This window comes from Chelmon rostratus, chromosome 10 (genome assembly GCF_017976325.1).
Source record: "Chelmon rostratus isolate fCheRos1 chromosome 10, fCheRos1.pri, whole genome shotgun sequence".
Taxonomy (NCBI): domain Eukaryota; kingdom Metazoa; phylum Chordata; class Actinopteri; order Chaetodontiformes; family Chaetodontidae; genus Chelmon; species Chelmon rostratus.
Genome location: NC_055667.1, coordinates 4,050,855 through 4,195,033, shown reverse-complemented (window position 1 = coordinate 4,195,033; position 144,179 = coordinate 4,050,855). Strand labels below are relative to the sequence as shown.

The 144,179-nt window shown below is 42.3% G+C and overlaps 4 protein-coding genes across 4 annotated transcripts; 1 reads left to right on the top strand and 3 right to left on the bottom strand.

The window, feature by feature from the left end:
- Window positions 1-75,681: 75,681 nt before the first annotated feature.
- Window positions 75,682-86,760, top strand: snphb (syntaphilin b). The gene is made up of 8 exons (XM_041946751.1): window positions 75,682-75,731; window positions 77,853-78,005; window positions 82,623-82,748; window positions 83,441-83,548; window positions 84,335-84,484; window positions 84,741-85,386; window positions 85,534-85,963; window positions 86,072-86,760. Exons 1-8 carry the CDS (start codon window positions 75,682-75,684, stop codon window positions 86,758-86,760), a joined length of 2,352 nt encoding a protein of 783 aa, XP_041802685.1.
- Window positions 86,761-93,500: 6,740 nt separating this feature from the next.
- On the bottom strand, window positions 93,501-109,548 carry sdcbp2 (syndecan binding protein (syntenin) 2). The gene is made up of 9 exons (XM_041946362.1): window positions 109,396-109,548; window positions 104,638-104,689; window positions 104,051-104,147; window positions 99,697-99,797; window positions 98,219-98,383; window positions 97,264-97,439; window positions 96,120-96,291; window positions 95,575-95,666; window positions 93,501-95,223 (listed from the first exon to the last, which is right to left on the bottom strand). Exons 2-9 carry the CDS (start codon window positions 104,686-104,688, stop codon window positions 95,169-95,171), a joined length of 909 nt encoding a protein of 302 aa, XP_041802296.1. The 5' UTR covers window position 104,689; window positions 109,396-109,548; the 3' UTR covers window positions 93,501-95,168.
- A 2,100-nt stretch (window positions 109,549-111,648) lies between these two features.
- On the bottom strand, window positions 111,649-123,937 carry fkbp1ab (FKBP prolyl isomerase 1Ab). Its single transcript, XM_041946134.1, has 5 exons — window positions 123,809-123,937; window positions 123,610-123,657; window positions 120,842-120,954; window positions 119,938-120,096; window positions 111,649-113,087 (listed from the first exon to the last, which is right to left on the bottom strand). Exons 1-4 carry the CDS (start codon window positions 123,843-123,845, stop codon window positions 119,968-119,970), a joined length of 327 nt encoding a protein of 108 aa, XP_041802068.1. The 5' UTR covers window positions 123,846-123,937; the 3' UTR covers window positions 111,649-113,087; window positions 119,938-119,967.
- A 2,839-nt stretch (window positions 123,938-126,776) lies between these two features.
- On the bottom strand, window positions 126,777-138,396 carry nsfl1c (NSFL1 (p97) cofactor (p47)). Its single transcript, XM_041945809.1, has 9 exons — window positions 138,271-138,396; window positions 137,496-137,596; window positions 137,200-137,277; window positions 135,163-135,328; window positions 134,959-135,054; window positions 133,954-134,063; window positions 132,854-132,991; window positions 131,322-131,492; window positions 126,777-128,808 (listed from the first exon to the last, which is right to left on the bottom strand). The coding sequence occupies exons 1-9, from the start codon at window positions 138,370-138,372 to the stop codon at window positions 128,646-128,648; spliced, it is 1,125 nt and encodes a 374-aa protein (XP_041801743.1). The 5' UTR covers window positions 138,373-138,396; the 3' UTR covers window positions 126,777-128,645.
- Window positions 138,397-144,179: the final 5,783 nt, after the last annotated feature.

Below are 144,179 nucleotides of genomic sequence, written 5' to 3'. Positions count from 1 at the left end.
GCTCTCCAGCAAGAACCTCAGTGTAACTTTCTGGGACAGACGTGGTCCCAAAGCATTTGGGTTATGCTGTTCAGTCCTCACAGTGAGCTGTTATGGATGTATAGGCGACATTAGTGCTGGACCACTGCAGGCAGAGCAGTGGTCCAGCACTAAGTGGGTCTCTTTGAAATCACTGGCAATGTCCTTTCAGAGATTGTTGTAGCGATTGGAGGTGGCTGTGCATGAGAAGTCATTTTTGCCAGGCAACTTGTACTGTCCGTCCAACATTAGCAGCATTTCTTTGAAAACTGTGAAATGGGGCCATCTCCTTTGTGATACATCTTGCTACAGCTGTTGTGCTCTAAACCCGTCACATGCTGACTTGTTTGTATATGTTACCAAAACCTACCAATGTTGATGGATGGCACGGTTTGTTTTGGCTAACAGGTTCTTTTATGCTAACAGTGCTAGCTTGGGACAGTTTTGCAGGCTTGGAGGGATTGTGAAGCCACATTCGTGCAAATAAATGACAGTGGTCTACATGTACTTAACTGGCACACATCTTTTACATGGCTTGCAGGTAGTCTGTGTAATATCCTTATTCCTCACCTCTGGCATACAAGATGTCACATTTTTCTTTGACACAAATACAAAGTCGTCCAGAAGGAACAGAGGGAATTACAAATAAAGGCCTGTATCTAATACAAGTTTCAAACTTTCAGTTTATTGGCTACCAGTAGCAGTACCAGGGGTGCACACTATGTTTAAGGGCAGTGCTTTTTCCATACATGCACTTGTACGTGCCCTACAGGGTACCTACAGACACATCATGCCTATTCAAACTGGGGGTCACGTGCCCCATAATATTTTTGACATTTTTTATATTTGTGTTTTATTTTCAATTTTAGTTTATTACCATTTTTTATTACATACCATTTTATATTTTAAGTCAAATGTATTCTTCTAATTATGTCATGTCATACCTCAAACAGTCACACACACCCCTTTGGTGTATTCCAGAAGTTGCAGGATAAAAGCATGATGCTGCCCCCTCCTCGAGCACTTCTTCTCCTTGTTCTCCAGCAGGCTAGACCTGGACTGGTGGCCACCAGTAGTTGAGCTGGCTGATCTGCTTCACCGTTTGGTAGACTCGCAGTCGTCATCTTAACTGGTCTGCACTAAACAAAAAAAAAAGACCATGCCACCGCCGAAACCAAGTAACGTTAGTTGTGGCTATCATATTTTCACACTCAGCGTGTCTGTGGATGGACGTCCACAGCCCATCCTGTGGACACCTGGCCTGTCTGCTCTTCCCAGCCCAGAGACACAGCAGTGATGGCGGTGTGTTTACCTGGGAAACTACAGCTCACAACCTACTGAATCAGTACTGCTGCTTTGCTGTTTGTTTACAGACCAAGAAAAACACAGACACAACCGGAGAATAGAGCCTCTACGCTTGACTCAAACTGTTTATTTGTAGGCCCTCAGAATTATGGCTCAATACACTGATAAACAGTAACATTTAACTAATCACTCAGTGCACCATGATTCTCATTACGGAATTTTTTTTCCATTATAGAAGAAACATGACCTGCATGAGCACAGATTCCATATGGAAGTGGGCGAGGTTTCATCTAAACTAAGTGGAAAAAATGATGGCAGGTTCCTTTCATCAGTGGCTTTAGTATCGTATGTTCTCTAAATTAGTTTGCACTGTGGCAAGTGAAAGGCTACAAAGCTACTAGAACTGATTTGACCAAGTTTTGAAATACCTTCCCAAAGCCTAAAATAATTTCTTTTTTTGGGGGGGAGGGAGCCCCATGCCCCCATTCCAGGGCATGACTTCCTGAGTACATGTATTACTTGCAACTTTGTTTCTGCGCAAGTCACAGATTATGTTTCTTTGCTTTAATATAAACAAATAGGATCAACGAAGCAGCAGCACTTGACTGTTTTATTCACAAGAGATTATTTTCAGCCTGTGACTTAAAGCTGAAGTGTGATTTTTTTAATCAGGTGTCTGTGATGACATTCCTGTGCTGGTGCATCAGCAATGATGTGTTTTATGTAACCAGCAATGATGGGTTTGCCAGACCTGAAAGGGGGAGCAGCTGTGGTGACAGAGTAGGCTACAGCACCGAGGAGTATGGCGGAGCCTGCCGTGTCATAAGCACATTCACAGTGGTTGTGTAATTACTCTCGATACCAGAAGGGGGAGACAACATTTCTGCGCTGCAAGTTTAATTCGTAAGAGAAGACTCTGGTTTAAGTTTGCTAGAAATGGAAATTAATGTATGTCTTTATAAAAGGCTGCAGTAACAGGGTCACAGCAGCTTGCAGCCTGTTTTTAATGTTTGTCAGCTTAAATACCAAAGTTTGAGTAGCTATACCATGAATCGGTACAGTCAATTTACCAGTTAGCACTTAGGCACAGTGGTGCTTTGAGCTAAATGCTAACATCAGCATGCTTTCAGTGACAATACTAAGCAGGTAAAGTTTGCCATGGTTGCCATCTTAATTTAGGTTTATGGAAATGTCATTAAACTTGCAATTATTTAATCATAAACCAAAGCACTGGACCAACTGAAATTTTGACCTGATGATGGCGCTACAGAAAAAAATCGAGAGACAGCCAAAGGGATGGCAATTCATGCTGAGGGGAACATGAATATCTACCACATTTCATGACAATCTAGCCAGTAGTTCTGTTGATCTGTTGATGCATTTCACCCAAAAAACCCAAATGTGAACCCTGTGGTGAACTGAGCGTGTCACGAAAGTCATTAGGATGCATCATCAGGATATCATGAATATCTGACCTACTGGTGGCATGAGAAGACAAAAAGTAAGGGGATAACAAAAATCATTGCGACTCATGAATCAACATCCATCCATAAAGCCCTGCTGCCAGCATGGCTAAAAAATAAATGTATGACATATTTCGATGAAAATATGAGTTGTGCAAAAAGATCAGCAGCAATTTCACTTTCATGTTCAGTATTTATCACGTTGGCTCAGCACTATCGTACTGTAAAAATAGGTCTACTTAACACTGCTAGCACCTTCTCCATGCATATCACAGCAGTAAATAATCAAAAAAAGAAGAAGCCCAAACTCTGTATTGTTTTTATTGACTGATTGTTTTTAATATAGTGTGCTTACTTATTATTGGTGACAGGTAGTAGCTATGCTTCGTATCCGTTGATATGCCTCTTTGTTCCTGTACTGTATCTGTGTAGTTGTTGAATTTGTGGAGGTTTTTGCCACTCCATTAGAACTTAATCCAGCCAAACATCAGATTGTCTAACCCACAGATCCACCAGACAGCCACAAGAATGAAATATATTAGAAAACACAGTGTGTCCCTTTAATGTTGCAAAATGCTTATACAATGTCATTGTATTTAAATCAAAGAAATGTTATGTTTGTTTTCAGAGATGATTAAGATTCGCCATGTTTAAATGTACATCACATGTTTCTCTAACAGAATGGTATTTCATTTCACCATAAAAACAAATAATAAAAGAATGAAGATATATAACACCCTGATGCACTGACTTTATTCATTACTGCCACATAGGCTCTGTCACAGAGACAAGGACATACAAATAATGAGAAGTGCACACATACACACAAATGCACACACACAGACCACTTAACAGAACAGTGTTTGACCTTTTCTACAACACACTCCTGACAATTAACAGGTGAGGGCTTGAAAAAAAGAAATGTCACTCACAAAGCACATGTCAGGCCGGGACTCAAGACAGGACTCAGTCGCACAGACTATATCAGAAGGCAGGTTTTTTTAATGACACAATCCAATGACCTCAGAGTGACAAATGAATCTATGAAATTATCCTAAGGCAAAAGAAAACTCACTGTACAACGAAGGAAAGGTGATAACTGCTATAAAAAGTTAAGTAAACAAAATACCACTCCCCGAGGGAGAATACTCAAAAGCTATTTAAACAAAAAAAAACTCTGACAGTAGGAAAACCAGACAAGGTGGAAAAGTACAAAATAAAATTCACTCCTGAAAATAACGGAGGATCTAAGATACGTAATTAACTTTAAATGACAAACAAAAAATCACTCCTAAGGAGGAAAACAATTCGGCTATGAACAAAACAATGACCAAAAGGCAAAAACTAGATTATTAAACTTGTATAAACTCGTTTCGAGGAACAATGGCTTACATGGACAAACTCTGTGGCTATGACAAGGACAGGCTCGGGTGACTCGACCAACGGACAAAGACACTCTGGCACAAGGCAAGGGAGACGCAGACTATTTAAGCAAATGGAGGGTAATGGGGAACAGGTGGAGACAAGAGGTAATCAGGGCAAGCGCTCTGAAACAAGAGGAGAATTAGTCTTTCAAAATAAAACAGGAAATGACAAGACAAAAACCCCAAGACAAGCACCTGCCGGGCCGCAGCCCAGATGCATCGACATCAGTGGATCATGGCGTGGGTGGAGGGGACTGAGACTTCGGGTCAGTGACACAGGAGGCTCATAACTGTAAACACACTTGAAGGGTGAAAAACCTGTGGCTGAAGTGGGTGAGGAGTTGAGAGCATACTCAACCCAGACCAGGTGTTTGCTCCATGTTGGGGGGTTCTGGGATACTAGACACCAGAGGCCAGTTTCCAGCGTCTGGTTGAGGCATTTTTCTGGCCATTAGCCTCCAGATGGCAGCCTGAGGTCAAGCTGGCCTTGGCGATGTATGTATCTTTCTGTCCTGTGATTTCCTTGAAAACCGTTCATCTGATCATCTGATCAGCTTCACACTTGGCGGATGTATTGCGGACCCAAGGAAGTGTGAGGTCGAGCTTTTTGGATATACAGGACATAGTTACGAGTAGTGTGTTACTACCACCAGAAGTACACACTGTTTAGTGTATTGAGAGGGGACCCCTATTAGCTGTCACACTGCCAAATGTCATGCTAGGCACAGCTCGCTCAAGAACAGATGAACAAATAGAGACCGGAGATGTTACATTGCAGCAAACTCTTGTCAGTCTACCTTTTTGTTTTGCCAAAATAAAACATTTCGAGCATCAGTGATGTTAATTGTGGAATGAACGCTTTTGTTCCCAAGAATAGCCTGGTCCCAAATAGCAAGATTCAAGTCATTGATTAGAGTTTAATATTTCACATTCACTATTACCTTGGATGCTATTTTTGCATTAATGCCCATCCACAGACATTAAATGGGTCTTTGACTTCATTGAGGCCATAAAATGTTCGTGTGAGCTTTTGGACCTACATGATGAATATACTCTAGCATTGCTAGTTGACACAGCTCTGTCGTGGCAGTTGTATAGTTCAGGACCCAAGGCTACGCAGTGTCTAAAGACAGCTGCAAGAAGCAATACAGGAAGCCGAGCAATCTGCCCTTTCCAAACCGGCATGACACTAGTGATTATTATGGTAATGGTCTCATGCAGCTTGAACAGATTGAATAAGAATTGCATTTTGTGGAACCCAATATGAAGACATGTTTGATAACATTTTTCAAAAATGTAAACTTGTGACAGGTGATTTTAGAGGTCTATTTATATTTTAAATTGCACCAATTTTACCTTCCGTTTTTCATTTGCTCTTGTCCTTGAACCTTTCTCCATCCAGTTTGCTAAGAGGAGCTGGATGTGGGTATTAATTCTCTCCATGTGTCCCTCTCTGTCCACTTTATTGCATTGTGCCAAAATGGAAAATTAATCACATTGCAGAAAATGACTAACTGGTCCACATATATCATCTTCTGAGTGAGAGAATGTTTTCTTTAATGACCAACTGCAAAACACAACTGGCAGCATTCGAGTTGGTCACAGGAGGCTGACATTCACACACACACACACACACACTTAACTTGAGGCTTTGAGAAAGCAGAGGAGCTTTCTATTCATCCACTGAAACAGGTATATTGATCAAACCACTAGTCTCACACATGTTAGTGTTTTGCTTTGTTTTTTTTCAGCTATTTTTACTTTCTTCCCTTGGTTACGCTGTGGCCTCAAACTCATTTTAATTTGATCCAATTAAATCTACCCAGGGGACTTTTTATTGTAAGCAAACGGTGCTTGGCTCACATTCAATATGCATCTGAAATCTGCTGAAATGTGTGCGGTGTCACCGTGCACACATGTGAATCCGTGTGTGCGTGTTTCTGAAAGGTACAAGACGATAAGCTTCTCAAATCTGACCTTCAGCAAAGATTCTACCTGGCTCTCTTCATCACAGAAATCATCAGTATGTGGAAATTGGAAAATTCCACAAATACGGAAAAGTGGATCAAAGCTTTGATGAATAAATTATTAAAAATGTATTTATTTTCAATGCCAAAATACTGCAAAATACAACTACATTTGCAGGATTAGTTTCACTTTATTTTTGTATATTGTTTAATTTTATATATTAAATATAATATATAATATATACAGTATTACATTTTATACTATACTTTGATTTATTATATTTCATACATTATTTTATGTATTACATATTTGGGGAGAACATACAAACTCCACACAAAAAGGCACCAACCAGTTGGCCGGTTCTTCCTGTGTGATAACACTGTTAACCAGTGCACCACCATGCTCGCCTCATATGGCATACAGCATTGATTTTCAGTTGCTGTTTTTCTGTCCTCTCTTTTTGATTTGAAGTCTCCTTCTTTCACATCTGTGGTTTGTGGATTGTGTTGTCTCTGGGAGCTTCTCATCAGCAGCTTCAGCCTCCTCCACGGATTCCAGGGCCAGTGTAGTAGTGGTGGCGGTTGGCTTCTCCTCAGCGCCTTGAGCCTGTTTCAGGGGTTTGATGGCGGGTGCAGTCTGTCCAGTTCTTCTTGGAGAGCCTTGTTCTTCAGCTACTCCACCTGGAGCTCAGCTGTGACGTTGTCCTCACTGATTGTCTGAGTTACTTGCATCTCTTCATGATCTACTTGACGGTCTCTCCTCTTCTTCCTTCTCTCGGCACTGTTTCCTGCCTGATTGTCGGTCTTTGCAGTGTTGAGAGTTTCTGGTTTGCAGTGTGTTACCTGCCTCTCCAGCCATCTCTTTTTGTCTTTTCCCTTCTTCTTCTTGCTGATACCGATGGCCATCTTTGCGGCAAACTGTCCATTGGGTTTGCAAACATGCGAGACCTGCGTGCGACCGGCGCTCTCTCGATGCCTCTTTGCGTCCTCATTTTCTTTGGCTGGTAGAAATAAGTCTCAAAGAAATGCTGTTGTCTCGCAGATGTTCTTTTCTCTCCCTTGTTCACAGTGTTGCTACGTGTTGAAAGGTTTGAAGTGATCTATCTTAACAGCTGCTGCCTTACATATAGACCTGCTGATGTCATGATACGCATCACAAGGTTCCATGTTTTTGGCCTTAGACTGATTGATAAGCAGTGTTCAGGGTAACGCATTACAAAAGTGGCCGGTTACAGTCATATATGATGTTTCCCCTGTAACGAACTCATTCAACGTGTTGCTAACAAGATTCCAGTAATATGATTACAATCAACATTTCATGTAAGGCGTTATAACATAGATGTCATCCAATTTCTAACGTTCAGTGGAGGGGACCAGAAACCAAACAGAAATCAATCAATCAAGAAACACAGCAGCCAGCTCACTCATAGTAAAACTATAAACCAGCACAAAAGTGACACACACTTAACAAACACCACTGCACGAACACTTATGTTACAAAGCAACACTTGCACTGGAATATGTCTGGAATATCACTGTACCTCCAGTTTTCAGCAAATTTGGTGCAAAAGAGGTGTGTGTGTGTGTGTGTGTGTGTGCATGCATGCTTGCATGCATTGTAGAAAAAACAGACTAGAAGTGTAAAGAATGGTTTATAACTCCCAAATGAGCTAACTAGCAGCCCACATACTTTTTCAATACATCATCAGTTTTTGTGAAACTGGCAATATGTAATAATTTATAATGTACAGTGTTGATTTCTCATCTCAGAAATTGTCAGAAGTGACTTTAGTAATAGAATAGCACACAATCAAATGTCTGGTCAGTCCAGCTGTTTGTTGTGGTTGTGGGACACAGTAGGTGAGATAGACTGGTCCGATGCATACTGGAGCTTTTTGCTGAATCAAAACAGCACGTGGGTTTTTCTGCTGTACTGCAGGTTTTGCTGTTGGTTTTGCATATTACATGCTACATTTTGGCCAAATCAGTACATTTTGCCAGTACAGTAGGCCATTTAGAATAGCCAGCGCTTGGAATTATTGGTTGACCGTCTCACGTGTTGTGTGAAGTGTCGCAACTCTCTTTTCCAATGGCACTGGCACGCACGCAGTGGTACGTTGCTAGGCAACGCAGGTTGTGCTCATATGTCTGAAATTCATTCTGTGAGTCTTGTGCACCACAAAGTCTTCAAACTGTTGGTTCAGCTTCATAGCTTTATTTTTAATTTTTGCCTGGGAAGAACCTGTTTCTTAGTCAGACAGGAGAAACCATAATCCCTCCATTCTCAGTCTGTCACTCGCATGGCTAGTCCTTCTCACCCAGCTCTGGGGAACACCTCAACACATTCCTTCATGGGTAAGCTGCTGCGCAGTGGAGATCAGTATTAGGCCTGCTGGTCAGAATGAATAGCATGACAGTTTACAAAGCAGCCTTGCAAGCAGTAAGCAGTGATGCGCTACCATTTGTAACCTGGCCAACAGTGAGGTGTGACGCTCTTGATGATACATGGCAGCCTGGGAGGCAGAGCATTAATCCATCCAAGTACCACACAGAATTCACATTAAATAAAAGAGAACAGTAACACAAGTTTTTATATTCTCTTCTCTCAATTAATTAATCTCCCACTGTGCATCAGTACATTTTCTTGGATATGGTACAGGCTAAAATGTTAATTCTCTGCATGTAAAATATTGGATGGGAGATGCACTCTAAGTTAAATTACTTAAAATGACTTAAAGTGCCAGGTGAAGTATGGAGCTGAAATTAGCTGAAGAGTAATTTATTAAGTTATGTGAAATGTGCGTTTAAGTCCTGTATGAAGCTGAGACATCAGCCTTCAGCACTTGAAGAGGTTGAAGAGGAAAAACTGAAGGCAAGGAAATTTTCAGCTGACTAGAAATAGGTGAAAGCAGTTGAAATGTCTGTTAATACAGAAATAATGAAAGCAGTTGACGTGTCATTGAAAGTAATGGAAAGGTCAGTTGAATTGAACACTCATAGAGGAACTGAAATTTCAGTTGAGGACAGTCACAGGTAGTTGAAGTGTGTGTATTGTAAATAGTTGAAGTGTCACTTTGTATGTAGGCAGTGACAGAAATTAAAATGAGAGTTGAAGTAATTGAATTGCCAGTTGAAGAGTCAAAATTAGTTTCAAGTGAAAGCATTTGAAATTGTGGAGATCTTTTTCCCTTTTGTGCTCCTGTGTTTTCCCTTTCTTCTGTCTCTTGTCTGTCTAGAGAGTGACATCACTGGCATGGCCAACAGCTCGGGTCAACCTCTTCCCTGATCGAGCAAAGGTGTGCTCAATCTTACAATCAGACCACTGGTTTCACAGTATAAGAACCCTGGACAAACAACCAGTATTCATCGAACCATCTGCCTACCAGTGTGGTAATGTAAGACCTTCGTGTGCCTAGTCTATCAGTCTGTTTTGTATCTTCTTGTGCTCAGTTGCCTAACCCTCTCCTGTGTTTTGTGCTCAGGTGATTCCTGTCACCAGCTGTCTCTTTGTACTCCTCGTGGAGACAGTGGATCATCCTCCTCCACTTTTGGCCCTCGTCTGGACCTGTTCTGTCTGCCAACCCCAAAGTCTCGGATCTGGAGCTGTTGGACTGTGCACCATTGAACTCATCTTGGGAGTTCTCTGTTGGGTTGCTTGCTGAACATTTATTAAACACGTTACTTACGTACTTTTGTCTCCTCTCTCAGAAGCTGGCATTAGAGTTTGTTAAAACCCCCTGAATTATAACAGAAATGTCAAATTATAAGTAATAAAATAATACATTTTAGTTGACGTTGAATAGTTGCATGTGTCAGCTGGTATGTAAGCAGTGATGACAGTTAAAGTGTCAGTTGAAGAGCAAACATTTGTCAGTCAATTTCTGGAGACTGAAAGCAGTTGAAATGTCACCTGATGTAAAGAGGGGTTGAGTGGAAGTGTCGGTTGAAATGTACGAAAGCAGTTGAACTATAATGTAAAAATCAAAAGATGAACGCAATTGAAATGTCAGTTGAATTACAAACAGAAGAAAATCATCTGAAGTTGAAGCTCTGGAGTTTAAGAGCCAGTCATAAGAGCAGTAAAAATGTCTGTTCAAATAGTTGAAGGGTAAAAATAATAAGAAGTGCAAATTTATGTGTAGAGGATCAAAGCAGTTGAAATGTCATTTGATGAGTTAGCACTGAAAGCAGGTCAAAGCAGTTTCAGCTGATTAACAGCTGCTGGAAAAGGTGAAGTGTCCACTGTAAAAAGTGTCGTTTTGTTTGTAAGCAGTGACAGCAGTTAGAATGTCTGCATAAAATATTCATATAAAATATGAACCCTAGCTGGAGGGTTAGTTTACAACATACAAATCAGTTCAGATGTCCGTTGACATTTAATAGGTGAAAGCAGTTGAAGTCAACTGAAAGGCTAAAGTTAAAAAGTGTGTATATATATATATATATATATATATATATACTGTATTATAAAACCGTTGTTTATGTCAAAATATTTTGTTCAAATTCCACGTGAGCCATCCAAATAAACCTTCCCCCAACTTCAGTCATGTGCTTCAGTTCTGCATAACCTCTATCAAACTGAGTGACCATTGATTTCATGGTCAAATGGAATATCAATCCTTCACAGGTTTGTTCCTCCTGTCCATAATAATGTGTCATACTACCAAATGATACTGCAATTGTAATAATGCACATCAGTCTATAGTAATTACTCAGTATATCCCAAAACAAATACAAACAAATACTCCCTCATTTTGCAATTTGCAGTTTGGAAGATTTTGGATTAAAATGCATTACTTTGCACTTTGCAAAGTAATGATCCTGCCATGCAGGATACTAAAAAACATTCTAATTATGGATCCAGTGCAACTAGGCTGCATATCTTGCCATAAATTGTATTTGGAGCAAGGAAAGCCAGCCGTATTTCTTGAAGTCATTTTCATTTGCCTCACAGAGACAGATGCATGAGTACTGAGTGAGAGAAAAGAAAAGAGGCAAGTGGATGTAGAGAGAGAAACAGGGAAAGTCTGGCTAGAAGGATAAACCGAGAGGAAGAGAACCAGACAGACAGAGAGAGAGAGATCTGATGAAGCGTATGAACAGCATGTTGCTGTCCAGTCACTGATGGTAGGTAAACCAACATAGGAGGTATCCAAATCCAATCTCTGGGAATTTGTACAACAAATTGTTTCTAGAGCCAACACAGGAGCTTAGAGACGGCTTTCCCACAGGTTTTCATGAGGGAGCTGTCGCCCTCATTAGCTGCAGCTGAACAGAGGAGGGAAAGCAGTCAGATAGAATGGCTGGGTCACAGACAGGAGACTTAGTAACATTCCTAACTGTTCTTTCTTTCAGAGCACTTTTTGTTGCCCTACAGGGTTTCCACAAAGTGCCAAAAGTAAAGTTTGGGAAGTACATCTGCTACAGAATATGCAGAATATCATTCTAAAATAACGGATAACTATCTGAACTGATGAACTGAACCATTTCAAACACTCAAACAAGCATGCCAGGCCAGTAGGTGGTGATAGAGTCTACATCAACAATGCATCAAATACCAGAGAAGAACATTCTGTGCATGCGTGAGCTTATTTTTCTTAACTAAAAAACACAAACAATAGAGCCTAGTTATTTATTTGTAGTTATTTAACCCTTTCCTGGCAGACAGCCTAGCATTGCTAACGCAGCAATCTAGTAGTCCACCATTGTTGATGTTTGCAGTGTATGCTCATTGCACAAAGCAACAATGAGCTGCTCATCTGTTGCTTTAGCAAGTGGCAATTAATCTATAGCAGATGTGCAGCTGGGGGTGCTGCGGCTAGTTGTTGATGACAGTCATTGTTGCCACAGAAAGAAACATGGCTTTACAGCCGAGTGCTCTACTACAATCAGAAATGTGGAAATACTTTACCAGAGCTTGGATTTTAACCTAGATTTGGGAAAGGACAGACTCCCGCTATCCCTGCAAGAAAGCAACCATATCTCCATCTTAGGCAAGCTTGTTGGGTGGTTGGTCGAGTCAGATCAGGGTTCAATTGTAAACAGCCTCTCCAAGTCAATCTAGGGCTGTATTCAAAACTGCCTATTATACTAGCAGTACATGCTAATTTGGCTAAAATGTAGGTGTATTATAAATGTATTAAGCGGTATGCAAACAAAAGCAAAATCTGCAGTATGCCGAAAATACCCACATGTCGTACTGATTCAGTACAAATCTCCAGTGTATATTGGACAAGTCTCACCTACTATGTCCCACAATGCAAAGTGCTGGAGTGGTCACAACAACCAGTCAGGCCAATGTTTGTATGCTATTCCATCACTAAATTCCCCTCTGACCATTTTTAAGGTGAAATCAGCTGTGTAGATTTTGAATGTTTGAAAAAGCGCTCCAACGTTGCCAGAGTTGAGAAGGCCCGTGAGTGTCGCTAGCCAGCAAGCCAGTCACGCTCACAGACCCCTCTTACCCCACAGTCAAACAGACCACTGCAGCAACATCGGCAGCCTTTGTTCCTCACAGGCTCGTAAAAACTAACTTTGTAAGAGTGAAAATATTACCGGCCCTTACAGCATCTGCTGGCCCTTGTAGTATTACACTACAAAAAGTACAAAAAGCAACCATCTTACGCTCGCTTCGTTAAAGTTGCAATATGTGACAGCTGGCCACCTAAGGTCATTCCAAACAAACAGGGGTCACTAAAGTAACCACTAACTGCTGCTCACTTTACTATTTGCTCTAGCTATTCATGGCTATAGCTACTAGCTGCTGTTGGCTAGTTAGCTCAGGTAGCTGTGCAGCTAGAGGCTGACTCGAGTCTGCCCGGACTGGGAGCTATGAACACTGGCGGACTGTTAAAGTTTACACCATAAGCAATGGAACTGGGCTCAGCAGCCTCCCAGTAAACACAGCTGGATCTGGACAGAGGCCTGTTAAAGAAGGAAAACAGTGCTGAGGCAATCAGCGGCTCCAACAAGAGCTCTGACTCCGAGGACGACAAAGACAAGACGGGACAGGAGAGGGGTGAAGCGGGACAGCAGCGAGAGGAAGGTTGGTCTTCACCAGCTTGGAACAGTGGCATCTAGAGCCGGAACATTTTCACATTTAACATTATTTAGGAGTTTATTCAAGCCAGAACAGTGGAAAGACATACCAAGCTTTGGTGAGTTTTTTGTTTCGCTCAAGCTTGAACAAAGTGTGTTTTACAATGGGTAAAACAAGGCTCGTCTTAGTTTGGTATTTTGTGAGTTTATTTTGTGTATTTATAAAATTGATTTATAAAAAAAAAAATATTTATTAAAAAAAAAAAACTGAGCTTGCAAAACAACTATATTTTTAGTGGCTGATCAGACCATTGTGAGAAAAAAGGGGATAACCAAAAACAAACATTACCAACTACACTGCAAATAAAACACAACAGGACAATAGTCTGTCAGCAGGAATATTTTAATAATTAACTGAAACAAAAACACCAAAACCTCTATTATAATTTGAAGAAAATCCTAAACTTAACATTCTAAATCACCCGATGCTGCAGGCACTTGGTGAAGTCCAATTGTCCACTTCCTGCATTTAACAGCTCTGCTCCAGCAGTCATAACTTTTGGAGAGATGGTAGAGGGAAGTGACGGAGGAGGAAGTGAGTTAGGAGAGATGGAAGTAGGTGGCGGGAGATGTGAAGGTGTTTGGAACATCGTTAGGAAGAATAAACGCAAAAAGAGGGGAAACAAATTGGTGGGAGGGCGCATAACTGGGTGATGGATTTTTTAATCAATACGAAAATACAGGTAAGAGTAGGAGCAGAATACTCCAGTATATATATGTATGTGGTCCATTGCCATTCAATATAATGATCAATGATATATTTTCTAAGGTCGAACAAAATGTAGGAAAATCTTGTAATGTATGCGGATGATGGGGCTTTGTGGGCAGGAGGCCGCAATGTAGCTTGTGGGTGGGAAAATACAAGCTGCAATACTTGAAGTGGAGGGGTGGACATTGGGCAAGTAAGTGAGGGTTTAGATAATTGGTGGCAAAAACACAAGTGATCTGCTTTTCAAGACAACATTTTCAGAGTCACTCACTCTTAAAGGTGTGACTATAATGGAATAGTTCCAACAGAAAACCTGAAAGTCAGTGATACAGTATATTATAAGACATGATGTTTTCACTCGTCTCGTTTGTTTACAGGACATACCACGTAGTAAATATCTCTCAGGGTCAGAGTCTCAGCAAGATGCCATGTTGTTCATTGTCTCACTCAAAGGTCTCAGGAAGTCAAGTGTTTGCAACAGCACACAGCACAGAAAGATCATCTGTCAGGGCTAATTGATGTCTCTTCACTTGGTAGTGCTGCTGAAGCCATTTTATTGATGCATGCATTAAGACTGAGCAGCTCTCACAGACAAATTAATGAAACACACAACACACACACATCCATAAACATACAGTTATTCATTCCCAGGCGGAGGCTCTCTATCATTTATCAGGCACAGACATTAACATCCTCAGTTACTGAGCAGTGAAACCAGAACAAATCTGGTCTGCAGCCCTCAGATGGTCAAAATCGCAACATAATATTAGAACACTCCAAATCTTTTGGCACTTGCTATAATGGTGAAGTTTCGTTGAAATAGTTTATGGTGCATTTGTGGCCTTGGTTCAGAGGCATCATGGTCCTCATCTGAATTGCACTCCAGTGGAAATCAGCATGTGTCCTCCGCACACAGCACTCTGGTGACAAAACTGCAGAGAGGCAGAGTTATGGGTTATGCTTTCAAATCATCACATTCCCTCCGCATGTTGTAAAAAAAAGCTTTGAGGTCGCAGTAACCAGAGAAAGACTATATTTTGTAGTCAGTATAGCCTGAAGACTCCCCTCAGTCAAACAGCAGCTGGACCCAGACAGGAGAGTGTGTGTGAGAATCAAAAATGAGAAAATGCAGTGAGTATTTCAAATGAAGGCACAAACTACTTTGTTTTTAACTGCAGAGCTCCAGAATGACACATGCAAATGTCTGCAGGGTGATCAATCATTTGTCAGTGGGAAAATCTCAAGCATTAGCAAGCAAATCCGCTAGCTGTGAGCTAGTTTATTACATTGTCATCCAAAAAATAAAAAAAATAAAAAATCACTCATTGCGGGTTTGACAACATTGTTTTATGGGATTGTATTAAAAACAGTTAAACCTGACACATTTCAGTGGGAACTGATAATGTCTTTTTACCAGTAGCATTCGACTGTACCAGTCAGACACTGAGTAGTGAAAGTATTTGGCTGAGAAGGACCGAGGACAACCACAGTGGTCATATATAAAGGAAATAACATTGCTACAACAGGCAGAAGTGGTTCTTCTTCGTGGATTTTGTTGGACAGCAGCTGTGTTTCCATGAACATATTTGTATGCACGTTTTGAAGTATGGCTTCAGAAAAGATTGATGGAAATGGCAAAATTCAAAAAACCTTCCTCAATTTTGCAAAAAAGTCTTTACTCTTGCTTGAGGGGTTTCTTGCCTTTTGCAAGGTGGGAGATGGAAACATCTTTTTCCAATAAACTCTGACATAGCCAACATTTACCTCACATGACTGTTCAGCTGTCTCCGCTCCAAGGGAAGAAGTAGAGGCTGTTTCTCCAGATTAAAAATGTCCCACTGGTACTACGTCATCTTGTGCCTTCTGCAATGGTATAATGGTTTTCTAACAGGAGAATTGTTACTGCCTAGTGCTTATCTCAATGAACCAACTCCTAATAATCTCATAACAACAGTGGATGGACACAAGCATTCATTAGCTTTTCTCCTTTTGCGGATTTTCTTGAAATTCGGTCACAGTTTGCAATAAAACTGTTTCTGTTCACATTCATGTGTCAGAGGAGGATGAAGAAGGTAAGAGCCTGCAGAAACTCATGCATGCAGGAGTGATCTGCTTTCCTCATGGCTCCAAGGTAAGCTACAGCACATACCATTGTATACCATAATAATACCACAGTACCTCAGATATACATACTGTGGTATCTCAGATATTACCATAGCATCTCAGCTGGGCTATTACGGTATGTATCATGATAATCACTTTGGTCCCATGGTACTCGAGGTGACATGTTGGTGGTATTTACACTGTACTGTAGTGTGTGTGTGAATCACTCTGAGGAGCCATGCAACACACCAGGCTGAGTACCATGAAATACAAAAACACCCACACACGTACTATAGCAGTGTACAGGTGGTAGTGGTAGTGTACAGGTGCTCAAGCTGTAACATTCCTGTCATGTTTCCTGTTTTATTTTTGTAACTCTACCTCTTGTGTCATTCCAGTTTCCTGTGTTTTCCCGCCTCTCATCAACCCCACCTGAGGCCACTTACTCACCTGCCCCTGATTAGCCTCCCTCCCTTCCCTTTGTGTATATATCCCCACCAGTTCCACATGTCTCTGCCAGATCGTCTTTGTTCCTAGTGATATTCCCTTGTGCTTAGCTACGTTTGGCTTCCAGTGTTTGTTGAATTTCCCTGTCTTAGTTTTTGAAGAGTTTTGCCTTTTTCCTGTCTGTATTGTTTGCCTTCGTGGACTCCTTGTGTTTGGCTTTTTTTGATAACTCAGTAAAGACAGTGATTTTTGTTTCAACTTCTACCTGCCTCCTGTGTTTTTCTCTGCGTCTGGGTCTGAGCTCACCAGGGCCATTACAGTACGATCTGGCCATGTCAGACCCAGCAGAGAATGACGCTCTCCGTGCTGCTCTCCAGTCGCAAGGGCAGCGACTGAAGGACCATGAACAGGTGATGAACAAGTTGGGCGGAGGTGTTCAAGAGCTTCATGTACGCCAAGATGCCTTCCAGAATGCCATGAAGGAGCAGCTTCTCGCACTCACAACCCAGCTCCAGCAGTGTTTAACGCTTCTTGGCAAGCAAGCTCCGGCAGAGGCTGCCTCTACTCCGCCTGCCCCCCCTGCCTCCACAGCCACGCCTGATCCCCAGCCGGTCCTTCGCCATGAACCACGTGCTCCACCCATTGAAAGGTATGACGGTGACCCTGAGACCTGCCGCTCCTTTCTGACTCTCTGCTCTCTAACATTTGGCCTCCAACCATCAGCGTTTCCCACTGACCATTCCCGTGTTGCCTTCATGATCACCAACCTCACTGGAAGAGCACGGGAGTGGGCTACTGCGGAATGGGACAGACAGTCACCTGTATGCCAGTCTGAGGAGACTTTTTCTGCTGCCCTAAAAAGGGTTTTTGGTCATTGCACCCCTGGTCGAGAGGCAGCCCGGGGTTTGTTGGCTCTTAAACAGGGCAACAGTCGTGTTGCAGACCACGCCATTCGCTTTCGGACTCTGGCTGCTGACAGCGAATGGAACACTCAGTCTCTGTCTGACACATTCCTGCATAGCCTGTCTAATGAAATTAAGGATCACCTCGCTCCACTTGATTTGCCCTCAGACTTTGATGCTCTTGTTGCCCTAGCCATCAAAATTGATAATCGCTTGTTTGACAGAAGGAGAGAAAAGACTCAGGCTGAGAGGAGAACCCCCGGCCACTGGGGGCAGCCCACCTCCTGGTCTCCAACCAAGCTTCGTTCCAGTTTTTCTGGGAGCTCCAGGGGGGAAGTTACAGCATCTCCTGGGGAAAAGGAGGAACCTATGCAGGTGGGCCGAACTCAGCTTTCCCCAGAGGAGCGACAGCGCCGCTTTAGAGAGGGAAGATGCATTTACTGTGGTCTCAAAGGACATTTCCTGGCAGCTTGCCCAGTAAAAGGCATTGCTCATCAGTAAATGGAGGGTTACTGGTGAGCAGAACTTTTTCTACAAAACCCTCCCGTGCACTCACCCAGGCCCATATTTCATCTCCTGTGGTTTCCCTGGAATTGGCTGCTTTCGTGGACTCCGGAGCTGATGAGAACTTTATGGATCAAGGCCTCGCTCGCCAGCTCCAGCTGCAACTCAAGCCTCTCCCCTCCCCCCTGGTGGCCCACGCCCTTGATGGTCGTCTCCTCTGTCATGTGTCACTCCAGACTCCAGCCCTCGCCCTCCTCATGTCAGGTAATCATTCAGAGACTATTTCTTTTTACATCATTGACTCTCCTGAACTTCCTCTCATTCTTGGTTTTCCGTGGCTAACTAAGCACAATCCGCATATAGACTGGGCTACTGGCACCATCCTGGGCTGGAGTAACCAATGTTATTCATCCTGTCTCCTATCTGCTGATCTCCCCAAGCCTGTTGACCCCTCCTCAGAGTTCCCTGATCTGTCTGGCGTTCCCTCTGCTTACATGGATTTGAAGGAGGTTTTCAACAAGGCTCGTGCAACTTCACTGCCTCCACACAGACCTTATGATTGTGCTATCGACCTTCTCCCTGGGACCTCCCCCCCCAAGGGCCGCCTCTACTCCCTGTCAGCTCCTGAGAGGGAAGCCATGAAGCAATACATCCAGAGCTCCTTAGCTGCTGGCATTATCCGCCCTTCTTCTTCTCCTGCTGGTGCTGGATTTTTCTTTGTGGATAAGAAGGACAAGACCCTGCGACCGTGCATTGACTACAGGGGCCTCAACGACATCACCATCAAGAACAGGTACCCCCTCCCTCTTATGTTTTCTGCCTTTGAACTGTTGCAAGAAGCCACCTTTTTTACTAAGCTCGATCTCAGAAATGCTTACCACCTTGTTCGTATTAGGGAGGGGGATGAGTGGAAGACTGCCTTCAACACTCCAAATGGCCATTATGAGTATCTGGTGATGCCTTTCGGACTCACTAATGCCCCAGCAGTCTTTCAATCCCTGGTCAATGATGTTCTTCGTGATATGCTTAACCGTTTTGTCTTTGTCTACCTGGATGATATTTTGATTTTTTCTAAGAATGAGAATGAGCATGTCCAGCATGTCCGGCAGGTTCTTCAGCGGCTGTTGGAGAATCAGCTTTTCGTCAAGGCGGAGAAATGTGAGTTTCACCAGCAGTCAGTCTCTTTCCTGGGGTTCATTGTGTCACCTGGAAGCATCCAAATGGATCCTGCCAAGGTTAGTGCAGTGGTTGAGTGGGCAACACCCTCTGACCGCAAGCAGGTGCAGAGATTCTTGGGGTTTGCTAACTTCTACCGACGCTTTGTCAGGAACTACAGCTCCATAGCAGCCCCTTTACATGCCCTCACTTCTCCTGGTTCTAAGTTTCAGTGGAACACTCAAGCAGAAGAGGCCTTCAATACCCTGAAGCAACGGTTCACCTCCTCACCCATCCTCTCCATGCCGGACCCCAAGCTTCAGTTCATCGTTGAGGTTGATGCCTCAGATGTGGGGGTCGGGGCGGTGCTTTCTCAACGCTCTCTCAAAGACAATAAGGTTCACCCATGTGCTTTCTTTTCTAGAAAACTGTCCAAAGCAGAGAGAAATTATGATGTGGGTAACCGGGAGTTGTTGGCTGTAAAGTTGGCCTTGGAGGAGTGGAGACACTGGCTGGAGGGGGCTGAACAGCCATTCCTAGTATGGACGGACCATAAGAACCTGGAATACATCAGAACAGCCAGGAGGTTGAACTCTCGTCAAGCCAGGTGGGCCCTGTTTTTTACCCGTTTCAACTTCACCCTGTCTTATCGCCCCGGCTCCAGGAACACCAAACCTGATGCCCTCTCCCGCCAGTTCGAACCTGATGACCTTCCTAGGTCTCCCTCTACCATTCTGCCTGCTGCCTGTGTGATTGGAGCTGTGACTTGGGACATTGAGAGTGAGGTGAGGCAAGCACTGGAGGGGGCTAAAATTCCGGAGGGATGTCCTCAGAACCTCCTCTTTGTCCCTATCCCGCTTCGTCCACGGGTGCTGCAATGGGCTCATGCCTCCAGGCTGAGCTGCCATCCAGGGGTGAGTCGGACGGTCAGTCTGCTTAAGCAGCGATTTTGGTGGCCTTCCTTAGTGGAGGATGTGGGGGAATTTGTCTCTGCCTGTTCTGTTTGTGCCCAGAATAAGACCTCACGACAACGACCGCATGGGCTGCTCCGCCCTCTCCCAGTACCCCGACGACCCTGGTCCCACATATCGTTGGACTTTGTCACGGGCTTGCCCCCCTCCGAAGGTAACACCGTCATACTCACCATTATCGATCGCTTTTCCAAAATGGCACACTTTGTTCCCTTGGCCAAACTCCCCTCTGCTAAGGAGACGGCACAGGTCATGTTGTCTCATGTGTTTCGTCTGCATGGCTTGCCACAAGATGTTGTTTCTGATAGAGGGCCTCAGTTTGCCTCCCGGTTCTGGAAGGAGTTCTGCCGACTGATTGGTGCCACAGCCAGCCTCTCCTCTGGTTTTCATCCACAATCTAATGGCCAGACAGAACGTTACAATCAGGAACTCGAAACAGCTCTCAGATGCTTAGTCTCCCATAATCCATCCCTGTGGAGTGAACAGTTGGTATGGATTGAGTATGCTCATAACGCACTTCCTGTTTCTGCCACTGGTCTGTCCCCCTTTCACTGTGTTTATGGGTACCAGCCACCTCTGTTTCCAGACCAAGAGGGTGAGGTTGCCGTCCCATCTGCTCAGGCCCTGGTCCGTCGTTGTCACCTTGCATGGAAGAGGGCTCGGGCAGCTCTTCTTCGGGCCTCAGGACGCTACAAGAAGGAGGCTGACAAACGGCGTACTCCGGCTCCTCGTTACCGTGTGGGACAGAGGGTTTGGCTCTCCACTCAAGACCTGCCTCTCCGTGTGGAAAGTCGCAAGTTGGCTCCCAGGTTTGTTGGCCCCTTCCCCATCTCCAAGATCATTAATCCTGTGGCTGTGCAATTATGTCTTCCCAGAACCATGAAAGTGCATCCCACCTTTCATGTCTCCAAAATCAAACCTGTGAAAACCAGTCCCTTGGTCCCCGCCTCCAAACCCCCTCCGCCCGCCCGGGTCATCGATGGAGGGCCTGCTTTTACTGTGAAGCGCCTGCTGGCTGTCCGCCGCAGGGGTAGAGGTTGCCAATACCTGGCTGATTGGGAGGGATATGGTCCTGAAGAGAGGTCCTGGGTCCCGTCTAGGGACATCCTGGATAAGTCCCTCATAAGGGATTTTCACAAGCGTCATGCAGACCAGCCTGGGACGTCTGGAGCCGTCCATTAAAGGGGGGGGTACTGTAACATTCCTGTCATGTTTCCTGTTTTATTTTTGTAACTCTACCTCTTGTGTCATTCCAGTTTCCTGTGTTTTCCCGCCTCTCATCAACCCCACCTGAGGCCACTTACTCACCTGCCCCTGATTAGCCTCCCTCCCTTCCCTTTGTGTATATATCCCCACCAGTTCCACATGTCTCTGCCAGATCGTCTTTGTTCCTAGTGATATTCCCTTGTGCTTAGCTACGTTTGGCTTCCAGTGTTTGTTGAATTTCCCTGTCTTAGTTTTTGAAGAGTTTTGCCTTTTTCCTGTCTGTATTGTTTGCCTTCGTGGACTCCTTGTGTTTGGCTTTTTTTGATAACTCAGTAAAGACAGTGATTTTTGTTTCAACTTCTACCTGCCTCCTGTGTTTTTCTCTGCGTCTGGGTCTGAGCTCACCAGGGCCATTACACAAGCAGCATCAAGCATTGGCCATTGTGCCACCTAATTAGTGATTTACTGTTCTACTGACAAAACATGCATGCACTTCCATGTAAAATTTTGAATGCAGGCTTTACCTGTTCAGTGGAGTATTGTCACATTGTTTCTTGGTGTAGTTTCAGTTAGATTCACTTTTTCACACAAAATATCCTCCAAACCAAAGTATATAAAGTACACTTTATATTCTCACATGATATTGTTGATGTCAGTGTAGTCACTGAATGAGAAGGCTGAGTTCATACAACACCACAGCGAGGTGCTTTATTTGCATATTTCTAAATATAAATACAGATAACACACATGAATTGGAATCACAGTGTAAAGTCTTTCTTAATTATCAAACCCCAGACAATTCCTGTTAAATTTGTGGAAAGCGCCTGTCCAATACATACACAAAGTAAAACTAAAAGCTGTTCTTGAACCATTCGGAGTTCATGCATGGTTTTGGTCTCTTTTGAAAGGTAACACTCTGAACTTTTACCCCCAGCAGAATTAGATTTAGAATCACTGTAAGTGCCGTTGGTGTTGAGTCATAGATGTTGTGGCCTTGGTTTTGGCTTTTCTGGTTCTCTCTGTTCTGTTTTCTTTTCTCTCCATTCAGGGTGTGTGTGTGTGTGGCAGGAGACGTGGCTGGTTGTGGCACTCACTCTCTCCCTGAAACTTCGGCAGACGAGGCTCACCTGGTCTTAAATTCCACCAATCAGCCTCTCCATATAAACCTGGCCATGACTCTACTCCTGTGCCAGATAATTAGAGTCTAACGTTCTCCTGTTGTATCCAGCGTACCTGATGAGTTTTTGCTGAGAGTTCTTTCTCCTGAGAAATCACCAGCCAGTCCTCTGCCGCCGCCACCTGTGCCTTTTTGCCAACCTGTTTCCATTAAAAACCTTGAACTCTGTGCAGGTGTCTGCCTCTGCCTCAGTGGGTCTAGGTTTGAACACACAAAAGTAAAAAGGGTTTTTTTGCAAATAGATGCATGTAAACTGGAATCAACCTTTTCGTTTATGTCAAATGATGCCAACAGGATGAGTGGACTTGGACCTTAACATCCTTTTTAGCTTGGTCATCACCGTTTTGCATCACTACCTCAGCAAGCTGCACTGTTTCAGCCACGTCTCAGGTCACACTTGCTGTCTGTGCAGGATAAACTGGTGAAACCTCTGCATTTTTATACATTATGATCTCCCTTTGTGGAAGCAAAAACCCCTTCCAAATCCTCCATTGATCTGTTTGAAGTTCTGCACCAGTGCTCTTGCTACTGCATCACAAATACATATTCTGTCTGTTACTCTGTGATGTTCTGTGCCATTATCATCTTTCCAACAACATCCTGTGTGCGTAATTTCTGAAGTTCATGGATGAATAGGGTGACATCTGTTTGCCGAACTGTAATGTGTGCAATAGAACATTATTACATCTATCAAGCAAACAAATGGCAATTCATTCAAGTCTTTGATGAGCTGAACACAGGGGAGACATACAGTGTATTATACTGTGAGTGTGTGCTTCCTGTGTCGTGTATAATTCCGTGCAGTGTGGATACTGGAAATGCAGGCATCTCTCGTAACCTCGCTTTGATTGGACATTTCTTAGTCGAACTTTAGGAAATAGTGTGCCTTCTCTAAAAGACCTTTTTTATGCAAGCCCTCATTACCAGTTTCAACACCAATAATAATAATAATAATAATACATTTTATTTGGAAGCGCAATAAAAACACAAATACACAGGATAAATACAAGCACAATAAATAAAACCCAACAAGTAAAAACAAGCAACAAGGAGAAGTGGAGTTATAAAGAGAAGGCAGTCCGGAACAGATGAGTTTTCAGTTTGGATTTGAAAGTGGGGAGAGAATCAATGTTTCTGATGTCGGGCGGTAGTGAATTCCAGAGTTGGGGAGCAGAGCGACTGAAAGCTCTGCTCCCCATGGTGCTGAGATGGGCGGAGGGCACAGAGAGGTGGAGAGAGGAGGATGATCTGAGGGACCGAGAGGGGGTGGCTATGGAGAGGAGGTCGGAGAGATATGGGGGGGCGAGTTTGTGGATAGCCTTAAATGTATACAATAAGACAGTTTGTACACCTGGGACTGTAAAATGAACCTCTGTCTTGTCATTATAATCATCAAAGGTTTTATCTAAAAACCACACTGACTTTGCTTCACATCAAAGCTCCACAGAGTTTAGTAGCTGCAGGAGGTCTTCAGTTGCTGTTCTTGACAGGCTGTGCTTCAGGATGAAAGCGAAGAGAAGAAACGGAGCTCCCGCGGTGACTGAAGAGCCATCGCCAATGTAGCAGAAGCTAGCCGGAGTTAAGGAAGGCTCAAGCCATGGCTATTTGTTAGTTAAAACTGATGCAGCAAATTACCACTGCCCGAAACACTGTGGATGATTTGAGCTAACAAATGTAGCTAATGCTAACTGTGATGTTGAAGATAATGAATGTGTCATTCTTTTATCAGCAGCTGTGGTGTGAAACTGAGATCATCCGTTTCTTTGTCTTTCATTAGTGTGCATGTAAAAGGTGGATCACGACCACCACAGCAACAGTTGCTTTCATTTTCTGTGAATGAATGCGTGTGGGAGTGTGTGAGTGGACTGCTTAGCAGTGTGATTAACGTTTGATGCAACAGTGTCAGGACTGACAGTGTCCTCCTGCCTGTTTCCTTGGGTTGCTTGTGTGTTCTCTCTCTCACCCTGTCAGTGTGGCTCTGTCTGTGCCTGAGCTGAACTGGGCACGGTTCACCTGATCGCCTCCCGCTGCCAGCTCACCTGCACACCTGATGTTCATGAAGCAATCTACGCTCGCAGTATATAAGCCCCGGTCCTTCGCTCCAGTCTACGCCAGGCTGCCAGTTATCCCATGTGGCTCCTGGTCTGAATGTTCAGTCTGAGATACAGAGTTTTGTTTACCAGCAGCTGAGTGTGACGGGATCTCTCTCAAGCAAGCTACAAGTTCACACACACTCATAAAACATCTGGCAATTAGGTTGAGATAGAAGAAGCCGTTAAAGTGTTGTTTAAATCTAATCAGCTTCAGGCCTCTTGTTAAATGTATGTATGCAAAATATATTTTACTCTGAGTCATAATACATGAATTTTTGTTAATTGAGTACAAAGAATTAATAAGAGCTCCAGTGTGAGGAGTGTTTAAAAGATGCGTTAATCGTTTCCAAGGTAAACGTGATGATTAACCATGACAATGCTTTCAGTCCTTTATACAATGAATATTGTGAATTAACAATCCATGATGAAGTAATTATACATAGTGGCTTTGTGATAAGTAATGCTGCGTGTTTTCCAGGTGATAGTCAGAGTCCTGGAGACCTGCAAGGGCTTTAGCCAGTTTGGAGCTGAAAAGGCCGTGCTGATGCGTCAGGTTGCTCAAGAAACAAAATAAAATGAGACAGCAACAAAGCTCAGGTTATACAAACTTTGTTTCAAATAAAGAATATAGCCATAAACTGAGATTACGTTTTCAAGTTCTTTTGCACTCAGCAGGAGGAAGCAGCTCAGTCAGTCAGAATTAAAACTGCAAGCAGCTTCACAAAGGTGAGCAAAGTCCCTCCCCTGCTGTAGCAGAATGCAACGTGTTTGGCTGAGTGCCTTCTTTGAGAAGGATTTTAACAGGTTCAGTCTTTATCAGGCTGCTGGTTCCAAACCCAGTGCTGACATGCACCGCTGTCTTCACTAGACCCACTTTAGCTGCTTCCGTGCGGCTGAGCAAACTGCTGCTGTTTCACATGCACAGGAAATGTCTATGTAGACAGTGTTAGCTCTGAACCAGCCTGTACATCTGAGATTTCCAACCTGGGCCAACAAAAGGTGTGTCTGCAGGACCCAGTCTGAGGCTTTAGGTAATGTCAGGAATGTCTTTTCACTTATGACAGTCATATCTGCACCTTTGTCCATCTTTAAGATTATTGGTACATTTCCTTTTTTTTCTTTTTATTTTGCAAACAATGTGTAAAATATTTACAACTGTAGGAAAACATTAAGTGCATATTTACACAAGTGGCAATGGAAATGAGACATTACATAAAACATGGGTGGGAATTGCGGATATACAATACAGGGAGATGTACATGAGGGAAGGAGGAGTTGTGTGTGGCTGATAATGGTTAGACTGTGTATACAGATTTGTTTCATTATATCATGTTTTCATTCATCATCCTGACTTTGTGTGAGGTGCATTAAAGTAAGCATTGCGTTAACCCTGTTCTGTTGTTTTTTTTAATTTTTATTTTATCCCCTATGTGCCTGATCTTATGAAGTGCGTTAAAAGAAGAGGCTACAGGGCATGCAGGGCTGTCAGTCCCAGGTCACAGGGTGGGCACGGGCAGGGGCCCCAAGTCCCCCGACAGGTGTGCTGAGAGGAAGCAAGGAATGCAAATAATCAAGTTCAGAAAAATGAAGGGAAATAGATAAATCATAAAGCGGAAAACAACTATGGATTGGGATGTTTTTGTATTTAATTGTACTTTTTAATATTAATGTGTTTTGTTTTGTTTCCCCTTTTGTTTCACTTTCTTTCCCCCCTTCATCTTCCCATCCTCTCCTTCTTTTGTCTTCCTTTTTTCTTTCTTTTCCCTTTAAGAAACATTTGGCTGGACTGATTATAGTTATAGAATGAAATGGTTAAAAAAAAAAGAGTCCATGTTTCGGTGAAGGCTGACATATGCTTTTGTTTGTTGGCTGTTTTTTTCTGTTGAGATCTCATCTATAATTAAGGTCATCCAATGATTGATGTTCCGGGCTTTTTTGTTCTTCCAGTTTTGGAAAATGTATTTTCTTAGCCATCATTAGAGATATGAATAGAGGGTTGTGATATTTGTTTGGGAGGTCTGATTGTGTAGTTTCTCCTAGAAGACACAGAGATGGATGTAATGGGACTGTGCAGTCCAGGATGATGGAGAGTTTGTCAGTAACTGAAGCCCAAAAAGAGTATACTGGTGTGCAATCCCAGGTGGCATGCAAGTAATTATCTGTGCTCCCTGAGGTGCATTGTGAGCATATGTCTGTGTCTGAGCGATCCATTTTATGTAAGCGGCTCTGTGTTAGATGAGTTCTATGGAGGGTTTTGTATTGTATGAGCTGGCATTGACTCTGCTCTAACTGTATCCATGATTTGTTGTGGTAGTGTTTATTAATCCAAATGAAGAGGTATTGTAGTTGAGTTGCAATTAAAGTAATTAAAGAATTCTGGGGCTTCTAGACCTCTGCATTGCTTGCTGTTAAGGTTGATAGAGAGATGCAAGGTTTTTTGTTTTTCCAATAAAACTGAGTGATTTGAACCAGTTGTCAGTTGGAATAGAGGGAATCATGTTAAACAGATAAGTTATTTGAGGTAGGATTTTCATTTTAACAACGTTAATACATCCAATGAGTGTTAGTGGGAGATTATTCCAGCCTTTGAGATTGTCCTCTATTTTCTTTAGTAATTGTAATTACCTAGGTGCAAGGAGGGAAATAATTTTTGGGATGCAGAATCTCATGAGTCTTGAGTTAGCGGGAGTAACGTAGATTTTGACCAATTTATTGTATTATTAGAAAGAGTTGAAAAATTATTTCTAATCAAATAAGTTTCCTTAAGATTTGTTTCTGGGTTTTGTAAATGCAACATCATCAGCATATGGGCTGATTTTATATTCTTCATGTCTATTTTGAATTCCTTTGATGTAAAATTTACTTCTTATCTTATAGCAGATGCCAGGGGTTCAGTGAATAAACCAAAGATCAATGGAGAGAGTAGACATCCTTGTCTGGTTCCTTGGTGCAGTGTGAAGCTTGGTGAGGCGATCCCATTGGTGGTTAAAGTGACCCTTGGTGAAGTGTATAATGTCTCGATTCAGTGGACGAACGACTCTCCGAAACCAAACTTGCGGAGTGTATGAAAGAGAAACTGCCAATTTACTTTATCAGCTTTTTCTGCATCAAAAGATAGAGAATGATGGCTTTACTTCTGTCTAGTTGTGTTATATTTATCAGATCAGATGCATATCGATTTTTTATGAAGCCTGTTTGATCTTGGTGGATAATTACTGGAAAAACTGTCTCAAGCTGGGCTGCAAGTGTTTTGGTTATGATTGTGAGGTCTGTATTTATTAATGAGAGAGGGCGGTTAGATGGATGAGTTAGATCTTTGTTTGGCTTTCTGTATGAGGGTGATGTTGGCAGTGTTCAAGTGGTATTGAGGATGATGTTTTAATTTCTGTAACTCTTTAACTCTTAGTAGTATTGGCGATAGGATGTCCCAGAATGTTTTATTAAATTCAGCTGGCAATCCATCTGGTCCTGGTGATTTGTTGTTTGGCATTTTAATTTACGATTTGTAGATTTCATTTGTAGTGAGTGAAGCTTCTAACATCTGTAATCTGATGGTAGTGTTGAAAGATTGAGTTTGCTGTGGAAGTTTTCTATTGCTGGAGTACTGGGAGTACAACTGGAAGAATATAAGTCACTATAATATTGTTGAAAGATAACATTTATTTCGTGCAAGATGTGTGTGGTTATACCAGTTTTGTTCTGTATGGCTGGAATAATTGTTTTTTTTTCTTCTTTGTGTTGCAGTAGGTTGGCTAGCACTTTACTGGATTTGTTGCTATATTGGAATTGTTCATATTTCAATTGTTGTATTTTGAAGTCTGTTTTTTGTGTAGGATATTGTCAAATTGAGTTTTGGCGTGATTTAAATCATTATAATTTTTTTGTTCCGATGTGCTTTCCAGTTCGTGTTGCTTCCTTTTTAATGTGATGAATAAGTTATGATTTTGCTGCGGACGATTGCCTGACAGCTTTGTCTTGTAATGCTGCGAATAGTGTATAAGAAAAGAGTGGGTCATCATTGTTTGGTCCATAAACAATTGCAAGAGTAAAAGGTGTGTTATTTATTGATACATTCATCATCAAAAATCTTCCTTCTGGGTCATTAGTAATTGAATGTTGCAGGTTTTTGTTGACTAAAATTGAAACACTTTGTTGTTTACTGTTGTATGTCGCTGACTAAATTTTGTCATATTGTCTAAGTTGTAACTGTTGGGATTCATGTTGGGTTATGTGGTTTTCTTGTAAAAAGCATATATCAGCCTTCAGTTTTGATTAGTGATTAATCACTTTTGTTCTTTTTGACAGGTATGAAAACCACGCACATTCCAGGTTACTATTTTAAAGGTACTGTATACATGATAGCATTGTAATTCCGGATCTGTATAGGAAAAAACATGATACGGCTAGGTCAGGTGATGAGAGCAATATGACGAGGAGTAATTATTATTGTTGAATGTGAACTATGCATTGCGAATATGCAAATCAGAAGAGCCAGGGTGGTATTTTACTGTTTTGAATATCTGTCCGTTAATATAGAGTTGGTCAGCGATCAGTGATGTACATATGTTTTTGCTTTTGTGTTCTCTCATAATGGGTACATGCTTTTCTTCATTCATTTAAATCCCTTGGATATTGTTCGTTGAGTCAGAAGTTGGTGTCTTTTAGTCCTTTTCCTGTGCCTTTCACGAGTCCTGGAAATGTTCAAATTTTGCAATTTTGCCTGATTGGTACATTTCCAATGTCGAGAGGAACAACCCGTTTATCTGGGCTTGCTGCCTCATGGATTTCCCCCCGAAGCTGACACTGTCCCATACTCTCTTTGACTTCATCTAGTATTTTAACACAACACACTCATGCCATGTCTGGGAACTCCAGTATAGGTTGGCAGGGTCAGTCTGGCAGGATCAACAGGATGCTATATTGACCCAATAAGTTAATGTTTTATTGTCTAATTATTGATAGAAAATTTAGATTTTTGTTGTAACCATGTTTTCCATATCGTGGTCTTGATCCCTTATAAAACTGCTCCTAGACCTTCAGGAGGGTGTCAGTTTGTTAGGGACTGACAGCCAATTCCTTTATGTGCAGAAAAGGGAGGAAATGAGGAAGAAGTTGACAAAGCTTTCCTTCCCCATGCCGGCCGTACCAGAATAAACATTCCAATGCCGCGAATGGAGCTCCACCCTCCAGGGACAGGGCGGAACACAGTACCGACAGTTTGTGATCTACCTTGATAAATTTATAAATGGCGAGAGAGAAAATCAATTAATTCATTAGCAAAACAACCAAGTAATCAGTAAATACTCCACTTAGAACTTAAAATGACAACTGAGTCTCCAGTTCAGGGAAGTGGCTGCTGTGACATACCATGATCAAATTAATCCCGGTGTCACAGCAATCCTTCTGAATTTGAGGTCCAGTATTTTTCATTTCAATTCAGTCTTTATTTGCATTCTCGGATAAATCATTTAAGATGACCCTCATTTGCAATGACACCGAGATTACACAGTGCAATGACCCTTAGCTAATTACCTCCATTAGTATTAAACTACTTAATTACCAGTTACTAAGCCTTCTTGAATGGCGTGTGTCCAAGTGATTCTCACCGCACTTCTTTCATTCATGTCAAACAAGCTCAGTTCTATAAAAGGTGTGTATGTCCTGAGGATTTTCCCATTCAGAGGACACATGCACTGAAGTTTGACAACCTCTCGCAAACATTCAGCTCCACTCACGACTGACTGGCCCAAACCTGGAAAACCAGCTGCCAGTAGCATCGTTGTCATTATTAGCATCTGACGTCAGACACCTCACAAAGAGAAGCTCCTCCAGCCATCATATTAGAGGTTAGTGTGATATATGCATTCAATACTTCAGCACAGCCCTGGAAGGATGTTAGAAAAACTGAAATGGCCCCTGATAGGAGAAAGGTTCCCCAGCCCTGCAGACGGTCAAGCAAACAAATGTTTTAATTATCTAACATGTATTAATTACATTTACCACATTCCTCCTACTGCCTTGAGAACCACTTTGTAAAGTTTGCTTTGAAAAGTGTGATATAAATATTAATTTATACTATTCATTCTAACAATCTAATGAATAGGTCGACCAAAATTACTATGAGCGGTGTAAAATATGATGACACATTTGGCAAGAATTAATTATATGGTAATTGCCGCAGAAAAGGATCCAGCAGGACATGTGTTACAACCAGCTCGCCAGGGGGAAGGGAAGTAACATAAACCCAGATGTAATGAGGGTAAATTAAAGCTATTTATTAACAAAAATAAGTTTTGATTACAAAAAAAAGTGAGGCAACTAAGGACTGAAAACGCGAACAAAAGGAGTCTCTAACCTAGAGTTAAAAAAGTTACAATATAGGCAAAACAAAACAAAAAGATCAAGACAATAAAACAATTAACTAATGCAATCTAATTACAGAAATCACACTAACAGCACTCAACAACTTGCGGTTGCTAACAGACAGCTTAAGATGTGTGCAATGGTTCTACAAAACTAGTGCCTCAGTAAATTTACAGAATTTAGCAATCACAAAACACAAAGAGGCACACGAGCAGAGCCGACAACAGCTTGCCCCTGGACGCTGGTCTGCTGGCTCTTTATCCTTCCAGGTGGCTCCTGATTGGTGGATCAGCTCCTCAGCGCAGGTGGGCGGAGTCAGGAGATCCAAGCTTCAATCAGCTTCCGCCGCAAGGCATCCTGGGAACAGCGGGGCAGACTCCAATGCACACACACACAACCACACGCAAACACATACAAACACTCATGCATACTAAGGAGAGAGGGGGTAACTTCTCCAGAATACGTCGGCGGCCGTAACACCCCTCCCCTTAAGGAGCAAACCCACACCGTAAGGTTTGGTACAAAAACAGAACTCATCATTATGATCTAGACAGCACATCAGCAATAATGTTTTCAGAACCCCTTTCATGCTGAATCTCTAGTGGGTTGTGATCAGTGATAACCATCACAACTTGCAGGGGGCTAGAGGGGGCTGACGTACACTTCAAAATGCTGGAGTGACCATAACAACGCAAGTGTTTCTTTCTCTATGGTTGAATAATTTATTTGGTGTTTATTAAACTTTCGCGTGAAATAACACACGGGGTGATCAACTCCATCACTATCTTCCTGCAACAGGACAGCCACGGCTCCCACGGCAGAGGCATCCACCTCCAGTTTAAATGGTTGAGAGAAGTCAGGAGCTGCGAGGACGGGGGCATGGCTAAGAAGTGTTTTAGCGCTATCAAAAACATGCTGACAAGTAAGGGACCATACAAAGTCGACTTTGGGATTCATTAGCGAAGTCAAGGGCTGGACAACACAGGAAAAACTACGACAGAAACTCAGATAGCATCCTGCCATACCGAGGAAGCGCCAAAGTGCTTTACGCGAGCTCGGGAGTGGAAAATCAGCTATGGCAGATACTTTAGCTGCAAGGGGTCTGACCTGGCCCTGGCCCACCTGTCGCCCCAGATAGGTGACAGTGGCTTTGCCGAAGTCACATTTGGCAAGATTTAGCGTCAAAGAGGCGCTGGATGTGGAGATGCTCCTCCCACATCGGGGTGTACACAATCAAATCATCCAGATACGCGTTACAGTTAGGCAACCAGACAGAACTGTGTTAACCAGCCGCTGAAAAGTAGCAGGGGCATTACACATACCAAAAGCCATAACTGTATATTGTAGAAAACAGTCAGGAGTCACAAAGGCGGAGATTTCGGACGCACGCTCGGTTAATGGGACTTGCCAGTACCCCTTTAGCAAATCTAATTTGCTGACATACTTAGCGGAGCCAAGAGTGTCAACGCAATCTTCCATTCTAGGAAGAATGGAAGATTCTAATCAGTGATTCTAATCAGTGTCACTAACACATTCACGGCCTTCATAAGGACAGGTAAATTTGGCGGAGAGCGACGAACCAGGAATAGGCATTCAAGCCAATACTTTATCACCGACCCTAAAGCGGCGAGAGACTACCCTGTCATGTGACATTTATGAAACAGCACTTCCTGAAATCTTTTCCTCTAAATTCATCAAGTTTAATAGTAAAAACAGTAAAGACGAGAACGGTTAACAGACCAGCTGTGTGGGCACCACACTTATTATCTCAGCTGCCCTGCCAGGCCCATTTCTGCAGCCTAATCACAGGGACTTGTTTGCAACACAACACCAGTCAGTCTCTACAGATATAAACAGACATGGCATCAGTGGAATGATTTTTGGTGTTAACGTGGCAGGAACGAGCGCTGTCACCACAGGCTTTGTAATCTGACATGTAGTCAATAGCAACTCCCAACACCTGCCAGTCTGTGTTTGTTTCTCTTCTTCCACGATGTCTGGCTGGACCGCAGCAAAGCGGGGCCAGCCATATAAACAAGAGAGTCTGTCCCTGACTTACTGAGTGATGAAGTTTCCCCATTGGCCATGCCTCTTTCAAAATGGATAAGCACAAACAGTCTTGAATTACATCCTCAGGACGCTTTTAGAGCAAGGTGCACTTACTGTAACTGTCATTTGGGTCCGTTTATTGTCTGTTCTTTCAACTAGAAAAAAAAAACAGAAGAAAAATTGGAGTTGGTAGTCATAACATAACCCTATAGGGTCGTTACATTAACTTAGGAAACTGCTGTGTTTCTGAAGATGTTAAGCAGCATTGAGGATATCATTTTAAGAAACATTTTAAATGGGAATACAGAATGGGGCCCCGCTCTTCTCAACTTTACTGACCCTCCACGAAAAGCTCCACAAACTTTAATTACAGTCGCTTTGCCCATCAAACTTTCTATATGTCACAACTCTATGGCTACAAACATGGTCTCATGCAAAATGACTGAGGCTAAAGCTATGTAGCATATATGAATACATGTGAATAGGAGCATCATTGTTGTTCTATTGCAGGATAACCATTCAGCCCTTATTTTATACCAAACTACTGTAAATTAGCACCTAAAAATTAATTTGAACAGGCAACACAGAGGTTAGATTTCTGCTCCGATGTTTGCTGGGATGGCAGGTCAGAGCTGCAAATATTAACAGGTGACAGTCTGATGTGTTGGAGCAACTTGACTCCCTCGAAGTAAATGTGTCTGATTTTTTTTTTTTTTTTTTAATTTGAATGATTTTAATGGCATGTTCCTTATTTTTGAAATTTGTGATGTCCTGCCAAAAAAAATGTCTACCACATGTTTTATTTTCATGTTGTATCTGTATCTGTAAATAACTCAAACAGTTCTACTGTACACAATCCATCCCTACGAACGACCCTCACACCTCAGGGCACCCAGACAGCTGTACAATAAAAAGCTAATTAATGAATAATACACCTCGGTGAATGAGTATTAGAAGACATTCAGTCAGACATTACTATCCTTATAGCTCCAATGAGAGTCGGCCTCCAACTCTTATACAGAAGTAACTGCAGTAGGATTTAATGTCAAATAAGATACAGACTGTATTGACGCTGTATTGATTTGAACTTTGTACCTCATTTAATTTTAAATTGTTCTGGGAAATCCTTGTGCACTTCTCTCCTAAGGTGACCCTGGAATATATATAAACTGCATCTTTCCTTGGCAGTGGATCACTACACTTAATGCACCACATTTAATGCACAGAAAGGTTCACACTGGATGTATCCGCTTGCCTGAGGTAACCTTTATTTAACCCCTACAGTCAGAGTCATAGTGCAGAAAAACAAAGCAAAAACTGGAAACACCCCATACTAAAGCCAGATCAGGCTTTGTTTTTCTGGAGTTGTTCAACCCCCCAGGTCAGTTCAACCAGATTGTTGTTCAGACATGAACCTGACGACTACCATCAAAGAAACATGTTGATACTTTCAACTCTCTTTTTGCACGGTTCCTCTTAATCATACGTGAGGGATGTCCCACTCACACTGTTCTTCTTCTTTAATTCTGTCCAGCTGGCTGTGTTTTTCTTTATGTGTGGGAAAATATTGCAGTAGACTCACATTAGTTATTTATCCTGTGGAAATACTTGAGTTCAGCAAGTAATGTTTGACAGCAGATAATAGATGGATCAGTTCAGCTCGACATCCACAACGGCCCCTCACACTTTAAAGCTGCCCTGTGGAATTTTCATGTAAACCAAAACTTAATGTGCTTTTTCTTCCTGAAAGAATATTTTTTTGAATATTTTTTAATCTTGTAAATCCTACATTTCTTACATCCATGTGTGCTGGCAGACTTCGTTTCACTGCTTTTGTTTGCATATTGCTACACTTCTTAACGCATTACCACGGCCAACTGCTGATCAGTAGAACAGCCTGAAACCAGTGACAGCAATATGTATCACGTCACCTCCTTGTGAGCATGCACGCTTGGCAAAGAATAAAACACTAACTGCTCTGTAGAGCTTAAGACAACTGCAGGGTGTCATGATAATGCTGTATGGATTCGTTTCTACAGATAAACCCTTTCATATTACACATATTCATTATATCCATTGTTTCGATTGATGAATGCAGCTTTGACAGTGCACTAGGTAAGATTTTTAGGTAAAAACACCAAGAAAGTCACCATCTAATTCACCTCTATTGCAACATGCAGCTGCAGGTGTGAGCAAAATCTCAGGCCACATAAAGTGACAAATAAAAATGGAATCTAAAAAAGTCAACTGAAACACAGTTATGATGAGGACTGTGTTTTTTCTGTGCTCTCAAAGAAATCGTCTGACTTCATGAAGGTTTCAGTCTCTAATAAGGGTCATAGTGGAGCTGACTGTTTTTTTCAAGAAGTCCACTGAATGAAATGCTGAATGACATTTTGCACTGAGTTATAGATGCTGGTTGAATAGAGGCTGGCCTGTACTTGATGTCAGGATTTTGATTCTCTGCAACAATTTGCTGCCATTACATATTTGCATAAACACTGGATAACATTCAAATAACTTACACTGGGTCACAACAACCCATTGCTTGGGTTTGATTAGGGATTTCTAACCATGGGTCCTGGCTAAAGTTAACACAGTATTCATTTGATGCTATATTGACCCAAAGTGGGTCAGTCTTGACCTAATGATTTTTATTGTGCAGTTACAGCTGCAGAAAGAGATAGGAAAACTGATAGGAGTGAACAGACGGGCATGATGGCTGTGAGTATGCAATAAATCACAATCAAGTGCAGTCAAACTGAGCAACAACAGGCATACTAACTGTGTAGACTGCAACAATGCAAAGGTTGGATAGACAGAGAGAGAGATGAAAGAAGACTGACGAAGCAATCAATCAATTATAGAGGGTCATTCATGCCAAGTCTTGTCTAACCCATGGATATGAAATGCCTAGTTGACCTTCACTATGGCAGTCTGGCTCACATTCATATGGCACTAATGAGACAATGACTGGGTGTGATGGATTGTGTGGCTCCGCTTAGTGTTCACAAACCAGGCTCTTGGGTAGGCAAGAGAAAACTTGCCAGCTGAGCGAGAACGTGCAGTAAAAACAAGCAAGCAGATTCACAAATGAGTGAACTGATGAGGATAAACAGCACGCAGGGAGTCATCAGTCAAACAAATGGATGAAAAATGAATGTTTGTATGAAGCAGGTAATAGCCGTGTACACATGTAGTATTGAAGAGTCAATAATGGGTGCAGTGTCATATTTTCCTTCAGGTCAAACAGCTGACCCTCTCTGGCACAAAACTAATCTGCTGCCAAAACACATACTCGAGAGCTGAGCTGGGAAGCCTCCGGTTACTCTGAGGAAGATCATTTGACATCAGTCTGTCATGAAATGGTCACAGATGCTCTGGAAGGCCGTCTGAACAAAACATCTGTTATTTGGCTTTAAAGAAAGTAGAAACTCAAGATATGTTTTAAGATGTATATTAAAAACTGTACTTCGATCAATAACGTGTTTCTGATCTGGTATTTAAAAATGTCTTATTTCATTAAAATCTTCAACCTCTACTTCTTCTCTCTCATTAAAACAACCTGAATATTATTATGCAAATATGTCATTTCAAAAGTTTATCTACTTCACAGGAGTTGTCTCCTACTTTACTGAAAAGTCCATTCTCAATGTTTGTGTGTAGCTTCAGGTTTCCATATCATACTTATGTAAGATGAATACTGGACCAGGACTGGCATGCAGGCTATTTGTGATGTCACAAATCCTGCGTGTAGGCCCGCCCCTTTAAAACTGGATTTTCAATGAGCACAGATAAACTTGAATGTAAAACAGAATTCTACTGTCAAACTCTGCGCATATATCCCCCTGCACAGCAAAGCTCAAACCTTCAACTGTACAAGCAAGAGTGGAGGGGAACATTAAGCACCTTTTCCTGTGTTTACTAAAGTTTTGCTCGTATCTTAAGGTTGGATCAAACATAACATTTTTTTCCCTGGACTTTACATTTTGGGCACGTGTCACAGTGATGTTGTAGAGGATGTTGAGAGAACAATTTCATTGCACTAAAGCAGTGGTCACACCACAAAGTGACATGTACAGCTGAAAAGCTTCGTAGCGACATAGCGACTACTCGCAGGGCTAACTAGTTAACTGCTGTAGATGCTTGCTAGCCTTGCTCCCAGATCTTCTCTGTTGTTGTTACTTCCCTCTAGCTTTTTGTTTGCCAATAATATATATATAATAAATAGTAATTTCACACAGTTTATTTAAAAGTTCATTCAAAAGATGTATTTGTAAAATCGCCTCCTGTCTCACGGCTGTCTGTAAGCCCGTGATCTGTGTCCCTCTGAGGACTGTTGATGGAGAGCTGCCATCTTTCATGTAACCTCCGCTATCAAAGTTCAGCACTGTCGAGATGGCTTGATATTGTTTTAAAGTCATGAAGTTCACCAAAGTTGAACTCTATGCAGGACATTTACACAGGTTATTTTTAGCTTCTCGAGCTACTCTTTGATTGCATTGTTTTATACTGTTTTATGGTTTTTCAGCTGAATGTAGCTTCATAAAGTTATTGCTATTAAATAAGAGACACAGTTGTGTGTCATCAGCATAACAATGATAAAAGAAAGGAGTTATATGGAAAAGGGGCAGCATGTCCAAAAGAACAAGACCAACAACCGTGCGGCAGGCATTTAAGTCTGATAAATTTCAGAAATGCGACCATTGTGACTCACAATTCTTTGGGGTCATGCTAACTTTGCACTCTCCACCTCCGTTAGAAACGACAGACTTGCACAAAACAATGTAAATTGGGGCAAACTGTGAGCCTCCTACACAGCTTCCCAAATAAACATGGCTAATAAACAACACCACTCCAACTGCAAGTAAACACAGAAAGCAGCTACTTGTAATGGCCATAATGACTGTCTTCATATGAATTTACATCTGGGTCATCAAGCAGTATACAATATTACAAGGAATACAATGGCTAACTGTTTGTAGACACATTTTGATTGATGTTGATGAGATGAAACATTCTTCTTATCTTTGGATAAGTTTTACACAGAGCTAATGAGCCAACAATTCAACTAGAAAATTAATAATCATACTTTATAATATATGACAGAAACCATTCCAATTCCTTTTACCTCTGTTCCCTAATTGCATTCACGTTCCTCACTCCTTGCCTCATTTTCTACAAGTAACATCATAGGGTATTGGTTGTGAGGAAGAATAGGAGGAAATGAGCAAAAAGGAAAGACAAACAGAGCACATCCAAGGAGCAGTGAGCTAAGCCCAACAGTTAATGGATGTGTAATAAGTAATAAGGTCATTTTTGGTGGAAGACAGGAAGACCAGAGCTTTCACTGAATTGGAAAACTAAAATACCGTTCTTGGCTCTCAGCCGAGACAAAAGGAAAAATTTACCTCCAAAGAGGCACTGTTGATTTCCCACTAAGGCGGGGTATCATACATTTTGTAGCCTATTCTGACTCTGCAAGCTCCCTGAATTAGCACATAACACATGTATTTTAGCAGAAGCGTCAACGGCACAGCTGTTCACCCACAGTATAAAACCAATGGAAAATGCGGGTCTATGAATAAATTTACACACGCGCTCACACACACACACAAGCTGTTCTATCTCAATCATCTCCCATGGTTCGTCAGTCATGCAGACAACTTAATTATCTTTATCAACAAGCCCTGTTGCTTCAATTACTTTCAAAGGCTGCTGGTTTGATTCTTTAATGATATGGTGGACTAATTATTTCTAGCCATTTTCTTTTCAAGTGATCTTCTGCATTTCATCTTGGTGTACAGAAAACTTCAAATACATCAGAGTTACGAAACTAATAAAGTTTTTACTGCACTGTTGAATGCAAACTATTTTCCACCACAGATACCTACATTACCAAGCTATAGCAGGTTAAATCAACAGATCCGTTTTAAATGCAAGTCTATAGCATGTTTATGCACTGTGAATACACCAGTGTCTTTTGTCTTCTACTATAAACTGGGTTGATTTATGGGTTGTGCTCTCTAGTGACGCCACATTTGTCGCAGAGGCGGACTTGAACTGCAGATATCTGCACTGCTTCCAAAGTTGAAGTTTCTTGGTGGAGGAGCCGATGACAGCTCACGCTCAGTGTGGCTTTGGTGATTTGCAGATGAAAAGACGGCTGGCCATCTGTTAACGTGGACTGCTCTACTGTGTGCTAATTTATCACTTTTCTTTCCCCCAAGACAGCAGACCAGAATACTGTCTCTCTTCCTCTCTCTCACACACACACCTGCACATAAACACATGCACATACAGATTTGCTTGGATTTGCTTCTCAAAGTGATTAGAATTGGGACAGCCAGCATAATGAAGTAAGAGTGTTGCTCAGCACTCACACTTGGAAATTGCACTCAGGCAAGTGACATCATAAGTGGCTCTTGTGGGTATTTCTGTGCATGCATGCACTTGAATGTCATTATCTGGCATTCATTGCTAATTAGAATTACACTGCATTCAAAATCTGCTTGAGTGAGCATGGAGCAAAATGAAATTCAGGAAAAATGAATAAGGTGTGGGTGGAGCCCAAATGATGAGCTACTGGACTGATGAAGGACAGATCTGAACAACAGTCCAGTCCCCGAAGTGGTTCCCTTGTGGTGAAAAGTAGAGAGTGTGTATGATGTACGATGGCAGCTCATTGAGAAAGGAACATGTAGACGGTGGGATGAAATGGTTTCAGGTGGAATTAAGGGGCTTAAAAATAAAGGCCATGACAAACACTTGAAAAATGTAAATTTACTTTCAGTTTTATAGATTTCTCTTTTCCTTCTCTGGTATCATCATCATCTCTTATGCCACTTGGCTCTCCAAGCAAATTGCTTTATTCTGTTGTGACTTTGTCTCTCAAATATTCTGATTTTTTTTTCTTTTTCAAACAGTGGAGCTAATACTCATAACATAGGGCAGAGTAGCAGAGTCAGTTAACTTTTAGCAATAAGCACATTTTAATTATCTATCAGTCATATGACCGTCACTGCGTCAGTTGGAAACTACATTATAATGTGAGATGTATTTGTTTTGGTTTTCCATCAAACATTTAGACCACTTAATTAAAAAACAGATATGAGACATTCTCATTAGAGGCTATTATTAAAGAATGATTTTACAATATCAATAATATCAATAAATACTGATGTGCATATGTTATGGTATTGGTTCTGGTGGAAATATGTCCTGGTCGTCCATTCAGTATCTGAACTGTAAAGTCCTTTCATGAACTGTGGTTTGACACATCAGCTCTCAGTATAATTAGAGAATACAGTTTCTTCAGGTATGCTTGTCAAACATGTCGTTTTCAAGGGGGACACTAATATTTCCTGATCTCTTTTGTAATGTGGGGGGACATCAATAAACACTAATAGCACTGGCACTGGTAAATGTGCGTCTTTGTTATTATTTGGATAGAACATCACATTACCTGGGCAAATGCAAACTCCAAAGCAAGACACTACAGAACTGTGAAAGCTATCTGCCGTCAGACATCAAAGAAAAAAAAGACATCTCGCTGCTGTAAAAACATACTTTCTTGACCCCTCCTCCATCAGATCTTCAGTGGGAGAGATTAAAGAAAAGACACCACAAACATCCACACAGCTTCAAGCACAGTCCCGCCATCTCATGTCTCTTGCTTTGGTCTGCTGATATCCATCAGTGTCAAACTGGTATTCCTGCACGAACAGCTAGGCTGCTGGGTCATCACAGGCTGCTCCTAAAGGAAACCACAGCCTAACGACTGCTGGGACGGACAGCTGGGTGGACCTCAGTGCTGCTCATTTCCGGTCACCAGTGGGTGCTGCAGCTTGCAGGGAGATTGGCTGGGATCACAGAGCTGCTGCAGTCGCCGGCTGCATCCCACTTCAGATCCTGACAGTGAAGGCCGCCATTATTGGCTACTGCACCACAAAAGCCAGTCCAGCCAACCACTGCTGCCTTTGGCCACTAATGTATTGCTGTGTCGTGACTTTCCAGCTGGCACTCTGGTTGATGCTGACATTTCTTCACCACTGGCTAACTGCATTATTTTACACATTAGAAAAAGCTCAGGTCAGGCTTGACACATCTACTATTAAAGTCGGTCCTGGATGTCACTGCGTCAGTTTATAACCATAATAATAATAATATATGGGGTTTGTTAGTTTATAAGGTCGTCACACTCCAGCAGTTCCAGCAGAACTGATTGCTTTCCATTCGCCAAACACTGAAGTTAGTCCTCATCCTCCAATTACTTTCTTCTGTCACAAAAAAAGTGGAACACAATTTGAAAATACGAACAGGCTGCATGCAGTGTGTCATATTACAACAAAATAACATCCCAAAAATGTCTTTCCCATAAAGAATCAGTGGAAACGAAGGGGCTGTAAAACTGTGAACAAAACTGTGGAATGGACACACCCAGTGAGCAACTTTCATTGGAAGGATGAGGTAAATATGAGGGGTATGTGCAGTGCTAGAATGGAAGGCTTGACAGGCGACACAATAGCAACAAAAAACAAAATAAACCACATTCATTCCATAGATTGGCCACACAGCAGAGGGCTGAGGAGAGTATTTTTATCTCTCTGTTCTGAGTTAGTTAGACTGACTTGGAAGGAACTGCTTCCCTTCTCCACATTGGCAGCGCTCCATGCATGCCAGGAGCAAAACAGTTTGCATGTACTCTTTAATATTTTCACATTTTCCTCAATCATGACAATCATGAATGTGATGAGGGGCAGCAGTTGGTAGGAAATGAGAGATATAATGTGCAACGGATGAAAATGAAAAGGTTTTAAGGGCCACATGGAGAGCAAATGCGAAAATCTCTGCCAGGAATTCTGCCAGTCACACCACACTCCATCTTAGCTTCTCTAATCTCATTACTCTCAGACAGGGAAGGGGATTAAGATTTTATCCTCTTCCCAAATCAAGGATGTCTGCCTGATGTTAAACTCCACCATCAACTTTACTCCCTGCAGCTTTACTTCATTCTTTAGCTATCAGCTCCTATCAAAAGGGCTAAGCTCCGCTGCTCTCAAGAGTGCCTCCGCTTGTTTCTACACTGAGCCAATGAGCCATATACATTACAACACAAGTTATCAAAAGAGCAGCTAAATTCTATGGTGTCTTTAAATTGAAATGAGTGCATCTCTCTCTGGACTCAAATGTCATTATTTGACACGTGACATAATAAAAGGTACAGAAAATCGACTGCTGGCTGCACCTGGAGCTGACTGAATAAAAGCTTGAATTTTTCATTAGGTGTTGTTTTGGTCATACAGTCTAATTGGCTAAAGACATGTTATGGCCACATTTATATTCATGCTGAAAACACAAACCGTTGCTTTGATAACCGCTGATCAGAAACGGTGTTATCAAGCTTTCATACTTTCACTTTTTCTCTAACTTTGTGTCTAGATGACGCAGCTAATATTTCCTCTCACATTTCTTTTAAACCAGCTGCCAGAGTACATTCTTTACTGCTTCATGGCCTCTTCAGTCAATGTAATGCGACCTTGATGTATCTATATAAGAGCTTAATAAAGATTGCCTTGGATGTCTCAAGTACTCTGCGTTCTCTCCAGCCGTGTTCTCTACACTCAGTACCAGTTCAAAGGTCCCTGCAATTTTATTCCCTCTTATTGCCAAACAACATATTTCCCATTTTACACTTTCTTGCAAATGTATATTTTTTTTATTATCAATTAAATGACTAAGACTTGAAAAGACCTCAATATGTATTCCCTCTCTTAGTGACTCATTGCAGACTTCAAGCTCATTAATAACTGCTTCTCTAATGGAGTTTATTCACCTCATTATGTAATTTTTTTTGTTTAACTGCCATGGATACATTTACAGAAATAGGCTATCAACGAGTCATTTGGTACATGAACTGGATGTCAACAATGTCTTTGTTCTCGGCTGGCCTGGGAACGCCTCGGGTCCCCCCGGAGAGCTGGAGGAAGTGTCTGGAGAGAGGAAAGTCTGGGCATCCCTGCTTAGACTGCTGCCTCCGCAACCCGTCCCCAGATAAATGAAAAGGCAGTATGGTATTGGAACAGTGGCGCATGTTGGTCAGCTTTACTGCAGGAACACATTAGAGCTAGTCAGTGATGTAGAGCCAGTATCTCTCTGTAGGTCAACAACACTTCAGGCTCTCCAGGCTGATTAGCTCACTGCTGGGAAGTAAAACATAATCACTAAAAGAGAGGAAGCAGTAAATATTTCACCATGAGAAATCCAGCACCCCTCTGAGTCAGTCAGGAACAGTGTGTGTGTGTGTGTGCATGCGCAAGTGTGTGTGTGTGCCCGCACTCTGTTAAGACATGGACAGTGAAGTGGGCCTTGTAGATGGGACTGCTCTTGTTCCAATATATTCTCTGCCAATCTGTGTTAACAGCAAATAAAGAATTTTCACAGCATATGTGAAATGTTTGCACCAAGTAAAAAATGTGTATTGTACTTTTAAATGAACACATTCCTAAAAGCTGCAGAGATGCAAATCACTGATGATTTCAGAAGCAGACCTTTTCAGGCAGCTTCATGGCTCTTGTGTGTTGGAGTTTACAGGATGCTTCATGTCTCTTCTTAGAGATGATAAAATGGAGAAATAAATGATGTGGAAACAGCCTGTCACACCAAGGAAAAGTTTACTACACTATTTTGCTTTCTTGTGATGAAAGCTTGAAAAAACTTGTCTGCACAGTAAATATGAAGGCACCAAGAGGGCTTATCTAAGGCTCACTAATGAAAACTGCAGAATCTATCAGGCCACACCAAATCTAACTGTCAGTTTCATAATAAAGGACTGCATTCATCCTTTATATACACATGGAAATCTGTGATTCCCGCTGAGTTTGAAACCCTCACTGGTTATTTATAAGGAAAAGTATTACAGATTTAGTGACTTTGATTTACCGTGGTGCAGTGTGTGTGTGTGTGTGTGTGCGTCTGTGTCTCACACCACAGACAAAATATGGCATGAAAAAAATGTTGACCTTCTCCATACCTCCCTTTAAGGCACAGACTTCAGTCCACATAAACATTTAACAGCTGAAAGCCATTATATGGATGTCAGCTTTAGTGTATGTATTGTTGTTTTTCTTTTCATGACAGAGCTTCAAGCTGGTATATGTTAGATCTTAATGGATTTATTGTATGCATGTTCCATGTAGCCATTATAGATCATGATCATCTGATCAAATGGGGGAATGTGTGGGAGTGGAGGACTGAAGGATGTTTATGCTCTTATATGCTTCATATTTGTGCCTCCACATACCTCAAGAACTGTGTGATTGCAGCTGAGATGCTTAGTATAGAACACACGCTTTAAGACCTTGTTATTGAGAGGAACTAATGCAGTAAATCAGCTTCACAGTCCAGCTGAGATCACCAGGCAGAAAAAGCATGTTATTTGGGCCAAAAAATGTTCACATTTCCCTCCATTTTCAGCAGGCTTTGATCCCACACTCGTAGGATCAGCTTCATTTTACTCTGCGCTGATATCCCCCCGCACATCAGAAAAAGAGCAAGCTTAGCAAGTTGTTTTATCTCATATTCTGGATTTTTCAAAGTTGCTTTATAATTAGTTTGTTTTAACTTATTGCATTGGCAGATTTTTTTCTGGTTCCCAGAGAATTAAACTGGCAAGAGAAAATGTAGTCTTAGAAAAAATAAAATAAATGGCAATGAACAGCAATGTTTATAGAAATCTAGTTATGGTTGTTTTACATCCAATATAAGTTCAGAGGGTCACATTAAGTCTTTTGTTACAATAAGCTCAACTTTTATGGTGCAGGAATTCTGTTTTGCTGCAGCGCAAACAGATTTTACTGTTTAATTTAATATGTGTGTCACAACTCGGGACTCAGGTGCAGACACAAAACTCGGCAGACACAAGAAGGGCAATATATATAGGATTTATTTCCAACACAAAACGCTATGCAGGTCAGGCATAGGAAAAAACCAAAATACAATCAACTGAAAACCTACACAGTCCTCTAACAGGCTGGTGGATAACTAGAACGGTGAACCTCCTAACACTATACTAAACCTAACCAGAATGGAGATACTAAATAACTAACACAAAATTCCTAACCTAGGTTTATTGTAAGGGCGAACAGAAATGGTAAAGCACAAGCACACTTAGCAACAGAGCCGGAGACGACGGGATGGAATGGAGGGCAGGAACAACTCCTGGATGGCGGAGGGTGAGGGTAGATGAAGGTGGAACAGGAGCCAGTAGAAGCAGCAGAGCAGGTTGTGGAATGGCAGGAGATGAGCTGCAGCGCGGGGGAGGGTATCTGGATCACAAACAAATCAAGGTTAGAGCAGAACCATTCACAAGCCAGAGGACAAAAAGTGCTAGGCATATGCAGACAGACTGACAAAAGAACTTTTACGATCCGGCGTCGAGTCGTGGTCAGCTGGCTTCTTACAAAGTAGGTTGCAGTGTGAACAATGGAGGGCCACTCCTCGCCGCAGCTGTGATCATCAGTTGATTCCGGATTGGAAACCGGTGCGCCCCCAGCAGTGAGAATGAGCAGGAACAGGATAACAGCATGCTCCACTAGATGGAGCCCGAAGTGGAGGGCATGACAATGTGAGATGAGGCAATTTATCAACATGTGTGTTTATATTCATGCATATGAAATACCAAACCCAGCTGTTTATCTTATCTCTTTATGGATGGAAAGGTGCGTTAATTCACATTTTCTTTTGCCAATTTTCTGAAAATTGGAAAATTGATTGTTGGTGGCAGTGAACAGTCCGACCAAAATGTCCAACAAGCTTCATGCAGAGAAAGCATGTCATTAGAATTAATTTTCCCCTCCCTCAGTCAGTGATCTGTAGACCTGCAAAGCAGCAGTGAGATACCAGAATTAAAATGTTTGTTCTGGTGACACAGGCACATGTAGTGCAGCACATACTTTGCAGTATATCACTCTATGGTCTTTGCAGTATGCACCAAGTGCAAGAAAAATAGAGAAGGGACCAATATTTGTCTCCATGTTGGAACCTAGTAAATAATAATGAGAAAGTTGCCATCAGACTGTGCTCCAGTTTGAAACTGAGAAATTTCAGCCCAACTGTGTCACTCAGCCACCTAAGGAAAGACTGCAGTACATAAAAATACACAAACCAGTAATTGAGCTATAGTGTTAACTGTTTGTGAAAGAGAAAACTCTCTGCTTGTCTTGTGGTACAGACCTTTGTAAACTTCACACAGGTGGACAGAGAATTTGATTGTACATAGCGACTATATGAACACAGGCGTAACTGATGACATGGTGCTGGAACTGGTGATAATATTACAGTCAGGACATCTATCACAAATTTATGACAGGTGGAGTCTGTTGCATTCTGTTCTTGCCACCTTTCTCTGCAGGATTATGGTCCTGTATACTTGAAAACAAGAGCAGACCTGCCTTCACAAGTACCAGGACTTGTCCTAGTGGGCTGTTATACAAATCAAAACACAGAGAGACAGAGAGCTGTGCCTTTGTGATTGACTCTGTCAAGCGGGCAGACGTACCTTGTGATTGTAGGTGGCTGTCATCCCCCTCTCTCATCTATCTTCCTGTCTCCCTCCACAACAATCCCAAGCCTGCTCCACCTCATCACCCAGGGGAGACAAGAAAGAACTTCAAGGTGCGGCTAAAACGCTCAGAAAAAAGAAGTTCAGAATGCTCCACTGAACTGCATTGTTCTCCAAAAACGTTTTCAGACTCATGATGGGCAGTTTTACGCAAAAGTGATGCAGCAGAACCAGAGACATCATCTTTTTTATTTCATTCTTCTTCCTTGTCAAAACCTGACCCTACATTACTCACTATGCAACCTGACCACCTACAGCTCAGTCTGAGATTCAGCTGTGTTATGCTAGGAGCTGCTGATGTAGCCTGGAGCCTCTAGCCTCCATCAGAAATGAGGAGTGGACTGCAGAGGTCTGGTTGGCTCACTTCTCTCTAACTTCACACCTTCGGACTGTTTTGATTTTCAAAGGAGAACATTCATCAGACTTCACACAGTGCCCTCAGGAGACGCTAAACTTTTGTCAGACTTTGATGTGCGGGGGTTCACCTTTACAATCCCTAAAAGCAGAAGCATCCAACTGCCTTCAAATGCATTTAGCAGCAGTACAGTGTAGCTCTGCAGACAACAGAGAGGAGGAGGTCATCCCTCACCTCACCCCTCCGCGGCGTGAGCCAGCATTTAGTTTGACCGGTCTGAGCTACTGTAAAAACATGGCAGTGCAACATGGTGTACTCTGAGGTAATGAAAGCACAACTCTTTCATTCTGGTGATTATACCTGATGAGAGCATACTTATGAATATTCTATTCCATTTCTGCCATATTCTGCCAGTAGATACCTGTAATTCTTACATACCCGTCCACACAGTGTGATGATGCGCCGTTTGGGTGGTGCAGCACCTCCATGTGGATTTTGGTTTCCTGAAAAAAAAAACTCTTGGGCCAATTTTTATTCCCACTCCACTCCTGGTTGAAAACCATCTAATATATGGCATCTTAAAAAAGGTGATTTTCTGCAGCCTGCAGTAATGCAACAGGGCAAGGAGAGCAGGCAGAGAATTGCAAGTTGCCGAGCTGGGAGATGGATGAACAGAGAAAATAAGGTTCAGGGTTACAAACAGAATAGATGTATAGAATAGATAAACACTGGGAGGTTAAAATCAACTCAAGTTCTTTATCTCCATAGAGACAGCAGCACTCTCTGTCGTCTGTCTCGATGAGGAGTGAATCTGGAGTCCAAAGAGCATCTAAATAGTTCAAGTTTTGGGATTTAAAACAACCCTCAAGCAGAGGCCCAGACACTGAAACTGAATAGAGGGGCAGCACTTGATATTGTCAACACATAAATCATTGCTACAGCCCTGAGCTGCACTTCTGACTGATCCAGAGGAGAATTAAAGCTGCTATGTCTGAACTTCTTGCCCACAGCTGGCTAATATAAAGTGGGGAATAAAGCAAAGGTTAAACATGTCACTGTACAAAATGACAAAACACAATGTGTAAAACTGAGTAGGTAGAACTTGATTTGACAGGGATTGGACAGCAGAGAAACTTTTCTTAGCGTTGTTGTAAAATGACACAATTCTAGAGATCAGCAGTGTTAGGAAAAGCTAATATTGAATATTAATATATTATTTATACATAATTGCCCTGTTTACACCTGACGTTAACATGTGTCCTAGGTGATCAAGTGGACAGCGCCTAATACAAGTGTGAACAACCACCAAGTGTTTCTGATTGTGATCTGATCACTCAAATTTGTGCCAAGGTGGTCTTGGACGCAAGTGACCATATATCTTTTGTAGCACAAGCGCTAATACAGCCTTGACGGGCCCAGACAAGGACGAAACAGGAACATACCTCATCAATGCAGGACGTGGTGGTTGTTTCGGCTGCAGCGCACCAACGCTTGAAAGAAAACAAGAGGAGCACTGATGTACGTGTCATGTATGTAGACATCAATTACATGCAACATTAAAAGATTCTGCTTTCAATACAAGTCAGCTGGAAACATTACGACATCAGCCGGAGACAGTGGCTTCAACCAGTTTGTGGATGATGGAAAAGTTGATGGGTGCCAGCTCGAATGTCAACCTTTGCCCACCTTTTGTCTGAAATTCAGGGCACACTGTTTGGACAATTACCAAGAATTTTGACCCACCCATATTAGTGTAAATACTATATGTGCTGTGCACAAATCGAAAGGTTGAAAGGTGTAGCAGCAGTAACTAAGGCTGGGCTCTGGGTGAATGTGGGGTCCACTTACCCTGGGCCACTTATTTCAGTCTTTCTGACATATTACAGAGAAAACAAGACCTGTCTTTTCCTTGTGATTAGTGTGGGACTGATGCCATATGACCAATAAAGAGGCTTTCCATTTCAAAGCTTCCATCGGTCATCCTTTGTGTAGACCTTTCATCAATCTCTCGATGCAAAGTGTTGCACTCAAATGTGTAATTGTATTCAGCTTTTATTCCTTCCCCCTGCTTTTCACTTGTGACTTGTGGAGAGGAGCAGGTCCATCAAAGTTCAATTTCAAGTTCAATTTGAAAGTTTCAGGAAGGGAGCAACTTGCCAGAAATACGTATAAATGTTTGTTCGGTTCTTTTACTGTAAAAGTTACAGAAGTGACAAATGAAAGTGTGAGAAAGTCCTATTCTCAGTCTGAGCAGGTGACAAAAACACCCAACAACATACAGCCAGTGACGCACATGTCACGACACACACACACACACACACCCACACACACACACACCAGTAGCAGAAAACCTGAGACATATGAACTTCTGGGCTGCCTTAGCAATTGAGAAGAGGAGAAAGAGCTGAAAAGAGTTGAGCGCTGAGAGAAAAGACAGAGGGCGATTATCACTTCGCTGGGACTGTAAACATAACCTGTTCTGAATGAGGCCATTATGCTCTGACCTCTCTGTTTAAGTTCACACACTCACAGTACATACAGGCAGATTAATATGTGCACCTGTTCACCATTAAGCTCTACTTTCACTTCTCCCAGCAATTCAGTCAAATGGTTTTGTCTGTTTGGGGACATGAGGGGGAAAAATTACTTAGTCTGTATTTATGTGCTAATACAACTTGCGTGAGCTACTGGATGCCTGAATATCCCCAAGGGCGATGGATAAAGTATGTGTGTGTCTTTTTTGGTGTTGCCATGGAAACTGAAAAAAGTCCTCATACCCTCAGATCAAAATGAACCTGATTTTCTGTGACAGGAGATCAAAGATAGAGAGGCAGTCAGAAGGCCACACATTGATCACAATCATGTTGAAGGTTAGTGCAGTTACAGCATTGCATAAGGTTTGATTATTATTATTTTTTTTTTTTCAGCTCTAAAATTTCCATTATCTGCTTTCCTGTTGTATGACAGGAATTTGTATCGCTGTCCTTCTCCTTGCTTCGGAGGAATTCATCACTCTCTATAAATGTGTTTTAGAAACCTAATAAAGAAAAGCCTGTCAAGGTTATGCTAACACTATCTGGTAGGCAGCAATAATAAAGCCACTTCTTCCTCTTTCTCGGACATGAGGACATGAGCTTGCAAAAGTTCAGAGGCAGTTTCATTACTAAGAAGTAGAGATGGAGGTCTGGAGAGCAGGGCAGGAGTTGACGGCGAGGCGGAGCAGGTGGAGAGGGCTGAAGTGCTTGGTAGGAAGGCAGACTGGCGTGGCGCTGAGCGAGGCAGACAGACAGATCACAGGAGGAAAATGAATGTGAGGCACAAGGAAGCACACAGTAAATCAGGGTTCAGGCAAACAAGAGAAAAACACTGACTGAGAGCTTAACCTGGAGATTCCACCAGGAGCGGCTGCGTCACGTTCCGTCCTCCACACGGCTTCAAACCCCACCAGCTGTGAAGTGGAACGTTTTGCCTGCCTAATTTGCTGACTTGCTCAGATTTGGTTTATTTGGTCATTATTCCTCGATATTTGTGCTTGCACCATGGGTAAGAATGCTATGTAGTTAAATAGTTTCTTTTTTTCTCTGTTTTAATCATGTTTATTATTGATAAATGATCAGGAGTCTGCACTGGGTGTTTTATTTTGAAAATTTACCATCTCTACACTGTTCCTCTGTCTTTTCCTGTCTGGCTCGATCCACCCGGTGCACCCCATCCATCAAAAATAGACTAGCCACGTATTCTCCATGGAGTGGAGCGGAGAGCTGATTCTGGGGCACTCCTGTGGCACCCAGTGTCCCAGTTTCAACCATTCCCATCCGCTCGACGACATTCGGTAAAACTAGAGACTATCTTGCAATGGGATCATGGGGTTCAGGTCGGGCCATCCACAAACAATGTAATGATTGTGAAGTGTTAACAAGGATCACATGTGGTGTGCGGTTTGTGTGTACCATAAGTGCAATGATATATATATATATATATATATATATATATATGGGGGGGGTCTCATGTTTCTGATGTCTGCACCTGTGCTTTTTTTAGGTGTGACGTGAATTCAAATGTCTGCTGTGGTTTCCCTTAATCTGAGTAATGCACAATCCCATTTTTCTGCTTTTTTCATGCAATTTCACACTTGTTCAACAGGAATATAATGTGTTCTGACAATATTTTTTATTACCTCTACCACATCACATTTATTCTCTCTCTCTCTCTCTGTCTGTGTGTGTGTGTGTGTGCAAACATTGACTGGGGAGGACACATTGCATGTAGAGAGAAAGGGGTCAGTCAATACCAACTATATTTATGGGAACTAAACACCAGCATCTCACAGGCCATCTGGATGCTTGCACAGTGCAGTGAACTTGCACCCATTCTTGGTGCATGTTTGTATTACGAGGTCAATCATTTTCTCTCGGCCATTTTAGTCTGTTGACAGTAGAGACTGCCGTGTGGAAAGTTGACATTGCAAACATGATGAGAGATGGTTTCTGCTAGTGGCTTGACCTCAGTCTGCACGACTGAGATTGTTAATTTTGTCTGTTTTAAAGGCACAAAGAGCTTTTTGGAATGAGGGCTTTGAATTGTAGAACTGAAATCCTACATTTTCCTCCAGCCTCTTCTGTACTAACCAAACAAGCCGTGTTTCAAAATGCCACAGATAAAGAAAGGTTTGATGTTGATTTATCCACTTTAATTGACAGCTTGTCTCCCTTCTCTTAAACTCACCCCCTCTTTTTGCAAAACTCTGTTCATTTTGAATAATCAGAACCAACATTTACAAAAACACTCCTTCCTATTCTGAAAACAACATTATCTCTAAAAAGAAAGAAATGTAACAAGTAACAAATAGAAAAATAATTCAGATTCAGAGGTTATCCAGTTATCATGCTATTCACTAGCATGGCTCACACTATTCTTCTTTCATCAGCCATAAATGAAGCAAGCCTGTTAGCCTGTTTCCTCACAGACTTCAGTTCTTCTTCCTCTTCAGACATATTAGTTGTGTCTTCCAAATGATTTTCAAGGTCTAACCAGACACTGAATCAAACAGATAACAGGGTGAAGCCACATTCATAATTTTTCAAGTGTGAAGACTCTTGATAAATTCATGAAGCCATACAGGTGTGTTTTTTACATGTATGTAAAAAGTTCATTGAATGAAAACTCTGAATCGTGAATCATCATCAGAAATGTCCATTGGTTTGTCCCTCTGGTTTACTGTTCCTGTTTAGAGTCATGAAGAGATCTAAGGTAACATAAAAAGTTGAACATTTTTATTGTTTCATATAACTCGTACGTGATAAAGGAAAGAGGACCTTGCTGTAAAAAATACATTATTTGCCCATAAATTGATTACAGTAGAAAGAAAGTCTAATAAGAGCTCCATTAAAACTCAAAGTTTCCACATGAAGGGCTCAGATTTTGTCAGATGTCCTTTCTTCAATAAATGACTAAAGTTTTAATTATGAAGACATTTGAGTGCTTCCTGGTCTCTGTAAATAAAAGTCTCTAAGCACAGAAGACTGTCATTTAACAAAACAAATGACAGAGTGGTATTCTGAATACATTTCAGCAACAGTAAAGCCAGAGAGAACTAAAAAGGGGAAAAAAATGAAATAAATGGTTGAAAGAAGAGAAACTAGACGTTGCTGTTGCTTTCGTGGTCCAGCTGGATTCCCTTATAGCCCTAAAGGCCCCTTATGACTGTCTTAGGAAGTTAATGTACACTCGATGTAGGACAATCTGTGTCCATCTGCTGTAATGACTTTGCTATTTCCAACATACACAGAGGTATGATCACAGAATTGTTCCTCACATTCTTATCCAACACACATCAGCCATGAAATTGAATTCTGCCATCACATGGTAGGATGCATCTAAAAGCAGCACAGGGATGAAATGAAACCGTGGATGTTGTTGTCAGACATGCCAGCTTGAATACACACATCTACACACTGGTTGACTGATGCAACATTATATCACACCCTTAAAAGATTACACAAGGAGGGGGAGGATGCTGCATTAAGACATGTCAAAAAGACGAGTGAAACACTGACCTTGGGAGGAAACATAGGATATTATTGTTGTTTCCTTTTATCCAATCGAATTCTCTACAGTGGAGTTTTATTTTTGTGGTGTCAAATCTTTTTTGTGTGACAGATCCCTCCCGTCTTTTGAGAGGGTTGGCCTGTCTCGACAAAGTAGATACATGGACTAGAGCTGAGAGGCAGCCTCGATATACAGGTTAAAGTCCATGGCTCCTCTTTGCCTCGGAGTAGAATTTGACCTCAGAACATTTCCATGTACACAAGTTTATTTATACAGCACCTTTCAAGGGCAGATGTCACAAAGTGCTTCACAACAAAGGACAAAACACTAAATAACAGACATGAACTGGAGACATCAATCTCAAAACATAAAAAGAACTACAAGGATGTGCACTGTAGAGTGCAGATCTCCGAGCATCAAATACCACCACAGATGCAAAAGGGCACCATGCACAAGGCTCCGTTCAGCATCTGTATGAGACACACCAGGCTTTCAACTAACTCCAATATAAACCCATCTGCGGCTAATATTACACCCAATCCCAACCAAGAGAAGGACTCCGACCAGCCAAGACAAAAGGAGGAGTTTCTACCTAAAAGAGGGGCTACTTCTGTTACATGGACATGCAAGCTACCCTTTAGCGACTATATGAGATACACCAGGCTTTCAGCTAACTCCGCTCCCATCCGCAGGAATATTAGATGCTAAGAGTGAGGTGACCTAGTGTAAAGAGCAAGAAAGTCTGCAAATGGAGTGAGAATGGGAATGAGAATGGGTTTGATCTCTGCCAGTTGTGCCCGGGGAACAGGGAGCAGGCTGTGTTCCAGTTTCAGAGACAGTATGTTCCAAGACACAGCAATGAACCAACAACCGACAAAAGAATCCAGCGATACCAACATGACCAACACTTATCTTGTCCCCATTGGAAGCAAGATTTCAAACTGAAGCAGTAGTTAATTATTTCAAGAGGAAGGAGTCAGCAGTCAATGGCAGTACAGAAAATGGTGAATCACTGCAACTAGGACACGTCCTTGACGAACAGGTCTTGAGCTGCTATTTAAAGGTGTCCAGAGTCCATAGATCTTAAAGTCCAATGGGAGAGAGATCTAAAGTTTAGGAGCAACAACCTCAAAGAACCTCAGATTCCCAAAGGTGATAGAGGGCATATACCTTTCAAATGACTTGTTATCTGCCCGAGCAGAAGCACGTAGAATGCAAACAGCATCAGACCCAGGAGAAAACCTTGGGGAACACCACAAGACAGAGATTCAAGTGAGGTACAGCTATGAACAGCAACTGAGAATGTCTGGTTTGAAAGGTAGGAGGAGAACCACTCCAAAGCTGATCCAGACACACCCGCCCACTGCCTGAGCCCCTAAATCAAAATACAGTGGTCTGCAGTATTAAGAGCAGCACTGAGATCTAACAGTACACATACAGAACTTTCTCCTGCATTGACATGCATTGCTTGAGACTCTGATGAGAGCTGTTTCTGTTGAGTGCAACTGATTAAAACCAGACTGAGCGTAGTCAGGAAGGCTGTCAGCTGGCTCAGAGGAGTGAATGATGAACTAAATGGTAAATATCAAGTGATGAAGGAGTGACAATGTTACTGATCCAACATGTCAAGGTGTCAAGATTTTGGGATTACATTGGGCTATTTAACACAATTTAGAAAAGTAAGAAGATCTACCATCCTAAACCACTGTCAGGAAGGCTGGGACTTAAGGGGAACTGAACCCAAATGCAGACACACAAGGGGGCGCTAGGCTCAATTAATAAATTTATTAAACTCAAGGAAACAAGACAACCAAACTCAGAGGGCTAATGGCTAACGACACACAAGGGTAACAGAATTCAAACAACGACACAACACAGGGAAAGACAACACATCACTATAAGACACATGAAAGCAAGGGACGAGACGATGAATAACTAACAATGAATACAATAAAGAACACAAAACGCTCCCGAAGTAGGAAACACAAAGGGCTATGAAAAATGGAACTGACTACTGAAAGAACTAGATAAGAAAAACTCACAACTCAAATTACCTTCCTAGAAAACAGAAACAAGAATCTAAATAACAAAAATAAACAGAAAATCACTCTTTATCGAGGAGAACAAATCGGCAAGGCTATGAACTAAGAAAAGAAAACAGAGACTAAGTTATTAATAGAACAAACAAATGACACGCACAACAGAACTTTGACCTGGGAAACTCAACACAGCAAGGGAATGGCAGACAATGCTAAGGATGGGTATACTACATAAAACAAGACATGAACACGAACGAAGACAAGAACAAGACGATAAACTAGGACTGTGGCAAACTAAAGACAAAGACGAACCAAGGAACAACTCAGACCTGAACAGAAACACGGACATGAACAAAGGTAACGCCACAAGAACACAACTCGGACATGACAAAGGAATCACAATGACAAACACTCACTTACTGGCTAGGACTAGGACAAGGAATCAAGGGCAACAGGGATACATGGACTTGGCTATGAAAACACAGACAACGACCCGACAAAGACAAAGGGGAAGACACGGACTTAAATCCACTAGGGAGGAACACTAATGAGACACAGGTGGAAACAATCTGACAATCACACGGGAGGGAAAACACAGGAAGTAAAGCAACCCAAAGACACATGACATGAACCTTCAAAATAAAACAGGAAGTAACCAAAACCAGGCAAAGACAAGACACAATGGGAAGCTTAACAAAATACAAACAAGACATGGCAAGGATAGAGACTAATACAAAACATGGCATGACTGAGACAAAAGTAACTAAATGAGGCAATGGCAAGAATCAACAAGAGAAACTAAACAAAACCGCCGTGAATGGCACGGGTCATGACAACCACATTATTAAAATCCATTCTAAGTTTTTTTACATCCTGACAGTGAACCTGTAGATAGGTGGATTTCCAGAAATGCTCAGCTGACAGATATGTTAAAAAGAGCAAATAAGGTCATTCATCCAGGGGTAGAAACTGATCACAGAAGCGAGTCCAGTCTGAGTAGAATCAGGACTGAAAGACAGTGAATCTGGTTCACTATAACACATAATAGCAGGGCTGTTACAAGAGGCAGCAGAGAACATCGGCACAGAGAGATGGTTCAGGAAGCAAGACGACGGGGAAAAATACAACACAATTATGTTCTGAAATAACAGAGATCCTCAGAAAAAAACCAATACATATTTAAACCAAAAGCAAGGTTCAGACGATGCCCTTTGATGTGTGTACAGCCTTGTCCACGTTGAGCGAGTTTAATGGATTCAGTGGCATTAAAAAAAAAATGAAAAGCATCAGTATGAATGTTAATATCACCAAGAGTCATGAAGCTTGATAGCTTGAAAATAGATGATCAAAAAATTCTTCTGAATATGGCAGCAAGTCCTCCTCCACAGCCTGAAATTCTGGACCAGTACAATCCTTGTGCACAGCTCGATGAGGAGGCCGCCAGGTTTCTTTTCTCAGTAGGTAACGCTGTAACACAATACAAGTTACTCTTTAAAGGCAGTAATCTTGTAATGTAACAAGTTACTTTTGAATCTGACACAATTTCATGTTCATATTTCGCTCCCTTCAGCGTCATCTGAGTGTGTGTGTGTGTGTGCGTGTGTGCGTGTGCGTGCGTGTGATTGTGTGTGTGCATATGGAGCCAATCGGCGAGGCCATGAGCGCAGATCAAGTGTATCTATACACAGTTACGTTTTACAACAGCAGTATTTTGTTCTGTATGAAGTCTTTTTCATTTTGTGAGAGTGTTGATGAGGTTTGCTGTATTTTCTAGTATGAATGAATGTATGCATTGTCAGCATTTTGTTTGAGCCAAACCTGCTTCTAACCACACACACACAGCAGCTGATTTTTGGTCTTTGCAGCTGTCTCAAACACAAGCGTACTGTACGCCTTAAGTGTCTTTAAAGGTACACACGTTTAATATTCAACAGAGGGTCTGAAACACATGTATTTTCTCTGGCACTCTAATCATTATAGCTGGCAATGTGACAGCTGTACCTGTTAGATGTTAGAGGCCATGATTTGTTGTTATGTGTGGGTCGACTGCCAACCAGACCTGATTTCATTTTTGGTTGTAATATTATCCCCTGATAAGATTCCTTCATTGTTCATTTTAAATTCACTGTGAAGCTGCAGGTTTGTGATTATATACTCAGAGATTACCTGAAAAAAAGCTTTTCTGTCTGTAGGAGGAGGTAGACAAGCCTGATACCACACACACACACACAGAGAGAGAGAGAGAGAGAGAGAGAGAGACCCAACATTGTCTCGTGGCCTTTAATCTGTCACATCACAACATAGTGCAGCTTTATAGCGGTTGCACTCATGTATGCAGTATACGATATGTACACCCATCTAGACTCAGCAAGGTGTTTTATTTTGGGATGTTATGGCTTTGGCATATATATATTTATTTAGAGGACAGTGACAACAAACATGTTTTTGATAGAGGTTTTTTGCATTTTGTGCATGTGGAGATTCATGTACAGTCAACATTGACTGAGATGAGTATTATCATATTTTTGTTGATGTTTTCAGGTATTTGTATGTTTCTAAGATTTTTTTCAAAAACAGAATGCAGTGATGTTCACTCAGGCGACATCTCAACTGACCTGCTTCTTTTTTAACATATTTTTCACATTTTCACATTGATTTAAACATGGACAATTTAACTAATAACATAGAAAAACAGTATTCCCCAATCTGGCAAACAAAAAAAAGAAGAAAAAACAGATAATAATAATAATAACAGTAATAATTGTATAATTAATCACAATCCGAGGTCGTGAGTTTCCAAAAAGTCCATATATTCTCTGTTTCCAAAAAGTCCATATAAGGCCTCCACAAATAAGCAAAGTTCTTTTCCTTTTCCTTCCTCAATATATGTTTCTCCAAAGCTAGACAGTTCATCAGTTCCTTTGCCCACATTCAGATAGAAGGTGTGTCCATATTTCTCCACAATAATGCTATTACCCTTCTGGCTTGTAAAAGCCCAAAGTCAATAAGCAGTGACTGCTGTTGAGACACAACAAAGTTCTCAGGGTATATTCCCAGTAAACATATTTTGGTGTGCAAAGGAATTTCCCTTCTAGCCACGAGACCTATACGGTGTAATACACTTTTCCAGAATTGGTGTACTTTTGAACATTCCCATAAACAATGAATTAACATGCCTTTTGCTTCTCTGCATTTCACACAAATATCAGGTACATTAGGGTAAATGTGGTTCAACCTGCAAGGTGTAAGATAGATGTGCATCAACCATTTATATTGTAGCAGCTTAAATTTGGTATTAACAGACTGGGTCTGAGCCTTAAAACAAGCCCCCTTCCAGTCTGCTTCCTGAATGTCCTCCTTTATATCAATTATCCATGCCTCCATCTTTCTGTAAACTGACCTGCTTCTGACTTTCATTCTGGTAAAATCTTAACACGCTTGCTTTTACTTTTACTCGAGTAACATTTGTGACTACTTCTTCTACTACTGGATTTTTTCATTTTTTTCTCTCTTTTTCTTTCTCTTTTTTTAAAAACAACCAATATTGGTTTGATTTTTTTAAAAAACATGCATATGTTTTTGTTGTTAGGCCTTCAGTGTGCTTTAAGTTCATTGCCTTGATTTGTTACACATGTTTAGGGTTTTATAAATGTCAGCCAGGTAACCTGAAATGTTGATCTTTATTAAATATATGACAATAAAATATTTTCTAAAAAATAAATGCACCAGTGTTATGAGCATGCAGCTTTTGATTCTCTGTTTCCGATGTCTGCCTGTGAGCCACAACATGTTTCCCCTCAGGACCCTCCCAGACCTGTCAGGTGAGCTGAAGCACCCCTTAATCAACACCTCCCGACATCTTCCAAATGTGTTCATTTCAAATTATTTAAAAATAAATGTTGTTTAAAACCATTAATTATATACAAGACGGCGATCTGGAAGTGTCGACATTTAGTCTTTTGTAAAGTGACAGAAACTGGAGATCAGTCTGCTTGCTATTCAGCATTCCAGCTCAGCAGCAGCAGGTGGTGTTCAGGTGTTACAGCTGACTCGGGTTATTGGGAGGTGTGTGTGTCCCGTGCTGTTGTAGCAGGTAGTTTGTCAGCTATTGTGACAAATATAGAAAAGAGCAGCCCCACACCAATTTTTAATTTTTTTTATGCGTATTCCTTCATTCTAAATGTAAATATGTGCATAAATGTTTTATCAAATTTCTATTTTTTCACATCAGTCACAGCATTCCCACGTAACCCCCGGCGACTGCAGTGGGCAAGAGCCCCTTGTTGGACATAATTGTAACTGGACTGTATTTATGTAGCACTTTTCTAGTCTTCCAACCACTTAAAATGCTTTACAATGCCACACTCACCCTTTCACACACACACACACACACACACACACACACACTCAATAGGGTTCATTATCTTGCCTAAGTACACATCGACATGCAGACTGGAGGAGCCGGGGGTGGAACCACCAACCTTCTGATTAGTGAACAACCTGCTCTACCGTCTGAGTCACAGTCATCCCATCATGTAAATTAATAATTTATGGTTGCTGGTAAAGTTATCACCTGTAAACAATGTGACAGTGTGAGTCTGTCGATAAAAGGACGTCATATTTTTGTTTTTTTGTTTTGTTGCTTGTTGTTCTGTGGGTCACGTGTGCTGTACAGATTGTAAAGCCCCTTTATGCAAATTTGTGATTTGGGGTATTGGGCTGTATAAATAAAACTAACTTGACTCGACCTCTGGATAAGCACCGTTTCTCAAGCCAGACTTAACAGCCATGAGATCATTACATCACCTCTTGGCCTGCTCTAGTTATACAGCTGCAGCTGAACACCAAATCATGATTGAATATATTAAAGGTAAATGAAGAAGGAAGATGCTATAATGTCAATGATGGCATACTATGATGGGGAGGAGGAGAAGAAAGAAGAGATTGGGCTCAGCTCTATCACCTTTATTATTGGCTATTATTAGCATCAAGAACTGAGAGTGCATAAACAAAAGGTCTTTTACTTAAGTAAGTTTATTTCCTGCCGCACAAAATACCCAGGGGTGCACCCAAGATGTATTAATCCAAAAACAGCATCCAACAAATGCTCGACTTCCTGTGACCTGAGTAAAGCTTGCTGTTTTAGCTGTCTTAAAGAATTACAGCATATATCTCTGGGGCGCCCTGGTAGCTGAAAGGCTGTGGTGCAGGCTGCAGACTCACAGTATTCGCAGTTATGGTGTTATTGTGCACATGGATGCGTTCACATGCTAATCGTTAGTAAATAAGAAAGTATGGCAACAGGATCTAAAGATGGAAAATGTCATTGTACCACAAGCTACTGTAGCTGGATGGAGCAAAGCAGGCAGCATAGCGAGAGGCAGTGAAAGCCTGTCATGGTGTAAAGATCAGCTCACTGTCTCTGTTGAACATGACTGGTGAATTGTTAGCTGCACACTTCGGCTTTGGTTGACATGAGTCATGTTCAAGGTGTTTGAAATAGAAGCTTATTGGTGCGTTTTCCTGTAAGTCGCCTGACTTTTCAGACAGAAGACAGAAAAGCATGCCAGCACTTTTTAAAATGAGATCTAAAACAGTGTTGCTTAATAACAAGCATGACAGCATCATCGTGACAACAACACATGCCAGCCGGAGACAAAGAAAAATGTGAGAAGTGTGTTTGGAAAAACGCAACCATGAATGTCTTTCTGAAAAAGCCTGTTTCGATTTCTTTTTCAATCTTAACTTAATACATTTACGAACTCATTTATGCATTTACGTAAGAATTATATTAATGTTTTGCTTAAAATACACCGCTGTTATTCTAATATTGGTTGAGTGGTTCGGTATAATACATTCTGGGAAATCCAATTTGTTTGTGTACTTTCAGAGCTCATCTTATGGTGATTGAGTACAACTCAAGAATACGAAGTGGAGTAAAATGATACCTGAAGTATGAAGAGCCACAGCACAAAGAGTTGGCTAGTTATTCCTAACAAGCTAACCTCCACCCCATGCTGTTAAAAAAAAATAAAGGACAAAGATGAGGACAAACAGCAGGGTCACTGCATCGACAAACATCATCATTTAACATGCATGAAGACAGTCATTTCATTTGGTCAGACAGGCTTGCTGGCCACAGTTTTGGTGGCTCTTGCTTGTCTATAGCGCCTCCCTGAGGGTGAAAGCTCAAAGTGCGAGTGAGAGGAGGACCTGGAAAGCTTTACTCTGCATATTTAATTCATATTTCTCACTTAGTTGCATCACAAGCTTCCATTAAATTTTACAAGGTATATTAACTATCTTCTGCAATGTCAGTTTATTCCTGACATTCACATTTCATAGCACATCATATAAAGAAATAATGTAAAAAATAGCAGGTTTTTATTCTGAGTTTGCTTGCTAATATTAAAGTTATCTTCCTAAGTGGATAGCCTCTGTGTGGCTTCCTCAACAAAGCAGCCAGTATCTCTGTTCATCAGCAATGTCTTCTGTGTGTAGAAAACAACAAAACATTGTTACCTTGTGGTGTGCCATTAAGAGTAATGATACAACCCATTTTATATGACACACTTCGTGCTCTATTGAACAGAAAATCTCTAATCTTACAAAATAAGATCCCCATTCACAACTAAATACATCAGCCCTTGGAAAAGATATGTGTGTTTTAATAGCATCAAGGGATGAAAACATATCAGTAAATCCGATTCTAACATGTTGAATGTGTCTGGCTTCAGGGTTTAAAGTGAACATCAGCACCTTCAGGTTTTCCAAGCCCAATGATGATAAACAGTCATTTTAGGATTATTTTAGGAATTATTTCTGAAGTATAGGTGAATGTTTTTGAGCTCAGTCAGTTGATAGTCTGGAGAAAGTAATGATATAGCCCCCTCTGCTGGTGAAGTGTTAGCATTACAGCCAGTGGTGTAGAAGAGGCATGACAGCCCATGTTATGACTGTGCTGAGCAGTAGATTATATATAATATGGAGATTGATTCAGAACCCCACATTCAAAGAAATACACAAACACCACTTCTTACTCATCATAACCACTATTTTACACATTGACACTTGCACATCCATTCATTCAGTATTTCTTTGTTCCACATGTCGTGTCCATGACAGTGGGCAAGTAGCGGCATTGAGAAGAAAAGGAAAACACACAGGCTAGCTGCATGAGTACATGCACCGTTCTCAGTTGTTTTGCAAATATTTTACATTTAGTTTTTTATTTTTTGCTTTCCTGAACTAGTGCTGTTTCCAGCATGATCAACTGTACTGCAGACCTACTGCTTTTGAGCTCAATGGTGAGGTCATTATTGGCGCCAATGTTGTGAACTGTAGCTGGAAGCACAAGCACAGGAGTCATTTTGGCCACTAACAACAAAAAACTGTTTTTATAACTGACAACTGGCAACAGGTTAGTGACATGATGGGATATAACAAGAGCCTTTGTCAAGTTAAGATGGGGAGGGCTCCACCACTCTGTGACACACTGTAGCAAATAGAGCAACAATTTAAGAAGAATGTTTCTCATTCAAATACCCATTCAGTGCTCCAGATGAAGGTGATAACATGTTTGATAGACACTCATCAAAGCAGCAGTTAGACAAAGGGCTTTAGTGCAACATCTGCTTCTGTTTTCTCCCTGAAAGTGAACGAGGGGTCCAGTTTCAGCCTGCACTTACACACAAGTTTTGTATATCTGAGATTGCTTTGAGGTGGTCGGGGTGGAAGGTGGTACAAAGTGTGCAACACCAGAATCAAGGGTTTGCATGCAGACTTCTTTCTGTACATTAGAACACTTTGTTAAGAGTAGGAAAAGATTGTGGTTTTGGTTCACGAGTCACTGCTGACTTTTTGTTAATGGAGACAGACCATGATCTGTCCCGAACCTCAACCAAGTGCTGCCAGGGCCTAAAGAGAGCCGTCAACATGTAGAACAATGCTGGAGCCATGAGGAGCAGCGGTGTGTTGGTTTTGTGGCTGACAAAACAAGAGAAATTGTTGGTGTAGGTTTTACTTTGAGATTTTTGTCTAGTAAGTCCTTGACCAACATTTCCTCCTCATGTTAATAAGATAATTCTTTGGCAGTACCTTTCCCTGAAAACAAAAGTTGGATATAAACACATTTCTCAGTATCCATGTAAAGAGGACAGTAGCAGATTATTGTGATATAAAAAGAAAAAGTTGGGACTGTGTGTAAAACGTAGATAGAAACAGAATGTGATCACTTGTGAAACACAGAAACTCCATATTTAAGTGACAATAACACATTTCATGGTTTGTGAAAATAACATCCTCATTTACAATTTGATGCCTGCATGTTTCAAAAAGTTGAGACAGTGGCAGCAAAACATCTGACAGTTAATGCAAACTTTGAGCCACTAACAAACATCTCTAATGTACATTTACAGCACAGCAATCTGCACAGATTTCTGTTAAAGTTAAATAAAAAACACATGTAACTCAAATCTGTTAAAGAATCAGCTGATTAAAAATTAGCTAACAGTAATATAAAAACAGCACAAGCTCATGATATGCCGTTCAGTCTTTAGAACTAGATCAGACTCGTTCAACAGTATTTATTGTACACTTTACGGAGGGTTGAATCGAGGGCAGCTGGACTTGCTTGTAGAAGCTTGAAATCGTTGCACCTCTTATCTAAGAGGCTTCTTCAGCTCAGACCGCGGCCGTTTTCACCGACGCTTGAACCACTCGAGTGTGGCTGGCTGTGTGAATGACAGTCATTAAGGTTGTCGCATGAGGCAGTCTGTGCAGGGTTATTACACCGGCAGGGAGGGGGTGAAAGCACAGTGCTCCAGGTGGGAGATAGAGTAAGTGGTGGCACTGACCTCCTTCTCTGTTGAGGGGTGCTTTCTTTACTTTGACGTTACAGCTTCCTTCAGTCCTCTTTCAAACCTGTCTCCCGATCCAGAATATGTGCTTTGTTGTCCTCAGATGAGGGTCCTTTGTCTTTTAGGTGTCGATAAACTGCTGAGTGTTGACCTGAGGAGCTGGCCCTCCTGTGTTGAGCCATGAGTTTGTTTAATGGTTGTTTAGTTTCCCTGATATACAAGTCAGACATTCATGGTTCTTAGAGGATGAATCCCAATGGATTAAATGAGTTTTCCTCTCGTGCCACCATGATGTTCACATTTGTGTTTTTTTGGGAAATCTCTCAACAACTGATTGATTGGCATGAATTTTTGCTCAAACAGTCATGTCCTCCTGAATTAATTGTAACTAAGGATCACCAAGACCCTGTAACTTTTGGTCTAGCGCCATCCTCAGGTCAAATTTCAGTGTGTCCAATTCTTTCATTTAAGACTTAATACCTGCAAAACTAATGACATTCCCATCAGCCTCAGCTGCACTTGTCAGGTTTTAGAAGAGGGATAAAAAGACCCAAATGCTGGACCTCAGACACAGGCAGAGTCCAGTTCCAGAGGACTCACGACACAGACTGACAGGGCGTAGGCTGGAGCTAAAGGTTAGGCACCTGAGTGCGAGAAGACAGGAATGAGGATGGCAGGAAGCAGACAAGGCAAAAATAGCAAAAATACTCATGTGATGTCTGGAGTCTCAGCTGTTACTACGGGGATGAACAGACGACTCGACGAACACTGGATGGAAGGCAGCAGATTGACTGTTTGGTGTCAGGTGTGCTCAGGAGAGGAGGAGGCCGGACCAGACCTGCCAGCCACGCCCTGCAGTTAGACACAGATGCCAGACAGACAGGGGAGAGACAGACAGGGGAGAGACAGACAGGAGACAGAGGGAGACAGGGGAGAGACAGACAGGAGACAGAGGGAGACACAACGGGAAAAGGAGGGGGAAGCTGCAGATCCCCACAGTGCTTTGTGTTTAGTGCTCAGTAGCAAATGTTAGCATGCTGACATGCTAAACTAAGACTGTGAACATGGTAAACATTTCACCTGCTTAGCATCAGCATGTTAGCATGTGATGTTAACAGGATGTTAGCGTAGAGACGTTAATATTTAGCTCAAATTAGAGCCCAGATTCTACAGGGAGTGCTCTCTGTTATGTGTAGACATATAGAACACCGAGCTTCAGTTTCTTTTTGGAAATAACGAGGTAGTTTACTGCTTCTGTCATTTTATAATGCTTTTAAATTAAATTTTTGCCTTTGCTATTTATGTCATCTTTCCTGTTGCTTTTACTGTATTCAACTATTTGCTTACTCTTTGCTGTTGTCATTTCTGTTTTGTGCAGCACATTAAACTGCGTCTTTGCATGAAAGGTGCTTCATTATCACTGCTTTTACTTTGATACTTTGAGTTAATTATGATGATAATACAATGCAGGACTTATTTCTACACCTGTGTCAGTCATGGAAATAATTTGATTTATACAGCGCCAAATCACAGCAGAGGTTGTCTCAGGACCCTTTTCATGCAGAGCAGGCCAGGATCATAGTCTTTAATGTACAGATACTCAGCAATCCCCCCGTGAGCAAGCACTTGGAGAAATGTGATGTCCAGTACGTATATATCTAAAAGTAAAACCTAGTCTCATCAATGTTTTTATCAACCGACATGTTGCTGCATGACCCAACAATCAACAGAAACTATTTCTAGTGTCGCAGTCACAATCTGATTTCAGACACAACCTGAATACCCACTCTTTCCCACTTCACCACAAAGGCTGACCTTAAACATTCACCCCTGGTTTGTCAGAGTTTGTCATATATATATATATATATATATATATATATATATATATATATATATATATATGCAAGATGCAGCATAAAATGAATGCTCATATGAACAATGAGCATTCATTTTATGCTGCATCTTGCATTAATTCGGGTCAGTGTGTAATCCTGAACCAGAACTTCATCCCTGCAGTGACATCAGCCACTTCTGTCAGTGCCACTTGACACTGTGTTTTCTCTCTTAGGAGGAAAGTAATGTTACAGCTGCAGCTTCTACTGAGCTATACGGGGATCCTGTGCAAACCAAACGAGTCGACGTCAACAAATTGAGTGGTGTTTCCCTTTAAAAGATGGAAAATAAATAAAACCCGACGTAACGTGACGCAGCTGCTTCCATCCATGTACCCTTGTGCCCATCCTCACGCGGCAGCCATCCAGCGCACCTCCTGCATCCCCTGGCCCAGCCCCCCCTCTCCTCTCCTCTCCTCCCCTCCTCCCCGGGTGTGTGAGCCAGGATCGCCGCTCCATCCAGCGGAGCTCTTGGCGCAGAACCGCAGAGAAACGATGAAAACCGAGCGGATGGGACCGCGGAAGGACTAACCGCGCTGCGGGGGAAGGGGGCTCAGGTAAGCGAGGCCTGCGTTTGTCATTGAAACCATCGGAGGCTCCGGCCGCGGCGGAGCTGACATTTTGCGGAGGATGAGCCCGTGGAGTGGAGAGAGTGTGCCGAGCATCAGGGATCAATAATACATGAATGGAGTTGCAGGAAATGCGTGGAGCTCTCTGGTTGAAGCCGTGCGTATTCCGCAAGGCTCAGGCTGTTTCCTGTCTGTTTATTTTGGTGCAGCTGATGGATGCTGCGCAGTGCGCTCCGGCAGATGTTTGCGCGTCTTGCGCGTCCTGTGCACCTATTTTTGAGCGTGTAACCCCCCCCCCCCGCGGCCCCAAATACAAGTTGTCCACCGGTGTCAGCCTCATAACAGGGTAGATATTTTATCGTTTTCGTGGTGAATTGCAACTACCACGACTGCTCCCCTGACCCTGCATGGACAAACCGAGACTCAAAGGAAGTGACATCCATGTTTGAAGGAAGTCGTGACAGGTTGCCTGGCGCTGCAGTTTGACCTTGCAGCATTTCTGTATTTCAGCAACGCACGTCCCGCCTGAAAGAAACCAGAGGCACAGCTCTTTCCAAACGCTGGAGTGACATCCAAGCTTTACCCAATTTCCATGAGGCTGTGTGTGGTAAACCCAGTGTCCATTTGATTAATGACATTTTTCTTCCACGTTTGTACTATAACAGCTCAGAAGCCTGTTTCTTTATGGAGAAGCCCAGTGCACAGCTAGAAATGAATGGATAGACTGTCGTACAGCCCTGAGCGTGGTTGCAGAGTCTCAGATCTTCCTGAATAACCTTGGTACTAGATGCATGATTCATTTTGACAACTAATACTGATGGTCCTATAATCTACTTCTCCTAAGTATTTAGATACCATAAAGTGCACTACATAAGACACTCTTAAAAGAACACATGAATGTGGATGGATTATGACAAAATGGGCCTCCGGGCACAGCGATGTTAAGCCCCTCACCCTATTCCAAGAATGGAGCAAAGCACCCAGACCGACGTGGTCATTTTGTGTCCACTTATACTTGCTTTCAGTTACTTTGTAGTCATTTTGTAGGCATATTTGATTCAAGTCTCTGTTTTCAGTCTCTGTATACTCGTTTTGCACATTGGTAGTTGTTTTGGGTCTTTGAAGTCCTTTTGCATTTCTTTATAGTCGTCTTGTGTCTTCTGGTAGTCATTTTGCGTCTCTTTGTAGTCATGTACATCTTTGCAGTTGTTTTTATGGCCTTTGTAATCACTCTGTGCCTCTTTGCAGTTGTTTCAATGCCTTTGGTCCTGTGGCCTGTGGCCCACTGTCCTGTTCAGTAATCCTTCCGTGCATTTATTTAATGCATTTTTGTTTGAAATTCAAGAGTGAGTAGAGCAGGAACACACCTTGAGTACAGCACAAAGCTCTGTGGTTTTTACTGCCCTTTGCTGCAGGTCACTTTTGCCATTTGCAGCATGGCCGTCTTGTCAGCGCAGGCTCCTACGTCCTGTTCCACAGCCTTCTCAGCCAATGGCAGCTCTCCTTTTGCTCACGTTCCACACAAGTGGCGGACTGACCGTCGTCATGGTGACTTGGCAGTCGTGTTCACAGCATGGCGCTTGCTCTGATGCGCCTGTGGTGGGAAAATCTCCTGTGATAATTATAACCACAAAACAGTTATTGATCCTTAAGAGTGCAACCACAGCAGGAGTGATCCTACAGGATGATTATTATAGTTCATTTCAGCTCTTTATTTAGGCAAAATCTCCAAAGTCTTCTGATTGTTGTTTTCCATTCCTCTTTCGAGCAGAGCGTGTAGTTTATCTGTCTCATCTGGACTGTAGTTGTCCTGCCGATCACACCATTTAATCCCATGCCTGCTCTTGCTGCAGTGGAGGGAACAGCATTCCCATCTAAGTAGTTTTTGCCTGTATGAGTGGCAAAACACGTCACTTTCAATCTCAATTGTTTGCACTCTACGTTAATTGGAGATAGTGTTTCTAATACCTGAGTGGTGTGTAGCAGTAAACTCAATGAGATTAGAAGTTTAGTTACTCTTGGTGGCCACTGCCCTTGGTGGAGGGCAGTGGTTCTCAAAGTTTTCGGTTTTTTAACCCTTTAAACGGAAGTGATGTCTGTTTGTGGCTCCTTGTGACAGGTTGAGTTGTGAACAGGTCATCCATAGAGTGACGCTCCGCTCACAGACTGGTTCATTTGCAAAGTTTCTTGGGGCCTGAGGAGGTCAAACCCTACAGTATTTTACAGTTCAAAGGTCAGAGAAGAGTCTTTGTCGTATTTTCTGTGACTCTTGTATAAACCTGCAGTAACAGATTTTTGATCTCTTGGTTGCAGAAACAAGCTGTAAACACAACACTGACATGTTCACCTTTTTTGTTAATATGGGACCTTGTTACTAAACAGTTTCCTATTTACACATCCAGAAGATGAGGAGCTACATTAGCATTCATTTGCAGCTCTGTTTTGGTCTCCTCCAACTCCAGGATGAAATAGCTTGAGCCACTAATGCTAACTATAGCTGTAATCATATAGTGAATTTCTCCATTGTGAGATCAATAAAGTCTTATTTAATCTATTCTAACTGTTTTATCCATTTCTCATATTTAAATCCCAGATCTCCCCATTAGGATTCATCTGTGACTCTTAAAGCTGCAATGTTCAATGTTTTTATATTAACAGTGTAATCTGAAAGGGGTCACTTGTAGTGACAAACCAATCCTGACTGGACTTTGTAGTTCCCCTCATCAACCACCAAACAACAGAATCAGCAGTCAAAGTTAGTGACCAGCTGGTGATCACAGTGGCCAGACTTTAGCCGCTAAAGACATATAGCTTAGACATATTTTAGAGACCAAAACGGAGCTAAAAGAGGGTGAATTCTGGTCTTCTATTCGTCAAATGGCCAGAACAGGACTTGAAATGCAAATGTTGCTCTGTGGCTGCTGGATGAGTAAATGGGCACCTGTTTGCTATATCATGTTCACCATGAGGGTATGGTGCTATTTTCAATATAAAGAAAAGGCTAAATAAAGATTTACTGCTGACTTTGTCTTATGAATGCATCTTCATCCTGAATGGAGCCTAATGTAGCCCGATTGAAGAGATTAATGCGTGTAGTCTTCAGTCTCCTCCCACATTGTAGTGCTGTGATTGTGAATATTGATTCCCTGCCTTGATCACTGCTCTTTGTTTGTCTTGCCTCAGAGAAAAATAGTTCACACAGACTATTAGCATGATCACTTAGGCTGCAGCACTCTGGTGGGCTTTTAATCGCTGCTGCTTGGCTCGCTAATGACAAACCCATGGTGAAAGATATTTTGAGGTTTTTGACCTCATTAAGATTATGAGATTCCCAGTCAGTGTAAAGTTATTTCAAGCCAATAAAATAAAAAAAGTTAATTATTATAGATATTGTTTCCAAGTTTTAGGAAAATTTGCTGTTTTCCTCTGCCTCCTTTTTCCCTTTGTGTTAAGTCGTTGTGTTGATTGATGGTCCAGTACGAGCTGTGCTGCAGCTTTATTGCTGTGTTCTACTGGATCTTAGCTAAGCTGGTCTGCATCCGCTGCTGCAGTAGCGTGACTCTGCAGGATTGGCCTCATCTGTGTACACTGTGAGAACCAAAAGTCAGTTAATTTTTTCAGCCTGCGTGTACTGAGGAGACATCGGATTGATTCTTCCTCAGATATACCCTGCGTCACACACATGCACTTTCATTCTTGGACCACATGCATGTCCATGGAGCAATGGAGGCTTGAAGGAAAGTGTCGCCACTATTTGTGTGTCTGTCCAGCCTGCTCATGTGATTTATATTTTCCATTAAAAGCGTAGCCACTTTGGAGGCTTTATCTACTTGCAGGGTAAATTACATTTCACAGCTGAGACAGCCGTCACTGCAGTTTCTACATATATGAATATACATACTGTACATGTATGCATGCACATGAACTGTTCTAAAAACCAGAGCCAGTTTTTACTTGCTGGACAAGACACAACATGCATACATGCATTGCATATATACTGCAATATGACAAATTAGCCCTGCAATTGGTGTGTGCCTGAACGGATGAATGAGCAGCAAAAACCCTGTGAAGCTAATAAAGCACTTTGAATGAAAGTGCGACATAAATGTTGCCACTTAGCATTAACAGTCTGTAACCGTCAATAAAACGCTACCAGTCAGCGCCACCTGGAAGCTCTGTCTCTGTCATCTTGGCAGGGGACAGTGCTATAAAGACACTAGCCCAGTTTGGGACTGTCTTCACCACTGCGTAGGAGACAGCAGTGAAAAGCTAAGGGAAGCAGCTGTGCACAGGTCTTCATCAGAGGTGAACTGGAGGTACATTTGCCAAACATTTTACTGTAGTCATCATCCTTGAAGCCATCTCACTCATAAAACCGAAACATTCTGTTTGAAAACCATTATGATTAAGCATAACTCTCACCTCTGTGCAGCGTGTCCAACTTTAGCTGATGAGTGATAAACACAAACACTGTGGTTTGGCTGCAGTGCGTCTTTTCTACCCTCCGATCTGTGCTTTAGTGTAGCGTGTTTTGTTTTTACAAAGCTTCAGGGTTGAGGATTTAGTGATTGATTTGACAAATGCACGTCTCTGATAAACAGCACACAGCCACATCCCATAGTTTTTCAATAGGAAGCATCAAAATGGCCCAGATAGACACAACTGGCTTTTAGCTACGAGCAGGAGGCAGTGCTATCAGTCGCAGCCCTACAGATGAATAACACCAGATGAATAATGGCTGAATGGCATGTAACTGCTTCAGCTTCAGGGTTTGTGTATGCTGGCTCAGTGTCACACTGTCATGGCTTACTGGGAAAAGAGCCATTGTCAATGTTATTAGCAACACCTGTGCTGTTAGTACTGTGACATGTCAGAAACAGACTTATAAAATGTTTGTTTCAACTTGAAATCAGCAGCATTAATCTAGTGATAACACACCTTATATTGCATATTGCTGGTCATTATTCGTTATCATGAGAGAGGAAGACATACGTACATGCAGCTTACAAGCTTCAGACTCCCATGCGTCATCATCCTTTAGAGCTGCTGCAGACTTCAGGGACCAAACCTGGCTACAGCTAACAAACAAACATAGTCACTGACAGGTTTTAGTAGTCTTACAGCAGCGTCTGAAGCTTTTTCATTCATTTTAATGAATCACCTTCATGGACACTATTCAAGTAAACTAGATCTTTTATGAAAGGAAATGTAAGTTTCACAACTAATAATTTTCACTTTGCAAAACTGAGTAATTGTAGTACTCAAATGGCAAGTCACACTTTTGTATTTCCCAGGCAGCATGCTAATAGAAGCTGCTGAGTGTGCACTTCATCCAGATAAGAGAATGAGTCATCATCTAGTCAGACAGAGAGCGATGCATTATTTAAATGAGATGAAAACTTCTCGATTTATGGAGTTCGGGACATTGTTTACAGGAATAGAAATGCTGCTAAAGAAGTGATCAGGATTCATTCACTGTTGTTGAAGCAGGAGAATGGCTTGCTTTGTTGCCGCAACATACATGTTTACTTGTTTTAATTTTAGAATTCATATATATAGTCCTAACACCTTGTAATCCTTCTTTTTTGTGTTGCCATTTTTGTATTTTCAGAAGATTTTTTACCTTTGGATAGAACCAGCTCAGCTGTTCCCAGCTTGATTACAGTCTTTATGCTAAGCTAAGCTAACCACCTGCTGGATCTAGCTTCATATTTAGTGTACAAACGCGACCATGATATCGATCGTATCATCTGTCTCTCAGAAAACCTAAAGGCTTATTTTGTAAAATGTCAAATTATTTCTCAGAAGTCCATCTTTGAGTGACATTTCTGACCTTCCCTGTGGCATTTCTGTCACTGTGAACAATGAACGGCCAGCGAGGTACACAATGACAGGTTGCTGGTGTACAGCTTTCCACAGCAGGCTGACGTAGCAGTATGTTGACCTCTGCATGATATAACATCAACACAGAGGGATAGATAGCACGCATAGCAGGTAAAAAGAAAAATGTTTCCACGATTCAGTGCCTCTTACTGATTAGTGTGCAAACACCAGAAGGTGCATGTGTGGAAAAGGACCAGGGGGGATTCAGAGGAGCAACATCCAACACACAAACACATCCATGCAGTGCTGAATGCATTCCCTGGATGAACAGCGGTGACTCAGTGTTGTCGACCCTGTTGGCTGTCTACCTGTCTGTAAACCTCTGTTTGTCGGTTAGGAATGCAAAGGATGTTCAAGGGGACTCTTGAGCATAGATGCTGTGAGTCACACTTTCCCACACACACACTTACACACCCCCTCTTTCCCCACCCTGTCCCAGTGCTGTGTGCGTCCATGTTATCACACTTGACAAAATAGCGCTGTCCATCCTTTATCTATGCAGCGTCCATCCCTCATCTACTGTCTGCATCCACTTTCTCACCTTCACAAAGTCTTCCTTTCATCTCATTGGCTTAGCTCTCTCCTTCTCTTCCCTGCTTGCACTAGTCCGTCCAATCGTCTCTCTCCCCTCTCTCGCCCTCGATCTCTTCTCTCTACCTGCTCTGTGTTTGTGTCTTGTCAGCACAGAAGCTGCTTGCGTGTCGCCCTCACTCTGTGTCTGTGGCTGGGGATGGGGTTACATAACAGGCCTAACTTAATAAATCCTGGATGATGTGCTGTGATGTGGTTTGATCTGTTGTGACAGCGGCCAGAGAAGACGCTGCCTTCCCGAGCCTGCCGCAGTATAGCATCCATAACATGTCAAAGCAACAAAACAAGTCACACTAATAAGTTTGAAATAGACTAATATAAAATAGACATGATGGTTATTTTATTTGTCTTTGTCTTTGTCTGCATGTGCATGTATTTTCAAGTGATCATCACCAAACCGTCCTATTCACTGTAGCTCAGACCTAAACAGTCCCACCAGCCAATCAAATTGAAGTTATGGCTGCAGGTTTCTTCCTGTTCATCTTCACTGTTCCCTGTGTTTGATTCACTCAGTCTTCGATCATGACGATTCAGATCATTTGTTGCATCACCTTATTATTTACCTTGCTGATAAAGCAGATCGACTGAATCAGAACAACACCCAATTTAACAGGATTTGGAGGAATTAGGTCTGTTGACTGTGGATTTAATTAGGTAGAAACCACACATGCAACACGCAAAGCTGCCTGACATCTGTGTGTCCATGTGCACATATATGTGTGTGTGCACGTTTCGCTCCGCCCTCTAGTGGAGGCCTGTACTATTTCTTTTTTGCAACGCCGAGGTGGAGGTGCTGTGCAGAGCGAGCAGTTGGGTTGCCGCTGTGCAGAATGTTGATATCCTTCCTATGAATTGATCGGCAAATAGCGATACATGGGCCAAACCCAGCACTCCAACAAACACATTTGGCTGCTTGAGGAAAAGTTTACATCAAAACTACGCACGTTTAAAAATATAAACCAGCTCTAGACAACAGTATAAATATGACTAATTTAAATGTTCATAATATGACCTGCCATGCAAAGAGAGACATGCAAACCTGGAAATTGTGTGAGCTATAATCATTTTAAGGATATTTCTAAGAGATGTATCTTATAGAGAAATTAGACCTCAGGTGTGTGTGTGTGTGTGTGTGTGTGTGTGTGTGTGTGTATGTGTTTGTATCCTTGTCCTGTACAATACATCATCAGCTAACAACAGCACATTGGAGTTGTGTGTGTTGTCTGCACTTCAGAACAGGCTGAACAGAGACAGCCCTCAACATGGGTCGAGCTTCAAAACAGTGATCCAAAACCCAGCGGGGTCTGGGGGAGTGATCTCAGGGAGTCACACCTCTCGGACCCCCTGAAAATCCCGGCTGAGGAGCAGCACAGAACAGGCAACAAATTTGTACTGGTGATGCAGCTGCTGGCCAGCAGTATATAGCCGTATGCTGGATTATTCTGCTGTGTTAGCTGTTGGGAATGTGTGGCTGACGTAGCTCTGCTCTGTTTTGAAAGTACCACAATGGCACAGGACACCACCCCCAGTCATCAGAGGCAATTTAGCACGCTGCCTCAAAACCTCTGGATCCTACACTTCCCATAATTCAACTTAATTGTGCCACATTCCATTTTGTAAAACTGGCTTTTTACATAGACTTGACAACAATACACAATGTTTTTCATATATAGTGGGCACATGGCTACTCCCCATGATTCATGGAGTTCCCCTTTAAAACAAGCACTGTGAATGAGATGCAGCAGACATGTGTAGACACACGCGCACACACAAGTTCCCATCTGGCATCTGGTCATTGTTCAGAGTCCAATCAAAGCATGAAATGATCCACAGCAGAGGAGCAATGCCGAGGCATTGATAAGATATGAGGTAGCTTTATAGTAGTAACAGGATTTGAATGAATACCCTCTTAGTTAAATGACACAGCAGAGAGATAATAATATAAGGCTTTATTTCTACTCATCCGTCTACTCCTTCCTCATTCACTGACTGTCGGAGGAGAGAGGACAGGCAGGAAGTTTTGTTGAGTCAGTCTATGCTGGAGGAGCAAACACAGCAGCTGTTACAGCAGGAAGGTGACTTGTGGCATTTGCATGCGTACAGTACACAAAACTGGCACTCAGGAGCCCACTAAGTTGTGTGTGATGGATTATTGATGCAAGTAAGCCTCCACAATTTGCATTTGGCCTTTCCAGCAACGCAATGCCAGGCTGAGCTCTGCTGGGTCACTGATGGGGGTAATGACTGAAAGTTCAAGAGGCACTCTGTCCTCAGCTCTCTGCGTCCGCACAGACGCGTGTGTCTGAGTACTCAGAGAGGCTCATGGGTACTTTCTCATGAGGTCACACATATGAACAGACACACTTTACTAAACACACAGATATCTGGCCTCGCATGCAGATGCAAGTGTCAGTTCCTTTTGCTCACTTCTGCCGCTCTCGCTGGTATTTGGCCTGAGGTGAGACAGACGAGTGACGATTGGTTAGTTCTGCTGCATGGCTGGGAGGTGATTGGCCGCTGAACCCTGATGTTCTGTCTGTGCCAGCTAAGTGTCAGCTTGAGTCAGCAGTACCATGCTGAGGTATCCAGAGCCAAACGCAGAGTCAGTCAGCAAAACTCCCTTATCTGTGTGTGTGTGTGTGTTTGTGTGTGTGCGTGTGTGTGTGTGACCTGTTTTTGTCTTTTCCTCAAGCTGTCACTGCTTTTGTCAGCCGCTCTCTCTCTTTTCTTTCCGGGTGAACGTATCTATAATGTGGTCACTCACTGGTCATATCTGTGTTTTCCTCCAGGCTCTTGGTGTTGAGCTGCAGAACGGAGAGACAAACTGAGGACAGAAGAGGCTAAAGGTTGCGCAAGAGGCTGTCTGGCCCCATGTCTGCCCCTGCTCCAGCCAATCGGAGGTCTGGGTTGGGTTCTCGCCGGTAGGTAGCCAGTGATGACCTGTTGCCTCTCTTTTGATGCCAGCGTTGGTGTATTCAGTGCAGTGTAAGATAATCTCAGTTGAATAGTAATGCAGGGGGCAAGTAACTTTCTGGAGGCCAGTTTTGACATCATCATTGCGTGTTACAGTGTGAGGGGACGAGGACTTATCTATCAAGTGTCTCTGATTAGGAGATCAGCTCTAATTGGCCAAAAATTCCTAATGATGCAACGTTGGTCCTACTTTTGGCGCTAGCCGTAAAATGACGTTAGCCAATGTCCTAACGTGGAGGCAGACACATGTTTGTGCAGGACACAAAAGGGAACAAATAAAATTGAAAAATGTGGCTTTGCAGCAGTGATGATTTGGATCTGTAACTTAGCTAATTGTACTTTCCTGCTCACATAAAGCTGATACAAAAACTGTTGATATTTTCTGCATTTGGAATTCAACACTAATATCTCAAACCTCAACTGTCAGAAAACTACAAGACAGCACCCTCATTGCTGCTTTGCGGCTGAGTGTGTGTGAAACAGCGACGTCACGCTCCACCTGTGGAGGAGTCCGTCTGCTTGCTGAAAGTCAGCGTATGAAGCTTCATAAATTAACCAACTCTCAAATCTCGCTCACTCAAGTCGGAGCGTTTACAGCCTTAGGTTGACTTTCAGTGTGAATCCCAGACACTTGATAAATACAGGCCCAGATGGAGCTGCACTGATGCCACAAGTGTGTTAGTTCATCCAACTTGCTCACATTTTCTCTCCCTTTCATCAGCCTTTGTTGAGTGTCTCTCATTTTTCTGCAGATCGGTCATGTTGCTCCATGTCACATGAAGAAATGAAACCCTGTGACACGACCTTTGAGCACTGTGTCTACAAGCATACTGTGTGTGCTCTGTGTATGTGTGTGTGCAGCCTAATTATTTCTAAATTTAACGCTTTGTTAGTGCAGCTTTCCTCCAATGCAGCCAGCTGTTTGAAGAACAACTCTGTACCACTTTTTAATTAGGGCTCAGTTATCATTTGCTGAATCTTTATAGGTCAATTATCATCCATTTCTAAGAGCGAATTTTGGGTTGCCAGGTTGCTGGTGTTTATCCTCCTCCAGCTGCAACGCTGCAGAACATCTGGATATTAACATCTGTAACTGTAAGTGAGATTCTATACCCTTTATTAATAACTTTATTATTACTCTACTCTTAATGACTAAACAGAGGTTTTTCACAACCTGGCACCCCAAAAGTTATTCTACTTAAAGCCTTATAACTCATTTATAAAGCATTAGTAAATGATTTGGGTTATTTTTTAATGAATAACCTAAAAACTCTCTGTAAAGGTGGCACCCTCACGTCTTATTCAGCTCTTTCCTTCTCTCTCCCTCTCTGCTGCAGTCATGGTTGTGTCAGCATTTTACCCCAATTTGTTTCTATACTTTTTTTCAATTAGCTCTAATGAACCTGACGGAGCCGCAGCATTATTGACAAGAAGGTGGTCTTTAAATAAACCAGGTGCAGTCTGCCACCTCCTGCACACTGACCAGAGAAGAGCAAGTATATTGATGTGTTCTCTCCTACAGCGGCTGCACTTCCTTGGCCTGTTTGCTGGACACAGGCTAAAGGACCTTGTTATTGAGGTTTCGTTGTCTGAAGGGACCAGTGATGACTTTGTCCACATCCATTAAGCCGTGCAGGCTCGGGCTGGGAGCCTCACTTTGCAATGCAAATGCTGCAATCATGTTGTACACAGAATGTATGTATTCCTAATGTATACAATGCGGTTGTTGGGCATTGATTTACATTTGCGTTCCAATTTTTCCACAGTCCCGACTTTAATAGTATGGAAAGCCTGTTTGGCATTGATATTGGCTAGTGAGCTGAAGTATCACTGCCTATTTAGTTCTACTGTATATTACCAAAACCACTTATGCGTGTCAAGAGAATTTAAGCGTTTTAATCAGTAGTGTCATTTACATGTTGTAAGCCATAGGCTTATTTGTGGGACACAGACAGAGCCACAACGTCTGCTTAGTGGTTGTAGTGGTTTTATTGGGGTGGTAATATGAAGCTACAGGCAGTTCAATCTGTAGCTGTGGTGTCCTCCTCTCTCTCGTCTCTTTTCCTCAGATTCAACCCCCTGAAGGCGCTGCAGCCCAAACGCCGCTTGCAGCAAATACTGGCGTCCTCGCCCGTCCCGGTGCCCAAGCCGGCGTCTGGGACAGGGACGGCTGCGTCAGGGGCCACGGCGCCGGTGGCCATTCCTGTGCCCGCGCCCCCTGCGTGAGACTCACTCACAGACAGCATGCTCCGTAGCTGTAGCTGTAGCTCCGGCATGTATCGTAGCCACTAAAGCAAGACCAACAACAGCACACTGGCAACATTTATGCTACCTGTCTCACACCTGGGCCACACCGCCTACCTCTACCTGTGCGCGACGGCTACCTGCGGCTCGCATGTGTGTGCTGTCCACACAGGCAGTGTTGCTGCAACTGCTAGCCCTCTCCTCCTACATTGAGTTCATCTTTGATAATGGCCATCAATAATAGAATGCTTCATTTGTTTTCATTATAAATCTTATGTTAGTTAAGACAGAAAAAGCTTAAGAAGAAGCGTGTCCTCAATGGAGTAAAATAAGTAAGAGATACTGTAATTTTTTCATGTCTGTGACATATTTAGACACTCAAATTGTAGCGAAAGGTGTAATGTTGCTGCTATGACATCAGTATGACTATCTGCAGATCATTTTTACGGCCTATTTTTGCACGTCACCCAGAAAAGTAGGTCACCTCTCATGTCTGGATGGCGTGCCACTGCAGCCGTGCCTGCTGCGCTGCTCACATGGGCTGCGTGGCTGCTCGAACCTGCTGACATGGGCGCTGCAATGAAAAGCAAGAGGTTACGCTTCGCGCACGCCGTTCAGGCAGGCAGTGTGGCCCGGGCGTTACAGCTTACCTAGCTTTCCCTCCATTCGCTAACTATCCGTTTGCTAAGCTCCGCCTCTTTAGTCACTGTTGCTAAACTTGTCAAGCTTCCCATCAGCAGATGGGAATAATTTTTATAATGATGACGTGACAGAATTACCACAGTGATTCTCTCCAGACACTGGAAATAGTAACTGCTGCAGTGAGCTAGTTAGTTAAGCTAATGTTAGCTCCATGCATTGGTTAAGACAGAGTTAATTCCACAGCTTTTCCAGTCTTTTGTTGCTCCTGTCCCAACTTGTTTGAAACATGTTGCTGCATCAAATTCAGAATAAGCAGATATTTACAAAATTAATGAAGCTGATGAGGTCAAACATTAAAAATACTGTCTTTGTGCTGTTTTCAATTGAGTAGATGTCAAGAAGGATTAGCAAATGATCTCATTCTGTTTTATTTATGTTTTGCACAGTGTCCCGACTTTTTTGAAGTCCAGGTTGTCCATTAGAGCAGATAAACACCCTTTTTAATCCATTCCTCACAATGTTGCTCTTGCGTTTTTGGTTCTGCAAAGGCTAAAAAAAAAGACAGAGTCTCATTCTCCCCTCCCCATATGCACATGCTCATATGCCTAGGTGCAATTGCTAAGCTATGATTGGCGGGGTTTAGTGAACGGTGAATTTGCTGCAGTGCTGACCTGCCTAACTGTTACAAATCTCCCTCAGATAGTCCACTCTAAATGACATGAAAAACAACACTGGGATGCCAACCAGAGCCCTCGGTGCTTAGAAGTTGGCATCAACACCAGCAAACAGTGCAGATGTATGTGTGTGTGTGTGTGTTTGTTGTTGTGTCACGTAACCTCTGAATAAGGGAAGCCCTGATGTACAGGAGTGCACTCACCACTCGCATCTGTACATTAGTAGAGTCTCGAGGTAAATTTGTCCACTAGAATTAGAGGAGCACCATAAGATCCCGGTTTTCATAGCATGAAGTTGTGTTTAGCGGCTACGTGCACGGTAGAAATAATGCCGTCGTGCTGTGGAAGCATGCTGTGATCACACACGTGATCACTGGTTCACCACAGCTGTGTGGCTCAGTCAGCAACACCACGTTTTTTACCAAGACTAACCACTTTAACGGCAGAGGGTTGGTGAGACGTCGACATTGCCTGAATGTGCTTTCTGAAATGATCTCAGCTTCTTGAGCAAAGTCTCTGTCTCTACCAGAAAGAAACCACAGTGCATTTCTATACTCCACCCACTAACACAAACCAACACCTGACTCCTGGGAACGCTCAGCTCCTACCTATGACTACCTCCACCAGACTGTCTCCCACCACCCACAGTCCAGACACAGGTTCTGTCCCAGCACATGGACATGACAGACTGTCAAACCCGACACACTGTCGTGTTGTGTGTTCTGTCCCTCTCCAGGCTCACTGCTTCAGCTGCTTCCCTCTGCCTGTCTCTGTTCTGTCTTGGCTTTTGTCATATATTGATTTTCGATGAAACTACTGAGCAGTCAATATCTGGCCTCCTCCCTTATTGAATCACACAGGACACGTTTGCTTAGCACAACCCCTGCCAGAAGCTGGGGGACGTTGGGTTTGCATGAAAAAATAGACTGGTATGTTTTCACAAAGAAGTGAGAACTACACATCATTGAGTTAATGTGTCATAAAAGTAATGTTGAACAGCTACAAATCATCTCCAGTGAATTATTAAACATGCCTGGTTTGCCCATTGGTTGTTGCTCAAACATCCATGTATATATATATATATATAAGTGTCTCCATGTTACTTTTCCTCCACGGCTAAATGCTCAGACAAAATGTAAACATAGGACAAATGTAGAGATGTCATGAAACCAGGAAACAGACTCTGTAATGGCCTTTATATAGCTATATTGAGCTCAAATTTGCCAGCATTAGCTAATATTAGCCACCACCCGCTGCCGTGTGAGGATGTGGCAGCAAAACCCTTGATTGTATTGATCTGAGCAGGTGCATTTGATTATTTAACTCTTCCTTTGCAAGATTGAGTTGCTTTTCCTTTCAGTAGTTATAATTTGCAAAATTGCATTTCCCTTATTGACCGAATAATGTCCTTGTTTCTGTTGGACGGAAACAGATGGCTTGTGTGTTGGAAACGTTCCAGCAGGTTAAAGATTAAATCTAAAGTCACTGAGTTGGGTGTGTCCATGTTTCTGATCTCAGTGCGGTGGCGTGGAGTTATCGTGTCCTGTGTGAAAATCCCTCATGGCTGCTCTGATTGGTCCTGCTTGTCCCCTCCTGCCTCTGTCGAGGCCAGTGATTGGGCAACAGTCACGTCCTTTTAAAGTCACGAGTGTGTGTCATTCAATATCATTGACTATAAAACATAACATAACAACATATTTATTGCCAGCAAAGAAAGTCTTGACAGAAGTTGCCCATCACAGAGCACCCTTCCTTCTCCTGGCTACCACTAATAAAACTGAACTGTGACACTCAACTACTGTATTTTCTTTAGCAGGATAGTAGCAGTGGTTAAAGTTGAAGTATTTTGTCGGGTATTGTACTTTTTTCAAGATAATTATTTCAGCGATATATGTGGTTTTACTTACTACTACTACTACTTACTACTTACTGTGGTCAGTTAATTTGTCAGTTGTCTAGTTCAAAGGGATAGTTTGGCATTTTGGAAAATATGTTTGCTTTCATGCCAAGAGTTAGATAAGATAATCAATACTATTCCCCTTTTTGTTTGAATGATCAAAACGAGAGTGGTATGAAGCTAGAGTCCAGAGGCCATTAGCTTAGCTTAGCATAAAGACTGGAAGAATGAGGAAAAAGCTAGACTCACTCAATGGCTCAAAACTCCACCTACCAGCTCCTCTCACGAATGCATTGTTTCTCGTGTGTTTCATCCGTTCACCAACTGAAATTGAGGAGCTAGGAGTGTTGGAAGAGAGACAAAGTCTTGACGTCACGTCCGGGCTAGCCTCCATTCCACTAGTTTCTGCAACTCCGACAAAAAACCACGGCTCGATGTGTGTCCATATTCATATAGTTTTAGCTGGAATCTCAAAACCTCACTTGGCTTCCGCCTGCTTCTAGTCTCTATGCTAAGCTAAGCTAATCACATCTGGGTGTAGAAATCTGACCTTTTTTCCTTACTGACTGTACAAAAGCCAATAGTCATATTGACTAAATGTTGTTGTGAGGTTGCTAAGAAGTTTCAAACTGTAATCTGCTGGAGTGTCCTCTTGTCTATGTAGTGGGTTGAGGAGGGAGCAGAGGGCATCTTCATCAGTTATTTTCAGCAGTGGTACTCTACAGAAGAATAAGAAGAAGGACATCTTTTTGGCATTGTGTGCAGAGAAAGACTAGGAGGGATAATGGATAGTTCATGGGGTTTGATTGGTCTTTACTATTTCACAGCAGGCTAAATCATGCTAACTCACTAACCAACCCAGGTGTCCTTTAATAGCTTGTACGGATTTTAGCAAGCTAATATAACTTCTCTTATAAAAAGAGAGAGATGTTGTGACAATCTTCTGGGTTGTATAAACAGTTGTTTGATTATGTCTCTGATGTCTGCCTTGAGCTTGTTTAGAGCGAAATGCTCTGGGTGATGAATACATGCTCATGCTGTTGCTGTCGCTCCCCTGCTTCTACAGTCATCAGGGTGCAGATCGTTAGCTTGTGTTCTGTCCCAGCGAAGGCCTTGTGGCTCAATGTGAATTCACATAGAGGTTTGATAAGGAAGCAAAAGAGAGCAGCCTTTTAGTGAGCCACCTCTCGTGGACCCCTTCATTGTTTGAGTGCTTGCAGCTCAGGCTCTGAATGAATCAGGTGCATTCCAAAACCTGCTGTATATGAGTCAGCTTTATCTCACCTCCATAGTACAATGTGCATACATGCACATTGTATCATTCTGGTGTGGTCCTATGCTCTCCTCTGTGATTTAACACCCTGTTGTCTCTGCCTGGTCAGGTTTGACTACTGCAGGTTCATAGAGCTAGACTACGTCCCCATGGAGACAGGCTATATGGTCTCAATGCGTCCGACTAAAGGCTATGCATCGACCAAGTCGCCAACTAAAGGATACGCTTCGACCAAGTCTCCGGATCGCCACAGCCGATCAACAAACTCTCCCTCCACCCCTCGTTCTCGGTCTGTTCTGAGTCCCTCTTCTCCCCTCCCCATCAGTGTTGACTCTCTGAAGCATGAGAATGATGAGACCCTTTGTGCTGTTGTGAATGATTCATGATGGAAAACATCTGAGAGAATTGTTTCCATAGCATCATGCCTCGTCTGAAGTGTTACTCCCTTCTTCTTTTCCTCTTTGTTTGTTCTTCTTTTTTTCATAGTCTTTAGTGCAAAGTATCCTCACTTTATTTCTTTTGAGGAATGCTTGTGGTGATTATATCATTGATTATCTAATTTTATTTGTATTTTTTGCTTTGGTTGTCATCTCTGAAGGGCACATCCTCTTTTTGAAAGGCTGCAGCATCACTATTAGTGCCCAAAGGAGTGTGTGTCCTGGTTTCTGAGGCAGAACTGCTGCCTGTCATCACTTTGGTCCCTGTATTTGCAATGCGTCTGTGTGTATTTATGTATTTCTCTGTTGTATTGGCATGTTAGTGGACCTGGATTGATGTTTGCACCATTCATGTCTATTTTGATTTTGGACAGTGTCACGATGGTTTTGCTCAACAGCTCAGAGAATTCACTGTCCCTCCGTTGTCTAGAGTGTGGTTTCATGGTGCTACCAGGAACAGATTAACATGTCTCATCTCACTTTTGACCAGGCGGACGCCGGCTGCGCCCAGTAATAGAGATCCCTATGGCAACGCCTCCATCAGCAGCAGCAGCAACTCAGGCTCTTGTAAAGGCAGCGACTGCAGCCCCACCAAAGGGTAAGGCATCAGAAACTGGCCTGTTCAGTACTGGAGATGAAAACATGGAAGGAATGATTGATGGCACTCATTTCAAACCACAAGAAAACTGAAACTTTGCATGAGTTCCTCACCTGAGTGAAAGTCAGAACTTGATTTTCCTTCAACGTGTATTTCTTCATCAGTTTTATCACCCTGATAATCAGACTGTCATTCACTTCGTCATTTACTTCTAGTTACTGAAAATGAGATGTTGGTGGCAGTTCTGGAATCAGGCTCCAGCTTGTTCCTGTTTTTTTTAACGATTTACCCCGCTTCCTTTCTTACAAGTGTCCAGAGTTCAAGAAAGTTTTAAAAACCCACTGTTAGACTACCTGTCAGCACCAAATTGGACAGATAAAGTCAGCAACTACCTAGTGAACATAGTGGAACATTTCCCTCAGGAGCGTAGGTTTACTACGTTTATTATCGTTTGAATTGTAGTATGAGTGCTTAATTTCACTTTTTCAGCAAAACCCCTTCTTCATTTAACAAGACACCAGAAATTCTCATATATTAAATTATACCTAAACACAATACATTTTCCTAAAACTGGCAAATTGTTTTATTTAATCAGGAACTGATCAACAGATAAATGGACAAGATTATGAACCTGTCAGGTGTTCAATGCCACCCTGCATTTAACAGTTTTCACTACTCAGATATATTTTGGTCAGTACCAGAAAAGCATTGAGGCCCAACATCTCAGTGAGGTGAAACCGATTCTGAAGAACTCGGAAAAACGCCTTTCATATGCTTATGTCTTAGACGTCATCAGAAGTACACATCATGTACGGACAACCATGGTATCCGGCCCCCTCCACCAGAGCAGTACCTCACACCCCTGCAACAGAAAGAGGTGTGTATCCGACACCTGCGGGCCAGGTTAAAGGAAACGATCAACACTCTACAAGACAGGTGAGACCATGAGATAGATATAGAGATGATCAGTACTGGCCAGCTTTTATTTTGTCTGACTTGTTTTTGTGCTTTTCCTTAAGAAGTTCTTCCAGGTTCTGCCCTTACCCTAAGACTGTTATCTTTATTCCTATATCCTACAGTATGTAATTCTCTTGTTCTCTCACCTTCTCTTACGTTCCTTCTTTCTCAATTTTTCTCTTCTCTCTCCTGTTTTTTCTTCCCCTTTTTCTCTTGTCTGTTTTGGCCCTCTTAGGGACACAGAGATAGATGAGCTGAGAGGCCAGCTTTACAGGATGCAGGAGGACTGGGTTGAGGAGGAATGTCACCGTGTAGAGGCTCAGCTGGCACTGAAGGAGGCGCGTCAGGAGATCCAACAGCTCAAACAGGCTGTGGACACTGTGCGTGCCAGGCTCAGTGATGCTGGGGGGCTCAGCGGGGACATAGGGGTCCAGAAGTACTTCCAGGACATAAACACTCAGAACCACAAGCTTGAGAACCTTTTGCTCAACATGGAGTTAGCCCAGGCTGGATTAGCCAAGGAAGGGGAAGCCATACCAGGCTGTCGGACCCGTGTTGGGGGTTCGGCACCAGCCTCAGTATCAGGGGAAAGTCCAGGGGGAATACCCAAACCGGTAGTAGGAGGGCGGGGTTCTTGCTCCTGCGATGGTTCCCCAGCCCGTTCTCTGACCCGGAGCTCCACCTACACTAAGCTGAGCGATCAGGCGCTGGCGGACCGGAACGGCAATGGCACTGACTTTCCCTGTCTGTCAGGTGACGGCACGCAGGACAGCGGCTTCGTGTGTTGTGGGGAGAGCAGCGTCCCCAGCCGGGCTGACCTGCTGCTGGAGGCTGCCTTCCTTTCTGAAGAAACAGCATCTTTACTCAATTCCTACACCCAGACCTTTGCCCACTCTCTGCCCAACTCTCTGCCAACCTCTCTACCCTACTCTTTGCCCAACTCTCTGCCCAACTCTCTGCCTCACACTTTCTCCCATACCTTACCTCATTCTTTCCCTCACAATTTGTCCCACTCTGTGCCCCACACTATGCCGCACTCCTCCACCTATGAGAAGCTGTGCACAGGCGAGCGACTGGCACCCTTTCGTTGCGGCCTGGGTGGAGTGGGATGTATGAGCCATCCATGCCTGTCCCACCATCACCTCTACCTGCACCCCCTGCGGGAGACAGGCATTCAGACAGAAAGCTGCCCCATCCCTGCAGCAGCAGGCTACCCCTCTGATCTGGATACCATTGCAGAGCAACGCACTTTCCGCTCCCAGGCCTGCAGTCCCACCTCCACCTGGATGTCTGATGAGGGGGAGGAGGAGCTGGACTCCATCACCACCACGACTTCAGTAACCACAGCAACGGTCATGAGTACGGCCACAGAGCCTATTCCGGTCTCCAAAACGCCGCTGGTCCCTCCGTTACCACGCTCTGCCACTGTGGCGTTCTCCATGGAAAGTCCTCTGTGTGGTGGGAAAGAGGGAGGGGAGGAAGAGGAAAAGCAGGAGAAAGAGAAGAAAGAGAAGGAAACTGTAGCAACAGAGAACCAAGAGGAAACAACAATGATAAGACTGGCAGAAGAAGGGCAGGAGATGCAGATGGGCTCAGCGGGAGGAAATGAGGTGGAAGTTCAGGGTGCAGTGGAGGAGGCAGCTTCAGAAAACCTGTGCAATACAGAGACATCAGCAGGGATGCAGGGTGAGCTTACGTTTGGAGGATGCTGTGGAGAAGGCCGACAGGGTGGGACAACAGTGGAAAACCTCAGCATGGAAGACAGACAACAAGAGGTTGGTCCGTCATTAGGATCAACTCAGGCAGAGGCGGTGTTGAGTCTGAGGTGTGCAGGATTATCACCAGGCGCAGAACAGCCTCACACCTCCCAGCCGAGGAGATCTACTTCCCACGAAGAGATAGCTGGTGTCACTGTAGTGGAGGTCCACGATGAAGACGATGATGAAGATGAAACTAAAGAACAAGGTGCCACAGGGGGCACTACAGCAGATGATGGAGATCCGCCTGGCTCTGGTACAATTCAAAAAAGCTACTGGAGTCGTCACTTCCTGGTCGACCTACTAGCAGTGGCCATCCCTGTGGTGCCAACAGTGGCGTGGCTCTGCCGCGGCCCAGTCCGTGGTGGACAGCCCATGTATCATATAGGGTCACTGCTGCGCGGCTGTTGCACTGTGGCGCTGCACTCGCTGCGGAGGGGAAGTGGGTTGAGACATTACCCCGCAGGCGGGGGAGACCTGGGCGGATCGCTGATATAAGGGGAGAATTTGTTCAGCACCTCTGTGGTCCTTAACTCTGACCTCTCCTGTATGGGTTCGGGTCCTGAGCTTGTTGGAAGATACCTTCAGTGTGGGCAGAGGAAGGGAAAAACCTTCCTGTCCTGCATTTCTCATCAAGGTTAATAGCTACAGGGGGCATCAGGAACATGAAATGTGCATTTATGACTAAGGCCTCTGACTGGTAAACTCTGTTCGGTTTGGTCCTGCTCCTTATTGTCTCTCACCCACTGGCCCTTGCTGTTGCTATCATGATGTCTGCTAACACTGCTGACTTGTGCAAAACTGAATGAGCTGATTGAAATGAATGACAAAATGCTTGGATGTTTAATGCTGATTGTTTTGTTTTTAAATGCAGGGAAATGTTAGGTTCATTGATCCTACCAGTCTGACTCACTTCTGACATGTTCCAATAATCTTGTGTTGGTGAGTGTGCACATGAAATATGGTATGTGTATGTACAGTATAAGAGTGTGTACATGTATAACCAAATGGTCTCATCGTCTGCAGTAGTTGAGCTACTCTCCGCTCATTGACCAGTGAGTGAGGGCAAATCCACCCTAATTCAGAATTCACGCGTGTCCTGTGACTGTTTGGGCTTTTCTTTGAGTCTTTGACATTTTCAAGACTGAAAACATGGAGCTTATCTACCACCAAGAACCAGAACTCAGGTTGATTCTAAGGGTAGAAACACAGCAAAACACACAGACGACAGATATCAGGTCGCATGCTCCTTGGTTGCTCATCAGAAATAATATTAGCCAACGGCAGTTTCCTTCTCTGCGGGGCGAGGCGAGGCAAGGCTGCCAGGAACTTTAAACACGTCCAACAATCCTGTTGGAGGGCAGGACAATCGTGCTTTCAAGCCAAACACAGTTTACTGCTGCTCCCACTGTTGTTTCTGTTCATGTCAGGCAGACACTCTGCAGATTAAGACAGATTTTAACATCAAACCTGCAAAATTGGTTGTGGTTTGATGTTTAGTTTGAGGGGATCACAACACCACAAAGTGGGCATTCAGATCTAAAACAGCCCTGCGTTTAAAGAAGGGAAGGGGCTGTGTTTGTGGGCACTTGTTGATCCGGATACCAGTTAGACATGACGTACAAGCCAGGAAATCCGGTCTGGTCTTATCAGACCCCAGAACACTGGCTAGTAGTTTATAGTGCTCTGAGACAGGACTTTCAAACTCTGGGAAGTTATAGTTGTAGAGAGGTTTTAATATTTTGTCATGACAATCAGAACATTAACAGCAGAAATACAGATTCCTTGTTACAAACCACGAGTGCTTTTGCATTTATGTAACTGGTCAATACAACACAGTCCTCTGCAGTGGCACTCGTGCTGTGTCACTGCACTGGCCTCAGTTCAAATGAATGATGGTCTGTGTTTTAGCAAGGCCAAAGTCAGCCTGAACACCTTTTAACTGGCCAAATTATCAACTATGCGGGTGTTAGATGATCAGATGGATTTCTGGCTTGCCATGTTTTTTTTTTTTCTCTCAGTTTGAGCAGTTCTGCAATTTCCACAGATCTGTGTAGGTGATTAGCTTATCTTAGCATGAAGACTGGAAGGAGGGGCACACAGCTAGCCTGGCTCTAGCCATAGTAAAATAAATAAATAAATAAATACTTCTAGGATACCCAAGTGATGTACAAAGTAACATATTCTATCTTGGCTGTTTAATTGGTACACAAACAAACAGAAATGTAAAAACAGATTCTGAGGTCCTGGAACTATGTCTTGCTAGTGAAATGTGGAGGTGCTGGTTATGGCAGGATCAGACTACACGAATCTAGCCCGATTTTGACATGTCTTTGTTGTGGCCAATGAAGTAACAGCGTTTTGGCTGATCGTGAAGACAATCGGGCGTCTATACCCGTGTAGCGTGATGTGTTAAACAACCTGCCGTGCAGCATCCGGGACGGCCCACGTCACCCCGATGAAAAGTCTAACATGTCAGAATTTTTTTTGTCGTCTACCCCACGACGCGTTCCTGAGCGTTGACCTATCAGGTGCTCTCTCCAGAGTGCCGTCAGGACAAACATGACGAAGAGGAGGAGGAGGAGGGATGCTGGGGCTGCTGCTGTCAGGTGGGACAACGAAAGAGAGGAAAAGTTCATTGAGCTGTGGTCGAGGGAGAACCGTGACCGAGTCCAAAAATACAAATCACACACAACGCTTCTGCCAGTTTGATTGACAGTTGCTTCACCCGCCAACCAAATGACATCTGAACTGAGTGAATGCGCAACATCGTGAAATAAGACGTGCTGTGATTGGTCAGGGTCATACGTGTAGTCTTGCTAGGCACCTGACCAAGACACGGCAAGAGTTTCTGGCGCTGTGATTGTTTGATCTGACACGGTGACCATCGTCACAGACAAAAACATTGTGTAGTCTGATCCTGGCATTAGCTTTTTTTTAACTTTGGACATTTCAGTCTTGGCAAGTGTATTTCCCAAAACAATTCTTTTAATGTTAGTAGTTTTGTACCTGTTGTGGCTAACTGTGTGTCTTAATTAAGGCTGTGCTGTAATAGACATGAAACTTGCAGACCAGCCAGGTTAAAAAATGTATTACCTCAATCAAAATTGATACTCTTCAATCTAGATCGGATTTTGCTTATTTTGCTTTGAAATTCCACCCTCCCAAGAGATATTTACATTAACATTAACATTTATTTCTCCTCTCTTTCAAGTTGACTCTGAAATAGAATCTGCTCTCTCGTTCCCCTCAACTCCAGGATAGCCTGCCTTCATCGCCTATCTTCCCAGTTCTCACCAAAAGACTTCAAATGTCACATTAATGCGGTGCGATGGATTTGTTGCTTCTCATGGAAAATGAATGAGAGCTGGTGGCTCCACGCAGCTCGCTGTGTTCGAGGTGTTTCTACCCTGTGAGAGTCTCTGATTACATCTCTAGAAACCAAACAAAGCTGATTCGGATGCAAAAGCTCACCCACAAAGTCGTTCCCCACTTCATTATTCTGCAAATCTACTCACTTATTCAACTCAACCAAACCTTATACTGAGGTTTCCTTTTAACTTGTCTATGCACAGCATCCCTCTGGGCTACAGCCTACATATTTCTACTCTACCACGGTCTCCCTCAACATTAAAGGAAAAGTTCAGCATTCTGGGAGATTCGCTTATTTGCTTTGGAGTTGATGAGGAGATGACACCACTCTCTTGTCTCCAAGCTAAATATGAAGCGATTAGCTTAGCTTAACATAAAGACTGGAGGCAGGAAGACACAGCTATCCTGTCTCTGTCCACCTGTCAGCACATCTGAGTGAATTAGTGAAAAAGTGAATTAAATCTTGGTTGTTTGATCCACATAGCCGAAGTTTAAAAATGACAAGTTGGGTTTTTTTCCAGGGAACTGCGTGCTGGAACTATTTAACCTTTTTTTTTTTCTTTTTTTTTTTTTACCTTTAACATCAGCCAAGCGTTTTCTTTATGTCACCTGTATGCTTTTCTTTTTTCAGCGTGGACTTTATGTTTTAGGGTGGACTTTTTCCTGAACTACTGATTTACTGAAAATAATTGAACTCAATGTGGGCTGCTCTCATGTCACGTAACACACAGGGGACATCTCTTCAGCTCATTAAATCTAGTGGGGAGGTCATCTAATGATCCTCGCTGGCTCAGTTTGATGCAGATGTGAATGAAGCGAGTTGTGCTCAGTCTGTGCTCTGTGCTGTATATCTCTGCTAACTTAATGCTCTCGTGGTGTAGTTTAACTGTCACTCTGGTAGTGTGTATTTCAAGTCCACTGTACAAGAGTTAGTCAGTCACTGCAAAAAAAATCCACTTTATTTGTTTAACAGATCGTTCTGTAAAACGTTTTTAGACATGGAGTGCTACATGCTAGTCGCCACTCAAAATGTAAGTCAATAAGATATGTAGGTTGTAATTGCATTTAGGATCAGGGTGTTTTCTTGGTTTCATTGTGCTTTTTGAGAGGACTTCGATGAAAGATTTCCTCCGTTTGCCGATCTTGTGCTGATGTTTAACTTCATGTGTAATAAGGGCCAATGAGCAGCCTGCAGCTGCAAAATCAAAATTCGTCTGACTGTCAGAGACTCATGAGCCAACACCCGACGCAACCAGCAAAAATAGTCCGACACCAAGTCAAGAATCTCTGGTGAAGAGCAGCATGATTTTTTTTTTTTTTTACTATTTGGTTGACATATTTTGCACTATTGTTCACTTTATGAATTTGAAACAATTACTTGAAGCCGAGATTGTACGTGTATCCAAAGTGTTGTATGTCCACTGAGTCCTGACTGATTGTTCTGCAGCGTCATAGAGCTGATAGCATTAAAAGCAAAAACAGGTGAACTGTAATAAGGTAATACAGACATTTCAGGTAGATCCTTAGAAATACTACAATAATGCAATGCCTTTCATCCATGACAAGAGCTGCTGATCTCGGCTCTGTACATTTGACCACAGTATGTATCCACAGGCCATAGAAAATAATGGACATTCAAGTCTAAATGCAGTTGTAAAACCACGCAGTGGCAGAGAGTGCCAAATGATATCATTGTCAGACGTCAGCGACAATCATGACAATCCCTGTCTGTGTTCGGTGTTCACCTCATCGACCTGAAGGATCCGCAGCAGCAGTGGCCATTATCAATGCATTAAGATCCATGAAAAGATTGAGTGAATGCCTTAGAGACGCACAGGGCTGTCGCTTCGCCACCCACACTTATTATTATTATATGTTACCATGAGTTGCGCACTAATTGTGTTCCCGTCACCTGACTGTATGAACCGCTTGGCTAAAGTGGATTAGGAGGCCAAAACTACTTCATGTTTTGCAAGAAGCCATATAATCCTGTGAGGGAACAGGTGTGAGAATGTGGGAGGCGGCCTCCTCCTCTCAATATTAATGTACTGTGGAACAAAAAAAACTCCAACGATGAAAGTCACGTGAACGACAACCACTGTCTGTCGGCGTTGTACTGTGATTTCAGTTAGTCACACCGTCATGCTGTCACTAAACACAGGCTGACAGAGGAAAGGAGAGGCTGGATTTAGTGAGCCAGTATGCTGCATTAAGAGGTTCGGCTTCAGGAGCTCAGGCTTGTTGTGGGTCGCAGGAATCGTTTCAGCCCCCTTCATTTACCTCTATGCACAACAGTCTACACTTCAGCTGCATCATGTATGTGAGTTTTTGACAAGTTCATTACTAAACTGCAGTGCATTCTTATTAGTGTACTGCAGAGCCCCCAAAGTCCTGAAAGGTGATCTTTTTTACCTTCTTATTATCTATTAAGTTATTATCTTGCTGCACAAGACAACTTGTACACACGAAATAATAACTTGTTCACATGTCATCATTTAATGTCTTGTGTTCACAAGTTGTTTTCTTTTACGCAGAAGATGCTGTGTTTTGTATCTAGTAAGCTGTGTATCTTATGTATCTTGTACACTATGTTATTATTTAATACCTTGTACATGCAAGTTGAACAACATCACTGGAAATGTGCTAGCGGAAGCAACAAGGCTCTCACATGCACACAATTTCTTGATTCATTTCTTCATTATTTTTTGTTAAAATAAGAATCTGTGCACACGAGACAAGAATGGAGCTGAAGTTCTTCTCCTCTGCTCACACGATTACAGAAATCTTTTTTTCAGGACTTGAGGGCCTCTGTGCTCAATAGCTGTTTGTTTGTTGTTTGTTTAATGTGCTTAATGTATGCTGGTGTTTCTAACAGGCCTCCATTACACCTTTATGTCTTCACTTACTTGTCCTAATAGGGTTTGGTGAACGTAATCACATCTTTGGAGCCGTTTTGTCAGCTACTTTCCTGTCGGATGGGTAATAAACATTGTGGCCTGCAGTGTCCTTGTTTAGGATTCTGGCAGTCTGGTAACTTCGTGGGTGAAATGCTCCAGTTCCGGCGGAGGCCTGTGACTCATCAGGGTGGGATGGATTCATTCATTCAAAGTTTAATCTGACCTTCCTCCAATCAGTCTTTACCACACAGCACTTTATCACAACCCACTTCGACATTATCGCGAAGCCAAGGAGGCCATTATCCCCAGAACGTCGTCGTGCCTGACAGTGACCCGGTTTTCTATTTCTGTCCCATAATACACCTGAACTTCTTGCTGTAGTGTGAGATTGTGCCAGTGTACAGAATGTGGGTGGAAGGGGGTAACTGAGTGATTATATACCACGTATATCCTTAGACACACAATGCTGAATATTTCTGGGGGGGGGAGACAGGAGGAGGTGGGGGGTGTCAATATTTGAATGTGTATTGTCATTATATGCTTTATTCCTTGTCTGGCTGTCTGTGTTCCATAGCCTATGTAATGATAATTAATGTATACAAAGGTTATACCAAGTCCTTCAACATCCTACCATTCAACGCCTTCATAGGAAACTGACATCATTGATGTCTACAGATAACGTCATGTAAATTAACTATTTTAATGGCAATAGTAGTGTGTACAGCAAAATACATCAGTAGGCTACTTCTCCATTCACACTCCCACCACACTGTATAAAGACCAGAAGCCCCTATATTAAACAGCATGGAGGAAACCTTTCTGTTGTCCTCATCTGTGTGTTTGTCTGAATCGAATATCTCTGGATGTTTTACTTGCTATGTGTCACATTTTTACCCACCCTCGCCGACTGTGAAGAATATAACACATCAATGAGGACCTGAAGGGGAAGACAACACCGCCAGGCTGGTGTGAACAGAAAGACTGTTTATTTGTTTTACAATATTATCTTGGTTACATTCGTATATAAACTTTTAGATTTTTCTAGCATTTTCTCACAGAATGACAGTGATGTTTATCAGATTGCATACCTAGAAAATTAAAGGAATACATGCATCCAAACATGAACAGCATTAAAAGGAGCAACTTTATATAACAAGTAGAAATTCACAACTGAGAGCTCTGCTCATTCTCATCGTGCTCGTCAGTCGAGGGAATATTACATCGGGACGTCCTCTAACAACGCTGAGCAGAGGAGAGCAGGTTCATTGGCTAAACCCCTGACGTGGAATTTGAACGCCTTCAATTTGAGCGATGATTTTCAGCATCAAATTTAAGCAGTTTTCTATAGTTACCATGTTTTCATGAGTTCTCTCATCAACATGAGGCACCACAAACACAATAATAAAAAAAAAAGCACAACTGTTGAAATGGAAACAGGAAAGACAACCTCTTAAAAAGGTAGTGGAAAGTGCACTTAGTGGGTCTGCCAGCACAAACCCTGTCCAAACCAATAGCAACAGTTCCCTTAAAATTCTTTTTTGAAACAACAGACCATATCCAACAAACACGGCAGATAGCTAATCACGTACTGCACTGTGATCTTGCTTACTTGTGCCTTTCACCGTCTCATAGCTCCTCTTGTGTTTGTGGACAGGGCTAAGCCCCAGCTGCATAGGGCGACACACATGTACCACTGCCCCTTTCCCTACACTTCCCCCTGGAATGTGCACACGGTGTTCCCAGCGCCTACAAATTCAACACATCAGAGTCTCATCGTGACAGTTGCCCGCAGACACAGGAAATGTGCCACAACAATACGCCGCCATCTCTTTGAGAAGTTGTAACTGTCACATATATGTTAGAATCCAGGGAGCATAAATGTTGGGTATTCACAAAAAGAAAAAAAATGAATCTCGATGCCAAAATCAACACTAATTTCCACCAATACATGGTAAAAACTAAAGACAACTCCTTTGCTAAAACCTACTAGATTTACTGGCCAAGTAAAAATGACACTGTACACTGGAATCTTGAATCAAGTCAGCAAACGTTTTCACACATGAGGCCCCAGGTGTTAATTCAGATCAGATTATTGACGCACACACATTAGGGGCCAAGTGCAGGGACTGGGAGCGCAGCCGTGATCTACATGGTAGGGCTCTGATGACGGAGCATTGGCTTTTACAGCATTTTGACAAGATGAAACTTCACGCGCCAATGATTCATCTCCACAATGAGGAGGAAGCTCTGGACTCATGATAATGTGCATGGCTTTAAAATAACATTTTGTACTGTCCTTGATCTCAAATACAAAACAGGAAAATAAACAGGTAATACTTTGACTAAAAGTTAACATATAAAAAGTACTAGACATGTCAACAGAGATGAGGAGGAAAATGTAGAAAAGGTAAAGAATATATTGAACTGATTTATAGAAAAAAAGGCATTTTATGAATATGTTAAGGGTGAGAAACAGCGCCAATGATGATTGTGACGCAGGAGGTGGTTTGGTATGAAGACAGAAAGAGAGAGAGAGAGAGAGATAAAGATAAGGAAGGAAAAGAGAGAGAGAGCAAGAGAGAGCAGATATCTCTGTATTGAAGACATCCTGACAGTTTACAGTCGTCCTGCTGGTCTTCACACCTCTGGGACGGAGTGATCCATGGCTGACCGCAGGAGACCGGTAGACATCCTGAAGGGGGGAAAAAAATCACATCCATAAGCATGCCAGTAAACAGAATCATGCAAAATACGTCATCACACACCGGGTTCATTCCAAGGTCGCTTTCACACACACAAGATACATTTTTGCCTTTTAGTTCCACTCCACTTCCTGTTCACACTTATTACTAACAAACCAATGAGAGTAAACAAGAAGTCATATGAACAGGCAGGCAAATCATTGATTGGACACTTCCAGAGATGAACCTTGCAACATCAGTGCTACATGGATCCATGTGTGAAAATCAAATTCTGGTGACTGACAGCGGGTCACTGTTACATCATATTGGATGATACCGACACTAGATTAACGAAGTCCTACCTCTTAATCATGTGTTCATAGATGAACTTTGGCATGATGGTGATGGTCATGGCAGTTGGAGAGGTGGTCAGAATGTCCTTGATCTGAGAATCCTGAAATTTACACACAGGAACAGTGACATGTGAGGACCTCATGTGATTAATGAACCATCAAATCTTAGGTTTTTAAGAGCTAGAAAAGCAACACTTTATTTAGGCCTAAAACATGTTCAAAGCCAGGGCAGGATGACACACCTACCAAAGAAAACACAGGACTAAAAAGCAAACTGTGGCTACACACTGTGTCACTTCACATTTGTAGCTGGTGAATGCTGCACTTACTTAAAAATGCTCCACGTTATACTACACTCTGCCAGCATGAAAGCAGCCATCCCGATGAAAAATTCAAATTAGCATCCCAGATGTGTATTTATTCTATTTAAGCTCATCTTGTTTTACAGTATACGCATTACTTCCTCTTAAAATGACCACTTAGTAAAAGGTTTCTATGCATCAATGAGAACACTATTTGATGAAAAGACTCATATACAGAAAGAAGTGTCTGACCTTGAGTCCAATAATGTTTTGTCCATTGATTTCACAGATGTAATGTTCAGTCAGCAAGCCGTTGCGAGCAGCAGAGCCATCCTTGACCAGTGAAGTGATTTTACCGGACTTGTAGATAAAGCCGACGTGGCCTGAGCTGTCTTTGTGCATGGTGACGGTGCGCTGAAATGGCCTGCAGACACACACACAGACACGAAGAAAGGATTCAATATGTACAGGTGGAAAACTATGGTATAAAAAACTACGACATACCAGTATATGTGCATTTATAATTTTCATCAAGAAAACATGGAAGACACATATAAGAAAATACAAGGTACCATGAAACTATTTAATAATGGTCATGAAAACAAAACTTAAAGTAGAGCTGAGCAGCAAAGTGTAAATGATGGCACAGCCAGCAGAGGGCGCCCAACATTTCAGCTTCTTATGAAGTTCTATGAAACTGTTCAGAAAACAGATGACAGAAAAGCTCACCTGTTCAATACTGATTCAGATAAATAAATATATATCAATTTACACTCCAAGTTCTCAGGGCCAGTTAAGCAATGTTAAACCACAGCTGTTCCACGTCATGTACAAGGCACATCAGGGATACAGATGAGGCCAGATATTGGAAAACAAACCACGAGGATGCATTGATCCTATTTATGTTTCCATCCTGTATTTTAATGTGCATTATATTCTAATCTGGAGGCCCACAAAGTATTTGTTATTTTCAGAGTAACCCTGTAAAGTAAGCCTGTACAAAACACTGCTGTGTTACTAAAACTAAAACAAATGAAAACGAAATGATAATATGAAAGGCAGAAAAATGGACAAACCAGCTACTGCATTAATCATTGTTGGCTTCTGACTGGCAAACGGTAGCCTCTGCCGCCAAATGTACGTGTACACGATCTGCACTAATAAACAGCAGCTTACATTTTATTAACGTTTGGTCTATGCCTATAATGTTAGTCAACGATACCAGTGACAGACTTATAGATTAATTGAAGCTACAATCACAGTGAAAACAGCTGGGACACATCACAGGCGGGCCAGCACATCTTAACTGGTCAAACTGGGCACAACACAAATACAGTGAGCCCTGACAGAAGGTTTGAGACCACTGTTAAAATCTTGTGTATTAAACACTCCTCACCTGTCCCTGACCACGAGCTCAATGCGGGTCTCGGCCGCAGCCTTCAGGGCCTTGTGGGCCTTGTCTACGCTCCAGCCGGCACAGTTCTGCCCGTTGATCTGAAGCACCTGGTCTCCAAAACGCAGCCCAGCCAGGGCCGCAGGGGAGTTAGCCTGCACCAGCTGGACAAACACTCCCTGAGAAATGAAAGAGGAAATGGACAACACATTCAAAATGAGTCCAAGGAATGGAGGAAGAGAGGAAGACTGCATGAAATAAAGTTTCATGTATACTCAACATGAAAATACGATGACGAGATTTTTGCTTTATATGAGTGGTTGTATAGATGAAACACCAGATTATGATGAAAATCAAGCATTTTTCAGGAATATTCAAATTCAAGCATATTCCTAACCTTGAAATATAACAGTTTGCCTCTCCAAACTTTCAAGACTTTGTACGAATGCTGCTCTTACTACTGATAATAAATGCCACCCAGTCCCCTTAGCAAGTTACCCTAATTGCAAAACACTCATGCTTGTGTAACGATTCATAGCAACGCAGCACTTCCTGCATGCATTTGATAATGAATACATTCTAATGTGAAAACAAGGAGCACAGGAAAATAACCGTTAGTGACCTTATGAATGCTGACTTGTCACCCACTATAGGGTATCTTAAAGGATAGAGAGCCATGTTTCTAGTATCATTTGCTAAAATAATTCTGGTGAAAGTCTTAGTGATCAACATGTTGGATCACCAGATACTAAGCAAAACAGGTTTAACTTTAAATGTTTACACTGAGTAAAGCAGAGTTTGACCCAGATCTCGACCCAGACCTTGTGTGAAAGACTCGAGGAGAGGGGTGTGGATTTCCTCAGTCATCAGTGTTAATGGGGGTGTTAATGACAGTCAGTCTGTGTTGAATAATTAATGCGAGAACAGGTGCCTGTTAGAGTTTGCGATGCTGACTCACATTGTCGATGGCCCTGAGCCGGAGTCCCACCTTCCCGTCCTGGTCCTTACAGAGGATTATCTCCCGTAGCCCTTGGCGGATCTCTGCCCTCCTGATGCCAACGTCTGCCCCCGTCACAGGCCGCACCATCCCCCCAACACCTGAGATGGAGGGTATGGCCACTTGCTGAGGAGGGATGGAAGGAAGCCAGGCAGCAAGGGAGGTGAGAAAGTGAAGAGGTGGGTTGAGAAAGAACAAGAGGGAAATTGAGTGAGGGAGAGGTGAGAGGAAGAAAGCATTAAAGAGGCATGTTACATTTAAATTCAGCAGGAGATAAAAAGGAACGCTGCATCAAAAAGAGTATGTGGGAGGATTCAGTTTCATCTCCTCCTCCACCAGTGAATGAGATCAGGAGTGCTTTAGGCACTGCTGCTGAAAACTTCATCATTAATATGCTTTGCACTAACAATGAAGGAATTAAAAACATTAGAAAAACAATGGTAGGGGTGAAGATATCACCAAATGGCAGAGAACACAGATGGTTAAATGCCAACTGACAGAGCTGTGACATCTGCAGGATCCGCATGTACACATACACACACGCAATTGGAAGGGAGTGAAGAGCTCACACCCTCCCACACACAGTGCTCCAGGCCTGCAGTGAGTCATTCAGTAATGTGGATCTCCAGGAACAGAACACTGTTATGCTCCGATATGTCTACTAAAACAGGTTTTTAATCACTGAGAACCGATGGTTTGAAGTGAGATGCTTTAATGCGACCTGAACCTCAAGATGTCAGTTTTCAATAATAGGGGTCTTGTTTTTTAATCCAAATTATAAAAACAATAACTTTGGAATGGAATGAAGGTATCAGAGGGGAACTCCACTGATGTTACGCATCGAAGTCTGTTTCAAAATGTCGGGGAGTACTACAGCAGCGGTGGAAAAAGTTTTATAAAACCTTTAGTGTCTCCAGTGTGTAGTGTATCCACTATCTGAAAATGAAAACAATCTGAGGCAGTGGAGTTACAGAGAAGTGAGCTAACCAGACATATGTACCCTGCTCCTCCTGTCTGCAGCAGGTGTAACCCAGGTTAAATAAATCTGCCTTAATATTATTATTGCACTCCGAACACCTCAACGTCACTACCTCACGTCACCCGGTCATGTGACTGCAGCCAACCAATCACGTCACACAGAGCGAAATTTGTAGCAGCTGCGGCGGATCTCCTACTCAGAGTTGCGGGGAGAACCGGTCAGCAGCTGGTTAGCCAGGCTAATATTAACAACTTATTGATATTTGGCTAACGAGTGCAACTACTTGTTACACAAAGGCTAAATAAAAATAGAAATGCGTATATACATACACATGATTTTATATTACAGTCAAGAGTGCAATAAGTGCTAAATCAGTGGAGCACCTTTGTAATAATACATCCACACTTTCAGATGTTTGCATGCATGGACACACATCCCCAGGACACACACAAACACTCACATTGTCACCCACGGGCACCAGGGCCAGGTTCCTCTGGACTTCATCACTGTTGAGGGCCAGACCCATGTAGTCTCCTAGCTCCTCCAAGTTCGGGTACAAACCTACGAGAATGGAGAGAAGGGAGGAAGCAGAAGCGGGGGGTGAAAAATGGAGCCGAAGAAGGATGAATAAAGGTCGAGCAGGTGGGAGAGGTAGAGTGAGTGGCAGGTGATTGGCAGGGTAGAAACACCGGAGAGAGAGATTTAGTCTCCATCTGATTGTATATTTTGTACTGTTTTGAATTTTGAAGTCACAGGTGTGTAAACATTGTCATATTAGACTACTTAAACTGTCTTCTTAAACTTCTTCTTATTAAGCCCTCCATCAGAAGAATGCTTATAACTGAGCACTCTGTGTTGCAGTGCAGTAAAACTTTCCTGGCATCAGTATTCAGTTCCTTGCTATGACGGAAAGGCCACTATAATCTATAAAGCCTCTTTCACACAAAGTCCATGGTAAATTACTGGAATAACCTTTCGGGCACCGCTGATGATTTTCACTATTCACGCATGCAGCTACATTCAGGAACATTCTCGCCTTTTCACACATGCCATGGCAATGGCAGAAGAGATGGGACAAGGGACAATCCAGAAGTTGGTGGTAATGCAACACTTGTGGATGCTAACCGCAATGTGGAGATTCAAGTACATCATCAGCAGAGTCTTGTGATTGGCTTGCCCACTCCACATGAAAGCTTCTTTCATCAGACAGACGCAACCCATTACGTCAGGAATGGGGAACCTCCGGCCTCCAGGCCACATACAGCCTGTCGAGCCATTTGATCCGACCCGTGAGACAATTCGTAAACACTTAAAAAAAATCTTTTCAGCAATACGGAAAACAACGTAAAACACTTCAATGCACCATGGCGCGGTCAACAAAACAAAGCAGAAGCAGAGTGTTGCACTTTCCAGAAGAAGTGGATAAATAATTATTATTATTAAAAAAGGCCAACCTCAAGAGTCATTACACCTACAAACATGTTAAACTGGATGAGCTGCAAGGACAAACGTGATTGCATAAAGTTAACGTTATTAAGCAGAGTTTGGCTGACCAACAAGCAGCTTTCACAAGACCACATTCTGACAGAGACAGAGTTTGCAGGCAAGTTTTGTGGTGAGCAAGCTAATGGCTAAGAGGCTGAAACCTCATTCAGAGGGAGAATTTGTGAGGCTGCTACCCTACCTACTGAGGTAGGGTATCATTTCCTTAGATAATCTCAAAAACTGGAGAAGTAACACTTGAGTCCCAGGATATTAACCAAGCTTGCTCTTTGAATTCTAACACACAATTACAGATGCAAGACAAGGTCAGGATTAAGCTTGCTCTTCCTGTTTTACAGTCTCTCTCCTATGTCTCTTCTTCTGCTTCCTGTTTGGACAGTGTGTACCAATCTGTCTCTCTTCTTGTCTGCCTGTATGGCCTGCATCACTTTTGGGCAACAAGAGCCTGTCAATGCTTTTGCAGAAGAGCAGTGATTACTGCATTTATCCCTGCATGTATAAGAAAGGAGGTTAGTGAAAAGAAGGAAAATAAGCATAAGTTAAATCAGCCAGTGGCTACAAAATGACATACATGACAAATGAACATGCATGTAAGCCAGTTATTTAGAATTTACAATTTAATGACACATTGCCTTTTAACTTCCTGTCAACACAGTGGGAATGTGTTACCTTGTAAAGGTTAATATCTGCTGCTTAGTGCCACCTCGCACCTGCATTTTACCACGATTAACATGTACTGCCATAAATGGATAAAGACTTTCTTCAGACAGTCTTACAAATATTAACCTCAGCTATCAAAGTGGAGCTAATCAGATCAGTTCTCCAATATAGTGCTGAATTCAGCTAGACATTTTTTTATACTTAAGAGTCATGGTAAGTGGTCAGAGTGTCCTGGTATTTTGCTTGTAGCCTGGCCAGCAACATGGCTTTGGGGCAACCAGGAGGCTGACATCTTTGGCTATTAGGGAACTATCTAAACTACTTTGGAACAGATCTGTTCCTCTCCGGATGAACCATAATGAAGCTCACCACCCTTTAACTTCTCATGCAGCACCATCACCAGGTCAAAACTGGATTTTGCTATATTGGGTTTATGACCACACATATATATAAAATCAGAACAGAAATTGTCAAAGTCGCGCTGCACAGTGATGTTAAATATATAGATTTCTTCAACCATATTTAGGATCAGAAAGATTCCAACCACACCTCTTCCGCACTTGTCTGAGAGCAAATTTGTTTACATACCATCAGATGTTTGTATGTGTTTCAACAAATAAGATAACAACAAGATCAGTCTAGCTCTCCAATGTATAAACAATGAGTGGAAAGTTATGTTTAGAAATCCGTTCCTAGACAACCAAAGCAAGAATCAGGTAGGTAAAAAAGTGATTTGGGGGATGACTGAGTCCAATATCAGAAATCAGGTGTGGGAAATTTGCATCATCTTAATTTGATAACTGTGGTGGATGTGGTGGTGCCAGACCACACAGTATTTCCCCCTCATACAAGGGGAGGTGGGTTTCCAGGAGAAGTTTATAACTGGCTGTGTGAACTTATCAGGACTGACTGTTGCCATGTTTACTATTGCTGGCAACCAGGAGTTAAAAGACAAAAGCATAACTGGAACGAACAAGGAAATGGGCGGACCGCATAAGGTCAATGCACCAGGCAGTATGACACATCGTCCAACAAGATCTACATGAAGTACCAGGAAGTAGTTCAGAGATGTTGTTCCACGTGAAAACTTAAATCAATATATTATTCTGCAATGTTGTTTGTCCCAACAACAGTGACTGTGCAATGATCGTATGGGTGGAGGCGAGTCTAAAGCCAACATGGTTTGAGTAAGAGCACACATAAAAGTATCAACCACTGCACAGTTAGGGACGACAGCTCTGGTCATGGCACAGAATATGAGGAGAGAGGAAACATCTCCACCCCCCGCTGACCAAACATAACAAGTGTATAGAAAGATTGAATGACCGATCACGAATGATTGGAACTTGCATATCTTCATTTATCCTGTACTCCTACACCAGGCTATAATAAAAAATAAATAAATAAATACATTTCATTATTTCAGAAAACTGAGAAAGTCTAGTAATAACAGTCACCCTCTCAATTTTCACATTTTTGTTTTTGTGCTCTTCTGTTTTATCACCGTCTCGTTCACTGAACTCTCCCACACACGGCTGCTCCACATCAACCCACATACACGAATCAAAAAAAATGATGGCAGTGAACTCTGCTCTTTTATTCAGTTCAACACTATTTAACCGTTGCAATTTACCCCTCCTTGCCCGACCCCTTTCTTCTCAAAAGTCTATCTAAAGCTACAGTGTCTGGAAAACAGCTCTTTAACTCAAACCTCTATTTCAAAAATAAGTCAGAACATGAGGATGTGGATTCATGTCTCTGCAGAAATTCCACTAGCTGACTCTGAATGTTGCTTTGCTGTCCCCTTTCACCTCCCTCCCTGTTTCTCTACTCCACAACAAGCAGGAGAACAAACTCCTCCCCTCTCTCTTCTAGCTCACCCTTACATCCCTGGGTCTCTCCCCCCTCCCTCCCTCCCTCCTTTTCAAACCAACTCCTCCTCCTCTCTCTTTTCCCATCATGCCCTGTCCCAGCACAACTGCCAGTGCCAGTCTCCATGGTGACTCATAGCTAGTTCTGCTGAGGTAAAAACAAAAGACCAAAAGCCCACAGGACTTTGCATCTAAACAGAGAAAAGAGAAACTGAATAAGTGGGAGAATGGGAAAGGGGGGAGAAGTGAGTGAAAATCAGCAGAAAAGTTGTGTTCTGGAATCTCTACAGGGCCCCTTACCCATCATTTACAGACTTTTAATATGTGCCTCCTTTCTCTCTCTTTTCTTCATAGCTACGATAACACAAACACAGAAGAACATAAACCTCTGAGCAGAGAAACAATGAGAGAGAATGAAATAAAGCGCCACAAACACAGAGGAAAAGAGAGAAAAATCATAGCCGGTGTGGCAGGCCCACTCACTCCCATTACTGTCCAAAGACCTCATAACTCCTCCTCCCATCACAGTCCTCACTCCAATCATCTTTATCCTTTCCTAATACTCCTCAACTCAATCCAAAGAATAGCACAGGCTCAGAAGCACAGACCCCCCACATACAGACACCAACAATTCTCCAGCATGAGGAGCAAGAAAGCAGATACCAGTGAAGGTCTTTCTGTTACAGCTTACAAAAAGATGGGGGTTTTCCTGGGTGTAGACAAGTTTGTAACACAATAAAGGGATAAAATAAAACTTTTAATAGTATATGTGAGACTCACTTGATCCTGGCATCCCAGCAGTGACAGGCTGAGGCTGGTAGGTTCCCTCAGTGATGGCTGGCATGGGGGTGCTAGTCTGGGCAAACTGGGCCTGGGCCTAGAAAGTAATGAGATGCACCAGTCAACTGGAAGTGTACTTGGACAGAAAATGATAAATACTGAATGAAAGGCAACTCACACAACACAAATGAGAAATGAATGAATGATTAGGAATGTATGTCCTTTTTAAAAAGAATATTAACACTTAAGCCTTGAATAAATGGTTTTAAGTTTGCCTTCATGCACATGCACAAAATTTAGCAGGAGTATACTGAGTCTAAGCAATACAAGTAATGATAATCAGCTTAAGTGATTGCAGAATATTTTTTCCTCCACAACAATGCACGCAAAAACGACAAAGTTGAAGGGGTACTCCCAAAAATGTTACAATTTTGAGTAATTTAATGGCCTTGCGATGTTGCTATATTTGCAACATTTCTCAGCTTTACAGGTTGAAATCATTCGATTCAATTTGCTTTTTGCAACCATCTGTCTTACTGTACAGATGATCAAAAGCATATGCTAAAGCAGGTCACGAACACACTTGCCTTGATAACCTTGTCGACCTTGAGGTCCTCCAGGGATGGATACAGGGACATCCTGAGGAAAAAAAACACAAACAGCTGTGAAGGGAGGACCTTGAGAAAGGGGGGATGACACAGCTGTATGAGATAACAAACCAGCCAGATAAGCCTCGTCAGACTACTGACCGGGATAAGCTCATATAACCTTCATACTACCCATTACCTTTAGAGTCCATTAATCCATTAAGCTACATTTTGAATGAACATTGAGTTAAATTACCTCCTGTGATGTGCCAGTGCTGATTATTGCACTGCGAATTAAAATCAACTCTGTATCTGTATGCAGCTTTCAGATACATCCTGTTTGTTTTGGCTGTTGTTTACCTAACCAGAATGAGATGGCAGAGAGATGAAATAAATGGTTGACTGATAAGGAAAATTGAACTTAGGCAAGCCAAAATGAGCCAAGGCTACAACACCTGAGAATGCTTGACATGCATGCAGCAGGTAGACATTTCCTTGTCCAAGATAAACTTCTAAATCAGGCTGCATCTCAAAAACATATCGGAGAAGTCAGAAATGTCAATAAATGAACACCATTAGGGACTAGTGAATTCAGAGCTGAAGCAATTAGTAAATTGATTGAAATTCATTGCAACTATTCTGATAGCTGGTCAATCCTTTTGGTAATATTTCAACCAAAAATGCCAAACATTCTCTGACAGCAGCTTGTCCAGTGTGAAAATTTCTGCTTTTGTCTTATGTGATAGTAAATGAATTATGTTTATGTTTTGGACTGTTGGTTGGACTATTAATAATAATAGTTTGATTTATTTGATTGACAATTTTTAGACAAAAGGAATAATAGAGGAAATAATTGGAAGAAAATACTTGCAAGTCACAGCTTCGGTTGAATTTATCAAGATACTTGATAATAATCATTTCAATTCAACCAGCGTTGGTCAATATGGATAAAATCCACCATCAAAATAAATATATAATGGTATTATGAATTTCCAGCAACCTCTGGAAACTGTTGCTCGGCATCTCACAGGTTTATATTATCATGAACATCACAGTGTTGCATTTATAAATAGCATTTGGGTGAGCGACAAACACAACTAAGATAAGGAGATTCAGTGCGGAAATCATCCGTGGACCCAGTACACACTCATAAAAAAACACATTTCAGCATTGACAGCAAAGCTCCAGAAATAGAACAGCAGCACAAACTGCCACAATATGTCAGCTAATGGACGGCTGCACACATTGATACTGTCCTCATGTGTAAAGCACAATGACAACAAGGGCACTTATTCTGATGTGTGTCATGACTGACATCACAGTTGATCACTTGACCCTGGCACTGCATCGTCTTATCTTCTCATGACAGGTGTGCCTATTGACTTTGATTTTGTCACTGTAAATGACAAACATGTGGACCACAGTACCAGGCAGAAGCACCACAAAACGTGACACCACCTTTCTATTTTATTCAGCTACTCTCATTCAAGCTCAACTGCATTGTGAAACAAGTGCAGGTTCGGCTTCATGACAAAGCTTTCTGTTGAAGGTCACACACAGACATTAGACTGAAAACCACTTGGGTTTGTACGTATAGGTGACTTGTGTGAAGTACAGGCTGCTACGAAACATAATACAACAGTAAATATAGGTGGAGGGAAAAACATGACAATGGTTAATTACGAAAGAAGAATTCATTACCACAGCACACAAACAAAACAGCAGCCTGAAGGAGGAAGAGGAAATGAAAGATAAATGTCAGTCAGCTGACTGAGATTACCCACACAGCGCTGCAGAGCAGGCTGAGACATGCAGTGGTGCACTGACAGGTAATAACCACAAATATGTTTGAGTCTGACATCTGTTTCTGTAGATCCAATTCCTTCCTTCATTTGCCTTGATATAAAGTAAAGCTCACATTTCCCTGCAACCTGGTGTTTATGGACAGGAGGAAAAAAGGATCGTGGCTCCTCAAGCACACTGATTACGTCTAGTGTTGAAGTTAAAAATACTAAAGGGCTAAGGCACATACAATGTAGTAGCAACACAACTTAATCTACTAATCATTTTTTGGATTGTTTGGTCTATAAAATGTGAGGAAAGTGTGAAAATGTAAACACGTGTTCACAGAGTCCGAGATGACATCTTCAAATGTCTTATTTTGTCTGACCAACAGTCCAAAAACCGCAAGATATTCAGCTTGTAGTCAAGGGAGACGAAGAAAACCAGACAATATTTCAGAAGCAGGATCTTGTAATTTCTTTTGACTTTTTTCACTTGAAAAATTACTCACTACTTAACGACTTATCGATTAACAGCTAATCGCTGCAGCTCTGCTCCGATACAGATTCCAAAAATTCAACTCAGGGTATGTTGTAAGACTGAGTGCCAATCCAATACCGGCGCTATCTTTTATCACAATTTTAACTGCATTTCACTTAGTACGCGACCTGGATATTAACCATGTTTTTCTATTTAAACAACTAGATACCTGTCTCCCTTTCTTTGATAACCCCACCCTCCTGTTTGTTGGTCTTATCTTCTTGAAATGACTCAGTACTTCCTCTAATAATTCCAATGTGCTTGTACTCTGTACTCCAAATAAAGTTACTTGAACTTTGAAACCCTGTATACCTCAATGCATGGAACTTATTTCAATGTACGTCACATGAGGCCAACTGAGCTGGCGAGCGGCTATGACTGAATGAATTAACTGAAAACACTCATGATAATGACAAAGAAACCGTTTAATATGGATTGGCCATATCGTGGCCTATAGAATCCGCTTGACAAGGTCAGTATCGACATATATACCAGATCAGTTAAATCCCAAAAATATAGGGGGAAAAATGCAGAAATATTATCTTAAAAAGCAAACTCATTGCACTTTAGTCTTTCCAATCCTTCTACTTTTATATGAAAAAAGGCATAAGGACAGAAGCACCACTAATTTCTTACCCATTTTCTTCAACACCCTTTAACAACTGTGAGTCACAATCACAAGACATGCGAACACATCTCTTACTCAATAATAAAAACGAAAATTAAGTGAGGACAATGACCAGCAGACATAATGACCAACCTCCACACACTATGAAAATCCAATAACCCACTGACAGACATGTTGGACACAAAAGACAAAACACAAGTCAAGAAAAAAAAAAAAAAACACTGATTCACTTCCCTTCATACAGGTCAATCCCATCACCAATAATTTACACTAAAAGCTAATATACCATATGGTGCAATAATAATATTAACAATAATAACAACACAATAATAATCACAAACATGAGAGTCCACACTGATGTGTCATGTGCACACAGTGGTAGAAAATGTGGGCAAACATTCATTTTAACACAAGTAGGAGAAAACTGCGCAGTCCTCAAACTAAACCAAAAACTTAACCACCAACCACAGCATCTCAGCCTCCCAGCTACTCCAGCCACTACTCTATTCTGTTATTCCTGGGCCTCGCAGACAAGTGCACCATTGTGTTAGTGGACACAGAGAGGCATTTTAATACCTTCTAGTGTTTACTTTTCAGCTGTGTTTGTTTGCCCGCTTTATATCCCTCCCTCATTCAGACTAGCAGGCCGGAGGTATAAGTGAATAAGCCTGGAAAAAATGAGTGTTTGGTCTCTTGCCATGACATAACCTAATCCCTGAGTCACTTCTGCAGCCGCAGTTCAAATGGAAGTGGACAAGTGACGTTCTTTGAAATGTTAAAAATGGACATTTCCTATATGTAGCACTTTCCTACTTTCACAACACTTGATCACTTGAGTCACACACACAAGCCAAGGTGCTAGTCTGGCCATCGGGGGCAACCTGGGGTTCAGTGCCTTGCTCAAGGACACTTCGACATGAATGCATCGTTTTACTGGGAGCAGCTCATCGCTGTGGTGCTCACTGCTACTCTGCATGAAAAGTGTTAGCAAAGTGGAAACTGGAAAGGAAAGAGGGGGGTGACTTCAGTAAGCCTGAACGAATGAGTTAGATACAAGAATGTGGTCTTCTTGGCAGCTTATTCCGGTCTACTGACATGGCTGGGAAAGACACAGAGGGAGTGGGAAGCAGGAGGAGGAGGTGGAGAAGGAGAGGCAACGGTGAAAGGAAACACAGGTCTGTAATGCTTTGAAATGACCCACACCCTTTCTACTGTGGCCATCAAATGGGCCACATTACATGATAATGGTTCGAACATTACAGGCAAATAACATAATGTCACCGTTAGCTATCCTTTGTAAACACGCAACATGAGCTACAGGGTTAACGTGTAATACATGAACTGCACAGCTCGGGTTAAGTGATGTTAGCTTGATTATAATAGATAGATAGCCGTTTCGATCATACTCTAATGCTGAGATAAACGTCTGTGTATAATTTTGGCGAGGTGCTAACGTTGCTGTCATATGACCCGCTAAGTTACGACATGAAATGTTGCAAATCAGCGCTGCTAACGTTACGGTGTCTCGCTGCACGGTCATGAATAATTTACCAACCCCACCACCGTGAGCTGGCTTAAACACACAGATCTTGTAGTTAGCTGGAACTAGGACATACTGAAAGGTATGCGAATGAAGACAAAACTAGTGCCATTAGCTGACTCCCTACGAGCACCGTCTTTGTTCCGATATACACAGCAGGGAAGCAACGAGCTAGCCGTAATGTTAGCTTGCTAGGTAAACGAAACCTGGATGTAACAGTTACCGCTCGGGAGGGTTTGATACGTCGGTTAGCTAGAGACGCTCTCACCTTTAATGCCTTGGTTGTAAAATCAGCTTAAAAGCTTCTGAATGCCGGACAGCAGCAAACTCCCTTATTTTTCCGTCGCTCTCTTCGTCGCTGAAGCAGACACTGAAGGGGATTTCTGGAAAGTGATGTCACCGCTGGCTTCCTGGTCGTGCTAACCTCGCCAATCAGTGTTGACGTCGTAAACCACGCCTCGTTTCAGTCACATGGACTTTGAGTCGCCGCTACTGTTTCATAACTGTGAAACAAAACCTTGTGATAATCATCATGACCTAACTAACATAGTGGGAATAGTTTGCCTCAGCAAAGCGCCATTTTGTGTCTCGTGCGTTGTTTGCACCCCTGTTTGTTCTGTTGATGCGCGGGGATCAAGTTACTGTAGGACAGACAGCGCTGTCCTCTGCTCAGCATCCGCCCTAAACATTTAAACACAAACCTTTTCCTCAAGAACAGTTGCTGTCTTTTTCTGACTGACTGATCCATTAAACTATTGGCCCCTAACCAGTAACCAATAGTTATGTTTCTTGATTGATTGATTGATTGATTGGTTGATTGATTTAAGTGGCCCCCATGTGGAACCCAGCCCACCCTTGTTAACATGACACTACACAGCAACAGAGGTGGAAAGTAACAAAGTACATTTACTAATATACTGAATAATTTCGTGCTTCCATTGAATAGAAGGGCACTGAGCTACCAAATTTATAACTGATGATACCAGACCTCTACAGAACAGAATGCAGATTTCAAGTCCTTTTTCATTATGGGAATCAAGCACAATAGGAACCTTCCTGTGTGGCTTATTTTGACTTTTTATTTCCAGTGTTACTTTAAAATGAAATCTCAGGATTTAGAGGTATTTATTGAAAACCAGTAAAGCTGATATGTTTGTGTTTTAAAGGGACACTCCAGCAATTCAGCATTGCACTTTCATGAAGTCGGGAAACTCAGAGCAGACAGAATGAAAAAAAGAATGGTCAATATCAAAGCCACAGAGGGTGAGATATCCTGATTTTTAGTTTGTGTAATTAAGCTCAAGTTAAAAAAAAACTGAATACTACATTTCCCCAAATGCAAACAATTACTGATGAGATGACGTCAACAGTGTTATTTTCTCAGACTTGACGAAGCTCCACAGAAGACTTTGCTCAACTGTTTTCTGAGGCTGAGTGGTAGGATACTCCCACTCAAAAATTTAGACTCAACCTTAACAATGATCAACTCAAGTCAATTTGTAGAACACATTTAGACATTTTTGACATTTTATAAGCTACTTAAACTGAAATTTTACCTAATGTCTAAAACCATGCATGACATATGAGACACTTTGTCACTTTGTTTGATGTCAGGTGATTGGCTATAGTAGCTGTTGCAGTCAAAGTGGACATGTGACCCGTGGCAAATGAGCCCCAGGGGCCCCAAAGGCCCCGTGTTAATTTATTGCTTGTATTATACTTTGGAATTTGCAACACAAAAGATGTCACACATATAAACATCACCTCAGGCGCTTGTTGGGTTATTATCTAATCTTTGTGACCTTAACATTTAAAAGGGTTTTGTGTTGTAAGACTTCATTTTCACATTGTGCATATTCCTGCAGTGTCTTACTTTGTGTTTCACAGTAATTTATAAAATAACTAGTTTAAAACTATGACACACACAAAACCTGAGTAGTGTTCAAGTGTAGGTGTATTTTTTGGTTTTAAAAGTTTCTCCCTCGGGCCCCTCAACAGGTAACTGGCCATACTGTTGCTATTTCAAATTCAAACAACTGACCAGATTTTTTGAGATGATCACATGCTTTGTATGTAAGCCTGATTTCTGCAAAGTAATTTACAACTTAAGTTGTCATGTCATGTCATGAAGCTGTAATGGAGTCAAAAGTGCAATATTTCCCCTAAAATGTAAAAGTATAAAGCAAAATCAAATAAATCCTTCAGTAAACACAAATACCTCAACAGCTTAGTTATGTTCAGTGAATATAATTTGCTACTTTGCACTGCTGTTAATTAGCACGTGACTGCTTTTGCAGTATAGTTTCATCCACCTGTAGGTCACGTGCACAACAATATTTAAACAACTGCTCCATCTCCACATGAAAAGCAATTATTTTCAAAAGTCAGCATGGTTTATTTCACCATACCATGAATGTAAAAGTTCAAAAGCATAAAAACCCATTTTCACTAAATCAAATATGGTATGGACATAGTGAAAATACAAAAAAAAAAACAAAAAACTCTAAAGGCAAGTGGAGAGCACTTATTTTATTTTAAATATGTCATCATTGGTTTAGCCTGCATACAGTAACGTATCAGCAAATAACTACACAGTACAGAGGTGGACTGCTGCCACGCCAGTTGCAGCTCGACCAATATGTAACATCGATAGCCACGGTCAATATCTGACAGCCAGGCCAGCATATTACTTCATTTAAACTCCATTTAAAACTTTTTATTTGAGATACAAAACCACTAGGATGCCTGTGTGCCATCATTTTTTCTACTACAACACAACGTCAGTTAGGCAGTGTGGTACTTTACTGACACTGGCAAAAAAAAAAATTAATAAAAAAAAAAATATCTATCATAGGTCATACATTAGCTTTGTTGATTCTCAGAGATAAGAAGTTGGCATCTGAAAAATACATGATTGTACAACTGTAGCTGTTACACAAAATAAGGTTGGGGAAGGTCACAATGTGATTGACTCCTCAACCCCTTTCGCAAATTTCAAGCATTTCACTCTTTTCTAAGAAAAAAATAACAATCCAATTGATGTGTGCCAACCAAAATCCAGTCTTCGCACTGTTCAACCTGTCTATGGCTTTAAATGGGGTTTAAAGACTCGGCGAGATGAGAAGGCAATAATAACGCAAATCGGATGCAAAGCTTTCAACATGTACATACATACTAGGGTTTCCATCAGGCATAGAACATGCAGACAGAGCAAGGTAGTAACCATGTGTCTGGTGAGAATATTTCGGCACACATCAGAACTATCTACAACTCTTGCTTCTCCTTTACGCCAATTAGCCCTCTCTTGCTCACACATGATTAACAATTTCAATGAAAAAGAAAACACAGTGATACCACTGCATATAGAAATAGGCGTTTTATATGGCAAACTCAGTTCCTGTGTTGCACCATTAAGGGCTCCCAGGACTTCACATTTCACGAGAGGCAGCCACTAAATTGAACACGAGGTCTTTTCTCTCTCACAGAAAACTCAATTCATTTGTTCTGATTTTAAGATGGACAGGGATACAAATGTGTGCTTTTCATTTTCTTTTCTCCACTTTTTTGTTTCTGTAATATAACAAGCGCCAGCTCATAAACATTATAATACTAGTACGCATTGACTCATTAGAGATGAATGTCGCTGCTAGTGGTTCATTGGTATTTTGTACTTCTCAGCATAACCATGCACAACCAACACTTCAGAAACAAAAAGAAAAGTAATGAGCAAAACAAAAAAAAATTCAAGATTAAGAACTTGGAGGTTTGTAAGGTTATGGCCCATAGTTTTTAGGAGGAAGAATATGATGGAAAAATATAATTCACTCAGTTACAGAGACAAAATAGCACAAACTGTCATAGTTTGATGAAATAAGTAGTGGAACTATAGACTCAAGCCTCTTATAGAATCAAGTGCAGACTCTCCTAGCTTCTCTCCAGGTCACCCAGGTAGGAAGTCACCTGTGAAGATAACAAGAAGATAACATCATGCATCAGGTGAACCTCTGCGCTCACAACCAAAGGGTTTAATCACACAGCGACTGAAAACCTCCACTTTATGCACTAATCTGAATTTCTGGGAATTCTGGGTCATCCGGATTTGATGAATTTAATATTACAATTTTATTTGAGTGTTGAGTAATGGGAAACATTAATTCTGAAGGACTATGAGTTGACAACTTTATTCAAGCACAGATGCTTTATTCTCTGGTTGTAGCTGCGTTTCCATTACAGTTGTTCGCAAAATAAAAGCGATATTTTTGAAATTTCGGAAAAGTTCAAATGCTACTTGCAGGTGTTTACATTTGAACAGTGTTTTGCGAACCAGCCGAAATTCTCGTAAATTCTCAGACGTCCCGCAAGATTTCATTTTGAGGAAGATGACCGAAAGTGTTATGCGTCTCGGGACACTGATTGCGGGAGCTGCTACGGCTGTTGCTGTATTTATTATGAACAGAAGGCGGAGGCACCGTGTGGTTGCTCAAAGGCGAAGCCCTTATGTGTGGCAGCGGCCACGAATAAGAAATTTCTGGGAGAAGATTGTAAATGAGGAATTCACAGATGAACTGTGGATACAACATTTTCGGGACACGTTCAATGAGCTTTGCGATGTTCTTGAACCTCTCGTGGCACCAGATGTGTCATGCCCTTGGGAGGCTATTGCCATTATAAACTGGCAACATGCTCTGAGTATAGGGTAATAGGCGAAACGTTTGGTGTCAGCAAAACAACCGTACACAGGTGTGTGTATGGGGTTTGCACAGAACATATTAAAATATATATTCAGAAAAATGTAAGGCAACAGTTTACTGTCATAAAACATGCAGCAGATATGTGTGTGCGTGCTGTGCGTCGGTAAAACTTAACACAAAACCCTATAATTAAAAAGCACATGGATGCTCCTGGCCTTGTAGGACTGTGCATACTCTAATGCACAAATGCTGAAGGTGAAATAAAGAAATGATCTGTTAACTTAGAGTGATCACTGATTTTAATGGCCTATTATTTATCACTTTGTTATTACGCGAGGCTCGCTCTGACAGTGTCAGCTCGCGCCGGCGGAGCAGCAGCAGAATACAGGACTGTGAATTACTGAAGTGTCCTTTCAACATATTTTCTATAAGCAATTATGTGTAAATATTAAAGTTAATGGCGTGCACGCGTGTCTCCCACATAGCTGAGGTGCACACACTCATCATTTTTGTTGTGATATTTAGGATTCGTGCATTTCTAGGGGCAATGGAAACGCAGCTTGTGTCTGTGTTTTTCCACTAAATCAGCACCAGCAGCTATGCTAATTCAGACTGCCCAACCCCATTAGGTACTGGTTGGGTCTGGAGCAGGGTACGGTTCCCGCTGCAGAGGAAACCAAAGAAGTGCTCACAGGGCACCTGGCCTGTCCACCCTGCCGAGCCCAGAGACAGGCCGGCAGTGAAGAACGGCTCGAGAGGAGCAGCAGCAGGCCCGGGAGGAGGGACTGCGACAGCTGAAGAGATCTTCGTGGTTACAGGGGAAACTACAGCTCACAACCTGATGAATCAGCACTGCCGCTGGCTGTTTCTTTTACAAGCCAAACACACAGGCAGGGGGACGAAGGAGAGAGTAGACAAGGTGGTAGAAATTAGAAGAGGCCCCTGATTCCACTGGGCACGGCTCTCTCACTTTGCACTTGCAACATGGTTATTCCCATTGCTGTTCCCTCCTCCATTACCCACCAGAAGCATTTCAGAAGCAGAGCATTTTGCCTGCCCAATTTTGTTCACTAGCTCAAATTTTGCTGATTGGGTTCATTGTTAAATGGTTTCTCCTTTTTTTGTCTATTTTTACAATCTGGAGTCTGCACAAGCAGTTTTATTGGCTCACTCACCAGCTACACTGTCTTAAAGAATAGCTGTGCCAGTTGATTCTTCCAAATGATGGATGTGCCCGTCGCAGGTGATGGTTAGTCCACTCTTGTCTGGTTTTCCTATCCTTGCTTGATAAATTATACATGCAATTCAGGGGAACGGGCTAGTAGCAGGTTGGATTAGCCTCACTGGCTAGCTATTAGTTTGTCTGGTTGCACTGAATCATAAATCTGCTGAAGGTTTCAGCTGCGTTCTGTGGCCAGCTGCAGTTCTCGCTTGGATTACGTCTCTGCAAGTGTAATTCAGGAAGGAAGGAACAGGCTAGCAGGGTAACAGGGTAAATTGGAGCCTGTGAGTGTGGAGGCTCAGGATGGCTCCGACTTCCCTTTAGGAGCTCTGGGAGCACTGAGCTGGGGAGGGACCCTTTCTATTGCCAGCAACATTGCGTGTGACCCTGACTAAGGCCGGACTGGACGACGTACCAGCTACTCAACTTGTGAGCAACCAGTTCTTTCGACAAACCCCTGAGACAGCCACGCTCCTTGACAAAAAGGCCATCACTGTAGTACATTTACATACACAGAACGATGGTTTAACTCCACATATTTCCTAATACCAAAGAAAGACAATTTTCTCAGGCCTATACTAGGCCTAAGGAAGTTGAGCATGCATCTAAAAGTCCTCCCATTTCAGATGCTTCTTACTATTGGCACCCATCAGTCTATCACTTCATGAGAGTGATTCACCTCCATGGACCATTCTAGGTACTCTTGCCAACTTGTGGCTGAGGGGTCTCCTTTATGCATGTCCTCCGATCCCTCTATAATGCCCACGCTGAACAGGATTAGATTGTCAGATCACAGGGTCCTCCTAATGGCCCCTAAGTGGCCATCGAGGATATGGTTCTAGACACTTCTCAATCTGTACATCAATCCTTGCCAGATCCCAGTGAGGATGGAGCCCCTGTTCTAACTGCTTGGGGAGGTTTGGCATCCATCTCCGGAACTCCTTCAGCTCTGGGTAGGCCATTGAGGCGGATCAGCCACTCTTAACTGACCTTGAGCCCTCAGTTTATACATTTTTTTGCAGAGTGCTCCGTTCCACAAGGATGGTGAATGGGAACTGTTGGGCTGCATTTTTTCACGGTGGAGTGGTTAGACCCAGTCTCCTGCCCTTGACATATTGCAGTGTCTTTTTGATTCTGGCTGGGCTGCCTGAACCTTTAAGGTGTATGTGGCATTAATTTCTTTGAACCAGCATATTGATGGCAAGCCAGTGCACATTAGTGGGTGCCACAGTTTCTGTGTGGTGCCAGGAGGCTACACCCTCCCAGGGTAGAACATGCAGCGGCATGAGACCTGACACTGGTCCTGCAGGCCTTGAGCATGTTGCCCTTGAGCCTATGACTGTAGTCACTCTGAGAGAGATATCAATGAAAACTGCTACCAGGGGTGTGGCTATAGGCTAGCTTGTGACACGCAGGTAGCCTACACACAAATGACTTGACAAATGTTTGTACAAGAGCTCAACCTGTGCAAAGCGTGAGAAGACATGTAAATTTTGTTTACTGCCACTGGTAGTAATCCAGGAATTCACAGAGCCATAGTTACCTTTGTAACTTCTGGTTCATAAAACCAAAAGAGGCTGCTGGAGCTGCTCGTTGTGGGCAGAGTCAAATGCTGGACTCTACCTACATAGACTGGCTATGTCAACTGCACACTGCAGTGAGGGGTACTTGCCTCTATTCACCCTCCACCTAAAACAGTCTGTTTTAGATGGAGGGTGTTTTAAGGCTACGCAGGCAGGCATAGCCCACTAGCTCCAAACAGAGACAGCCACATTTCCAGTCTTCCGCATTTGCTCCACTGGCAACTATACAGCCAGAGAAACACTGTGTGTGTTTCTGTCACAAAATTTTAGCTCAGTAATTATGCATCAACTCTCTAAACCATTAACATGCACTCTGTTTGATTGTTTTCACAAGCACATTTGTGAGAGGTGACCTACAGGGTCTAGTGAAGTAGAAAGCACTTGCTGTGCAGAGATGCACAGGTAACATGTCAGCATTTACGTGTAGCACAGTATACAACTTAAATACAGCACTTTTCAGGATGTGGGGGTGAAAAGGAGATGCGAAAGTAATTATTCCTGGTAAAAAGACACCTAATAAATGCACAAAAGTAATCAAATTACTTTGTGTTGAAATGTTTGTCAAAGCTGCAGATTATCTGTCTGATATCCTTTTGAAATACTGCGAAGAATATTGCATGACTTATACTGTGATGACTGTGAAACAGAGAAATGTTTTGTGCTGCTTACGGAGTCACTATTTACTTTATGTAGTTAAGGATAATAAGCAAAACACTTTCACATTTTCATAGTCATGATGTTCAGTGGGTCACATTTTTCAACCCTTCTACATGCATGAAATCAGCTGGACCCATAGTACTACGTCTAAAAATGACCAAAACCCTCCTTAGAAATAAAGTACTTTATTCATAGCTGATGAAATGGAAATATAAATTGGGTATATACAATGCACAAAGTAGCAAAGCCACAACTTCGGTGAAAAGTCCAGATCATCGATGTCCTCCATCGATGTAAAGGGTGTCATTTCTACTGAAGTTGTGTCGACCGCGACAGCAATAGAGCTCTCACGTCACAGTGCACATCCTGATTCGCCCTCCTGTGGATACCAAGGTTCAGTTTTATGGTCATTTTAGTAGACATGGTCTGTTTTTATGTGCACTATTTTGAGCACTGAAAATATTTTTCTAAATTTTTTAAGGAATCAGTGGTGATGGCTCGGCTTCTCCACATCACTGAAAACTGAGAGAAGAACTGCCACTGAGCCTGGAATAACATTACAGAAAAGGTTCAAACACTAAGTTAGACTGCATTAGCTTCAGCGCATAAACTGGTAAATGACACATACACAAGCACTTGTAGGCATATTTGAGTAACTCACTGTCGACTCTGTCAAAACTGTGAGCAAGTCTGCAGAGATGTGGAACGTGTGGATGATAGAAACGGCTGAGGAGCTGCATGAGGATGTGCCAACACCAAAGTCTTTGCAGACACAGTAGCCTGGACAGCTGTAACAGAATTATCATTTTGAATTATGTTATTATAATTACAGCTCCTAAAGGCTGCAACAGCTCATTGTTAATATCAAACGAACAACAAAGTCAGCGGAGCTTTCGTAGAATGTTGCATAAAAAGCAACATGAAAAAGACAAGTTACTGACATCCAACCAACTACTCTGGCTATTTAACTGGCTTTAAATTAGGCTTCACATAATCTCTCTTGAACATTCTGACTTTCCCTCAATATAATTCCAACGTGTGGGCCTACAATGGAAGCTAGGCAGATTATCCACGCAACATGCTAATGCTATCTTCAACAGGCTAACTTGCGAAATAAACAGCAAAGTAACATAAAAAAGGTAAAACTTACAGCTTCCAAGTTGGAACTTGGATCACAGACAGTCGGTATGGATCCATCCTTGAGCTTCAGTGCTGAAGTGAATCCTGGTTTGTACCGGCCCTACTACTACTGGCAACTGTCATGGGCACAATAATAAAGTTAATCCACCAGGTCTTCACATATTCAGATGATGGGAGTAAATGAGGAGTTTCCTATTGGTTCTGGCAGCCAATGGTACAAGTTGCACACTTTGCTTGCTGGAGGCATAGGACGTCAGACGGGGTGCCAAATGTGACTAGCTTTTTAGAAAACATGGTTTTTGGTTGACAAAGCAAGAGAAATAAGAGACAGGATGGTTTTTTCACATGCTTTGAGGGTCTGTTGCCACACCAGCGACATATATTTATGTTGAATAGCCATGAAAAAGCACATTACATATTTTTTTTTTTTGTTTTGTATATTTTATTCTGCTGTATAATATGTACATATAGATAGTCTAGTTTTTAATTTTGTATTTCGTTTTTTTTTGCAGTTCTCTATCTCTGCTGCTGTTTTTCTTCCCACTGCTACTACATGCTGCTGTAATGCCCAAGTTCCCCAGCTGGGAATAAATGAAGTTTTATCTTATCTTATTTTGGATAGTATGTGACCCAAAAAAAGATTGTTTTCACACCACACCAATATAAAACAATTGGCTTTCAGTTCCAGTTTCTAACACATAGTGAAACAAAATTCGTGAAAACCCAAAAAATAAAAACACTGGTCTGCTTTGAGGCATCTTGATCTCTAGGCTACAGTGAACTTATAACTGGATCCATTTCAGGAGTATCTAACATTCTTTCCAACACATGTCCTCTGTCCGCAGGGGGACACCCACAGATGTGGGGAGACATCTCGTTTCCCAACAATCACACTGACCAGCAGAGGGGATGCCATCTTTACGGCTAGTGGGATTTGTCATTTCACACATCTTTGTTATTTTAGCCTATTTTATTTAAGGCTTCCTTCTAAACTCCTGTAGTATTTGACCACTTCGGGGTACCATTCTGGCATTTTCTTTCGAGTTTTCCTTTTTTTTGTTATCTCTGTGCTCTGATTTTGGCGCCACTGCTGTGTACTCATGCTGATTTGAATTTGCACCTGATTGTCAACTGGAATAAGAGACACTGAGCTTGTGATAACAAAGGGGAAAAGTCCAAGGAAGGGAAGAACAGTTTTCTATGTAGCCCCTACTTGAAAAATAGGCAATAAAACATTCACTGTGATGGAGAGCAAATCTTAACAAGTTGGTTGTCCTTGTGTAGTGAAATGTAGGGGCATCATTCACAGCCTAAAAGGCAGAAAATACTACATTTATCAAGTACTACAGGCTTTGGAAATCGGTTGACCTGCTGGCATGTTAGCGATCTTGTCAACCTCCATCACCACCTATTTCACGCTGATGACTTCTGCAGTGTTGCAGCAAGTAAAAACATGCGATTTGCAGCTAAAAGTTGCAAAACAAACAGTGCATACTAAATTGTTGCAGATTACTTACACAAACAAAAAAATTAACTGTGAAGTGGTTTCATTCCAAGCCCAGCAGCTCAACGTCAAAGATGAGGGTGGCGTTAGGAGGGATGATGCCCGGGTGGCCTTTGTTTCCATAAGCGTAGTCAGGTGAGCAGGTCAGCTTGGCCCTTTGACCGACACTCATCTGGAGGTACGAGGAGACGGACGATACAAACACGGGATACAGAGAAAGAGTTGACAGGTCATGTGGAAGAGCTGGACTGCAACATAACGTACAGTTAATTAGATCAGATTCATGCAGTCGCTGCAGTCGCAGTTAGATAGCAAACCACAGGGGACAGTGAAACGACGGATAAAACATCATAACTATTAAAGCTTCATTATCACTAATGAATTACTAAAATACTACATACTGGTGTTGTAAACACCATATATAGGGAAGATGAAGCTGCACACAGACAGCACCATTCACCAGCCCCCTCATCTAAATGCTGCAGGACCGAGCGTGTGAGCTATAGAGCTGCATCTGTGCTGTATTGGCCCTCTGTTTGCGGTGTTAATGGAAACCTTGGTGAGTGAAAACTTGATAATGGAACCGTGTCAATAAATGAATGTATTTCAGGAGATGAGCTGACTACATTAGCGCCGGCAAATTGTGTCTTCTTTCTTGCAATCTAAATTACTTCTGCCTCTGAATCATGATTGCTGAAGCTCCATAGTTGCAAGACATTCCTTGAATCTGTCTGTTCGGATGGCATTAATAAATACGCTGTAGCACCTCAAGTATCGCCTTCTCTGAGGGGATGAGTGAGTGCAACCGGCACAATTTGAATCAATTCACAATGCTCGCATTCAGATACATCAAAAGACAAACTTAAATGAACATGCAGATTTTATATGCACAGTATGCTCCCGGTTCTCCAGCCTACCTGCACTACCCCCTCTTCCCAGCCTCGGATCACTTCCTGCTTGCCAATCTTGAACCTGAAAGGTTTGTCCCTGTCGCGAGATGAGTCAAACTTCCGTCCGTCTGTCAGGGAGCCTGAGAAAAAGGGGATGGAGAGAGACGCAGAGTCAGAGAGAAACGTCTCCTGTGGGTGAAAAATCCAGCCATTACCTCTGAACGTGCACAGCATTACAGGATTTATCACTATGAGAATTCCTGCAGCAGAAACTGTTCTACCATGTGTAGACCAGATAAAGATTAAAAAAACACTGTCTCTGTAGAAACTGTATTTCTAACATTTCATAAAAACACTGGCCACAAATACGTCTTCAAGGCTTGTCTGACATCCATCTTCCCTGCTGCGTGTATACTGAGAGCACAAATGAACAGATTCCAGGGATCTCAGAAATAGCCGCTGCAGCTGTCTGCAGGGTGGGTTTCAGTGTGACAGTCAGGAAAATGCACGCATCAATCCGCAGAATAGCACCCCTCCAAGACTATTTACGCCAGCGCTATTACTGTTATTAGCACCGGCAAGGCAGCATGTGTGTGCGATGGTTTGCTGTGGCGTGTGTGTATGTGTGTGCATGTCCAGTGTGGGAGAAGGTGCAACATCGTGCATGTTGTTGGGCACATCAGGGGGCGGCTGGCAAGATGCAGGCTGTAATCCAGGCAGCGGAGTGGGTGTCCTGTCCTTTTCTGGGTATCCAGAAAGCCGCCTCATGGAATTATCTGTTAGAACTGAAAGGTCTTATCCAAGTATCAAAGCCGATACACCGTATTCCCCATTTCTCCAACAAACAGCACAGTGTTGACATTTTCACACGCCGGCCATTTCCTGCAGGCAGAGCCTTTACAAAAAGCCAGCAAATCCATGTTTTGATCTCCGCTGGGACGTCTCCATTTAAAAAGGCTTGTGTGATGGAATATCCTGTTTCATGTCACATTTCAAGGCTGCTTTATAGGCTGGCAGGAAGGGAGACCGCCAAGTCAGGAAATCCCAGAGTTTGTGCGATTTAAAAAAGGCTCATGCTCAAAAAGAAATAAAAAATACTTCAGTGCGCGAGGCCCAAATCAGGTCTTACTTCAAGTTACATAATCTGGAAGCACAGAGGCTTGTATTACAGGGTGAGTTATGTCTGTCTTACCAGGCAAGAAGGCCGAGACCAGCTTTGCCAAACTAAGAACAGGTGCAGACAAATGTACAGTCTCGCGCGCCGGGAGGTCAAATCCATCTGTAATCCCGTTTTGCTGCTCATGCTGCATGTTTCATCATTTGCACTGTATTTATTTGCATCTGGTGTCATCACTTTAATCTGCAGAATACTTCAGTTCATGAGCAAGTGGCCTTCCTGCCAAACGAATAACGTTTCCCGAACTTTGTGTTGAGAGCTATGTTAGCATGCTAACACGTTAAACTAAGAAGGTGAACATGTGAAATGTTACAACTGATCAACATGTTAACATTATTACTGTGCGTTACCATTCACTAAAATTACTAAAGGCGCTGTGCTGAGGCACCAGCTCACATCGCTGCAAGCTCGGCTGTAGACTCCCGTTACCTTGTCTTGTTCTGACACAACGAGAGCTGAAATTTTGATGTTCTGTTCATCCTTTTAATCATTCTGTGAGCAAAAATGTTAAAATATTCACTTGTTCCAGCTTCTGAGCTGAATATTTTGCTGGTAGTGACCTGAATATCTTTGGGTTTGGGGCTGTCGACTTGGACTCCAGGAAACTCTCACTGGCTTTTAATTCATTTGCTGACATAGACTGAATGATTAATTAATTAATAAAGACACTGATCAATTATGAGAATAATCATAGGTTGCAGCCGTGGATATCATGCTGTATATTACAAATACTACTGGAATAATACTTTGAGCCTGGCATTACTGCAGTCGCACAGACGGTTATAATCCGGTCCACGCCACCAACAACTACCCCCCGCCACACACACACACACACACACACACACACACACACACACACACACACCATAAACTCCAACAAAGACAGAAAAGCGCTGGAAATCAGACGGGATTTAATACCCGGCTGTCTGCTCTGTCTGTCAGTCTGTCTGGGCCTCTGAGTGAACCCTACAGCGGAATCCCCCCGCCCCCTCTCTCTCTCTCTCTCTCTCTCTCTTTTAAATGAATTCTTGTCTCACACAACACGAATGAACACACTCTCCGCTGGGTTCGGTGACACCGGGATGAACCGCTCGGCCCCAAACCGGAGCGCGCATTTTACGCAGCGATGAATCCAGCGCGCAGTCCCCGGGACATGCCGGAGCTGCGCCTACCGTGACCACGGTCACATCCGAGTGCCTTGGCCGCAAACGCGCTTCCAGGCATTGAAAACGTGGCGAAGGGGTTAAATTTTCATGTACCGGTCGGTGACTGACAGTCATGCCTCTTTGCCCTACTGAGAAATCACTCCCTGGAAGCTTTGAGGGTAAAAAATGTCCGCTGTGCATAGTTTTTGGCACTCCGCAGCATGGAGGAAAGTGCTCGGTGTCGCTGGAATAATGTTCCTATGAGGAATCACAGCTTTTTTTCTTTTTCTTTTTTTTTTTTTTTTTGCTGCGATACTCTCAGGATTACCATGCTGGGTATTTTTCATTCGGCTGTAGTAGGCAGTTGCCCACAACCGTCACTCCACTTGTTCGGCCTTCAAAAAAAAAGCAAGTGGAGCAGCTAATGTGCAGAATGAGTACGCACAGTAATAAGTTTCCGATTTAAAACTCACCAACATAATGCACCACACACGTCTGGCCTTTTTTGGGGAAAGTCCTTCCTGTGGAGAGAAACCAAAGAGGCGCTTAATATAACGGGCATACTACGCAATTAAGGCGGCGTTTCTGCGGCTGGATTATGCAAACACACAAGTGCAAACGTGCACTTAGTAATTAAGACAAACACGTCTCCTTTCCGTGCAGTCGCTTTACCGTCGCCCGGGGTTATGGTCTCGATTTCGACTCCCATTTTAGCGGCGTGTTCTGGAGCTGTCCCTGCGCCCGGCTGCACTCTTCCCGCAGTCCGTCTGTCTGCTCCTCCAGCGGATATGCTCAGCTGTCTGTCTCTCTGTGCTCTCTGCAGGGAGACCACCGTCACTCACGCGCATTACACAACAGCACTTCCGCCCGTGCCCTCCAAAATAAAAGCCGCCCAGACGGGGCTCGGCCGACACAGCGGGTCCCCTGGTGGCCGCAGGGGAGCTCCACAACAACACGAACCCCGCCGAGTGAAACCACCTGGAGATGAGCCGCACGCGCCGGGCTGCTCGATCAAACCAGCAACAATCGAGATTTTTCATTGGACAATATCAGCAAACGCAGGCCTGCTATTTTTAGTCGCTAGGCAAACAGTGCAACGTGCAAATTAGCATCAGGTATACTGAGTGAATAAAGACGAGTACATACAGGAGATTATTCAACAATAACAGTAAAAGAGTCAAATAGATAAATAAACAGGCCTGTCACAGATGTTCAGACTGACTCACACTTCAGTGATGAGCACACGCTCAGTCAGTCAAAGACGGTCATAGAGGGGGAAGACTTTAGCTGTACTTAGGTCAAATTTACTCAACCATTAACAGTGACGCTGATAGCAAAACACAGCAGAGTTAACGTTACACTACGATTTAGTTCTAATGTCCTTTTCCTCAGTAGTAACCTGTTTATCTGCACCAAACTTAGCTGAGTCATAAAACAAGTGGAACAACAGCTAATTCTGGTTTTACAGAGTCAACATGTTGAATTCATCCTTATTGTAATGGTGGAATTCTCTCATTTCGTCTGTGATCATACTGTACAACACGCTGCACTGCCAGGCACACATCAGTGCTGTCACTGCAGGCCTGACACTGATTGGGATGTGGCCAGACACAAGATTACATCACATCACATCTGGATCTGTTCTGCTCAAGCATCCCAGCAAGTCATGACACTGTGACAGTGAACAGGCAAAATACCAGGATGCCACCCTTAAAGTTCTGTAAGAATATTTGAGTGATTAAAAAGATGCTTTTACTTTGAAGGCACATTAGGTATGGTGTTTTTGTATCTGTGACCAACTTGACATCTGGTAGGCAGTGTGTACAGTGTGGTACTGTGCACAGAGTGTGTACTAAGTGTTTTTTTTTCTGCTCTGCTCTGGGTCTATTCCATTGAAAAACAAACTGTAATCTCACTGATTCATTGTCACACATTAGCATCACATCCATAAGATACTGAGAAATGCCAAAATCAGCCTCGGGGACACAGATTACGGTGCGCCGGCTGCAGTTTACTTTAGGCCAGTCCACAGAACACTGCAGTGCCAAAGTAACGAAAAGAGAGCGAGCAGGCAGAGAGGAAAGTGCCAGTGAGAGATGGGCTAATCTGGGTGAACAGCTCTGAGTCAAAGCATCCTACTGTCCAAGCAGACACTCAGATACTCTCTGCTCGCATCTCCACAGCGCATTTGCATCCATAGCAACACCTGCATCCTCCGGCCTGCAGAAACAAACAGTAATAAAAGCAAGCACTTCTACCACCCACAGGAACAATTAGAATGTAGAAAGAAATTAAAAACTAGAGGATCGTTAATGGCATTGTTATCAATATTCATGAGTTCCATTCTAACTGAAAGGGCACTGGAGGATTTGCACTTTTGAGCTTCTGATCGTCTTACTGTCTCCTAAATGTTCTTCATGGCTCATTTAATTGCAGCTCAGAAGTTTTCCGGGGTGTTATACTGATAGCAGACAATCGGCATGCCATGGAGTGTCCACATGGGTGAGCAAGGCCTCGGGGATAAATGTCAGCTGAATAAACTACAACTACAATAAACTGAAACAAGGAGATTATTTTTGTTTTATATCTTGTGCCCGTATCTCGATGATTACAACACTGAACACAAACCATGTAAGTATGAGATTTTAAACATAAAATCTGAAGTGGATGTCTTCTACTGACTGCAAATCTCAGGCTTGTTGGAGACATACGCAACACAGTGAGTCACTTTTAGTGTGAAGCAGTCAATGAAACTCAGGAGAATCAGAAACAAAAGAAGCACCAATGGCAGCGTGTGTGACCAGAACTCAGAGTTTACACAGTTGGACAGGAAACACTTTACAGTGAGTATCTAGTGAGTAAGCTGTAAAAGCACAATATTTTCCTCTGAAATGTAGCAGAGAAGAACATAATGAAAATATTCAAATTTGTACTAAAGTACAGCACTGGAGTAAATATACTTAGTTCCACTACATCACAGCATTTGGCAAAATGTGTAGAAATTAACCAAAAGGGCCAATGCAACATTAACAGGTTATGTTAGCCCTATCTGTCCAAACTAAACTCAAACAGTGATCACTGGTAAGTATCCAAAATTGGATCTGATATATGAAACTAGCATTACACACCATGTGATAAGATGAAAGCAATAATCTTCATTTTTTCATGCCATCGTTAAAAGTGCAATTCAATAATTGCTCCTCGTGTTGCATGGACAGATCAATACAGTGTCAGACGACACAACGGTAAATGATATGGTACGGACGGCATGTAGCAAAGGTCTCATTAGAACCCAAGATGATGCTATTAGAACACCAGGACTAAAGCGGTCCCCTCCCCTCATGTCTGCCTGGTTCTCCTCACTGGGACTGAACCAGGAGGAGGTACAGAGACAGAAGTACAATGTTTAAGCAGGTTGACTCAGAGGTATTAGACACATGCCATTAGCAAAGTGCTTTTGATCCAATTTTGTCACAAGAAGTGTCATAATTGTAAATCAATCATCTGTAACTTTGCTCTTATTCGTACAATTAATTGCCATGCAGAAACATTCAAGAGTGTCTGAGCGAGGCTCCAGCAATATGAAAAAGATGATATCATCCAATTCATGATAAGATGGATTCAGTCTGAAAACAACTGCTCACATTAGTGTGATGCTTCACAATGTTCAAATCATATCGTCTGTTTTATTAAAGCGCTGGTGAGATTTTGAAAGAGCTACAAAGAATTAGAAAACATAGAAGTGACTGATCTTATCCTAAATATGGAAACTTGATGGTAAAAAGTTTGATGTTAAGGTCAACTTCAAAGTTCAGACACATTCAAACGTGCACGTGAATAACATTCAATCCTCTTATACTAACACCACAGATAGTTCTCACACATGGTTAATATATCATTCTTCATCTCATTTCAGTTTTCTTAAACAACATCCTAAATAGCAGATCTGATATTTTCAACATAAATGGAGGTGGGAGATACTCGTTCTGGCTTTTTGAAACCAAACTTTGAGTCACAAGTCAAAGTTCAGAGTTGTTCTGAGGGCCATTTCTTATAAGTTTCCATGCATCTGTTGATGGGATGTCACCCATCTGCTGAATACAGCCTCTTGGCCACTCTCAACCCTCCCTTACTCTGTACACATAAGAAAAAAAAAGTGGTTTAAAGGTCTACTGGACCAAGACATCCAGTTTCCACAGAAGACAGACAACACATCTGACCAAAGTGATCTGACTAGTATGGTTGATAGTTGATGAAGATGAAGGACAACTGACACCAATACTGACGCTAAGACATCTGGAAAGAACAATATCATATTTAGACAGCAATCCAAAGAGTTGACAGTCAGTAGAAGTCATGTGTCTTACTTAATGAAAGTGCTGAATGTTGCTTTTCCTACAATAAAAAACACAAGACGGTAAGTTCTTTATACATCAACCATAAAATGGATTTATTTTACCAGAGGTCCAAACATATTTCTGTGTTGCCCCAGGATGCATAGAAGATGTCAGTGTGTCATAGGAATTCCACTTCCACTACTACAAACCTGCGTTTACAATCTGAGTTCTTCTGCTCAAACATTGGTCTGACAATAAAGCCACAAGTAACTGTTTTTATGGTTACACACTGTCCAAATGCCACTGTCTAACTGGGGCAATCCTATAATCTGTAAAGGAAAAAAAGAAAGAGGGAAAGAAGGCAGATTAAAAAAATAACATCTTCTTTTGAACAAAGGGACAGGTGTAGTTCTGCAGGTGAGTGAAGGAGCGTAAGGCTACTGGTACAGGTCGTTTTGGAGGAAAGGACCCTTCAGCGTTTTGTTACATCATTACATTCTCTCTCCAAAGGGAATGTGTGGAGAGAAATGGAAACTTGTACAAAACCACATGATCAATATGTACTTTACCCTAATAAGACTAGTGTGCCTCATGTAGTTCTGGTTTGTGCCATCGACACAGAAACAAACTAGGAGTCTGCTGCTGCATGAACGTGGTGAGGCCCTAGCACCTGCTAGTAAACATAGCTGAAGGGCCACAATAAGGTTAATAGAAGAGGAACGGCGGGGAGCAAGTTAATGGAGAAAAGAGCAGGTTTTGTGAACATCTCTGTGGCCAAACTGCTCCTCAGAAAACTGGACTGCTGCTGTGTTTTTGGGTTAAACCGTCTAATGCTGTCATGTTAACACACCCCCATTAAAACCACAACTCCACAGCATCTGTGGGCTTTCCAACAGCTCTTCAATGAACTCTGTTCCTTTCTGGAAGATTTTTAGCACCCCCCTCGTCACTGCCCGTCACAAAGCACGAAAGGGGGGGTGGGGGAGGGGGGAGAGTGGGGGTCTGGGGAGCAGAATGTTATGTTTCACTTTAGAAAAACAAAAATCAGAAATTAGAAGTCCATACACAAGTCCATGTTTTCTCCTCCCTCAGAAGGGGCAACAGGTTTCACAGGGCTGTAGTTACTCAGCCACACCACTGGGGGTGGGGTCGCTCTTACTCCCCCGCCCCCCTCACTTTAGCCGCTGGACGATGACAGCGTTGAGGAGGTTGGCCTGCTGCAGCGTCTGGCTCTCGTCCGACAGCTCCATGTTGGGGAAGGTGGTCATGAGAACAAACTCTCTGGCTGCCATGGCGGGCCGGGCCGCCACCACATACTGCCGCAGGTCAGACACCCTGAGGGACACGACACAGCATCGTGACAGGAAATGTGGGTTAAACTCGCGTGTGTGACAGGATGAAACACTGTGAACATCAGCTGATCCACACAACAATAACAAGGTGGGAATGGATTTTCATATTTCCATCAACTTCTCCTACCATTTTCAACCATGTATTTAGCTGGTTGACTGCTGCTCCCACTCTAATTTGCTTTTTTTGTTTTTCACCTCTTGTGAAGCACATTTTGACATAGCTCCTTATATATGATGAAACTACTGGTATTTTGGTCAGTCAATAGGAAAATGTATAAAAAAAATCAAATATTTAAGTCTTATAGAATAAACATGTTAAAATGTATATTTTAGGTTATTTAGTGGCAGATGAGACCAGGAGTGTTAGTTCATTAAATGTTGATCACAACATATGTTGATGTGCAACATGAATGGATATTGTTGCTTCTTTGTCTTCTGTCTGGGGGACAATCATGCTCATCTCATAATGCTGCAGGGATGTAACTACAAAGTAGGTTGTGTAAAACTGTATATGTAAAGGAGAATTGTTGCCATGAAGTCAGTTAGCTGTGGGCTACAACTTGAGCCCCAGTGTTTTTAGCCAGCATTTGTTCACATTTTGCCATCAGTAAAACTGCTCTGAATTAGCCGCTCCTGTTTGAAATGTATATATGTAAACTTCAGCCTTGAAAATAACATTTGGCATTGAAAAAGGAAACTCTTGTACTGGAAAAAGCTCTCAGCTGTCATAATTGAGGCTGGGTTCTGGCTGTAGGTGTGACATAGTTTTATTAAAAAGTGGGAAATGTTTTCCACTGCTCTTTGCTCCAAGCACCTGTACTGTAACTGAATGAATGGAGGCACATTAAAAAAACAGTTGGTAGCTGGCTCAGCTGAATTTAGCTCTGATAGCTGACATTTGTTAAGGTTAATTTTAACTGTGCAAAAACAAAAGATGGGCATTAAAAAACGCATAAAAATACAATATACATCAAAATAGGTTTAAACTATTTTTAATGTCTTTGTTTTATTTTTAGTGGTTCATTTTTCAGGGTCAATCTTTTTCCTGCATTTCAGTAACAATGTCTCCTTTTTCAATGCCAAATTGTATTTTCAATGCCAAAATTTACAGTCACCGTTCTAGACCCATATGTTAATTTACAATGAAACCAGCGGGGAGTGCGAGTCACTGAGAGATTTTGACTGAGAGAAGGACTTTTGATGCAAACTTCAGCAGGCGGCTACAGGTTTTAAAGTATCTTATCTGCCTCCATCTCGTTCATCACTTCAGTGTCTTTGCCTGGATTAAACTGAGTAGCCAGTATAAATAAGACAGTTTGGGCTGTTTCCTCTGACTCTCTGTATGATCTCTTATTTTGTGTCTCAACAGAGCTGATCCCACTATGGGGCTGTTGTCAGGTAGCACCTGACTAGCCTAGCTGCAGTTTAAAATGGGTTCAGACAAACCTGAAATTGCTGGGGTTTCAAATCCAACCTGCATAAGGCACTGGGCCTGGCTGCTAAGTCAACAGGAGCACAGCTTCAGCTAACCTGCAGCTGAATTGGACGTGTAATGAAAATAATTTATAAGGTCTGCCCCACGCAGGTGATTCACAGGAACACCATGTAACAGCACTGCAGGCTCACTCAGAAAACTGTAATTAAGGAAAACAGTTTCAGATTTCAGCTTTTTAGTTTTCTTGTTCAGCAACCTTTCAGTAAGTGCTGAGAAGAGACAAATCAGAAACAGTATTGGAACCATTTCAGTGGTATTACATGATGTTACGTTATTTAAATAGTTTGTTAAACCAGGTGTGCAGCAGATTTCAGTTAAACATCAGGTGCAATGACCTCAAGTGGTATTTAGGAGATTTCTATGAAATAGAGCAGCTGGGTTTAGACTAGACTACAGTTTAAACTACAGCCGCAGAGGACACGGCGATGGGATTCAGAGACTATGCTGGTTCAAAGCCGTCTAACTGAGTGTTTTAGTTGTCAAATGACTGACAACAAAACATAATCAAATGCTTGCTGGCCAATAGTAATTCTGCTTGCTTACTGAGACCCTTGACAACAGTATTGTTTTAAATTTGAGCAGTCATTTACCGACTGAAGAAGAAAAACTGTAAATGTAACTGTGAGATTCCCTGTTCAGACAAACTACAGTAGTGGGGCCATGTTTATTAAATAAGGCTTTGCTGAAATAGTCACTTTTTCATCATTGGCCTTTGGTGTTCCTGAGCTGCTGCTAAAAGCAACACAAGCACAAGTAAAATAAAGTTAACTTAGGCATCAAACTAAACATTTGATTTAACATTTACAGTACTTGGCTCCTCAACAGGGACGGAGCAACACCAGGGATTAAAACACGTGTCAGTTTTACGATGTCACGATGTAGTTTTCACTCTAAATACTTCCAGGTCTGCTGTTGTAAAGAGGCCAGTGAACATTTCCACAGAGCGTTGCTGTCTTAACTGTGTGCATACCAACTTCAAGTTGAAAAGAGCAAACAGTCACCTGTGGGTATGGTTGAAACTTTGGACCAGTCTGCCGCCGTCGGCCAGTCGGATCTGAATGTTAGTGACAGCCTGGGAGGGGTCGAGGGTCACAGAGGCTCTGGCTTGGGCCTCGTTGGCAGCCTGGTCCTGCTGGGAGGTGGCTGGAGCTGTGATCAACTCTGGGGTGGCACTAGAGAAAAGGAGACGGAAAAAAAGATGAGAATTCACGTTAAATATGTTAGCTGAGGCACGATGTGCTAGCGTGTAGTCAGAAGAGCACAGTTTTACCGAATCATTCCCTTTTCAACATTTGATAAGATCATGAGTTAATCCTTTTTGTAGCTTTTGGCAAGAGTGAAGCTTGCACTGATTCTGTTTGCATTTACTTTCCGTGCATCTTCATCATCTTCCCTTGCTTCATCTGAAATATCCTCTACTACCAGTTTGCTTTGTTTTTGTTTCCATTTCAAATATTTCCTATAACTTCACCCCATTTGTTGTCAAAATGGAAAAGTGAAAAAAAGGAAAAAAAATCTGATTACATACCATCGGTATCCTGTTTTTCATACAATCTCAGTTCGAAATGCTTTTTTAATCTTAGCATGTAAGAGAATTTCGTGATACATAATATATATTTATATTATATGTTATGTTTTTGTATTATATATGTACCAGCCATTACTTTATGTTGGAATGTTTTGTATTTTAATATTAGTATCTAAGTGATACCTGACTATTTAGCCTTGTGTTTAAAAAGTACTTGTATCACTGTTTTGAAAAGTGATGTATGTAAGTATATCATTATTATTAATAAAATATTCAATCTTTGAAAAAAAAAATCTATCTTGGAGATACATGGTTTCAACTGGACCTTGACAACATGAACAAGAACTAAAGTTGCAAATCTAGATGGTGGACTGAAAGTGAAAGAAGAGCGCTGCAGGATAGAAACTGAACTGTGACAGCTTGTGTGTCATTTGAATGTGTAGCTTTATATTTGGTCTATTTTAAGTGCTGTTGAAATCCCTGATTTTACTTTAAACTGAGACTGGGACTGAAATGTGCTCCAACAGTGTCACATGACTGATGAGAAACCAGCACAGTCAATACCCAGACTGAAGGTGATTCATCCCAACAAGTACAAATGGTTTTCCAGCCTTTATTTAGCCTTGCATTGAATTCAGCTGCTTCTTTTGACCTGTAATATTTTGCTGAGGAGAAACAACACAGAAACATTTCTCTGTTTTGTGCCTCCATGCCTCCTCTCTCCTCCTTTGACTCTGAAATCAATCTCAGCACACCAGCATGTCTCAGTTCCTAAAATACAATGCGAGGAGAGAGAGCGCTTGCTTGATGTTGCTTTAAAATGGCGACTCTGTAACAAGGACGTCTCAGTTTGTTAAATGCCTGTTGCCTCAACTGCTCTCACATCTCACATCTCAGGTGGGAGGGAGTAAGAAGTGAGGAGAGGAATCGAGGATTTACAAACTAAGCAGTGAGAAGAGGGGGCATGTGAAATAAAACAACAACAAGACTGCTCATCAGTCTCACCTTCCCAACTTCTGTCCTTCACCTCCAAAGGCCTTGAAGGCAACCTTGGGTTTGGAGAAGTCCTCGTCCCTGTGGTCCTCCATGTCTAGGTTGACCTGACCCCCTCGAGACCGCTGCCTCAGCTCCAGAGGAATCTCCCTGCAGGCGGACAATTAACAGATGAACGGGGGGCTTAATCACATACCAATTAAATGCCGTCAATTTCCCTTTAAACTAACAACAAAGTGTCAGAGTAAAAGGTGAATCACTGAACTCAACCCTAAACACATTTTTTAATCGAAACATTCAGAACATAATGTGTCCTTGTGGAGCCATGATGAACCTACCATGCTTTTACACATTTTGTTATGTTTCAGAACCCTTTTGTCCTCATCAATCCACACACAGTGCTCCACAGAAACAGGTTTTTGGAGTTTTTTGTAAGTTTAGTAAAATGCACAAGTATTCAGAGCCTTCACTCAGTACTTGGTTAAAGCACCTCTGGCAGAAATGACGGCTTCAAGTCTTCTTGGAAATGGTCCTACAAGCTTGGCACACATTCTTTTGGAAGTTTTCTTCGTCTTGGCAGAATTGTTCAAGCTCCGCCAGGCTGGATGGGGAGCCTCGGTGCACAGCCATGTTCAGATATGTCTGTGCCACTCCAGGGTTTTCACATTTCCTCAAGCCACTCCTGTATTCTCTTGTTGAAATGTAAATCTTCGCCCCAGGCTGAGATCTTGAGCAATCAGGATTGCTCTATATTTTTGATGCTCAGTGCCTGGTTTCCTCCACACTGTGACCAAATAGTTCAATCTTTGTTTGATCAATTCATAGGATTTTGCTTCTCATGGTCAGAGAGTCAGGAACTCTGAATAATTGGGATATATCATTCTCTATTATTCTTTAGTCTTTTATTTTTAAGAAATCTTTTTAAAAACTCCAAAAAGCTGTTTTTCTTTGTCATTGTGGAGTACTGTGTCTAGATTCATTTGTAAGAAATGAACAGGATCCACTTTAAGATGAGTCTCAAACGTAACAAAATGTGGAAAGTTGAAAGGGTCTGAAAACATTCCATATGCACTGTACATTTGACTCAGTGCAGTTTAGCAGAATAATCTCACCCCCTTCTGATCGCCTCAAGGAAGTTGGCATTGCCAGGATCGCTGTAGTTTCTGAGTTCACCATTATCCAGACTGAAACCCGTCTTCCACAGCTTCAGCACCACGTGTACCTTATATACACACAGACACACACAAACAAGTTATTCTTGCGCATAGACGAAAATCAGCAATGTGAATGGTATTCCCCTGCAGTTAGTGCAATGTCGTGCTTCTAGGAAATAGCCACAGCCTTGCACTTGGCTTTTATACAGTATATCAAACACCATCTGCTAGCAATCAAAACTGAAGAAACAAATCGAGCAGGCATGCCTTCAGTATTGGAATAACGATTAGAAGGTCTCCTGGAAAATGATTAATCATACTCCATCTGTTACTCTGTGTTGCTTTGCCGAAAAAATAAGAAGCAATGCAATGGCGCCCCGAGTAGATAGAATTTCCCTCAGGACATGCATGTCAACTATTTAATGCAACAATAATAAATATTTGAAATTTGGCAATGTGATGCTCGAGAACCAACATGGGTAAGATGGACGTGGACTTTCTGAGCTCAAAAACACAGCAGAGCATGAGACACGCAACAATTGAATGAACATAAATGCAGAGACGCTGGAATCACAATGCAGGAGGATGCTGGGGAGGGGGAGGGAGCTAAAACACTACACCACTGACTGCAGAGGAGCAACAGCAAGATGCAGTGTTCAACAAGTGCCAAATCTGTTGATACTGACCACCTAGTATAGAAATACACTGTAGTTACATGTGACTGGACAATATAAAGAACAGCATGATACCTACAACTGTCTGAACAATGACAAGGTTTCATAAAAACAAAGGTAATCCTTAGGTGTACATCATGATGAACTATCAGCGAATCAGGATGACTGATCTCTTTTTCTCTTGGCTGACAAGGCACCAAGGGGGCGTGACTAGTGCCAATGATGCAAGAAACAAAGCAAGACCTGCACAAAAGCAAAAAAAGGAGAACCCATCAGGGTCTGTACTCACATCCTGCTGGGTGTTGGAGGCTTGCTTCTCTGCAACCACATAGGCTGACTCCTCCTCAGGAGCTGCTCCTAGCCTGTAGCCTCCACCGTGGAAGGCCTAAGTGATGAGAGGATAAAATAAAAACAACATGAGGGATGGCAGAATTGAATGTGACAATACAGAAGGAGAGCAAATACAGACAATGGTCTTTGAGTTTCACTTTACCTTGGCTTTGCTGGGCTCTCCTGGCCCTTTCCCAGCCCGGTCCAGAGGCACAGCTCCATGTTCCCTGGCACCCTTGAACAAATCCTCCACCACTTCATTCGAAGTCTTCTTCTTGGGAGGCCCAACAATCTGCTGCCCACTGCGCTCTGATCCTCCCGCAAAAAACCTGGCAAGGTGGGAATGAAGAAGAGACTGGTCTAATAAAGGCAGAAACGTATGATCTCAATTCTGAGATGAGTCCAGTGGTGTGATGAATCGTAGTGCTTCCAAGTAGATAAACAGATGCAAGAAGACGCATGTCATCCGCCTGGTTCTTCTCTCATGTTTTGAAAATGTGGCAAAACCATAAACAAGCTTCGGCCACATAGTGCTGGCATTCTATGCCTCAAAAAACTGAAAAGGAAGGACAAGGAGATTGTGAGGCTGATTGAGATCAGGGAAAATGGAAAACAATGCAGTGCATTGTCTTTGCTCACTGAAGCTCTAAATCAGCCATCCATGGACGTGTCTCACAATGCGATCAAGGACCACCATTTCTGATTAACAACCAAAGATTTCAACACATTTCTCTCAAAGTTGTCATCTTTCGTCAGTTAATGTTGATAATCGCAGTGTAAAGGGGCCTGTCTGTCAAATCCAAATCTCCTCTCTCTTGCACTTATTTGTCCATTTCCACACATAAATTTACAATACAGCTTGAACACATACAATACATTCATCGAGTGCTGGCACAGTGATACCAGCAGGAGAAATCTGACATTGAACTATTAATCAAAACCTTCACCGCAGGTATTCCAGGTAGTCCTGTTAAACCCTTGCATCAACCACAAATCTGACTTTAGCAACACTCAGTAGTTTATAGTCTGTAGAGCATGGATACTTTGACTCTTACCAAACAAATCAAATAGTACATGAAGGTAAACTTGCACTTTTCAGGTATGGCTGTTAATAGTTCTGAACTACAGTATGTATACACTGCACAAGAAAAGTGTAGTATACATGACTTCAATGGTGTACATAGTTTCAAGTAATGTACTTGTAGCAGTTAGAGACATCAGGGAAAATAATGTGAACAGACTTGAAAATTGCCCTTGCAACATGATCCACCACAGTAAACATGAACCCCACAACATTTAGTTTTGGAAAGATTTCTGTCATAATTTCACTGTGGCCCATGTAAAGTATTTCAACACCAGTGCTGCACTATGTGACTGTGCACACTGTCAGTCACCTGGTAGGAGATGATCTAAACACAGAAACACAAAAAAACAATGCCTCAATACAAAAACAAGTAATTATCAAAGCCACCATCCAGTGCAAAACAGAACTGGGAGAAATGTAAATTATGCATAGAATTATAATTGACTCAAGAAGCACAACTATCGCTCTACAGTTCAGCTTGCTCACTGAATGTAATAAAAATGGACTAAAAGGACATTAGCAACCCCACACAGTCCAAGTCCACTGCACTGCCCCAGCAGCAGAATCTGTTGATGCTGCAGAAAAGCACAACCAGCTCACAGTGAATGAGTTGTGACCAAAAATAGTTTGGTGCATTCTGGAATCATCCCACGAGGTGTGACTTGACTACCATTCAAACGCTGAGAGGATGCACAGCTCACACACACAGCATGTCTACAGCCTTGAACAACCGTCACAACGAGTTGGTAGGATGAGAAAGACCTCTGAGGGCTACTGTTACAGCACACGATCAACTGGGCAATGACTACATTTATTGACTTGTCTTTGGGTCCATTTTAATCCCTCTATTACACTGAAGTGTCCTTAAACATGACACTCAATCCCTACCAGACCCATCATCAATCTTCATAATTTTCTTCTTCATAATCTCATCCTATCTGCAAATTTCTCTACCCAGACAAATATATCCTGAATGTTGATCAGCTAAATCATTGCAGAAAAAGGCTAGGTAGCTAAAATCCAAAGATTTCCTTAGTTCTTCATCTGGCACTGTAACACTGAATGACACATTCACTAAAAATAGAAAAAAAATGCAATTCAGGGAATTAAACTCACCTTTGGCCTTCCTCCTCATCACTCTCCTCCTCTGCCTCATGCATCAGATCTCTGAAGGAGGTCACTCTGGGCTGAGTGCTGACGATAAGGAAAAATATGGGGTTGATGCACTAAACTGTATGTCACAAAATTATACTGATGACGCACAGTGAGATTTTAAAGTCTTTAAAATTTAATGTAGAGAATTATGGATAAGAACTGTTTGCTAAACTGGACTATTAGACTTTGCACTGACAAAGAAGCAGCACATATGAGTGTGACCAAATCAAAGTGTGATATTAGTAAGGCAGCATTACCTTGGCCCTGCAGACCGGGACACTGAGGAGCCTCCTTCAGGTTGAGGAAGGGTCACTATGTCGTCATCAGCCCCATCCTCAAAAAAACTGGCTAGCGCAAGCTGGGAAGAGACAATATTAGTCAATAAAAATCAACAAAATCCCGACCGACAGTTTACCAAACCCTTCTCGCTCCCTAGGCCCCAGCAGATGTTTGAACACAGTAGCCCTGCTAATAATATCGTAATTCTGCAAAAGCAGGTGACAAAACCGATCACAGAAGTAATTTAGTTTAATTTTGTCCACGTGCCAGACTCCAAAATTACAGAGGGTGAAAGTTCATCTTCATTTCCTTACCTACCTGCTACTAATTATCACGTTAATGCTTAAACAGGGTAACTGACACTGCAGCATTACGAGCTAACCAATGCTGACTGCAACATTAAGTTAACATGAATCTAGCTTTACGCTAACGGTAGCTAGGACGGTTCAATGGACTCGCGGCACTGTAGCGTTAGCCAAAACTTAATGGCAACCTGCTTTGTAATGAGACTAGAGAAACTGACCTTCTTCTAATAGTGGATGAGCCAGTTAACTAATTGTACAACAGCCTTGTGGTTGGTGACAGAGAGCTCCCTGGCCATTGTCAAAGGGTGACTTGCACAAATTACCGGCACCACAGGCTAATGTTAGCCGGTAAGCTATTCGTCTGACATGTCATGTCACCGCTGTTTCCTATTCATTTCCCTTCATATACTCCACAGCAACTCAAAGGAAAAATCCAGAAAAAACGTACCTGCAGATTCCAGCCGGCGGACTCCAGGAAAAACCGGGCCCTCTCCTCATCCACATCAGTAACAGCGACGAACTCCCTCACAGACTCCTCTTGGCTCGCCATTTTGATTTGCTCCTTCAAAGACTCGTCCGCCTCCACCTGAGGAAACAAGCAACAGATGATGGTTCCTATCCGATTTCGAACAGGCACCGTGACGAAAGAGACATAGACAGACAAATAAGTAAAATAAGTTGGCTAACAAGTGGTTTAAAACATGCTTGCTTTTGCTTTAACGAATTTGCGGGACTCTCTTAGTTTTAATTGTCCATAGTCTCTTTATGATAAGCACAATTTGTTGCACTGCGTACACTGTTTTGGCCATGAGGTGGCGATGTATCCACGGGTTACGTTAAACTACATTGACTCATGCACTTTCTCCGTTCAGAACAAAGGCCTTGACCCAGGGATCGAAAACGTTATTATTATTATTATTATTATTATTATTATTATTATTATTATTATTATTATTATTATTATTATTATTATTATTATTATTATTATTATTACAATACAATTGGAACATAAAGACATACATTTTCTTGTAAGGATTTGAACATTTAGTGCAAAAACATGTTGCCAAAACGCAACCGGGTAGACTTTGCGGAGTATAGGGATCGAAGACTTGCTTTCAGTGTTAAGATTTACTATGTCCCGTGCATATGTTTCACAGAAGAGATGGCGAACGGGCACACATTTAAAACATTTCATTACAACCAAAATATGTCACAAATAACTACACTGGTTTAGGCCTTCAATTAGGCTATGTGCAGTTGATAATGGCTCATATTGTTTATAGTAAAGAATGCTGCTAATCCACTTGATCAACAATATTTTCAGTTTATACATAGTTATCTCATCTACTTTTACAGTCTACTGGGTCTGCATCCTCTAATTTATTTAGATTTCTCAGTTATCAAAATGAATATGATGCTGCTCTTCCCCTTTATCTGATCCCATCCCATCTCATCCAGATGTGAAAACTCTGTGTGAGACCGCAGAGTTTCTAATACAGCAATCAGACACGCATCTTATCACACTTTTCAGCTCACGTCTCTAGTTTGTGTTCTTGTGTGGGATTATCAGGGAAACAGATGCCGACTGACAAAATTGTTCCAGTAAACATGCCCTTTTCAATCTGATATGCAGATAGGGAGAATATTTCAATGGGATTTACCTTTGTACCCCCGCGAAGGTGTCTGATGGCAGGCTGGTCAGATGCCACAAAGTAATAAGTATTCGACAGATTGGGAGCATCTTCATTGTGTGCGCGTTTGTGTGTTGGTGCGGGGATTTCATGTGTTCGCTGTTGCTTGTTTGATCTTCGAGACTAATTAATCGGTCGCGAAGTGAGAAAACCATGCTGTCACCTCACCTCATGAAGCACAACCCCCATCCCCTCTCAGATGCACACAAAGATCAAGATAAAAACAGAAATATTACATTACACGGGGAGGTTTAAGTGGCGGTGATTATCTATTGTTTCCCCTTCGGATGTTTTAGCTTCAGGGTGTGTGTGATGAGGCAACAGCACCCAGATACAGGGCAAGAGGAAGAAAGACAAAAAAAATGGCAGCAAGAGAAAGATGTTTAAACCGTCAGACTGACACATTAAGAGCAAGAAAAAAGGGTGCATGTGAGAGAAATTGAGAAAGAAACAAGACAAATAGAGCAGTAAAGGCAACAGTGACAGATAGAGCTTGCACACACCAATACAGCTATAAGAAAGGACAAAACACAAGCGTCACAATAAGAGTCAGCCACAACCCAAGTGATGGGCTGACAGCAATGAATGTCGCCTCAGGAAACCCTGAAGCCATGTGTGTGTTGACGTATGTGTACATATGTGCTTAATCTTCCCGTGAGAATCGAGGCTGACGTCGTTGTACTGTAATCTTACCACCACTATATAGTTACAGAGGGTTAGACGCAGACAGTGGAAACTGACAGTCTGAGGCCCTGAGACACAGAAGCAGTACACAGGCTGTGATGACTTTGCCAGGAACTGATTCAGATAGTGAGAGTGTACGAATGTGATTAACAGTCAGCAGGTGAGTGAGAGAGATAAGCTCTCAGACAAGATACAGTGTGTTTGGTTTAGTTTGCTGGTTGAGACTCAAAAGCACAGGATTTTTACATAAACATAAAGCCACTATATTAGGAGTACTTAACATGCCAAGAGGTTATCTATATCACTCTCACGTCTGTGCATTTTGAAGGTAGAGCTGGTCATCGATTAGCTCAGCTTAGATTAGAGGATTGCTCTGTCCAAAGTACAAAATACATTTACCAGCAACTTTAAAACTCACCAATTCATCAGTTGAGTCTTATATGTTTAAACCTCACCCATGTTGACTCGTCATTGTAGGAAAAAGCACTGTGGGTGTATTCATTCAAGTATCCCAGTAAGTGGACACAGACAACATGATGGTGAGAAAGTCATTATGTGGCTTTGCACCCTAATTTGCATATCAATACATCATGACATGATGACCTGCACACATTTAAAACGGAAGGTAAAATTAAAACATAAACTAAGCTTTATCATTATCTATTATTATGCAAGCTACTACCAGCTCACCTAAAAAAAAAACTTTTATAAGAACACTTGTATAGTCTGCAGAACTTACGGATCTTGAACATAGAAGATTTGAGAGAAACTGAAATAAAAAAACTCTTGCCAAATTCTGTTTTGTGAAAACATAAAACTAACTTCAATAGTTAAGTTAAATCATTAGAGCAAAAACAAAGGAGGAGTGGCACACTGTGTCACTGACCAATCCATACTGTGTGTAGGTGAGGTCCTAATGCCTGACCATAAGGTGGGCTTGTATTGGAAGCCACCTACTAGACCAGCAGTACATAGATTTAGCTAAAATTTCGTATGCAAACAAAATTAAAATCTGTAGCACGCCAAGAATACCAAGACATTGCTCTGATTCAGTACAAATCTCCAGTATGCATCAGACCAGTCTATCTCGCCTACTGTGTCCCACAATGCAAAGTATACTGAAGCGATCACAATATTCACAATATGACCAAAACAGCACAAGCATTAACACAAACAAGAACGCCATCAATCACAAAGTTTTATGAAAAGACATCCAGTTTGATTGAAGCAAGGACAAAAAAGATAACGTTAAGCTTCTAAAACAACAGAGAGACTGGGAGGACTAGCTCCAACTAACATTATGCAGTGAAGTAATGTGACAAAGTGCTGGCGAATCTGGTTCCTCCCAAACATCAGGTAAGAAGAAACCTCAGATGAAAAGGCAAGGTAAATGTACATTGTTCAGAAAATCATCCCTCACTCTCAAAATCCTCAGGTTTCCAGTGTGGATTGAGCAGCTACATGTACATTTCCAGCCGAGCTGCCAGGAACAGAGCTGGGCTGGGAAGCCATTTTGACATGGTGGCCACATGGAATGCAACATCCTGGGAAAAGAAAGTGTTTTTAAGTGTTACAAGCCCCCCAAAAGGACTCTTCATGGTCTGTTAACATTTGGAAAGTCTTAAAGAGTTGTGTGATTAAATGATTTAATCCCATACATGTGTGCAGGGAGCTAGGTAGTCAGTCAACTTATATACAGTTACCTCACAAGTATGGCAAAAAAATATTTGAAAAGCCAAATTGTTTTTGAATGTAAGAACAAAAGATCACATCTTGCAAGAGTATTCCAATTTTCTGACCTCTTAAACTTTGCTAAGAAAAATACGCTCCTGCTCTACGTTGTGATTTAACCTTGAGCAACCTGCAGGACGTCAATAACCAGCCAAGCATCGTGAAAGTCAGGCGAAATGGCCTCATAAAAGTGAAGCTGTTGGAGGAGGATGAGCGGGACAAGCACCCATAAACCCAAAGACCCAAGAACATCCCTCCACCTCCCTGTCCCCCACCCATCTAAATCACATACACACAAGTTGTGCAATTACCTTGCTCTTCTTTCCTTCCTCAGGCAATGGCACCATGTAATAAAGAGAACCACAGCACTGTTTATGACTCCTGACATTTAGTTAGTGAAGGCTGGATCTCACCCCACCCCGATCATAGCTTGTCAGTCTCAGAAAAGCGCCTAACCTTTTGACCGAGCGACACTTTGAAATAATACTTTATGTTAAGCAAAGGGGAAGTGAAGCCACATGGGAGCCCCATTAAAACAAGACAATCTTATCTTATGTCCTGCTTATTAAACCAAATCTGTACAGTTTTTGTTCTGGTCTGAGAATGCAACACAACTCTTGAATGATGCAGACTTGAAAAAACAGCGTTCTTTGTAGAATAAAAGCGGTTCCTTTCGACTTACCGAACTACATTATTCTAATTTGTTATCCTCTCCTGCTGCAGGAGTGTCAAGCAGAACAATAAATCCCCCTCGCCTCCAGGCAGGCGGTAGCTAATAGTGACAATGCTGTCTGAAGGGTCAAGGCCTTGTGTAACCTAACTACCCTGCCAAAGGTCAACACTGTCACAAACCACTGGTTCCCCAGACCTGAATCCCAAAACAAGACTGCACATGATGTATGGGCAGCAGAGATGGGTGAGGCTGGGATAGAAGGATACAAGAAACATATTTAGGTCGTCTGTATTGCTTCATAAGACCGATAGTCTTCAGTTTGATTTTCTATGCAGCACAGCTTTGCCAATTTTTCTCCAAAAGAAGATCATCATTTTCATGTATGGTGCACCATAGAATTTGTAGCCAACGGGCTGTTATGATCTCTTTGTTATATTTTGTCACAAGGAGACAAGGATTTTTGGACGTTGTGCTATGATACTCATTCTGCTTATATCAGTGTCATCACCGACGGTGGTTTTGTCTCTTGAAACCACCAGCGCATTCACAACGTTACATCGGTATTTCCCTTTGGGAGAATCTTTTTGACCAACAGACAGACGCCATCATAGAAATCCAGGTGAAGTCAGCTCCAACAATGGCTGCCCTGAGGGTCTCTGACAACATGGGGCTTTGTTCCCACCCATCAACAGCCTAACCATAATTACAAACTGTCAGACCTACTTCTTAGGATCTGCCTGACGTAATACCTCTGGGACTTACCTTACATCATTCAATAATGTGTAAACATGGAAAGTAATCAAGTATTAGTGACTTAGGGGGCCTGGAAGAAGCATTCACGAGGTTCTGTAGAGCAGTAATATCTGAGGTAACAAAAGTAATGCAATCATTCAGTTGTGAAAACATATTAGAAACAAATGGGACAACCAAACAGCTGCAGGTCATGGTTGTTTAATGACTAAGATTAATTCCTGATGCATAAACAGATACAAACCGTTGAGTAAATGAGCAGATGGCCTAATTAACTGAAAGAAGGATGACATCAACATACAGTAGTGGAAGATGTACTCTGATCTATCATCTAAGTAAAAGTATCATTACCACAGTGTACAAAATACTAAATATTTAATTTACAAAAAAAAGTTCTGTTCACATTTAGTGTTTTTCACCAAAGCACATTGTGCTTATCCTTTAGGTCTAACAAATGCAATGACTGGATTTCTTACCTCATAAAATACTCACATTGTTTATGTCCATGAGCTAATTCTTGCTACTTTACATACTGTATGATAGTCTAGGAGTTGTTTTTATTAGTTTTGAATATTTTATGTATTCTACATGTTTTTCTTAGTTATTTATTACTATTTCTTCATCTTGTTTTTAAGCCTGTCCAGCAGTGTGGCTCTGTGGAGGGAAATATCAGTTTTTCTGTCAGTCCATCACTTCCAGAGTGAAATATCTACAATTGTTGGATAATTGCCATGAAGTTTCATACAGACGTCCATGGTGCCCAGAGGATTAACTGTAACGACTTAGGTGATTCCCTGACCTTTCCTCTAGTGCCATCATCAGGTCAAA

Excerpts from the sequence above, each read along its gene's own strand:
- snphb (XM_041946751.1), top strand. The coding sequence starts at position 75,682 with ATGTCTGCCCCTGCTCCAGCCAATCGGAGGTCTGGGTTGGGTTCTCGC. Across the intron at positions 83,549-84,334 it reads GACTGCAGCCCCACCAAAGG|ACGTCATCAGAAGTACACAT; the intron begins GTAAGGCATCAG and ends CTTATGTCTTAG. Across the intron at positions 85,964-86,071 it reads CATGGAAAGTCCTCTGTGTG|AAGAAGGGCAGGAGATGCAG; the intron begins GTGGGAAAGAGG and ends TAAGACTGGCAG.
- fkbp1ab (XM_041946134.1), bottom strand. The coding sequence starts at position 123,845 with ATGGGAGTCGAAATCGAGACCATAACCCCGGGCGACG. Across the intron at positions 123,658-123,808 it reads GACCATAACCCCGGGCGACG|GAAGGACTTTCCCCAAAAAA; the intron begins GTAAAGCGACTG and ends TTCTCTCCACAG. Across the intron at positions 120,097-120,841 it reads GGGAAGAGGGGGTAGTGCAG|ATGAGTGTCGGTCAAAGGGC; the intron begins GTAGGCTGGAGA and ends TCGTACCTCCAG.
- nsfl1c (XM_041945809.1), bottom strand. The coding sequence starts at position 138,372 with ATGGCGAGCCAAGAGGAGTCTGTGAGGGAGTTCGTCGCTGTTACTGAT. Across the intron at positions 137,278-137,495 it reads TCCCGGTCTGCAGGGCCAAG|CACTCAGCCCAGAGTGACCT; the intron begins GTAATGCTGCCT and ends CCTTATCGTCAG. Across the intron at positions 132,992-133,953 it reads CTTGAGGCGATCAGAAGGGG|GGAGATTCCTCTGGAGCTGA; the intron begins GTGAGATTATTC and ends GTCCGCCTGCAG.
- sdcbp2 (XM_041946362.1), bottom strand. The coding sequence starts at position 104,688 with ATGTCCCTGTATCCATCCCTGGAGGACCTCAAGGTCGACAAGGTTATC. Across the intron at positions 97,440-98,218 it reads GGCTCAGGGCCATCGACAAT|GGAGTGTTTGTCCAGCTGGT; the intron begins GTGAGTCAGCAT and ends TTCATTTCTCAG. Across the intron at positions 95,224-95,574 it reads TATGAACACATGATTAAGAG|GATGTCTACCGGTCTCCTGC; the intron begins GTAGGACTTCGT and ends TCCCCCCTTCAG.